Raw genomic sequence first — 144,179 nt, 5'->3', positions numbered from 1 at the left:
AGGAGATCCTGCACTTCTATGTCTCTATACACTGTACACACAGAGGTGGAGATCTTGTACTTCTATATCTCTATACACTGTACACACAGAGGTGGAGATCCTGCACTTCTATGTCTCTATACACTGTACACACAGAGGTGGAGATCCTGCACTTCTATGTCTCTATACACTGTACACACAGAGGAGGAGATCCTGCACTTCTATGTCTCTATAAAGTGTACACAGAGGAGGAGATCCTGCACTTCTATGTCTCTATACACTGTACACAGAGGAGGAGATCCTGCACTTCTATGTCTCTATACACTGTACACACAGAGGAGGAGATCCTGCACTTCTATGTCTCTATAAACTGTACACACAGAGGAGCAGATCCTGTACTTCTATGTCTATACACTGCACACACAGAGGAGGAGATTCTGTACTTCTTTTTTTTTTATATAACTGTTTTTTTATTAAAGAATTTTTCTTTAAAACAGATATTTGAGAATAAGAAAATAAAAGTACATAGAATAATAAACAGAGTCATTACATATTAAAGAGACCAGGTTACAAGATGATAACATAGATCCGGCTGTAAAGATGTTGTAAAGTCCAGGTTATTTCAGGTCGGCTCTGTGAGTATCCGGGGAAGACCCCACATCAGAGACATGAAGCTTAGATTAAAGCCGTTATCTAACAGATAATAAAGAATGAAGCGAGGATAATATGAAGTGCTATTAGAGGATACTAATAATATCTCTTGACTCCGGATCCATTACACCTCAGCTTATGGTCAATAATCCAGGCAATATGCAATGAAGAAGATGTAAAATAATGTAAAAAAAAAAGGTAAGTATGGAAGATAAAGATAAAGGGACGGATAAGTAGGGAAGATAAAGAAAATAGAGAAGTATCCGCTTGGCTCAAGCTCCTCGGGGTCCGTCCACTGCACTTCTATGTCTCTATACACTGTAACAACAAAAATGTGGTCTCAAATGGCTGGAGGTGCTCAACCCCAAATGCAGTTGTGCATTTATACTGGGGGAGCAGATCCTGCCCTTGTAGTCCATTGCTAGGGGCGATCCCCAGCATAAAAATGCATACAATGGAGGATGCCAGCAGTGGACTACAAGTACCACAATAGACTCCTACACCAGATAAACAGTGTGGATGTGTAACAATTAGAATAATACAGTACAGGAATATGGGTGCACTACTGTGGTAGATGTATACAATGACATTGGCTATCCCTCAACACTGATGTTAAAATTTAGACATTCGCCAGTGTATCCTTATATGAAGGACATACCAGAGCCCGCACACCAACGCCAAGGTTTCTCAAAATGGCGCGGGACCTAACGCTAACCTACCTGTGCGTGATAAGCAAAACAGGGGCCAGTGGGCAATTACGGCAGCATTCGGTCGACTCACAGCCTCCTTCCAGGTACCCTCCAGCGTGACTGAGCACACATACAATGGGAGGAGGGAGGCAAACTGCAAGCCCCACCTGAGTTGGCTCATATGGGTGCATAGTCTCACAGGTGCTACCTTAATGCTTCCTTGTAGATATTCAAGGCGCATTAATTTTGGAGTTTACACACCTCGAAGTATAAAATTTAAACAAACAACAAAAATCTATCACAGTAGTGCACCCATATTCCTGTATTGTATTATTCTTATTGTTACACATCCACACCGTTTATCTGGTGTAGGATTCTATTGTGGCACTTGTAGTCCGCTGCAGGCATCCTCCATTGTATGCATTTTTGTGTTTGGGATCGCCCCTAGCAACGGACTACAAGGGCAGGAACTGCTCCCCCAGTATAAATGCACAACCGCATTTGGGGTTGAGCACCTCCAGCCATTTGAGACCACGTTTTTTGTTTAAATTTTATACTTGGAGGTGTGTAAACTCCAAAATTAATGCGCCTTGAATATCTTCAAGGCAGCACTAAGGTAGCACCTGTGAGGCTATGCACCCATATTAGCCAACTCAGGTGGCACACAGAGGAGGAGATCCTGCACTTCTATTTCTCTATACACTGTACACACAGAGGAGATCCTGTACTTCTATGTCTCTATATACTGTACACACAGAGGAGATCCTGTACTTCTATGTCTCTATACACTGTACACACAGAGGAGGAGATCCTGTACTTCTATGTCTCTATACACTGTACACAGAGGAGGAGATCCTGCACTTCTATGTCTCTATACACTGTACACACAGAGGAGGAGATCCTGTACTTCTATGTCTCTATTTACTGTACACACAGAGGAGGAGATCCTGCACTTATATGTCTCTATACACTATACACACAGAGGGGGAGATCCTGTACTTCTATGTCTCTATACACTGTACACAGAGGAGGAGATCATGCACTTCTGTGTCTTGATACACTGTACACGCAGAGGAGGAGATCCTGTACTTCTATGTCTCTATACACTGTACACAGAGGAGGAGATCATGCACTTCTGTGTCTTGATACACTGTACACGCAGAGGAGGAGATCCTGCACTTCTATATCTCTATACACTGTACACACAGAGGAGGAGATCCTGCACTTCTATGTCTCTATACACTGTACATACAGAGGAGGAGATCCTGCACTTCTATATCTCTATACACTGTACACACAGAGGAGGAGATCCTGCACTTCTATGTCTCTACACACTGTACACACAGAGGAGGAGATCCAGCACTTCTATGTCTCTATACACTGTACACACAGAGGGGGAGATCCTGCACTTCTATATTTCTATACACTGTACACAGAGGAGGAGATCCTGTACTTCTATGTCTCTATACACTGTACACAGAGGAGGAGATCCTGCACTTCTATGTCTCTATACACTGTACACAGAGGAGGAGATCCTGCACTTCTATGTCTCTATACACTGTACACACAGAGGAGGAGATCCTGCACTTCTATGTCTATATACACTGTACACAAAGGAGGAGGAGATCCTGCACTTCTATGTCTCTATACACTGTATACACACAGAGGAGGAGATCCTGCACTTCTATATCTCTATACACTGTACACACAGAGGAGGGGATCCTGTACTTCTATGTCTCTATACACTGCACACACAGATGGAGGAGATCCTGCACTTCTATATCTCTATACACTGTACACACAGAGGAGGAGATCCTGCACTTCATTGTCTCTACATACTGTACACAGAGGGGGAGATCCTGTACTTCTATGTCTCTATACAATGTACACACAGAGGAGGAGATCCTGCACTTCTATATCTCTATACACTGTACACACAGAGGAGGAGATCCTGCACTCCTATGTTTCTATACACTGTACACAGGGGAGGAGATCCTGTACTTCTATGTCTATATACACTGTACACACAGAGGAGGAGATCCTGTACTTCTATGTCTCTATACACTGCACACACAGAGGAGGAGATCCTGCACTTCTATATCTCTATACACTGTACACACAGAGGAGGAGATCCTGCACTCCTATGTCTCTATACACTGTACACAGAGGAGGAGATCCTGCACTTCTATGTCTCTATACACTGTACACACAGAGGAGGAGATCCTGCACTTCTATATCTCTATACACTGTACACACAGAGGAGGAGATCCTGCACTTCTATGTCTCTATACACTATACACACAGAGGAGGAGATCCTGCACTTCTATATCTCTCTACACTGTACACACAGAGGAGGAGATCCTATACTTCTATGTCTCTATACACTGTATACACACAGAGGAGGAGATCCTGCACTTCTATATCTCTATACACTGTACAAACAGAGGGGGGGATCCTGTACTTCTATGTCTCTATACACTGTACACACAGATGGAGGAGATCCTGCACTTCTATATCTCTATACACTGTACACACAGAGGAGGAGATCCTGAACTTCTATGTCTCTATATAATGTACACACAGAGGAGGAGATCCTCCACTTCTATGTCTCTATACACTGCACACACAGAGGAGGACATCCTGCACTTCTATATCTCTATACACTGTACACACAGAGGAGGAGATCCTGCACTCCTATGTCTCTACACACTGTACACAGAGGGGGAGATCCTGTGCTTCTATGTCTCTATACAATGTACACACAGAGGAGGAGATCCTGCACTTCTATGTCTCTATACACTGCACACACAGAGGAGGAGATCCTGCACTTCTATATCTCTATACAATGTACACACAGAGAAGGAGATCCTGCACTTCTATGTCTCTATACACTGTACACAGAGGAGGAGATCCTGCACTTCTATATCTCTATACACTGTACACACAGAGGAGGAGATCCTGCACTTCTATGTCTCTATACACTTTACACACAGAGGAGGAGATCCTGCACTTCTATGTCTCTATACATTGTACACACAGATGGAGGAGATCCTGCACTTCTATGTCTCTATACACTGTACACACAGAGGAGGAGATTCTGCACTTCTATGTCTCTATACACTGTACACAGATGGAGGAGATCCTGCACTTTTATATCTCTTTACACTGTACACACAGATGGAGGAGATCCTGCACTTCTATGTCTCTATACACTGTACGCACAGAGGAGGAGATCCAGCACTTCTATGTCTCTATACACTGTACACACAGAGGGGGAGATCCTGCACTTCTATATTTCTATACACTGTACACAGAGGAAGAGATCCTGTACTTCTATGTCTCTATACACTGTACACAGAGGAGGAGATCCTGCACTTCTATGTCTCTATACACTGTACACAGAGGAGGAGATCCTGCACTTCTATGTCTCTATACACTGTACACACAGAGGAGGAGATCCTGCACTTCTATGTCTATATACACTGTACACAAAGGAGGAGGAGATCCTGCACTTCTATGTCTCTATACACTGTATACACACAGAGGAGGAGATCCTGCACTTCTATATCTCTATATAATGTACACACAGAGGAGGGGATCCTGTACTTCTATGTCTCTATACACTGTACACACAGATGGAGGAGATCCTGCACTTCTATATCTCTATACACTGTACACACAGAGGAGGAGATCCTGCACTTCTATGTCTCTACATACTGTACACAGAGGGGGAGATCCTGTACTTCTATGTCTCTATACAATGTACACACAGAGGAGGAGATCCTGCACTTCTATATCTCTATACACTGTACACACAGAGGAGGAGATCCTGCACTCCTATGTTTCTATACACTGTACACAGAGGAGGAGATCCTGTACTTCTATGTCTCTATACACTGTACACACAGAGGAGGAGATCCTGTACTTCTATGTCTCTATACACTGCACACACAGAGGAGGAGATCCTGCACTTCTATATCTCTATACACTGTACACACAGAGGAGGAGATCCTGCACTCCTATGTCTCCATACACTGTACACAGAGGAGGAGATCCTGCACTTCTATGTCTCTATACACTGTACACAGAGGAGGAGATCCTGCACTTCTATATCTCTATACACTGTACACACAGAGGAGGAGATCCTGCACTTCTATGTCTCTATACACAATACACACAGAGGAGGAGATCCTGCACTTCTATATCTTTCTACACTGTACACACAGAGGAGGAGATCCTATACTTCTATGTCTCTATACACTGTATACACACAGAGGAGGAGATCCTGCACTTCTATATCTCTATACACTGTAAACACAGAGGGGGGGATCCTGTACTTCTATGTCTCTATACACTGTACACACAGATGGAGGAGATCCTGCACTTCTATATCTCTATACACTGTACACACAGAGGAGGAGATCCTGAACTTCTATGTCTCTATATAATGTACACACAGAGGAGGAGATCCTCCACTTCTATGTCTCTATACACTGCACACACAGAGGAGGACATCCTGCACTTCTATATCTCTATACACTGTACACACAGAGGAGGAGATCCTGCACTCCTATGTCTCTATACACTGTACACGCAGAGGGGGAGATCCTGTACTTCTATGTCTCTATACAATGTACACACAGAGGAGGAGATCCTGCACTTCTATGTCTCTATATACTGCACACACAGAGGAGGAGATCCTGCACTTCTATATCTCTATACAATGTACACACAGAGGAGGAGATCCTGCACTTCTATGTCTCTATACACTGTACACAGAGGAGGAGATCCTGCACTTCTATATCTCTATACACTGTACACACAGAGGAGGAGATCCTGCACTTCTATGTCTCTATACACTTTACACACAGAGGAGGAGATCCTGCACTTCTATGTCTCTATACACTGTACACACAGATGGAGGAGATCCTGCACTTCTATGTCTCTATACACTGTACACACAGAGGAGGAGATTCTGCACTTCTATGTCTCTATACACTGTACACAGATGGAGGAGATCCTGCACTTCTATATCTCTTTACACTGTACACACAGATGGAGGAGATCCTGCACTTCTATGTCTATATACACTGTACACACAGAGGAGGAGATCCTGCACTTCTATATCTCTATACACTGTACACACAGAGAAGGAGATCCTGCACTTCTATGTCTCTATACACTGTACACAGAGGAGGAGATCCTGCACTTCTATATCTCTATACACTGTACACACAGAGGAGATCCTGCACTTCTATGTCTCTATACACTGTACACACAGATGGAGAAGATCCTGCACTTCTATGTCTCTATACACTGTACACACACATGGAGGAGATCCTGCACTTCTATATCTCTATACACTGTACACAGAGGAGGAGATCCTGCACTTATATGTCTCTATACACTATACACACAGATGGAGGAGATCCTGCACTTCTATATCTCTATACACTGTACACACAGAGGAGGAGATCCTGCACTTCTATATCTCTATACACTGTACACACAGAGGAGGGGATCCTGTACTTCTATGTCTCTATACACTGTACACACAGATGGAGGAGATCCTGCACTTCTATATCCCTATACACTGTACACACAGAGGAGGAGATCCTGAACTTATAAGTCTCTATATAATGTACACACAGAGGAGGAGATCCTCCACTTCTATGTCTCTATACACTGCACACACAGAGGAGGACATCCTGCACTTCTATATCTGTATACACTGTACACACAGAGGAAGAGATCCTGCACTCCTATGTCTCTATACACTGTACACAGAGGGGGAGATCCTGTACTTCTATGTCTCTATACAATGTACACACAGAGGAGGAGATCCTGCACTTCTATGTCTCTATACACTGCACACACATAGGAGGAGATCCTGCACTTCTATATCTCTATACAATGTACACACAGAGGAGGAGATCCTGCACTTCTATGTCTCTATACACTGTACACAGAGGAGGAGACCCTGCACTTCTATATCTCTATACACTGTACACACAGAGGAGGAGATCCTGCACTTCTATGTCTCTATACACTTTACACACAGAGGAGGAGATCCTGCACTTCTATGTCTCTATACACTGTACACACAGATGGAGGAGATCCTGCACTTCTATGTCTCTATACACTGTACACACAGAGGAGGAGATCCTGCACATCTATGTCTCTATATACTTTATACACACAGAGGAGATCCTGCACTTCTATGTCTCTATACACTGTACACACAGATGGAGGAGATCCTGCACTTCTATGTCTCTATACACTGTACACACAGAGGAGGAGATTCTGCACTTCTATGTCTCTATACACTGTACACACAGATGGAGGAGATCCTGCACTTCTATGTCTATATACACTGTACACACAGAGGAGGAGATCCTGCACTTTTATATCTCTATACACTGTACACACAGAGGAGGAGATCCTGCACTTCTATGTCTCTATACACTGTACACAGAGGAGGAGATCCTGCACTTCTATATCTCTATACACTGTACACACAGAGGAGGAGATCCTGCACTTCTATATCTCTATACACTGTACACACAGAGGAGGAGATCCTGCACTTCTATATCTCTATACACTGTACACACAGAGGAGGAGATCCTGCACGTCTATGTCTATATACACTGTACATAAAGGAGGAGGAGATCCTGCACTTCTATGTCTCTATACACTGTATACACACAGAGGAGGAGATCCTGCACTTCTATATCTCTATACACTGTACACACAGAGGAGGGGATCCTGTACTTCTATGTCTCTATACACTGTACACACAGATGGAGGAGATCCTGCACTTCTATATCTCTATACACTGTACACACAGAGGAGGAGATCCTGCACTTCTATGTCTCTACATACTGTACACAGAGGGGGAGATCCTGTACTTCTATGTCTCTATACAATGTACACACAGAGGAGGAGATCCTGCACTTCTATATCTCTATACAATGTACACACAGAGGAGGAGATCCTCCACTTCTATATCTCTATACACTGTACACACAGAGGAGGGGATCCTGTACTTCTATGTCTCTATACACTGTACACACAGATGGAGGAGATCCTGCACTTCTATATCTCTATACACTGTACACACAGAGGAGGAGATCCTGCACTTCTATGTCTCTACATACTGTACACAGAGGGGGAGATCCTGTATTTCTATGTCTCTATACAATGTACACAAAGAGGAGGAGATCCTGCACTTCTATGTCTCTATACACTGCACACACAGAGGAGGAGATCCTGCACTTCTATATCTCTATACAATGTACACACAGAGGAGGAGATCCTGCACTTCTATGTCTCTATACACTGTACACTGAGGAGAAGATCCTGCACTTCTATATCTCTATACACTGTACACACAGAGGAGGAGATCCTGCACTTCTATGTCTCTATACACTTTACACACAGAGGAGGAGATCCTGCACTTCTATGTCTCTATACACTGTACACACAGAGGAGGAGATCCTGCACTTCTATAACTCTATACACTGTACACAGAGGAGGAGATTCTGTACTTCTATATCTCTATACACTGTACACACAGAGGAGGAGATCCTGCACTTCTATGTCTCTATACACTGTACACACAGAGGAGGAGATTCTGCACTTCTATGTCTCTATACACTGTACACACAGATGGAGGAGATCCTGCACTTCTATGTCTATATACACTGTACACACAGAGGAGGAGATCCTGCACTTCTATATCTCTATACACTGTACACACAGAGGAGGAGATCCTGCACTTCTATGTCTCTATACACTGTACACAGAGGAGGAGATCCTGCACTTCTATATCTCTATACACTGTACACACAGAGGAGGAGATCCTGCACTTCTATATCTCTATACACTGTACACACAGAGGAGGAGATCCTGCACTTCTATATCTCTATACACTGTACACACAGAGGAGGAGATCCTGCACGTCTATGTCTATATACACTGTACATAAAGGAGGAGGAGATCCTGCACTTCTATGTCTCTATACACTGTATACACACAGAGGAGGAGATCCTGCACTTCTATATCTCTATACACTGTACACACAGAGGAGGGGATCCTGTACTTCTATGTCTCTATACACTGTACACACAGATGGAGGAGATCCTGCACTTCTATATCTCTATACACTGTACACACAGAGGAGGAGATCCTGCACTTCTATGTCTCTACATACTGTACACAGAGGGGGAGATCCTGTACTTCTATGTCTCTATACAATGTACACACAGAGGAGGAGATCCTGCACTTCTATATCTCTATACAATGTACACACAGAGGAGGAGATCCTCCACTTCTATATCTCTATACACTGTACACACAGAGGTGGGGATCCTGTACTTCTATGTCTCTATACACTGTACACACAGATGGAGGAGATCCTGCACTTCTATATCTCTATACACTGTACACACAGAGGAGGAGATCCTGCACTTCTATGTCTCTACATACTGTACACAGAGGGGGAGATCCTGCACTTCTATGTCTCTATACACTGTACACACAGATGGAGGAGATCCTGCACTTCTATGTCTATATACACTGTACACACAGAGGAGGAGATCCTGCACTTCTATATTTCTATACACTGTACACACAGAGGAGGAGATCCTGCACTTCTATGTCTCTATACACTGTACACAGAGGAGGAGATCCTGCACTTCTATATCTCTATACACTGTACACACAGAGGAGGAGATCCTGCACTTCTATATCTCTATACACTGTACACACAGAGGAGGAGATCCTGCACTTCTATATCTCTATACACTGTACACACAGAGGAGGAGATCCTGCACTTCTATGTCTATATACACTGTACATAAAGGAGGAGGAGATCCTGCACTTCTATGTCTCTATACACTGTATACACACAGAGGAGGAGCTCCTGCACTTCTATATCTCTATACACTGTACACACAGAGGAGGGGATCCTGTACTTCTATGTCTCTATACACTGTACACACAGATGGAGGAGATCCTGCACTTCTATATCTCTATACACTGTACACACAGAGGAGGAGATCCTGCACTTCTATGTCTCTACATACTGTACACAGAGGGGGAGATCCTGTACTTCTATGTCTCTATACAATGTACACACAGAGGAGGAGATCCTGCACTTCTATATCTCTATACAATGTACACACAGAGGATGAGATCCTCCACTTCTATATCTCTATACACTGTACACACAGAGGAGGAGATCCTGCACTTCTATGTCTATATACACTGTACATAAAGGAGGAGGAGATCCTGCACTTCTATATCTCTATACACTGTATACACACAGAGGAGGAGATCCTGCACTTCTATATCTCTATACACACTGTACACACAGAGGAGGGGATCCTGTACTTCTATGTCTCTATACACTGTACACACAGATGGAGGAGATCCTGCACTTCTATATCTCTATACACTGTACACACAGAGGAGGAGATCCTGCACTTCTGTGTCTCTACATACTGTACACAGAGGGGGAGATCCTGTACTTCTATGTCTCTATACAATGTACACACAGAGGAGGAGATCCTGCACTTCTATATCTCTATACAATGTACACACAGAGGAGGAGATCCTCCACTTCTATATCTCTATACACTGTACACACAGAGGAGGGGGATCCTGTACTTCTATGTCTCTATACACTGTACACACAGATGGAGGAGATCCTGCACTTCTATATCTCTATACACTGTACACACAGAGGAGGAGATCCTGCACTTCTATGTCTCTACATACTGTACACAGAGGGGGAGATCCTGTACTTCTATGTCTCTATACAATGTACACAAAGAGGAGGAGATCCTGCACTTCTATGTCTCTATACACTGCACACACAGAGGAGGAGATCCTGCACTTCTATATCTCTATACAATGTACACACAGAGGAGGAGATCCTGCACTTCTATGTCTCTATACACTGTACACTGAGGAGAAGATCCTGCACTTCTATATCTCTATACACTGTACACACAGAGGAGGAGATCCTGCACTTCTATGTCTCTATACACTTTACACACAGAGGAGGAGATCCTGCACTTCTATGTCTCTATACACTGTACACACAGAGGAGGAGATCCTGCACTTCTATAACTCTATACACTGTACACAGAGGAGGAGATTCTGTACTTCTATATCTCTATACACTGTACACACAGAGGAGGAGATCCTGCACTTCTATGTCTCTATACACTGTACACACAGAGGAGGAGATTCTGCACTTCTATGTCTCTATACACTGTACACACAGATGGAGGAGATCCTGCACTTCTATGTCTATAAACACTGTACACACAGAGGAGGAGATCCTGCACTTCTATATCTCTATACACTGTACACACAGAGGAGGAGATCCTGCACTTCTATGTCTCTATACACTGTACACAGAGGAGGAGATCCTGCACTTCTATATCTCTATACACTGTACACACAGAGGAGGAGATCCTGCACTTCTATATCTCTATACACTGTACACACAGAGGAGGAGATCCTGCACTTCTATATCTCTATACACTGTACACACAGAGGAGGAGATCCTGCACTTCTATGTCTATATACACTGTACATAAAGGAGGAGGAGATCCTGCACTTCTATGTCTCTATACACTGTATACACACAGAGGAGGAGATCCTGCACTTCTATATCTCTATACACTGTACACACAGAGGAGGGGATCCTGTACTTCTATGTCTCTATACACTGTACACACAGATGGAGGAGATCCTGCACTTCTATATCTCTATACACTGTACACACAGAGGAGGAGATCCTGCACTTCTATGTCTCTACATACTGTACACAGAGGGGGAGATCCTGTACTTCTATGTCTCTATACAATGTACACACAGAGGAGGAGATCCTGCACTTCTATATCTCTATACAATGTACACACAGAGGAGGAGATCCTCCACTTCTATATCTCTATACACTGTACACACAGAGGAGGGGATCCTGTACTTCTATGTCTCTATACACTGTACACACAGATGGAGGAGATCCTGCACTTCTATATCTCTATACACTGTACACACAGAGGAGGAGATCCTGCACTTCTATGTCTCTACATACTGTACACAGAGGGGGAGATCCTGCACTTCTATGTCTCTATACACTGTACACACAGATGGAGGAGATCCTGCACTTCTATGTCTATATACACTGTACACACAGAGGAGGAGATCCTGCACTTCTATATCTCTATACACTGTACACACAGAGGAGGAGATCCTGCACTTCTATGTCTCTATACACTGTACACAGAGGAGGAGATCCTGCACTTCTATATCTCTATACACTGTACACACAGAGGAGGAGATCCTGCACTTCTATATCTCTATACACTGTACACACAGAGGAGGAGATCCTGCACTTCTATATCTCTATACACTGTACACACAGAGGAGGAGATCCTGCACTTCTATGTCTATATACACTGTACATAAAGGAGGAGGAGATCCTGCACTTCTATGTCTCTATACACTGTATACACACAGAGGAGGAGATCCTGCACTTCTATATCTCTATACACTGTACACACAGAGGAGGGGATCCTGTACTTCTATGTCTCTATACACTGTACACACAGATGGAGGAGATCCTGCACTTCTATATCTCTATACACTGTACACACAGAGGAGGAGATCCTGCACTTCTATGTCTCTACATACTGTACACAGAGGGGGAGATCCTGTACTTCTATGTCTCTATACAATGTACACACAGAGGAGGAGATCCTGCACTTCTATATCTCTATACAATGTACACACAGAGGAGGAGATCCTCCACTTCTATATCTCTATACACTGTACACACAGAGGAGGAGATCCTGCACTTCTATGTCTATATACACTGTACATAAAGGAGGAGGAGATCCTGCACTTCTATATCTCTATACACTGTATACACACAGAGGAGGAGATCCTGCACTTCTATATCTCTATACACTGTACACACAGAGGAGGGGATCCTGTACTTCTATGTCTCTATACACTGTACACACAGATGGAGGAGATCCTGCACTTCTATATCTCTATACACTGTACACACAGAGGAGGAGATCCTGCACTTCTATCTCTCTACATACTGTACACAGAGGGGGAGATCCTGTACTTCTATGTCTCTATACAATGTACACACAGAGGAGGAGATCCTGCACTTCTATATCTCTATACAATGTACACACAGAGGAGGAGATCCTCCACTTCTATATCTCTATACACTGTACACACAGAGGAGGGGATCCTGTACTTCTATGTCTCTATACACTGTACACACAGATGGAGGAGATCCTGCACTTCTATATCTCTATACACTGTACACACAGAGGAGGAGATCCTGCACTTCTATGTCTCTACATACTGTACACAGAGGGGGAGATCCTGTACTTCTATGTCTCTATACAATGTACACAAAGAGGAGGAGATCCTGCACTTCTATGTCTCTATACACTGCACACACAGAGGAGGAGATCCTGCACTTCTATGTCTCTATACACTGTACACACAGAGGAGGAGATCCTGCACTTCTATGTCTCTATACACTGTACACTGAGGAGAAGATCCTGCACTTCTATATCTCTATACACTGTACACACAGAGGAGGAGATCCTGCACTTCTATGTCTCTATACACTTTACACACAGAGGAGGAGATCCTGCACTTCTATGTCTCTATACACTGTACACACAGAGGAGGAGATCCTGCACTTCTATAACTCTATACACTGTACACAGAGGAGGAGATTCTGTACTTCTATATCTCTATACACTGTACACACAGAGGAGGAGATCCTGCACTTCTATGTCTCTATACACTGTACACACAGAGGAGGAGATCCTGCACTTCTATGTCTCTATACACTATACACACAGAGGAGGAGATCCTGTACCTCTATGTCTCTATACACTGTACACACAGAGGAGGAGATCCGGCACTTCTATGTCTCTATACACTGTACACACAGAGGTGGAGATCCTGCACTTCTATGTCTCTATACACTGTACACACAGAGGAGGAGATCCTGCACTTCTATGTCTCTATAAACTGTACACACAGAGGAGCAGATCCTGTACTTCTATGTCTATACACTGCACACACAGAGGAGGAAATTCTGTACTTCTTTTTTTTTTTTTATATAACTGTTTTTTTATTAAAGAATTTTTCTTTAAAACAGATATTTGAGAATAAGAAAATAAAAGTACATAGAATAATAAACAGAGTCATTACATATTAAAGAGACCAGGTTACAAGATGATAACATAGATCCGGCTGTAAAGATGTTGTAAAGTCCAGGTTATTTCAGGTCGGCTCTGTGAGTATCCGGGGAAGACCCCACATCAGAGACATGAAGCTTAGAGAAAAGCTGATATCTAACAGATAATAAAGAATGAAGCGAGGATAATATGAAGTGCTATTAGAGGATACTAATAATATCTCTTGACTCCGGATCCATTACACCTCAGCTTATGGTCAATAATCCAGGCAATATGCAATGAAGAAGATGTAAAATAATGTTAAAAAAAAAAGGTAAGTATGGAAGATAAAGATAAAGGGACGGATAAGTAGGGAAGATAAAGAAAATAGAGAAGTATCCGCTCGGCTCCAGCTCCTCGGGGTCCGTCCACTGCACTTCTATGTCTCTATACACTGTAACAACAAAAAACGTGGTCTCAAATGGCTGGAGGTGCTCAACCCCAAATGCAGTTGTGCATTTATACTGGGGGAGCAGATCCTGCCCTTGTAGTCCGTTGCTAGGGGCGATCCCCAGCATAAAAATGCATACAATGGAGGATGCCTGCAGTGGACTACAAGTACCACAATAGACTCCTACACCAGATAAACGGTGTGGATGTGTAACAATTAGAATAATACAGTACAGGAATATGGGTGCACTACTGTGGTAGATGTATACAATGACATTGGCTATCCCTCAACACTGATGTTAAAATTTAGACATTCGCCAGTGTATCCTTATATGAAGGACATACCAGAGCCCGCACACCAACGCCAAGGTTTCTCAAAATGGCGCGGGACCTAACGCTAACCTACCTGTGCGTGATAAGCAAAACAGGGGCCAGTGGGCAATTACGGCAGCATTCGGTCGACTCACAGCCTCCTTCCAGGTACCCTCCAGCGTGACTGAGCACACATACAATGGGAGGAGGGAGGCAAACTGCAAGCCCCACCTGAGTTGGCTAATATGGGTGCATAGCCTCACAGGTGCTACCTTAATGCTTCCTTGAAGATATTCAAGGCGCATTAATTTTGGAGTTTACACACCTCCAAGTATAAAATTTAAACAAACAACAAAAATCTACCACAGTAGTGCACCCATATTCCTGTATTGTATTATTCTTATTGTTACACATCCACACCGTTTATCTGGTGTAGGATTCTATTGTGGCACTTGTAGTCCGCTGCAGGCATCCTCCATTGTATGCATTTTTATGTTGGGGATCGCCCCTAGCAACGGACTACAAGGGCAGGAACTGCTCCCCCAGTATAAATGCACAACCGCATTTGGGGTTGAGCACCTCCAGCCATTTGAGACCACGTTTTTTGTTTAAATTGTATACTTGGAGGTGTGTAAACTCCAAAATTAATGCGCCTTGAATATCTTCAAGGCAGCACTAAGGTAGCACCTGTGAGGCTATGCACCCATATTAGCCAACTCAGGTGGCACACAGAGGAGGAGATCCTGCACTTCTATTTCTCTATACACTGTACACACAGAGGAGATCCTGTACTTCTATGTCTCTATATACTGTACACACAGAGGAGATCCTGTACTTCTATGTCTCTATATACTGTACACACAGAGGAGGAGATCCTGCACTTCTATGTCTCTATACACTGTACACAGAGGAGGAGATCCTGCACTTCTATGTCTCTATACACTGTACACAGAGGAGGAGATCCTGCACTTCTATGTCTCTATACACGTACACACAGAGGAAGAGATCCTGCACTTCTATGTCTCTATACACTGTACACACATAGGAAGAGATCCTGCACTTCTATATCTCTATACACTGTACACACAGAGGAGGAGATCCTGTACTTCTGTGTCTCTATACACTGTACACAGAGGAGGAGATCCTGCACTTCTATATCTCTATTCACTGTACACACAGAGGAGGAGATCCTGTACTTCTATGTCTCTATACAATGTACACAGAGGAGGAGATCCTGCACTTCTATGTCTCTATACACTGTACACACAGAGGAGGAGATACTGCACTTCTATGTCTCTATTCACTGTACACACAGAGGCAGAGATACTGCACTTCTATGTCTCTATACACTGTACACAGAGGAGGAGATCCTGCACTTCTATGTCTCTATACACTGTACACACAGAGGAGGAGATACTGCACTTCTATGTCTCTATTCACTGTATACACAGAGAAGGAGATCCTGTACTTCTATGTCTCTATACACTGTACACACAGAGGAGGAGATACTGCACTTCTATGTCTCTATACACTGTACACACAGAGGAGGAGAGCCGGCACTTCTATATCTCTATTCACTGTACACACAGAGGAGGGGATCCTGTACTTCTATGTCTCTATACACTGTACACACAGAGGAGGAGATACTGCACTTCTATGTCTCTATTCACTGTACACACAGAGGCGGAGATACTGCACTTCTATGTCTCTATACACTGTACACAGAGGAGGAGATCCTGCACTTCTATGTCTCTATACACTGTACACACAGAGGAGGAGATACTGCACTTCTATGTCTCTATTCACTGTACACACAGAGAAGGAGATCCTGTACTTCTATGTCTCTATACACTGTACACACAGAGGAGGAGATACTGCACTTCTATGTCTCTATTCACTGTACACACAGAGGAGGAGATCCTATACTTCTATGTCTATATACACTGTGCACACACAGAGGAGGAGATCCTGCACTTCTATGTCTCTATACACTGTACACACAGAGGAAGAGATCCTGCACTTCTATATCTCTATACACTGTACACACAGAGGAGGAGAGCCGGCACTTCTATATCTCTATTCACTGTACACACAGAGGAGGAGATCCTGTACTTCTATGTCTCTATACACTGTACACACAGAGAAGGAGATACTGCACTTCTATGTCTCTATTCACTGTACACACAGAGGAGGAGATCCTGCACTTCTATGTCTCTATACACTGTACACACAGAGGAGGAGATCCTGCACTTCTATATATCTTAACACTGTGCACACAGAGGAGGAGATCCTGCTCTTCTATATATCTATACACTGCACACACCGAGGAGGAAATCCTGCACTTCTATATCTCTATACATTGTACACACAGAGGAGGAGATCCTGCACTTCTATATCTCTATATACTGTACACACAGAGGAGTAGGTCCTGCACTTTTATGTCTCTATACAATGTACACACAGAGGAGGAGATACTGTACTTCTATGTCTCTATACACTGTACACACAGAGGAGGAGATCCTATACTTCTATGACTATATACACTGTGCACACACAGAGGAGGAGATCCTGCACTTCTATGTCTCTATACACTGTACACACAGAGGAGGAGATCCTGCACTTCTATGTCTCTATACACTGTACACACAGAGGAGGAGATTCTGTACTTCTATGTCTCTATACACTGTACACAGAGGAGGAGATCCTGCACTTCTATGTCTCTATTTACTGTACACACAGAGGAGGAGATCCTGCACTTATATGTCTCTATACACTATACACAAAGAGGGGGAGATCCTGTACTTCTATGTCTCTATACACTGTACACAGAGGAGGAGATCCTGCACTTCTGTGTCTATATACACTGTGCACACACAGAGGAGGAGATCCTGCACTTCTATGTCTCTATACACTGTACACACAGAGGAAGAGATCCTGCACTTCTATATCTCTATACACTGTACACACAGAGGAGGAGAGCCGGCACTTCTATATCTCTATTCACTGTACACACAGAGGAGGAGATCCTGTACTTCTATGTCTCTATACACTGTACACACAGAGAAGGAGATACTGCACTTCTATGTCTCTATTCACTGTACACACAGAGGAGGAGATCCTGCACTTCTATATATCTAAACACTGTGCACACAGAGGAGGAGATCCTGCTCTTCTATATATCTATACACTGCACACACCGAGGAGGAGATCCTGCACTTCTATATCTCTATACATTGTACACACAGAGGAGGAGATCCTGCACTTCTATATCTCTATATACTGTACACACAGAGGAGTAGGTCCTGCACTTTTATGTCTCTATACAATGTACACACAGAGGAGGAGATACTGTACTTCTATGTCTCTATACACTGTACACACAGAGGAGGAGATCCTATACTTCTATGTCTATATACACTGTGCACACACAGAGGAGGAGATCCTGCACTTCTATGTCTCTATACACTGTACACACAGAGGAGGAGATCCTGCACTTCTATGTCTCTATACACTCTACACACAGAGGAGGAGATTCTGTACTTCTATGTCTCTATACACTGTACACAGAGGAGGAGATCCTGCACTTCTATGTCTCTATACACTGTACACACAGAGGAGGAGATCCTGTACTTCTATGTCTCTATTTACTGTACACACAGAGGAGGAGATACTGCACTTATATGTCTCTATACACTATACACACAGAGGGGGAGATACTGTACTTCTATGTCTCTATACACTGTACACAGAGGAGGAGATCCTGCACTTCTGTGTCTTGATACACTGTACACGCAGAGGAGGAGATCCTGTACTTCTATGTCTCTATACACTGTACACACAGAGGAGGAGATCCTGCACTTCTATATCTCTATACACTGTACACACAGAGGAGGAGATCCTGCACTTCTATGTCTCTATACACTGTACACACAGAGGAGGAGATCCTGCACTTCTATATCTCTATACACTGTACACACAGAGGAGGAGATCCTGCACTTCTATGTCTCTATACACTGTACATACAGAGGAGGAGATCCAGCATTTCTATGTCTCTATACACTGTACACACAGAGGGGGAGATCCTGCACTTCTATATCTCTATACACTGTACACAGAGGAGGAAATCCTTTACTTCTATGTCTCTATACACTGTACACAGAGGAGGAGATCCTGCACTTCTATGTCTCTATACACTGTACACAGAGGAGGAGATCCTGCACTTCTATGTCTCTATTTACTGTACACACAGAGGAGGAGATCCTGCACTTATATGTCTCTATACACTATACACACAGAGGGGGAGATCCTGTACTTCTATGTCTCTATACACTGGAAACAGAGGAGGAGATCCTGCACTTCTGTGTCTTGATACACTGTACACGTAGAAGAGGAGATCCTGTACTTCTATGTCTCTATACACTGTACACACAGAGGAGGAGATCCTGCACTTCTATATCTCTATACACTGTACACACAGAGGAGGAGATCCTGCACTTCTATGTCTCTATACACTGTACACACAGAGGAGGAGATCCTGCACTTCTATATCTCTATACACTGTACACACAGAGGAGGAGATCCTGCACTTCTATGTCTCTATACACTGTACACACAGAGGAGGAGATCCAGCACTTCTATGTCTCTATACACTGTACACACAGAGGGGGAGATCCTGCACTTCTATATCTCTATACACTGTACACAGAGGAGGAGATCCTACACTTCTATGTCTCTATACACTGTACACACCGAGGAGGAGATCCAGCACTTCTATATCTCTATACACTGTACACACAGAGGAGGAGATCCTGCACTTCTATGTCTCTATACACTGTACACACAGAGGAGGAGATCCTGCACTTCTATGTCTCTATACACTGTACACACAGAGGAGGAGATCCTGCACTTCTATGTCTCTATACACTGTACACACAGAGGAGGAGATCCTGTACTTCTATATCTCTATACACTGTACACAGAGGAGGAGATCCTGCACTTCTATGTCTCTATACACTGTACACACAGAGGAGAAGATCCTGCACTTCTATGTCTCTATACACTGTACACACAGAGGAGAAGATCCTGCACTTCTATGTCTCTATACACTGTACACACAGAGGAGGAGATCCTGCACTTCTATGTCTCTATACACTGTGCACACAGAGGAGGAGATCTTGCACTTCTATGTCTCTATACACTATGTCTCTATACACTGTGGTGGTTTGGCCTTGGAGACAATTAAGGGGGGGGGGAGGACATTTGATAACTGGAGAAAGAAGCATTTTGTGTAATAAAATATATTTTAATAGTTTGCTTGCTCCATTGATCTATGAAAAGTATGTTGAAACAACAGTGCCTATTTAAAGGACATCTGCAGCCATTTAACACTTATCCCCTGTCCACAGGATAAGGGATAAGTGTTTGATCGCGGGCCGTCCGACCGCTGGGACCCCCCGCAATTTCCTAAACGGGGCCCCGGCATTAGCGCTCAGCGTGAGCACTAATGCATGTAGCGTCGACCTGAGAGGTTGACAGTTACGCCCCCTCTCCATCCCCATACAGTTCTATGGGAGAGGTGGGGAGGCACGAATGCTGCCTCCCCGTCTCTCCCATAGAGTTACAGGGAGGAGGCATGTCGGCCGTAACGTCATTGAAACGCCGAGCGCTCCGGGTCCCTGCTCCTCCCCGGAGCGCTCACGGCGTCTCTCTCCCTGCAGCGCCCCGATCAGACCCGCTGACCGGGAGCGCTGCACTGACATTGCCGGCGGGGATGCGATTCGCATAGCGGGACGCGCCCGCTCGCGAATCGCATCCCAAGTCGCTTACCCGGTCCCCGGCTGTCATGTGCTGGCGCGCGCGGCTCCGCTCTCTAGGGCGCGCGCGCGCCAGCTCTCTGAGACTTAAAGGGCCAGTGCACCAATGATTGGTGCCTGGCCCAATTAGCCTAATTAGCTTCCACCTGCTCCCTGGCTATATTACCTCACTTCCCCTGCACTTCCTTGCCGGGTCTTGTTGCCTTGTGCCAGTGAAAGCGTTTAGTGTTGTCCAAAGCCTGTGTTACCAGATCTCCTGCTATCCATATTGACTACGAACCTTGCCGTCTCCCCCGACCTTCTGCTACGTCTGACCTTGCCTCTGCCTAGTCCTTCTGTCCCACGCCTTCTCAGCAGTCAGCGAGGTTGAGCCGTTGCTAGTGGATACGACCTGGTTGCTACCGCCGCAGCAAGACCATCCCGCCTTGCGGCGGGCTCTGGTGAACACCAGTAGCCTCTTAGAACCGGTCCACCGGCACGGTCCACACCAATCCCTCGCTGACACAGTGGATCCACAACCTGTAAGCCGAATCGTGACAGTCATACTGCGGCCGGCACGCCTCCTGCATGGGAGAGCCGCGGCAGAGCCGCAATCTAACACTTTTCCCCTATTCTGTGGATAGGGGATAAGTGTTAAAGGGCTGCAGATGTCCTTTAAGTTCTCCAATACCCCTTTCCTACCTTCAGATCTCTTGTATGCCCTCGCTGAACTAGATAGATATACTGAATGTAATTTTTCATCTGTAATGTATAACTATGTAGGTGTATAAATTAAGGAAGGTTTTAGCTTGGCTACTTGCCTGCAATTACGTGGGCTGTTCAAATCTGGTGCAGTAGCTAAAAGCATTTTTTATAATTATTCAAGCTTTATTCAAATTCTTGTAGCATCAAAACAGGAAAACAGCATCATCTCCATGTTAACATTTAAATATAGTGTACCAATGATATTGCATTTAAAGGGGTACTCCGGTGGAAAACTATTTTTTTTAATCAACTGGTGCGGGAAAGTTAAAACAGTTTTGCAAATTGATTCTAGATAAAAATATTTATCCTTCCAGTACTTATCAACTGCTGTATTCTCAAGAGGAAGTTGTTTAGTTCTTTTGAAGTCTGACCCCAGTGATCTCTGCTGACACCTCTGTCCATGTCGGGAACTGTCCAGAACAGGATAGGTTTGCTATGGGGTTTTGCTCCTGCTCTGGACAGTTCCTGACATGGACAGAGGTGTCAGCAGAGAGCTCCGTCGTCAGACAAAAGAACTACACAACTTCCTCTGGAGCAGAAGGCTATCCTTCATATAAGAAAGAGATAGGCATAAGACTATGCTTCATATAAGATAGGGATAGGTATAAGGCTATGCTTCATATAAGATAGGGATAGGTATAAGGCTATCCTTCATATAAGATAGAGATAGGCATAAGGCTATCCTTCATATAAGAAAGATGTAGGCCTAAGACTATCCTTCATATAAGATAGAGATAGGCATAAGACTATGCTTCATATAAGATAGGGATAGGTATAAGGCTATCCTTCATATAAGATAGGGATAGGCATAAGGCTATCCTTCATATAAGATAGAGATAGGCATAAGGCTATCCTTCATATAAGAAAGATGTAGGCCTAAGACTATCCTTCATATAAGATAGAGATAGGCATAAGGCTATCCTTCATATAAGATAGGTCCAGGGACTATTGATAGGATTCAGATTATTGGGCAGATTAGATGGGCCAAATGGTTCTTATCTGCCGACACATCCTATGTTTCTGTGTTTCACACAGCAGCTCATAAGTACTGGAAGGATTATGGTTTTTATATACAAGTAATTTACAAATCTGTTTAACTCTCTGGCATCAGTTGATTTAAAATTGTTTTCCCCCAGAGTACCCCTTTAACATATCACATATCACTGTGACCTAGCGCTGCGAGTGATGTCACTACTACAGGGAGAGCGCGAGGCCAAAAAGCAGCTAACGCGTTTCGGAAAGTGACGCTTCCCTTCATCAGAGATGGATTATCCTTCTAGGCCACAGTGATTTATAGCAGTTCCGCATTCCCCTCCCTCACTGAGACTCAATGAGAGTATTACTACCCCGATTTAACGGTTCCCTCCTGCTCATACATCCTGTATTTTAGCGATACCAAAAGTCCTTGTACAGCAAACATCCAGAAAACGCATCTAAAACGCACAATATGAACCTGGTCCAATAAATTCTTTAGGAAATATGAATATAAAGGCTGATCTGCAAATGAATTAAGGTGTAACATCCTTACATATGCGCAAATAATTCAAAATCAATATTGAGTCCATATTTAATCAAGGTATTTAATTAAAAATCCATTTTCCCTCAGCTCTTGACATAGCAGAGATATAATCGCCTCTCCTCCAGTGTTTTTTCACATGTTCCATTCCCTAAAATTTTGAATAGGCAAAGGAAGCATTATGGCAATCCAGGTAATGTTTCGATAATGGATGACCCGCAAAATCTCCTCTCTATATTACAGATATGTTCCCCTATTCGTGTGGAGAGGAGGCGTTTTGTTCTTCCAAAATAAGTTTTGCCACATGGGCATTGTATTCCATAGATCACACCCTTTGTGCGTTTTTATAGTCTTCTTATATGAACCGTCTCTAATAGACATGTGCAATTCGTTTCGGCACGAATGTCTGATTTACCGAATGTTACCGTTTTTGGGCATTCGGACCGATCCGAATGCACGAAAACATATTTTGAACATTCCCTAATAGCCACGATAATGCGAATAGCAAAATAACGAATGCATTTGTTATCCGTAAACGAAATTAAAGAATTCATTCAAATTTTTTTATTGGTCCTTGCGCTAACACTGTTGCGCTACACACTGTTTCTGTTACTGTTACCAGGGTGCCTCCAGCTGTTGCAAAACTACAACACCCACCCAGCAATGCTGGGTGGGTGTTGTAGTTTTGCAACAGCTGGAGGCACCCTGGTAACAGTAACAGTGTTAGCGCAAGGGACATGATGTGTTATACATAAATCACCCGACAATCAAACACATCAATCATTCATACAGCATTCATTCATTCATTTATTCATTCATTCATTCAACATTACATTATGTATTAATAATAAATCATATAAAATTATATTATCTTACCTGTCTTCCAATGTTCCGATCTCTGCGGCTGCCCTCTTTTCCTGCACACGCACGCTCCCGATAATGGTCCCCTGCTTAAAAAAGATTTACCCGAATGTAACCGAATACCAAATGTATCTCGAAGAAAATAAAAACCTGAATACAGAATGTATCCGAAAAATCTAACCGGACACCCGAATACCGAATGTATCCGAAAAATCTAAACCGCAAATATTACCGAACCGAAAATTTTATCCAAAACGAAAAAACAAAACGAAATGAAAAATTTTCTTGTGCACCTGTCTAGTCTCGAATTTCAACATCCAATATTGCTTTTTTCTCCTTAGTAATTTTACATCCCTTACAGGAACGGCATGGATGAAAGCCCGGTTTCTGGAAGAATATAGATTGATTCAAACTATTAAAGGGGTACTCCGCCCCTGGCATCTTATCCCCTATACAAAGGATAGGGGATAAGATTCTAGATCGCCGTGGTCCCGCTGCTGGGGACCCCGGGGATCGCCGCTGCGGCACCGCGCTATCATTACTGCACAGAGTGAGTTCGCTCTGTGCGGAATGACGGGCGATACAGGGGCCGGAGCAGCGTGACGTCATGACTCCGCCCCTCATGACATCACGGCCCGTCCCATTAATGCAAGTCTATGGCAGGGGGCGTGACGACCGCCACGCCCCCTCCCATAGACTTGTATTGACGGGGGCGGGCCGTGACATCACGAGGGGCGGAGCCATGATGTAACGATGCTCCGGCCCCTGTATTGCCCGTCATTACGTGCAGAGCGATCTCGCTCTGCGTAGTAATGATAGCGGGGTGCTGCAGCAGCGGGACCCCGGCGATCTGACATCTTATCCCCTATCCTTTGGATAGGGGATAAGATGTCTAGGGGCGGAGTACCCCTTTAAGATCTTTGAGATTTTTCTGTAGTGGGTGCTATTCTGCTGCCAATATTAGATGTTTTCCGAAAAATGAAGATGGGTGCCTTTGGTAATGTCTCGCCCACTACCCTATCTCCTCGCAAAATCTCCCAGTATATATGCACAATTTTACAAAAAGCAGAGCTTTGACTGTTGTACGCTGTAATTATACAGTAGGAACCATACTTTGATCTTGTTTATTTGTATCCTCTGTTTTGTCCTTGTCAGCCAGTAGTAAATCCCTATCAATTTTCTGGACCTGTTTGATTGTGTCCTCTAGAGCGTCCCTTTTATATCCTTTCTCAAGGAATTTTTCTTGTAGTTCCATGGCTTCCTTTTTGTACTCCTCAATTTGTGTACAATTTCTACGGAGACGGATAAACTGGCTTCTGGGGATATTATTAAGCCAGGCAGGCAAGTGACAGCTATTAAGATCAATATAGCCATTGCTATCTGTTACTTTGGTGTAGGTTTTGGTGTGGATTCCATTATCCTTAATAAAAATGGTAAGTTCTAAAAAATTAATCTCTGTTTGAATAATGTTAGGCGTAAAAGAGAGATAACAATTTTTTTTATTTAAATTATTTAAAAACAACTGCAACCTATGTTCAGACCCCTTCCAGATAAAAATTATGTCATCAATGAAGCGACACCAGAGGACAAGGTCTGACACCGGGCCCATGGTAGGGAGGATGGACTCCTCCCAATGACCCATGTAAAGGTTCTTTTGTATGAATTTATAGCCAATTCACTTTAATGAAATTCCTGTGTGAATGGGACAGCGAAATCCCTTTGACGTATATTGGCTATAAATTCATGCAGAATTCCATTCAGAAATTCTGGCACGGGAACATAGCCTAACTTTATAACCCTGTGCCAAGGTCATCCACATTCTGGATTCTGCACAGTGATTTTAAGTAAAGCTCATTTCTATTTGTGAGTTACCGAAGTGTCTGGAGCTTCAGTATTGCATGTAACATCGCTGGTACATCCCTAGACATCACACTGGTTTACATAGGGTGCATTCATGACACATCTTTGCAATATGGCAGGCAGATCCGACCTCTACTGTGTCCTCGTGGGACCCGTGCCACACCCCCACCACATTAATTTGAATGAGCTGGACAGAGTCAGATAGTGACTCCAGTCAGCTCATTTTTGAATGGTATCAGTTTTATTGCTGGACTAAAAACCATGGCAGACCACGATTTTTAGTCTGGCAACAATATAAGGTACGGTACAAAAATGAGCTGATGAGAGTCACTATCTGACTCCGTCCGGCTGGTTAAAGTTCTCCCGCCGGATCCGGCTGCCATATTTAAAAAACGTGGTGAAAATATACCCGTAATCAGGCTCACATGGGGAACCCATCTGGTTACCAAGACTAAACTGCAACATTAGTTACATTGGTTCTGGTCACATGATGGTCCAATTAAAGGGGTACTCTGACCCTAGGCATCTTATTCCCTATCCAAAGGACAGTGGTGGGGCCACAGGGATCTCCCTGCTGCACTCTGTGTTAATTTAGAGTGTCGGGTGCAGCACCGGAGGCTTGTGACCTCACGGCCATGCCCCCTCAATGCAAGTGTATGGGGGGGCGTCACGGACGTCACGCCCCCTCCAATAGACTTGCATTAAGGGTGTGTGGCCATGATGTCTCGAACAGGGCGTGCCCATGATGTCACGAGCCTCTGCCCGCATCGCCAGTCATCCGGCACGGAGCGAAGTTCGCTCTGTGCACTGGATATCTGGGGTGTCGCAGCCGAGATCACGGGTGGGATCACACAGCTTATCCCCTTTCCTTTGGGTAGGCGATAAGATGTCTAGGGGCTGTGTATCCCTTTAAATGACAGCAATCAGAGACATCAGAGAGCGTCGGGTGCAATGCTGGAGCGCTGGAGGCTCGTGATGTCACGGCCACGCCCCCTCAATGCACTAAAAAAACAATGCTGATTGTGAATGTTGAATTCTGTCCCCTGATATTTCCCATCAGACTCAGTCATGAGCCGTTATGCAGATTGGATGGTTGACTCCTTCTGCCAAAACAGGTTCAGACAAATTTAAAAGGGTACTCCAGTACTTCAAAACATATTCCCTATCCACAGCATAGAGGATAAACATCGGATCCCCTCGAGTTCCACCAATGGACCTCTCGCGATTTCCAGAACGGGGTCCTGTCTCTCCCTGTACATGGAGCAGCTCAGCGCCATGTGCCCCATGCGCTGTCTATGGGAGCACCGGAGATACACAAGCACTGTACTCATGTATCTCCAGCACTCTCATAAAGAATGCATGGAGCATGTGCTGACACAGGGCTCCATGCACAGGGAGAGACGGGACCCCGTTCTAGAGATACTGGGAGTATGGCCAATGGAATCCTTATCCCTGTGGATAGGGAATACGTTTTGAAGTCCTGGAGTACCCCTTTAATTAATCTAATCCAATATTTTTGGACTACTTTAGATGAAGAGATTGGGGTCTCTTTGTTCTTTTGCTCAGCAGGGGTCCCAGATGAAGGACCCCCCCCCCCCCACTCATGGTATATTCTACCAATATGATATAATATTTTAAGATTCGTATATGTCCATAATATCTAAATGCTTAGCTATTTATACTGGATGTTAGAGAAACTGGGATTTAATTATACAAATTTGAAAAATCTTAGAATTCGAAAAGCCAAAGAAAGTCATTATTATTATCTCTGTTTACTCCGAAATGATAAAACAGGAAGAGAAGCAGATTTCCTGCATTTAAAAATGTAATTCATGTTCAATTTCATCAAGACATTTTCAATTATAATTACAGAGCACATATAATAATAGTGTAATAAAATATAACTAACAGTTATAGTCAGCTTAGATGTCATTTCTTGGCAGAGCTGAATTAAAATAAACCAAATGGTATTTTGTGACTTTTTATATTAAAAGGGGTACTCTGGATAAGATAGGGGATAAGATGTCTGACCATTGGGGACCCCTGTGATTTTGGCTGGGGCACCCCAGACAACCGGTGCATGGAGCGAACTTCGCTCCGTGCCGGATGACTGGCGCTGCGGTGCAGAGGCTTGTGACGTCACGGCCATGCCCCCCCAATGCAAGCTTATGGGAAGGGGAGGGGGTCACGCCCCCTCCCATAGACTTGCATTGAGGGGGCGTGGTCATGACATCACGAACGGGGCGTAGTGGTGATATCACGAGCCTCTGGTGCTGCCCCCGACGCTCTAAACGAACGCTGGGTGCAGCAGTCAAGATCCTGGGGGTCCCCAGCGGCGGGACCCCCACGATCAAACATCTTATCCCCTTTCCTTTGGATAGGGGATAAGATGTCTAGGGGCAGAGTACCCCTTTAAGACATTATCTAAAACACAACGGCCTCACTGAAGGTATTTATTCTCCTTATGGAGCTCCAGCTATACACACATATCAAAGAGCATTGTTCTCCAACATGTGGTTTTCCAGCTGTAACCTTTGGCTATTGGATTATGATGGGAGTTGTAGTCTTTTAACAGTCAACAGTTTTGGGAACACTGTTTAAGAGGTTCTCCACTTTGACAGGCACCTTGCTGGGCCCCTAAGTCTATGTTCACACTGCAATGTCGACAACGTAAAATCTCTGTGTGTACATTGTCCGTGAATTCGGAGGGCCAACATAACGGCGCTAGGACCGCTCAGGAATGCACGTCTTATACACGGCAATGCATTCTGTGACATGACATTCTATAGACATGTCTATTCTTTCTGCGGACACAGGAATTAGAATTTCCTCGCCAGATGTGCCCGGCGAGGAAATTCTGCTATGTGGCCAGCACAGCAGAATCCCATTGAAATCAATGGAACTCTGCTGCTGCGGAATCTCTGTGCGGAATTCCATGAGGAAATGTTTCCACGTGAACATGGCCTAAGTGATCGGCTCCATTCTGTAGGGGAACCATTCAGTAAGTGTTCAATTTCCCTATAGCTCCACCACGGGACAAAGGAAGCATTATACATAAATCTTAAACCTACCAGTACTTATCAGCTGCTGAAGTTGAGTTGTTCTTTTCTGTCTGACAACAGTGCTCTCTGCTGAAACCTCTGTCTGTCTCAGGAACTGTCGAGAGGAGGAGAGGTTTGCTATGGGGATTTGCTGCTAATCTGGACAGTTCCTGACACAGACAGAGGTCAGCAGAGAGCACTGTGGTCAGACAGAAAAGAACAACTAAACTTCAGCAGCTGCTAAGTACTGGTAGGATTAAGCTTTTTTAATAGAAGTAATTTACAAATCTGTTTAACTTTCTGGAGCCAGTTGATATGAAAAATTTGTTTTACACTGGAGTACCCCTTTAAGGTATCACTGCTCAGTGATGGCAGCTATGACACCTGGAGTACGGCCTGTAACCACTGAAGCCAATGGAGCCTGAATGGAGGACCAGCACGGGATCACATAGGTAATTACCGGTTAGTTTGTTATTTTACTGCATTTGGGACCCCCCAAAAAATGAATAAAACCTGTATAACACCTTTAACCTAGCGTTGCCATTTATCATAATGGACAGATGACAGAAGCAAGCAGAGAGAGATGGAGCACTTTATAAATAAAAGCGACTTGACATGAAAAATGGCGTTCACATTCTCTTGGAAAACAAACCATTATTTCTAACAAAATCCAATATCACATTTGAGCTGTGATGGCTGGTGTGACTTAAGGCTTTTAGCAAAATGACAATACATTAGGATTTAGGACCCTGCGATATATCACATTGACTATAAAATCATTGAAGGTAAGGCAGTGAAATGAATGCTCCTCTGGGGTCACCATGAATATGTAGAGATGTATATGTCTGCTACACATCTACATAGACTGACATCTACATAGGGTCGGGAAAAAATTGTAAAGTCCAACATTTTGTGCAGATAAGCCCTATTCTTGACCCCTTGCCTAAGGGTACGTTCACACGGGTGGATTACCTGCGGATTTTGCTACTATTGACTTCAATGGGCCAGCAAAAAATCTGCAATAGAGGCAGATTTGCAGATTTTCCTTCGGACCTATTGAAGTCAATGGTAGCAAAATCCGGTGCGGATTTTCCGCGGTAAATACGCTGTGGAAATTCTGCAGGTAATCCGCCCGTGTGAACACACCCTTAGGGTACGTTCACACGAGTGGACCCACAGTGTATTTTACGCTGCAGATTCGCCGCTGAAGGACCCCTGCATGGTGGCTTTACATGTGCCATGCCGCTACATGCAGACACACTGCAATGTGCGAGTCACAGCGCGCATGCGTAGCACATTCACACATCGCGGCAGCTCTCGGCCTAGCTCATGGAGCAGGGGAATCGGCTGTGATCTATGCGAGTACACCACGCATGCGCGGCAACTCACACATCGCAGTGTGATTGCTCGTAGCGGGGTATTGCCGCTCCGAGCAGGCACATGTACACCCACCATGCAGGGGTCCTTCAGCGGCAGATCTGCAGCGTAAAATACGCTGTGGGTCCTCTCGTGTGAACGTGCCTTTATAGTGTGTACTCCACAAATTTAGAGCAATAGCAGACCAGCACTGCTTAGGATCACTTCTGTAAAATGATATGATATAGGTGGCAGACCACATTGTGGAAACAATAGAATAACCTATTCTGCTACTGCTCTAAAGTTGTATATTTTTATATAATGACTTTTACTATATGGACTTGTTGATAAAACAATGCTGCTGGGTGGTAGCAATATCAATGCCGGGGAAGCAGGTCGGGAAGATGTTAACAAAAACTGTTTATATAATAAAGATAATACCATTATATGTATATTTGTAATATACGTTGGTAAAAAAAAAGTGTATATTTGAGGTCTTTGAGGCGTGGTTAATATCTTGTAATAATTTCTATTCTAATTAGCCGATGGGGATCAGTATTTTAACCACTTAAACCTCGGACCTTACAGCTGTGAGCTGCACACATCTGTTCTTTCCTTGATAGATGGGCTGTCACCTGTGAGGACACTGTGCTGGATCATTGAAGTCTGCCTGAAGTCTGTGGGGTGCTTGCTGAAAGCCTCATGGTACCTCTTGGCAATGTTGATGTAAAGATGGTGGATGTGGATCCAGTCTGACCTGTGTGGCAGATGACTTGACTATTGGGGAGCGGAGTCTAAGGTGCCACTGGTCTTCACCAGAGCCCGCCACAAGGCAGGATGGGTTTGCTGCGACAGGCGGCATCCAGGCCGCTATCCCCGACCGGCGAACAGTGAGGAATGACCCCACTTCAAGACTTGGAGTCTTGGACGAGGAGATAAGCAAGTCTTTCCAGGAGGCAGGTGCTGGAGTCTTGCTGGCGCTACAGAGATAAGACACTAAAGAGGAATAATATGCTGAGGAAGAGATTCCCGGTCATGAACGACAGAAGACCTGGACAGAGCGTCTGATCATAGATTCTTTGTTTCTCGGCACAAGTGAATGTAGAAGTCAAATCTGAAGAAGAACAGAGACAATCGGACCTGCCATGGGTTGAGTCGATGGGCTGTCTGAAGATAGAGCTGATTCTTATGATCAGAATATATAGTGATTTGGATGTACAGAACCCTCCAAGAGATGATGCCATTCTTCCAGAGCCAGCTTTTTTGCCAAGAGTTCCCGATCTCCAATAGTATAGTTTTTCTCTGCAGGAGAAAAGGTTTTAGAAAAAAAAATGCAGGTTACAATTTTTCCCTTAGAAGGCTTTTGGGTTAACACAGCACCAGCACCATGATGAAAAGCATCCACCTCCAAAACAAATGGTTTGCCTGGATCGGGTCTAGACAGAACCGGAGCTGTAGTGAAGGCGGACTTTAAATGTTTGAAGGCCTCTTCAGCCTCTGGAGTCCAGACCTTGGGATTAGTAGTCTTCTTTTTAAGAGAAACAATGGTGGAGTAATGAGGAATAAATTGCCAATAGTAGTTGGCAAAACCAAGGAAGTGTTGAATTGCTCTTAAGCCGGAAGGTCAAGGCCAGTCCAATACAGCGGACAACTTGTTAGGGTCCATTTGAAGACCTTGACTGGTAATAATATATCCCAAAAATGGAAGACTGTTTTTTTCGAAAATACACTTCTAAAGTTTGGCATAGAGATGGTTGTCACGGAGGCGTTGTAAGACCTGGCGGATGTGTGAATGATGAGTCTGAACATTGGGCGAGTAGATGAGAATATCGTCCAAATAGACCACGACACAGGAGTATAAGAGGTCATGAAAGATATCATTAATGAACTCTTGGAAGACTGCTGGAGCATTACAGAGTCAAAACGGCATCAAAAGATACTCAAAATGTCCAAAATGCAGTCTTCCAGTCGTCACCCTCCCGTATGCGAATCAAGTTATCTGCTCCACGAAGGTCAAGCTTGTAGAAAATTCTCACTCCACGCAGACGATCAAATAATTCCGAGATTAATGGGAGAGGGTAGCAGTTCTTGACAGTAATTTTATTCAAGTCGTGATAGTCAATGCAGGGTCGCAGAGAACCGTATTTATTATTTTTCACAAAGAAAAATCAGGCTCCGGCAGGGGAGGAAGACTACCTGATAAAGCCTTCTAATAGATTTTCTTGAATATATTCTGACATTGCCTAAGTTTCGGGAATAGAGAAAGGGTAAATTCTGCCCCGAGGAGGTGTGGTCCCAGGCAACAAGTCTATAGGGCAATCGTAGGGACGATGAAGTGGTAAATCTTCAGCTTTTTTTTAGAAGATGTCCGCAAAGTCCAGAAGAAACGATGGCAAACCGGGAAGAGGAGTAGAAGGAGGCACCAATTTAGACGGAAGTGTTTGAATACAGTTGTTATTGCAGTAAGGTCTCCAACTGAGTACTTCTTTAGTTTTCCAATCAAGTTGCGGGGCATGGAGTTGCAGCCAAGGAAGGCCAAGCAGAAGAGCGGAGGTACAAGGAAGAAGTACATAGAAGGACAAGTTTTCCTTATGCAAGACTCCGACCTTCATAGACAAGGTTCAGCGCTAAATTGCACAGTACAGTCCAGATTTTTTCTGTTGAAGGTAGAGATGTACAAAGGCTTCAGAAGGCGAGACACCAAAAGACGATACCTTTGTTCCAAGGAAGCATTAAAAAATTCCTGCGGAACCTGAGTCCAGGAAGCCAAGAACGGAAATACTTTCTTTAGAGGGTAGAGAAAGCTGGACTGTCAAATTCAAGCATGGAGAGGAGGTATTCACGTCTAGGGAAGCCTCTCCCTCAAAGCCTAGGTGCGAGCGTTTCCCTGTGACTGAGGACGCACAGGACAGTCTCTGAGAAAATGATCTGCACTGGCGCAGTAGAGGCAAAGATTCTCAGCTCGTCGGTGAGTTCTTTCCTGCAGAGTCAGGCGGGATCGATTTACCTGCATAGTCTCCACTGTGGGAGGCAACGTAGAAGGTTGCGGTGGTTGCTGAAAGACTGGTGCCAGATGGGGAAAGCGCAGAGGTCTGGCAGACTCCCTTTCCTGACATTGTTCCTCATGACGTTCAGAGAAACGAATATCAATCCGAGAGGCCAGCTGTATGAGATCACTCAGAGTGGACGGCAATTCCCAGGCAGGAAGGACATCCTTAATATGGCTAGAAAGTCCTCTTTTGAAAGTGGCACAAAGAGCTTCATTAATCCAAGATAGCTCTGATGCCAGGGTACGAAAACAAATGGAATACTTGCCCACAGAGGAGTTGCCCTGAGAAAGACTCAGCAAGGCTGTCTCAGCGGAAGAAGCCTGTGCAGGTTCTTCAAAAACACCTCGGAATTCTGTCAAGAATGCCTGAAGACTAGCTGTGAGTGGATCACTGCGATCCCATAATGGGGTTGCCCAGGCCAGAGCCCTTCCAGTTAACAGATTGATGACAACGGCCACCTTTGCTCGTTCCGTAGGGAACTGTTCTGCCATTAGTTCAATGCACATGGAGCACTGTGTCACTAAACCACGACGAGACTTGGAATCCCCCTCATACTTCTCAGGTAGGGACAGATGGAGTTTAGATCTCGTGGCGACTGCGGGAGCAGGAGGCTTCACCGGAGCAGAAGAAGACTTGTTGCTGGACAGAAAGCAACTGCTGCATCATGGCGGACAATTGGTTTAACTGTTGCGCCAACTGCTGTGACTGAAGAGCCATAATAGAAACAAGATCCGGATTCTTGGGAAGAGGAACCATGGCCGGATCTGTTGTAAAGATGGTGGATGTGGATCCACTGACCTGTGCGGCAGATGACTTGGGCCGTATCGGGGAGCAGAGTCTAAGGTGCCGCTGGTCTTCACCAGAGCCCGGTGGGATGGGTTTGCTGCAGCAGGCGGCACCCAGGTCGCTACCCTCGACATGACTCGACCACACAGGTAGCTGGGCGAGGCAAGGTACAGAAGGATGAGGCAGAGGCGTAGTCGGAATTAGCAGGTCAAGGCAGGCAGCAAGGTGGCGTAGTCAGATAACGTAGCGGAAGGGTCAATACATGGGCAAACAACAGACAAAGGGAATGCTTAATCTCAGGCTATGGGGCACTAAATAACTAGCAGAAGGACCAGGCACCAATCAGCGGTGCACTAGCCCTTTAAATCTCAGGCAGCCGGCGCGCGCGTGCCCTAGGAGGCGGGGGCACTCACTCCGGGAACCAGAGACCGGAGCAGGAGCAGGTAAGGAACAGGTCATGATTCACATGCAGGCGCGTCCCACGGTGCGAATCACGGCCCGGGCAGGAGAGCGGGGCGGTGAGCGCTCACGATCAGAGCGCCGGACCGGAGCGCTCACCATGACAATTGATGATTCCATGACTTGGTCCCTTGGGGTAGTGTCATCTCCAACCTAGAGTTGCACCCGCCAGGGCTCTGGAGGCTCACACTGAATCCTTCGGCCACTTAAGCTGCACGCTGTCGGGCCACCAGACATTCTGTCACAATGGGGGAGATTTATCAAACAATTTAGACTGGTTTTTCCTGTCTAAATTTGTCACACAGAAAGTCGCAGTCTAAATATGTGCGACTTTTCTGCGCCTTTTGCTGTAGAGGATTTTTAGAACATGATGGATGCAAGTTTTCCAATGCATTTTCCAATGCATTGGTGCTGAATTTATCAAGTGCGACTTTTGTGCGACAAGTCGCATCTGCCCAAAATACTCTGAAATGTCAGACCATGTTGGAGCAGGTCTAAATACAGTTTAAGCTGTAGACCCTGGAGTCTGAGCACAGAATTTATCAAGGGCTGTGAGACCTTTGATAAATTAGGAGCACAATAGACAGGAGACTACCACATACGCTGGTCTATAAGCATACCCAGAATAGACTAGATTAGTAAATGTCCCCCAATGTCTTTTGACTCTAGGAGGTACAGCTGGGCTACAGGAGTGAATTTGGGCAAGACAGTAGCAGAATCAGACAGGTTTACTAAACACATCGGGACTCTCCCGTTGGTGACAGTGACAAGGCTTCTCGCAGCTCAAACAAGAGGATAATCTTCCAATTGCATAGGTTCCAGCAGGGCTTGATGGGTTGCAAAGTCACCAACCTGATGTCTTGAACTCGTACTGCAGATTTCACCTTGCTTGTTGGCAAACCTCTGCTCCACCTGTAGAACTTTCAAGTGGTGCTGCACAGCCCGCTGGCCTGAAGGGGACATATGGGGAAGAGAAGCATCTAACACTTAAAGCACAACTGTCATGAGATTTTAGCCCTTCACACTAATACAATGTTGTTACAGATGTCCATAACATGAGTGTAATCATACCTTTATGGGTTTTCCTCCTTTTATAACTTATAAAATACATTCATCCAGCAGTCTGGCACAGTCGATTAGGCGTGGCTTGGGGTTCGTCTATCCTCTCCTTTCAGTGATGGGATCGCTGTGTAGTAAGACACAGCACATCCACCGCGCATGCGCCCCTGCCCTGCATTGACAGAGCGAGCGCTCGCTCCTGCTGCCCATGCGCTCACTGCGCTGGTGCAGTACTAGAGGAAGGGAGGGGTGCATGCGCTGCATCTTACTACACAGAGATCCCAGCACTGAAAGGAGAGGATAGGCGTGGTGGCGGGGCTTTGAGAACCCCAAGCCACGCCCATCCAACTGTGCCAGACCGCTGGATAAATTAATTTTATAAGTTATAAAAGGAGGAAAACCCATAAAGGTATGATTACACTCATGTTATGGACATCTTTAACAACATAGTAGTCTGGTGGGCTAAAATCTCATGACAGTTGCGCTTTAAGTGATACAATTCTTCATAATGTTCATCCCCAATATAAACTCAGCAGACTCCTTATCTGTCACATTAGTTACAATCACTCCCTGCCCGCTAAGTACATGCTCTTCCAACTGAATAGTTGGCTCCGCTCCAAGTATCCATGTCTTGGGAATGGTTGCCCATAACCCGCAACTACTCGGAAGTTAACATCATCAGGCTCAAACAATAAACTAGCATCCCAATGCTGATAGAAAATACTTTTAGGTATAGTAGACACTATCAATGCCTCCAATGGTACACCTTCTACATGAACATTTACATAGGGGCAGGAGGCGACATAAAGTGAGAGTCCTGACTGAGGTCGTTCTGGGATTGGACCTGATGACTGTTTTCCTGATGGCTGGTCCGCGACCTCAGGGGAACTCCGTTTAAGTCCTGACTTACCGTATATACTCGAGTGTAAGCCGAGTTTTGTGCTGAAAACGCCCCCCCTCGGCTTAGTGAACAATTTTGGCTTAGCTGTGAGGGAATGGGCCAGGCCGTCCATCTTCGGGCATCTATGCTGCAGGGACCGCCCGGTGGGGAGGGTTAGTTGTTCCGGGCTGTCCATCTTCACCGGGAGGCCCTCTTCTCCTCTCCGGGCCGGCCCCGAACTAGTGACGCTGCATTGACGCCACTGCGCAGGGGCGTTCATGCGCAGGGACGTCACGGACGTCTGCTGCACACGGATGTCCCTGCGTGTCGTCGTCAACGCAACGTCACTAGTGTAAGGCCAGCCCGGAGCAGAGAAGAGGGCTTCCTGGTGAAGATGGACAGCCCGGAAAGACTAACACTCCACACCGGACGGTCCCTGTAGCATAGATGGCCGAAGATGGACGGCCCGGACCAGCTCACCCTGGGGAGGTGAGTAGAAAACAAAAGGGGGGTCTGGATGATGATGAAAGGATTGACAGGCGGTGATGATGAAGGGGGGGATGATGACGAGGGGGATGATGACGAGGGGGATCATCACTCTGTCATTATCACCCCGTCATCATCACTCTGTCATTATGACGGGGTGATAATGACAAGGTGATAATGACAGGGTGATGATGATGAGGGTAATAATGATGGGAGTGATGATGATGGGGGTGTTAATGATGGGGGTTTGGATAATGACAGGGGGGGATGATGACATGGGGGGGGATGATGTATTTCCCACCCTAGGCTTATAGTCGAGTCAATAACTTTTCCTAGGTTTTTGGGGTGAAATTAGGGGCCTCAGCTTATATTCAGAACGGCTAATACTAGAGTATATACGGTATTACAGTAAGTGCAAAAGGGCCTTTGAGTCCCGGAGGGTCTATCGGGCGGAGGATTGCGGTAATTGAAATTGCGGGGAGCAAGTGCAGGTTTCCTAGGCAGGGGTGGTTCACGGTCAGGTGGAGCGGCCCGGGTGGCAAGCTCCTTCACAGCCTTAGTCAGTTGTTCAATGTCCTGCCTCCATTGTGCACAGAGGAAGATTTGCACATTAGCAATATTGATTATAGCTCAGCAACAAAAGCACAGATCAGAGTAAGTGATACACCATCTTGCTCAAGTTCACCCACACTATAACCCTGTCTATTGGGTTTGGTGCAGGTGAAGAATACTGTCAGAATACCTTTGACCTTTCCTGATAAATTTTATGCTACAATCCATGTACTAGTTTAGTAGCTCTTTATATGTAATTTTATGATGCTTTTAATCTGTATGTCCAGATTTATGAAGATTTTTCCTTGTGTACAATTGGCTGCTGCAACTTTAGTTCTTTGTAGGTTTGTGTAGAACTAAATGAAATCTGAAAAAACATCCTCCATTCAATTGTATGACGGAGGCGCATTAAGAAGATAATAAAGAGCGATGGTGGATACCGATCAATTACACTGGAAAGATGGCTGCACAGATAAGGGATTCATCTCCATCCCTCGCATACAGATGACTGCGGCTGTGTTTAACGTGAAATGCCTTTGATTGTATTCAGTCTGTGAATAGTCTCTGATTACAGATATATGGGAGGAATCTCCAGGAGATGCCTTTTTCAATTGAAGATCTCTGTTTCATTTTTGAATATCCAGTGAGCATATAATATCCTTGCACAAATATCCAGACAACACACAAAAGAAGGAGAAACCAAGGGAATTCGGATGCATCATTTTATTTCTATCACAGTTTGAACAATACACTAGTGCTGCCGCTGCTCTTCAATATCAGATGCTCCGCTTTCCTCTCTACTTTTTCACACTTATTGACCTACTTTCTGCTCAACAACTATTCTACAACTGCCCATGTTTTTTGTTAACTTTAAAGTGGCACCCTATAATTCTAAATCCAGGTTAAAGCCTTTGGTCAATGAAAAGTATAGACAATTACTTTAAGATGAGAGCTGCCTATTTTTCCTAGAGCGGCCACTACAGGTGGAATGCAGGGTTACATCTAACTGATACATCCACTACCTAAGTCAGTATTTCCCAACCAGTGTGCCTTCTTCTTCTTCCCTTGCCAGGGAAGTCCCATCTTCCTGTTCCTCCGGCCCAGTCCGAAAGGGCCAAGAGAGACACTGAGGTGGCTGCAATTGTGGAGGAACTGAGGGCCCAGAGGATGGAGAGATATGGGCCGAGGCAGCTGCTGTACGAGGTGCAACAGGAGCAGCAGCTAGATACCAAGAAGTTGGAGGCCCTGTATATATGAAAGTTAGAGCACCCCCGAGAGGGTGAGCCACCCCTGGAGCGCCCTTGCGCAACTGTAATCAAGTTTGACAAGGTGAGGGGGTTTGGCACCCTTATTGACTGCCGACACAGGGGCGCCATTCTAGTGAACAGGAGGGCAGTACAAAGAGACTATCTCCCCCCAGCTATGCATTCTCTGGAGAGCGGGGAGACTGTAGAGTACATACCTGTGCAGAGCATGAGAGGAGAGTGGGCGGCAGCGGTGACTCACCCGAAGATTCCTACCCAAATCCCATTTGCATACTTCCCATCGGACGACTGGGATGCAGATCCCTTTGGGTTGCTGTCAACAAAAGCTAAAGACACCGTACGATAGGAGGAAGTCTAACTGCCCGAGATGCCTGCCATGGCTCCAAAATACCTGCCCAAGTCATCTGAAGGTGTGCCCAGGCCTACTCCTAGGGGCGAGGAGGTTTGGCCTAGTCAGCGGGCACCAACGAAAGTGCCACGGCCTACTCCAACTGTTGCGGAGGTTTGGCTGGCCCAACAGGCACCGATCGCCCATCCCCCAGTGGCGCAAGCTGCTGTGGTACAAGTAGTTGTAACAGTGAGCCAAACCATCACCGAATCCCGGTTTTCCCAAGTCTCTTGGAACACACATGGGAACCACATGGAGGGGGTCCAGTCTCGCGGTCCTAGGTTTATGTCACAACCTAGGAAGCAAACCGACCGGCGAGGCTGGAATGGAAAGATGCCAAATTAAGAGGAGAATCTTGTTAACTAACTTTAGCATTGTGATCGACAAGACTAACTAATGTTTATGTGCGAGAACACTCTTATTGTTACAGGTTACAAGCAGCGTTTAAGTACAGAGCCTGACAAATTTGTCAAGACAGTTAAAGTTGTTACCAATCTTGTAAGTGTTGTGCCCGGCTCCTAGCCGAGATTCTCTAAAAATAACTCTATAATGTATCTGGACTGTTGAGGGGTACATGGACACCTGTGTATATATTGCTATAGTAATATATTGTTGCTCACTATTCTGTACAAGTGAAGATTTGTTTTCCTGTACTATAATGGTTAGAGTATAATGTCATAAAATGTATATAATCTGTTGTACATGAAATTCATGGTATATAGTGCTTTCTTGGTGTTTGGCAGCTCTTTATGGGAGAGGAGAAACGACATTTCCACCTAACCGCCAGCACCATGTACAGTGAAGCAAGATACAAAGATTAAGTGTGAAGTTACCGGTAGTATCACACATAGAGTCACTGAGTACAAATATATATATGTACACATATCTGTCATTTCACTAGGGCTGTAGTACTAGCCATAAAACAGGGCACACTAATGTCTCTATAAATTGTCATATGTCTAATGTTTTTTCTCTTGTGTCCTCGTGCTCAGGATACTTTCCTGGTCAGAAGGTATACCTGTAACCTGCTATGCATGTATCAAACAGCCAAAGGTAACAAATGTCTAGAAATGTCTAGTCTAAATTATATATTTAGTGTTCTGGGGAGAAGTGTGTTATGCAAGGGACCCTAGTAGCCAAGGCATTGGGTAAAAAGCCTCCGGCAGCCCAATCAGTCTTATAGTGTGTCAACAGTTACATAAAGTGTGTTATAGTCAAGTACAGTGGTCCCTCAAATTACAATGTTAATCAGTTCCAGGACGACCATTGTATGTTGAAACCATTGTATGTTGAGACCATAACTTTATGGAAACCTGTTAATTGGTTCTGAAGCCACCAAAATGTAATCCAAAAATAGAAAAAAGTGAGGATATAAGAAAAATAAGTAGATAACTCCTTTTATATTAAAGAAAGAATGAGCTGCTGGAAGATGTAAATCATTGTCTATGTAGAGGACAGGAGCTTCTTTAGGGTCCTGTACAGTACACGCAATGTCCTAAAAAGTAACATGGAGGCGCCCTTACTTGGTGTCCAAAGGGAGCAGCTAACCCTGTCACACGTAAAGAGTAGTACAGAACATGTAGTACCAACCTGTACTGTAGAAGGCGCTGCCAGACAGCCAGTCAGTGCATGCACTTCAGTAATACAGGGGTTTTACCAGTGAATGCCCATTCTAATTGGTCAGATTTCCCAGCCATTGACATGGACTGATCTGGACTGTCTGTAGCATTGTATATTGAGTCTGGTTACAATGGTCCAGAAAAGACCATTGTATGTTGAAAATATTGTATGTTGAGGCCATTGTAAGTTGAGGCCATTGTAACTGTATAATGTTATCAAGTCATGTTCCAAAAATAGTCATAAAAGTTTATAAGTCTTCAGAGCGTGTATGGACATTATACAAGAACTCTTTATTTTCATTGGTCATACTAAGGTTCAGCCTGGTAATGGATGTTAAGTGTATTGCTCCAGGACTGCACGCAGCTCTTCCGCCCTCCCAGACTGGGGGTCGAGGATGACTTTATTCAAGTGGGGGAGTTTGTGATGTCCCAGTATGGGATGATGTGGCCCTGTATTGCCCTCCTGCCCTGTCAGGCAGAGTCCCTGCATGTCCCCAGGGAGCCCCTGCAGAATACCCCCTTATGTATATAGCTTTGCCTCATTTAATGTACTGTTGCTTTAATGTTTGTACCACATGATTGTTACCTAGAGGGCTCCAATGACCAGGTGACCCCCCAAGTGACCTATGGGCTCCTTGCACAGCCCCCCCTATATAACCAGAGGAGAGGCTGCAATCTCTCTCTTAGCACATTGCTACTTCTGCTGAGGTCAAGTCCAGTCAAGTTGTTCCAGTGTCTTTGTCCAGAGCATTGGAGGCCTCAAGCCTAAAGTCCTGTAGCCACAAGTCGGTCATCAGTAAGTCAAGTCATCTTATTGTCAGTCACCATCTCTGTCAAGTCCATCTGTAGTCACCGTGGCCTGCACTAAAGTCAGTCTAACTACTGCAAGTCCCAGCAAGCCTGCGAGGTCCAGCTAGGTCCCCCTGTGTCACTGGTCACCTCCCGGGGAGATTTGGCTGTACTGCAAAGAATATATCACCTGTCTTGCCTCAGTAAAACTGCCGTTATCCTTAATCTGGTGTTGGTGTCTTCATTGCCCCTGCCTAACCCAGGATAAGCGGTATTACCTTCGGGTGGTTAAGGCTAAACTATGCCCTGGCGTCACGACAAGGAGGGGTTAATACCATCTGCCCATTGGGCCATAACATCTGCCCTGCATCCACCCTGCATTGCACCCTGACTCCACAATTGCAACCTCCGTAGGCAGCGAGTTGATGGTAACAAACAGATTTTCCTGTGCTTGGTTAGCACGTCCTCGTGGATTCTCCGCACGTTGTGATGATGCTAGTCCCGCTTCCTAATAGTGCTAATGGAGCTGGTGGAGCAGTGTGATGGTGTCAGATATTGCAGTCTGTATCCGTATGAAGACTATGTCTGCTGACTAGACACGTTTCGAACTTCTCAGTTCTCCTCAGTAGTCTTAATGGTTAGGTCTGCAATTTACTTTGATTTTATACTAGTTGTGTAATAACTAAATCCCGTAAGGGAATCAACGGATTGAGCACTCTCAGAGGAATATATGGAAAACCAAGATTGGACTCAATTTGAGTACCAAAGAGGGAAAAAGAAAAGAGAAAGAAAAAGAGGGAAAAAGCATAAAGATAGAATAGTATAGAGCTGTTGAGGGGTAAATTTTCGTATAATTTGTATATAAATGTTGTGATTGTAGACACTATTTATGCCGAAAGACTATGGTATCTTAATAACTGTTGGTGGCTGAAAATAAAAATAGATATAAAAATGAAAAAACAATATTAAAATACAAATAAAAATATATAAATAAATGTCAATTAAATAAAAATATAGATGTGAAAATAAAAATAAATATATAAAAATAAATAAAAAAAAGTGTTACATAGAATCTGTGATACAGGTATAGAGAAAGACACATATGCGAAAATAGCATATACAAAAACTTAGCATAAGCGAAAATTCGTACACCAGTCTCACACAGTAGTATTAGAGCCTTCTTTACACCACACAAGCTGGAAGCAGAGAGGGATGATCACTGTGATGTGTACTGTGAAAAAAAAAAATACGAATCTTCGTAATTACGAATATATATATAGTGCTATATTCTCGAATATTCACGAATTCACGAATATGCGAAATTCGCGAATAAAATTCGCATTGCGAATATTCTCGAGCAACACTACTGACAAACCGCCTTAAACAAAGACAATGAAAATCACGCATTCCATACTTGATTCCCTCGATGACATGACTGACAGAAACTATATACCCCCATAGACATAGCTATTGGCTTCTGCACGTTTTATTCCCAACTATATAACCTCAAAGACTCTGTTACCTCCCCCCCCCAAACCTTCAAGACATCACCCAAACATACCTAAACCAGCTTCATTTTCCCTCTTTATCCCCCTCCCAAGTCTCAACGCCGACATATCAGTAGAGGAAACCTGCCAGGCAAAATAATCACTACCATCTGATAAAGCACCAGGGCAGGATGGCTTTGTAAATTCCTATTATAAAGAATTCAAAAAGCTACTGTCCCCCCACCTCTGAAATTTCTGCCAAGCGGCAGTTCATACAGGAATTCTACCGACAGAAAACTTACAGGCGATAATAGTCACCCTCCCCAAACCCAGAAAATCCCATGAATTACCCCAAAATTTCCATCAAGATCTAAAAATGTTTGCGAAATTGCTTGTGGTCCACCTCTCTGCCATCCTACCATCTTTGATGAATGTTGATCAATCTGGCTTTGTAGCGGGACGCCAGACCTCGAATAACACTAGACGCCTTCTAAACATTCTCTCCCATCTTGAAAACACTAACTCACCAGCAATAATTCTGGCTTTGGATGGCAAGAAGGTGTTTAATCGCCTTCGGTGGTCGTATACCTTTTCGGTCCTGCGCAGGATGGTATTCTCCGGCAATATACTATCAGCCATATAAGCTCTAAACTCCCAGCCTACAGCCAGGGTACTCGCCAATGGCTTTTTCGGATATTTTTCCTCTTACTAATGGGTCCAGACATGGATGCCCCCTATCCCCACTTCTGTATATTCTGTTTATGGAGCCACTTGCACAAACAATCAGTTCATACGCACAGATATCTGGCGTCATGATCGGGAACACCAAACACATCATCTCACTATACGTAGATGATGTAATTCTGATGCTTGCAAACCCTCTCATTTCCCTGCAAGTGGTCATGGACAGAATATCATATTTCGGCCTTCTCTCATCTGAATGAATCCAAAACTCAAGCCCTTCCGGTCAATCTTACAGTGCCTGTCACTTCCTTATTAAAAACATCCTGTCCATTTGACTGGAAAACACATCCTATTCATTATTTTGGGATCTCTCTTTCCTATCCACACAAGACACTATGGGGGGAGATTTATCAAAACCTGTCAGATCGCTTCTTTCATTTTTGAAAAGGCCTCTACAAAATGAAAGAAGCAATCGGATTGGTTGCTATGGGCAACTGGACAACATTTCCTCTGCATATGTTTTGATAAATCTCCCCCTATATCATTTAAACTATGAACCACTCCTAGTCAACAGAACAGAAGATAGAGACAGGCTTAAAAAATCTTAAACACTACTACACAGCTACGTTAGTGGCGAAGCTGAGGCGTTGGTGGAGCAACTCTGTAGACATACCCTGGGTAGCCATAGAAAACTTATCTAGCACTCTCTATGCGACCAAAGACCTATTTTTTCTCCAATTTTGGAATATCAACCACCCAAACATACATAACGCATTGCTTAAAGCCTCATATGAGGCTTGGACAGTATTCGCTGCCCATTCGCCTTTACCACGTGTGGCCAGCATAGGAGACCTAAGATCTCGTTCACACAGATTCCTAATCTTAAAAATTGGACCAGTCATGGCATTACACACTCTCATATGTTGTATGAGGACACAACCTCAAGACTTTTCAAGATTTGAGATATAGTTACTCCTTTTCATCTTCTGATTTTTATAAATATTTACAAATCCGCCACTTCTTACACGATCTATCCCCTATATCAAACAAAACGGACTACAATGTACTCCGTCTCCTATCCTCCCCTCTCAAGGGTTTGAAGCTTCTATATCATAACCTAGCACAAGACAACACATTTTCTAAAGCACATCCATTGCGATACTGGGAAAGGGACCTAACTTGTGCTTTTTCAGATGCTGAATGGCAATATGCCTTCAAAACAATACACACTGCTTTCCGATGCTCATCCGACCTGGAATCAGCTTTCAAAACAATCCTACGGTGATATTATACACCTGATAAGCTATCCCGCATATATAAAGATAATTCTAGCGTGTGTTGGCATGGTTGTGGTGCCCGTGGCACCATATTTCATATCTTATGGGAATGCCCAATGGTTGGCCCCTTCAGGACTTCCTGCAAACAATTATTAAAGGATACCATAGGAGTTGATGCTCCCCTGACTCCCCAACCTGTACTGCTCTTCTTAAACCATCAGAACCTACCAAAAAAAAACAAGAGATTTATACTGTATAATTTGTATCCTAGCCAAAACAGCCATAACAAGCTACTGGAAAACCCAGACGATCCCCAACCGAGTCGCTGCTGCATAAAAAGAGAAAATTTTGGCCCTTGGATCGGGTAGATGGCATGCATTCGCATTTAGATGGGAATGCTGGAAACACTCTCCCTACTGTGTGGATATTTAACTACCATGTCCCTCCCCTCTCACTACTTTCACTACTTCTCTTAACTCCCTCCTACCCCCCCCCCTCCCCTCAAGGCTCAAGCCTTAATTTTTTCCACTTACTACCCATTCATCTATTGCCTTTACTGATTTTATTTTTATATCGTAAATTAGCACCAAGTCCTGAACATCCACTGAATCTGGCGTTCATTACGGTATTTAGACTACTACGAAAAATGTGGTTTCTTTAAAGACATACGGGGACATTTATCTTCGTAGCTTTGGTAAGCAAGTTCTGTAGTCATTTTTTTCTTGCAATTTTTTTGCTTATGTATGACATAATTATCATACTATCACAGGGGGTTGATAAGTTTGGCTTACATGAGCAAAAACCAAGAAATCACTTTTAAATACCATTTTTTAGCACACATAAACCAAATACAGAACACCACTTTGCAGCTTTGAAAAAAAATGTGCATATATATATATATATATATATATATATATATAATATGTGTGTGTTTATGAAATTTTTTCAACGCAGTTTTTTCTCCCTAAATGTACTTACTCATTTTTGTATTTTTTTTTTGTTACTTCTTCTACAGATTTGTGTATCCTGTGGACTCCTTCGGATTAGGTGGACTACTTCGAAGACCAGTGTTTTTCTTTGCTTGATGTTAATAAAATGGTTAGTGAGGGCTTGTTGGGGAGTGTTTTTTTTGTAATAATTTTTTTTTTTTTTTAAACCTGTTGTGTTTTTTTGTTTTTTACTAACTGGACAGGCTTAGTAGTGGAAGCTGTCTTACAGACCGAGTCCATTACTAAGACAGGCTTAGCGTTAGCCTCAAAAACAGCTAGGCATAGGCAGTAACAGGCTGGCATTATTTAGGCTGGGGAGGGCCAGTAACAATGGTTCTCGCCCATCCTGGTAACGTCAGGCTGTTACTGTTTGGTTGGTATTTGGCTGAGGGTCCCCGCTATTTTTATTGTATGTGTTTTTTTTTAAATATTTAATAAATAAAAAAAACGCATCGGGTCCCCCCTATTTTTATTCTCAGCCAAATACCAAGCAAACAGTAACAGCCTGACATTACCAGGGTGGGCGAGGACCATTGTTACTGGCCCTCCCCAGCCTAAATAACGGGGTGCTGATGGACCTCCCCCTGACAGACTCCTATATCCCCTAATGTTATGTCACTGTTCCGGTCGGGTCCTGTGATTGGCTGCTGATCCTGGCCAATCACAGGACCCAGCGGAAAATGTGAAATGACAGCTGGGGATTTTGGAGTCTGCGGCATCGGTATATGTTATAAGGAGCCCTGGCTGACATTACAGTGCAGCCGCCCGTGCTCCTCATACTGCCTCCCCGCTACCCTCGCTTAATAATGATGGGGACACTGATATCCCCCCCCCCCCTTGTCTCCTGCCCGTGCCGCTCAGCTCACGCTGCTACAAGACTACAACTCCCAGCGTGTCCTCACTGTAAGGGCATGCTGGGACTTGTAGTCTTGCAACAGTTAGCAGACAGATGGGAGTTGTGTGGCGCTGGCAGGTGAGAGGGGGGGGATGTAAATCACTGCAGTGTCCCTGTAGCGAAGTGAGGGTAGCGGGGAGAAAGTATGTCGGAGCCCGGGCGGCAGTAGCTTTTCCTGCTCCATGTTGGAGTTGGAGTAAATTTAGTCAATTTTTACGGCCGTTGCGACATTTTATTGCGCAGCTGCGACTGTCGCAGTTAATAAATACCTGACTAAACCAAGTAAAGTTTTCAAACCCGCGAACTATAGTAAAAAAAAACAAAACTTGCTCTTCTTGCTCGCATAGATGATTGTCGCACGAAGAGTCACGGTGTCGCAGTAGGGACTTTTTTGCGACAAATTTACACAGAAAAACTCGGGTAAAAGGGTTGATAAATGCCCCTCATAATGGCTCACCACCTGTTAGTTTATTTTTTGTTATGTTCTAAAAGGATATGCATGTCACAAATTGCTGTTTCTATACTTGATGCACCCCTGTGGCAATTACATAAATATGTATGTACCTATATGTTTAAAACTTTAATAAAAAACTATTTTGGGGGAAAAAAAATTATCTTGCTTTCTATCCGGGAAATCTTATTAATATGGTTCCCCTCCCCCTCCTCTCCAGTCTTTCTCATCGTGTTTAATCGCTGTGAATGTTAAGTGCTGTGAGTGTGTTTCATTTTAAAATGCATAGATAATGAGTGGTTTTCAAATCCTGTTTTAACGTTGTGTATATGTTCACTTATTCTTTTCTTTAGGCTCCTCTTTGTTCGTCCCACATACTGTTTGTTACAAGGACATGTTATCAGATAAATATCTGAAGTGCTGTGGTAGGAAAGGAATCCTTTTATTTTATGTGTGTGAGAGTTGGATGTGGATTTGACTTGTTCGGTTTTCCTCGGAAAGGTGGTAATTTTGCAATCTTGGCATTTTCCGCATAGCCCTTCAGTGACAGCCATGTTTCTTGGTTGGTGGTCGGTTGTTTCGTTGTAGGAGCTATTTGAATCCCTAGATTGGGAGCTTTGGTATAGATTAGTTTTGGTTTGTCTGGTAAAATGGCGGCTAGGGTTTTATCTTGTTTCAAAAGGGGCCAATGGTGATTAATCATTTTTTTCGATTTGTTTGTGCTGGTTATTATATGGAATTACTGTATAATCTTTAGGTTATGTTCTTCAGAGGTTTCCTTCTTCCTTTACACAAAGCTACAATAATAAAAAAGACAAACCAATAAAAGGATAAAGCAATGCATGACGCTAAACTTATGGATGAGGAAAACCAAATGCATGAGGCTAAACTAATGTATGATGATAAACAAATGTATAAGGCTAAACCAAAGCATGAGGATAAACCAACACATGGTGGCAAACCAACACCTAAGGATAAACAAATGTATAAAGCTAAACCAAAGCATGAGGATAAACCAACACATGGTGGCAAACCAACACCTAAGGATAAACAAATGTATAAGGCTAAACCAAAGCATGAGGATAAACCAACACATGGTGGCAAACCAACACCTAAGGATAAACAAATGTATAAAGCTAAACCAAAGCATGAGGATAAACCAACACATGGTGGCAAACCAACACCTAAGGATAAACAAATGTATAAAGCTAAACCAAAGCATGAGGATAAACCAACACATGGTGGCAAACCAACACCTAAGGATAAACAAATGTATAAGGCTAAACCAATGCATAAGGCTAAACCAATACATGGTGGCAAACCAACACCTAAGGATAAACAAATGTATAAGGCTAAACCAATACATGGTGGCAAACCAACACCTAAGGATAAACAAATGTATAAGGCTAAACCAATACACGAGGCTAAAGAAGTGCAAGAAGTTAAACCAATGCATAAGGCTAAACTAAGGCATGAAGGCTAAACCAACACATGATGCTAAACTACTGCAAGGGGTTAAACAAAGGCATGATGGTAAACTAAGGTATAAGACTAAATCAATGCAAGAGGCTACACCAACACATGAGGCCAAAACCAACACATGGTGTCAAACCAGCACATCTGGCCAAACCATTGCAAGAGTCTGAACTATGCTGTAATGCTACACTAGTTGAATAGCACTTAAAGGGGTTATTCACCATAAGGTGACTCTAGAACTTACCTGCCAGACAGTTAGAAAGGATCTGTGCTTGTCTTGGGGCTAAATGTTGTGAGTCCACCATAACGCTGCTGCTTTTTTTTGTGCAAAATGGCTATTTCCTGTTAGAGCTCCCTCCAACTGCAAGTCCCAGGATCCCTTGTTTTAAGTGTGAGGTCACTTTTTTTCCCTCCCACACATCAGCATCCCTACCCATTTAAGCAAACTTGAGCTCCCTCCCATGCGGTGCTGTGCTGTAAACTACGATGCAGAATGTACCAGGAATCTCCCTCCCACTTAGCGGTCGCCCACCCATTGAAGCAGACAGGGTCTTTTGAACACCTAACTAGTGATGTAATGTCTTGGGCTGGGAAAAGCTGAGACGACAATCCTTTTGTGTGCTGCTAAAAATCAACATCGGGGTAAAGATCACATAAGAATTGCAAGACCATCCATCAAAGACAGGTACAGACACTATATTATAGACTACACTAACTTTAGAGCCCCTGTAGCATAGTCAAATAGAGAAAAAATCATGGAATACCCCTTTAATGCTTAGTCTTATTTCTGTCCCTTTAATGCATTTTCACAAAACCCATGACAAAATCTCTTTTGATAATAATAATAATGACCTGATGAATCCAGCAAAGCCAATAGTAGGATATGTCATTATTACATGTGTGGCAGCTCAGGATTATGGAGGCATTATGATAAAATGGCTGCATTGTTATAATTGATGCCTGATCTTTGCTGATACAGTATACCGTATTTATCTTGTTCATATGATCTATTGTTGTCACCACTGAACGTTTGTCTTTGACCTTTCTAAATATCATGCTAATGGATGGAGCCATTAAAATGCTCCCTCCAGGAAAGACAGGAAGAACTTTGTTTGTCCCTTTAGATTTCTCATGGTGCGGTGCCCTTCTAGGTGGTTTGTGTAAATGGGCAAATGACCAAGCACAGACAGGTTCTCCCTAACTTTTTCCTGACCTTTGTCAGGACTCTCTGACTCTTGCTCAGAGGGTTGGGGTATAAGTTTGAGCCCCTTTATCTTTTGCATCCAGAGATTCCCAAATGGAGTTCTAAATTAGTAGATATTGTCACAGTCGATAAGTCAATGCAGGGCAGGCTAAGTTGTTGACTTGTACAGGACTAAAAAACAACAGCAGGGACTTAAAGGGGTACTCCGCCCCTAGACATAAGATGTTTGGTCGCGGAGGTCCCGCCACTGGGGACCCCCGCGATCTCGGCTGCGGCACCCCAGACATCCGGTGCACAGAGCGAATTTCGCTCCATGACGGATGACTGGCGATGCGGGGCGGAGGCTTGTGATGTCACGGTCACACCCCCTCAATGCAAGTCTATGAGAGGGGGCGTGATGGCCCCCTCCCATAGACTTGCATTGAGGGGGCGTAGCCGTGACATCACGAGCGGGGCATGGCCGTGACATCACGAGCCTCCAGCGCTGCACCTGATGCTCTAAATGAATGTCGGGTGCAGCAGAGAGATCGTGGGGGTCCCCAGCAGCGGGACTCCCGCGTTCAGACAACTTATCCCCTATCCTTTGGATAGGGGATAAGATGTCTAGGGGCGGAATAGCCCTTTACCTACGATCCCAAAAGCCCCAGGGCAAATTTTGGCAGTGGACTCCCCCACCTCTGATTCTCTCTGATACTCACGGATAACTCACAGGTTATGTCTTCTTGGAGTCGTTCTCTTTCCTTTTTGTTCTCCAATCCACCATGGTAACTTTTGTAACCCATGACATTTTTCTGTAGTATGTGCCAGAAAAACATCTAAGGCTGGGTTCACACCTCGTTTTGTACTTACGGCTCCCATATACGGCTGGGAGGAGGGGGCGGAGCTTAATCGCGGCGCCCGCACTCAGCCGTATCGGGGAACTGTATTTAATGCATGTCTATGAGCCGACCGGAGTGAACCCCAGCCTCCGGTCGGCTGTGTTTTCGGCCGTATGCGGTTTCCCGACCGCAGGCAAAAACGTGGTTGACCGCGTTTTTTGCCTACGGTCGGGAAACCGCATACGGCCGAAAACAGCTCATAGACATGCATTAAATACAATTCCCCTATTCTACCTAAGGTACATAAAGACCGGAAAAAAAATAATCACCTTGTTGTCCGATAGTTGCCTGATGTTTATCTGAATATATAGACCATCAGTTACAGAAATGTGTGGTCTCTTTACCAGCATACCTCAGAGATAAAGGGCATTTATTAACCCTATTGAGAGATATCATACGGGAAGAGGACTATATGTGGGCAACACTAGATGTTGCTTCATTATATAGCAATATACCACATGACAGAGGAGTGGAAGCTGTGTCATCTTTTTTAGTGGAAGATCCCTTGATGCCCATACATCAGAGGAACTTCATTTTGGAGGCCATTAAAGGAGTAGTCCAGTGCTGAAAAGCATCCCCTATCCCAAGGATAGGGGATAAGTTTCAGATTGCAGGGGGTCCGACCGCTGGTGGGCCCCCGCGATCTCCTGTATGGGGCCATGGCTCGCTGGCCAGATAGCGCGTGTTGACCACAAGACGAAGCAGCAGCCGACATGCCCCTTCAAAAAAAGCGCCATGGCAGAGCCAGAGATCAGCTGCATCAGTCCCCCCAAAAATTTGAGTTCCTGGATTTAAATATCTATATTCCGGATGGCTGTTTGCATACTGCCACTTATTTTGAGAAGGTGGATGCAAACAGCTACCTCGACTTTAACAGTTGCCATCGGAAACAATGGAAGAAGAACATTCCATTCGGTCAAATGAAAAGAATCTGATGAATTTGATTCTGGTTTTCTAACTACCGTATATACTCGAGTATAAGCCGACCCGAATATAAGCCGAGGCCCCTAATTTCACCCCAAAAACCCAGGAAAAGTTATTGACTCGACTGTAAGCCTAGGGTGGGAAATACATCAACCCCCCATGTAATCATCCAGACCCCCGTCATCATCCCACCCCCTGCATCATCACCGCCTGTCAATCCCTTCATTAGTGGTCTTCAACCTGCGGACCTCCAGATGTTGCAAAACTACAACTCCCAGCATGCCCGGACAGCCATCGGCTGTCTGGGTATGCTGGGAGTTGTAGTTTTGAAACCTCTGGAGGTCCGCAGGTTGAAGACCACTGCGGCCTTCTTCATCATCCCCCTCCCCTTCATCATCATCCCCCCCCTTCATCATCACCGCCTGTCAATCACTTCATCAGTGGTCTTCAACCGGCGGGCCTCCCGATGTTGCAAAACTACAACTCCCAGCATGCCCAGACAGCCATCGGCTGTCTGGGTATGCTGGGAGTTGTAGTTTTGAAACCTCTGGAGGTCCGCAGGTTGAAGACCACTGCGGCCTTCTTCATCATCCCCCTCCCCTTCATCATCATCCCCCCCTTCATCATCACCGCCTGTCAATCCCTTCATCAGTGGTCTTCAACCGGCGGGCCTCCAGATGTTGCAAAACTACAACTCCCAGCATGCCCAGACAGCCATCGGCTGTCCGGGCATGCTGGGATTTGTAGTTTTGAAACCTCTGGAGGTCCGCAGGTAGAAGACCACTGCGGCCTTCGTCATCATTCAGCCCCCCCCCCCACCTTTTTGTTTTGTACTCGCCTCCCCTCGGCAGGAAGTTAGGGTGAGCTGGTCCTAGTGACGTTGCCCTGACGACGATGCACAGGGACATTGTGCATGAACGTCCCTGTGCGTCGTCATCAAGGCAATGTCACTAGTCCGGGACCGGACCCGAAGCGTGGAAAAGAGGGCCCCCTGGTGAAAATGGACAGCCCGCAACGACTAACCCTCCCCACCGGATGGTCCCTGCACCATAGAGGGCCCGAACCAGCTAACCCTTCCTTCCCACCGAGGGGAGGTGAGTACAAAACAAAAGGAGGGGGCTGGGGCCGGGCATGCTGGGAGTTGTAGTTTTGCATCATCTGGAGGTCCACAGGTTGAAGACCACTGAGAAGGGATTGACAGGCGGAGAGATCACTCGAGTATAAGCCGAGGGGGGCATTTTCAGCACGAAAAATGGTGCTGAAAAACTCGGCCTATACTCGAGTATATACGGTAGGTATTACACGTCACACACCAATATTTTTCTTTTATGTTTTTATTTTTTTTGTATAGGTAATATTACCAGCTCATATTATTTTTTTTATGGTTTTTCCGTGTCCTGTGCAGTATCTCTCCCAGAAGTCCACTTGATGGCCCACGTGGTGGTCTACACCCCGAAGTCATCAATTCTTACTCTAAGAGAGAGTTTGCAGCTGTTCCTGGAGACGGTTAACATTAATCTCTGCATGGTGGAATAATAGGTCACGGTGTTTATCAGGATCAGTAGAAGCATCACCCACTCGATGATTATGGTGGTGATTTCACGGATCTCGTCCCAGTCTTCATCATCATAGAATAATTCCTGTAATGTTTTATATCCAAAGTAGAAAATTGCGCAGGTAAAAGCCAGGCCACAGCAGGTGCATCTACTATGGTGGATGACTTTTTTTGCTCCTGGTAATTTATACATCTGGATGGACTGGCCAAGGTAGTATAAGGCTTCACATGTAATGGAAATTACCATGCTGACAAAGTGTATCCTGGGATATTCTTCGGGGGACAATACATGCATGACAGCTGTACCAAAACAGGAGGCCCACACAATGGCGAGCAGGATCCTCTGGATCAGGACCTGATGACCCCTGAACTCTTCAGTATGCATAACCATATACTTATAAATAAGAAAGGTTAGTACCAAAGTGCCAATGGATGTCCCTATGAAACCAATTCTCAATAATATGTTTTCGGGAAATAAATTTCCCACGTCACTGTGAAGGAAAAGAAACCAATGTTATTATGGATATTTCCTCACTCCCAACCCATGAAATAAGAATCTTGTGCTTGTTTATCTTACCTGATGTGCATCAGTGGCGAGGCGGCATGGCCGAGGACGACCGTCACGATGTAGCTGGTGGCAAGCCAGGCCGCACACCAAAACGCCAACAGAAGGGGGACGAACCCCAAACCTTTTAGCTCCATCTCAGTCAAGAAGAAGAAATAGAAGTTGCTAATCGCACTGTAACAATCTACAGAATGAAGGCCCGGGCGGCTGTCAGTGGAATGTCAGGACTTCAGCTGTCTATGACATCACATGTCTGATGTCACGATGACTGCTTGTTTCTTAGAGCTGCGATGATTTAGTATCTGCTATGGACAGAACCTGATGTTTCTACTATGGACCTTACAGACCCCAGAACCCAAGTAATTAGTGCAGGGGCTCCATTTTGATCATCTCATATTTCACATTATTTGAGTTCCAGGGCTCGGATACATTTGCACCCTCTATAGCAGTGGTCTCTAAGCTGTGAACCCCCAACCGCTGCAAAACCACAACTCCCAGCATGCCCAGACAGCAACTTTGCATAAGGAAATAGTCTAATTAAACTTTTCTTATATATAGACTCCCCGACATCTCCAAGGATAAGCATCTAAGGGTCTCGTTCCATCTTAATGTTATACCTTTTTTCAATAAGATCGATGATTCCAAAATGTATGAATATAGGAATAATTCCATATAAGATACAAAAAGTTAGCATCCACCATTTCTGGAAAAGTTTCTGAGTTGCCCAAAGCAACCAATCAGATTGCTTCCTTCATTTTTCAGAGGTCTTTTCAAAAATGAAAGAAGCAATCTGATTTGTTGCTATGGGCAACTGCATAACTCTTCCTCTACACTGGTTTTGATGAATCTCCCCCATAGAGAGAGATTTATCAAAACCTGACCAGTGGAAAAGCTGCTGAGATGCCCATAGCAACCAATCAGATTGCTTCTTTTATTCTTGAAAAAGCCTATGAAAAATTAAAGAAGCGATCTGATTGGTTGCTATGGGCAACTCAGAAACTTTTCCTCTGGACAGGTTTTGGGTTTTGATAAATCTTCCTCTATGGGGGAGATTCAGCAAAACCAGTGCAGAGGAAGAGTTGTGCTGTTGCCCATAGCAACCAATCAAATAGCTTCTTTCATTTTTGAAAAGGCCTCTGAAAAATGAAGGAAGCAATCTGATTGGTTGCTATGGGCAACTCAAACTTTTCCAGAAAAGTAAAGTTTAACCACAACCAGGGGCGGATCCAGAGTTTAGTCTCGGGAGGGGCACTATTAGAGAATTTTGCATTGGCGGACAGAAAATAAGGTGTTTCTTAACCCCTTAAGGACGCAGTCCTTTTTCACCTTAAGGACTGGGCCCTTTTTCGCAATTCTGACCACCGTCACTTTACGAATTAATAACGCGAAAACACTTTTACCGAATATTCTGATTCTGAGATTGTTTTTTCGTGACATATTCTATTTTATTTTGGTGGTAAATTTTAGGCGTTACTTGCATCCTTTTTTGGTGAAAAATCCCCAAATTTAATGAAAATTTTGAAAATTTAGCATTTTTCTAACTTTGAAGCTCTCTACTTGTAAGGAAAATTGATATTCACAAATTTTTTTTTTCACAAGTACAATATGTTCACTTTATGTTGGCATCATAAAATGGACATATTTTTGCTTTTTTTAAAAAATTAGAGGGCTTCAAAGTAGAGAAGCAATTTTCAAAAATTTCATGAAAATTGCTAAATCTGAAGGGACAGATGTTACAGAACTACAACTATTTAAAAATAAAATAAAAAAACGTATAGGGTTCCCCGTATTTTCATTCTCAGCACAATACCAACCAAACAGCAACAGCCTGACGTTACTAGGGTGGGCGGGGACCATTGTTACTGGCCCTCCCCAGCCTAAATAACGCCAGCCTGTTACCGCGTAGGCCCAGGAGCACAATTTTTGATGCTCCGGGCCTGTTGGTACCGGCTCTTCCCGGCACCCCTGTGGTGGTGGGTACCGGGGTAATAATTGGGGGTTAGCGCTAGCTGTTTTTGCGGCTAGCGCTAAGCCCTGGCTTAGTAATGGATTCAGTCAATAAGACCAGCTTCCACTACTAACCCTGAAAATTCATTAAAAAAAACACAACACATTGGAAAAATTATTTTATTTGAAAAAACACTCCCCCACAGCCCTTGTTAACCATTTTATTAAAAGAAAAAAAAAATCCACCGTAATCCATCAAATCCGCAGTAATCCTCTGCATACACGGATCTGAAACGAGAAGAAAAAAAACACAAAAAAATGGTTATGACATTTTTGCCGCTGTCCGCTGGGGAGAGCACCCATGATGCAATGTCTACCCAAACAGGGAGCCACCAATTGGTGCAAAACTACAACTCCTAGCATGCCCAGACAGCCTTTGGCTGTCTGGGCATGCTGGGAGTTGTAGTTCAGCAAAAGCTGGAGTCTCCCTGTCTGGGTAGACACTGCCAGAAGGGTCTGTTCACATTATACAAAACGGACAATGTGAACAGAGCTTCAGATTAACTAGCCTTGTTCCCTTCTGTAGCCCCGCCCCCTAATGACATCATCACTAGGGGCGGAGCTACACGGACCTGCCCGGTACTCGAGAGAAGTAAGCGGACTTCGTCTTCTGTATACACTATAAACAGCTATCTATAGAAAGCTGTATATAGTGTATACCGCCCAAAGGGTTAACCTACACTGTCCAGCAGTGTAAGTTCACTCTTCCCTTGCTGGGCTTGCGCATAGCGCACAGCTCAGCAAGGGGTTAAGTGAGCCAGCAATGTGTATACTGTATACACATTGCAGGCTCACTGTAAGTTCTTGCTGGACTGTGTTCAATAACCAACTTCCTCTACCTCTTAAAACTCCCCCCCCCCCCCCTGCCATGTAACCTTATAAATATAAAAAACACTCCGACAACTTATAACTTTGGTGGACGTGGGGGTCGGCCACAGCTTTTATTTAGTCATAACACTGTTAACATGGTAACCAAACCATCCAACCTCCGTGAGGTCGCCAAACCAGGGGGAGCCCCACAGCCAGCCACCGGCCTCAGCCGCCGGGCCTAAGAGCCTTCCCCCTCCGCTTCTCCATGTATTTCTCTCCTTTACCGCCAGCTGTGACTTAACTAAGTCAAAAGACAAACATTCCATCCAGATGAAACCAACATAAGGTAAGAATTTTACACCAAAGTAATTATATACTGACATCCGTTTTTTTTTTTTTTTTATAACAATTATATATATATACACACACACACTATATATATATATATATATATATATATATATATATATATATATATATATACATACATATACATACATATATATAATTTTTATTTTTATTTTTTTTATTTTTTTTTTATATCAAAAGGGGAAATACAAAATCAAAAGGGGAAAAAACCCCGTACAACAATAAAATAGGGAGGGAGGGTGGGAACCTTTCTCTGCTGGACTCAGGTACCAAAAGTGGGCCTGAGGGGAGGAAGGACGTTCCTTATGCCTTGCTGATAATGCCCAGCCCCAGGGCAGGCTAAGTTGTTGACTTGTACAGGACTAAAAAACAACAGCAGGGACTTAAAGGGGTACTCCGCCCCTAGACATAAGATGTTTGGTCGCGGAGGTCCCGCCGCTGGGGACCCCCGCGATCTCGGCTGCAGCACCCCAGACATCCGGTGCACAGAGCGGATTTCGCTCCATGACGGATGACTGGCGATGCGGGGCGGAGGCTTGTGATTTCACGGTCACACCCCCTCAATGCAAGTCTATGAGAGGGGGCGTGATGGCCCCCTCCCATAGACTTGCATTGAGGGGGCGTAGCCGTGACATCACGAGCGGGGCATGGCCGTGACATCACGAGCCTCCAGCGCTGCACCTGATGCTCTAAATGAATGTCGGGTGCAGCAGAGAGATCGTGGGGGTCCCGAGCAACGGGACTCCCGCGTTCAGACAACTTATCCCCTATCCTTTGGATAGGGGATAAGATGTCTAGGGGCGGAATAGCCCTTTACCTACGATCCCAAAAGCCCCAGGGCAAATTTTGGCAGTGGACTCCCCCACCTCTGATTCTCTCTGATACTCACGGATAACTCACAGGTTATGTCTTCTTGGAGTCGTTCTCTTTCCTTTTTGTTCTCCAATCCACCATGGTAACTTTTGTAACCCATGACATTTTTCTGTAGTATGTGCCAGAAAAACATCTAATGCTGGGTTCACACCTCGTTTTGTACTTACGGTTCCTATATACAGCTGGGAGGAGGGGGGGGTGGCGCTTAATCGCGGCGCCCGCACTCAGCCGTATCGGGGAACTGTATTTAATGCATGTCTATGAGCCGACCAGAGTGAACCGCAGCCTCCGGTCGGCTGCGTTTTCGGCCGTATGCGGTTTCCCGACCGCAGGCAAAAACGTGGTTGACCGAGTTTTTTTGCCTGCGGTCGGGAAACCGCATACGGCCGAAAACAGCTCATAGACATGCATTAAATACAATTTCCCTATACGGCTGAGTGCGGGCGCCGCGATTAAGCCCCGCCCACCCCTCCTCCCAGCCGTGTACGGGAACCGTAAGTACAAAACGTGGTGTGAACCCAGCCTAAGGCTCCTTCCTAAGACTCCTAGATTCCTCACAAAGTAAAGTGTCTCCTGTACGGGGCCCCGGCTCGCCGGCCAGATTGCAGGTGTCGACCACCGCATGAAGTGGTGGCTGACACGCCCCCTCAATACATCGCTATGGCAGAGCCGGAGATTGGCGAAGGCAGCGCTCCAGCTCTGCCATAGAGTTGTATTGAGGGGGCGTGTCAGCCGCCACTTCGTGCGGTGGTCAACATGCCTCCCTTCCCACGGGCTGCCAGGGCCCCGTACAGGAGATCGTGGGGGGGGGGGCCCCAGCGGTCGGACCCCCCCCCCCCCCCCCCCCGCGATCTAAAACTTATACCCTATCCTTAGGATAGGGGAGGAATTGTTCAACACTGGATATCTCCTTTAAAACATGGAGGGGGAAACAAACACGTAGCCCTTGCACTATGAACCAACTACCCTAATGAGGGGCCCATTTTGATTTTTTGCTATGTTCATAGGGGCCCACACACATGTGTTAAATACAGACACATACAGCGGTTGGATACAGACACATAAAATCCTAATGTCCCTGTAGTCATTAAATAGATTTTGTCAAGAATTATGCACATTTCCTAGGGGAGAGAACAGACACATTTCAGTAATAACTCATATCATTTTATATCAGTACATTGCTTTCCTGCTCAGAGAAGTCACCATAGGGACAACTGAACAAAAAAATATTTGTGAGCCTGAAATGCGTGAGTGGCATGTTTTGTGTCTGTGTATTCATACAAATGAAGGAACCTTATTATCATTCTTTACGTGGTCCCAAGCGACTTGGATGGATCTGTCATTCTGTGCTTAAAAAATGCTGCTTCATTTTGGAAAGGCATCAGTTCTCCTGACAAGTCTGTAAATACGAAATAATTCTAAAAAATTCACAGAAACAATTTCAAGGAAGAAACAATGTACCGTATTTGAAAATGAAATCACAGGGGGTACACAAATTAAAATATAACTTTTAATAAAGACACTTGACCACTGTGGTGCGCAGCAGGTGATGCCGCCACTGCGGCTGTAAGGGTACAGTAAGTATTTCCATGTCAGCGGGGCTCCGCTGTACATGATGATCACACATATGCATCTGAGTGTTTTAGCACCTGCAATTCGTTCAAGCAGTATCAGCATGTGGTAACCTCACTGTACAATTGCACAGGATGCTATTTACCTGACTGGGGATTTAATTTCAGCCTTTTGTGACTTAACATAGAGCTGGTGTTTTTTGTATCCTGTTTCGTTGTGGTTGACTCATACCTCAGTTCTTTTTGTGATTGTACATAGAGCTGGTTTTTGGTTCACTTTGTGAATTTTTGTGCCACCCATTTTCCCATGCTAATTCTCTGTTTATTTGAATGACCCCTGAGGAACCAACCCACGTGGTGGAAACACGTTGGGTGCACCAATATACGGGTGTGTTTTGTTATTTAGGGATTCAACAGGGAGAGTCAAAGGGATAGTTCAGGGCAGGGGGTCGCCCTTTTTAGGGCAAGTGCTCTGATGGTCCCTGTGGGAGTAGGGGTAGTTTACACTACATCTCCCTGATGGGATGTTCCAGGGCTTCAATCACACCCTAGGGATTCCTACCCTGCTCCCCTATATATGGTACTTTCCAGGCCTATGTGGATATGCAATAGTTAAAGGGGTACTCCACTGGAAAACATTTTTATTTTCATTAACTGGTGCCAGAAAGTTAAACAGATTTGAAAATTACTTCTATTGAAAATCTTTATACATTTCAGCTGCTGAATGTTTCAGATGAAGTTATTTTCTTTTTGAATTTCCTTTCTATCTGACCACAGTGCTCTCTGCTGACACCTCTGTTTAACTTTCTGGCACCAGTTTAAAAAAAAAATGTTTTTCAGGGGAGTACCCCTTTAAATTATTTTGTTGGCTTATTGCAATATACCTATAGTCCAGGGTCTTATCTATCATAATGCTTCTGGTTGTCTTGCTGACAATTGTTTTGAACATCTTTTCAGTGGGGTTATGTTTACTTTTTAAAGTGTCTTTATTAAAAGCTATATTTTAATTTGTATGAGCCAGAGGATGCGCTAGACAAGCGCGAAACATATGTTGCTCTCTCCGTACACACTCGCTGTATGTACCACATGATTCTTCTGAAATAAAGCACAGAATAAGCAACGTGGTGAGTGCAGCCTATTCTTCTCTTCAATACATATTTTAATTTGTGTACCCCCCTCTGATTTCATGGCAGAGCCTGGCGAACCTGGATTCAACCCAAACATTGGGGTTTACTGGGCTTGCCGAATTTTAGAACTTTTCCTGCTTAATTTGTGCGAATCGGTAAGCAGGAGGAGCAGGGGGCAGTAGCATGATGTCAGGGTGACCAGCATATCCCAGGTTATCACATGATTTGCTGGTATAACTGTCAATCAGCTCAAATGCCAATAGGAGACAGCAAGGAGGGAGGGCAGTTTTTTTTTACCCAAGCCTTAAAGGGGTACCCCGCCCCTAGACATCTTATCCTCTGCTGCTGGGTGCAGCAGGGAAATCTTTTAGAGCGTCGGATGCAGCACAGGAGGCTTGTGATGTCACGTATACGCCCCCTCAATGCAAGTCTATGGGATGGGGCGTGACGGACTATTTTATACATCTCTTGCATTGGAATTGCGGTGGCCCAGTACAGATGTGGCCCTTCTGTACACTGTTTGGTCCTTTCAGGTGGACTCAGTCCCAGTCCCCTGGCCCCCACACTCCTCAGGACTTTTGTCACACTATGGTTCATATAAAGGGTTAATGTGTTGTATTTAAGTGAATATGTCTTTAAGTCCTTTCCTGAATTCATGTAACCAAGGAAGGGGTCAGTGACTTGGGGATGACCTATCAGAGTCCTCCAAATTGCTCCCTCAAATAATAGGGAGGAGCTAGCTAGTTCAGTCTAGAGTTCTATGCATGCTGAGGAGCAGTACAGTCCAGACCTGAGAGTGTCTGGTTTCCTAAGGGAGACCAAGGCCTAACCACACAGCCACCCTTCCATGAACCATGTACCCCTTCAGGTGAAAGTCAAAACCTGGTAAGCTGTAACACTCACGTTTCTGAAGACAGGAACTCCGGTGGATGTTGATCCACTGGACCTGTGTGGCAGATGACCATACCAGGGAGCGGAGTCTAAGGTGCCGCTGGTTTTCACCAGAGCCCGCTGCAAAGTGGGATGGACTTGCTGCAGCAGGCGGCATCCAGGTCGCTACCCCTGGCACGGATCGACCACACAGGAGGTTGAGGAGATGAGAGGCACAGGAGGGATAAGGCAGCTTGTAGTAAGGATAGCAGAAGGTCAAGGCAGGCGGCAAAGTAGCGTAGACAGGACGTAGCAGGAGGTCAGTAGGCAGGCAGCAGAGGAGCAAGGTCAAGTCACAGAGCAAAGGATCGGATACATGGTAAGGCAACTCTCAGGAATGCTTTCTCTCAGGCACAAGGCAACAAAGATCCTGCAGATGTGAGGAGGGTGGAGGAATTTGAGGAGGGTGGAGGAATTTATCAATGAGCCACAGGTGAATTACACTAATGAGCGCACTGGCCCTTTAAATCTTAAAGCTCCGGCGCACGTGCGCCCTAGGGGACGGGGACACTTGCGCCGGAGCAGAAGAGAGGGAGAGGCAGGGGAAGGAGAAGCACCAGGTGAGTGACGGCTTGGGGCTCGCATGCGGGCGCGTCCCGCGATGCAAGTCCCAGCCCCGCCGGCAGCAGCAGGTAACGGGACCATGCGCTCACGGCCAGAGTGTGCGGCCAGAGCGCATAACGTAACATAAGCAACCACAGGGGAGAAGTCTAGTCAGTCATAGTCAAGCCTATTAAGCCTTGCGAAGAGAAACTATTCTATTGGTGACCGGGAACTCCTTGCCATTAAACTGGCCTTAGAAGAATGGCGTGATCAGCATTTTTACCAATCACAAAAACCTTTTATATCTAAAATCTGCAAAGCGCCTGAATCCCCGTCAAGCAAAATGGTCGCTCTTCTTCTCCAAAGTCAACTTCCTCATTCATTTTCATCCTGCAGAGAGAAATGTTCGAGACGATGCTCTTTCTCAATCCTCTGATGTTGTTGGTCAGGATATCACTCCTTGTCATGTCATTTCTCCTGAGTGCCTTATTAGGCTGGGTTCACACTGTGGAATTTCTGGGCTGAATTTCTGCTGGACATCAAGCCGGTGGCACTAGGACCATGGCATTGCCATCCCCATAGAGGTCACTGCATTTCTGAGCAGATGTCCCAAAAGATCCACCCAGCATTGCATTGTCGTCTATGGGGACGGCAATGTAGTCCGTGTGGTCTTAGTGTCGCCGGCTAAATCTCGGTAGAAATTCTGCCAAGAGATTCCATAGTGTGAACCTAGCCTTACTGCGGCTCCAGCTACTCTGCTGCTTCAAGTGCCACCTAGGAAGATGTTCGAATTTCCTCGTCTCCGAAGTTGGGTCCTCAGTTGGGGTCACTCCTCGTTGTTGGCTGGTAACTCTGGGATCAAGAAATCTTTTCAGTTAATCTCTCAACACTATTGGTGGCTGCATCTCAAACAAGATGTCACAGATTTTGTCAGTTCTTGTACCACCTGTGCTCGTGACAAGACTCCCCGGTCGAGACCTGCTGGACTCTTACAGCCCTTGCCTATTCCGGATGCTCCTTGGATTCATATAGCAATGGATTTCATCACCGATCTTCCTCCTTACGGTAACAATAACCTTCATCTGGGTGGACGTTGATCGGTTTTCCCAGATGGCACATTTTATTCCTTTGGCCAACTGGGGAGCTGAAGGAAGTCCGGGCAAACATTTTCTCCAACAAATTTTTCATCTACATGGCCTTCCTTCCGTGGGGTGCAATTTGTCTCAAAATTCTGGCATGCAATTTGTTCTCGTTTAAAAATGGAACTGGAATTTTCTTCCGCCTACCACACTTAATCCAATGGGCAAGTGGAGAGAGTTACCCAGGTCCTAGAAGGCTACCTGTGACATTTTGTTTCTGCCCAACAGGACAATAGGGTTGATCTTCTGCCTTGGGCAGAGTTTTCTTATAATCATAGAAACTTTGAGTCCACGAAGACTTCTCCCTTATTTGTCATCTACAGTCTTCATCCTCGTCCACCTCTTCCCCTACCAGATTCCTCTGGAGTGCCGGCCGTAGATGCTCTAATCAGAGATTTTGTATCCATCTGGCAGGAGACTAGGTGCTCGTTGCTATCAGCTTCCTCCCAAATGAAGTTTCAAGCAGGCAAGAGGAGAAGAGCTCCTCCACGCTATTCTCCTGGTGACAGAGTCTGGCTCTCCTCCATATATACCATATATTCTCGAGTATAAGCAGAATTTTTCAGCACAATTTTTTGTGCTGAAAATGCCCCCCTCGGCTCATACTTGAGTGAAAAAAAAAAATTAAAAATACCATGGGGGGGGGGGGGGGGGGTGGGGTGGGGGTTGTTGGCCGGACCATCCATCTTTTCTGCAGGGACCATCCGACTAGTGACGATGCATTGACGCCGCCGCACTGGGACGTCCATGCGCAGGGACGTGAGGTCTGCTGCGCACGGACGTCCCTGGACACAGACACCCGGAGCGGAGAAGAGGGCCTCCCAGTGAAGATGGACGGCTCAGACCGGCTCACCCACCCCGCCAGAATGTGGGTGGTCCCTGCAGCTACTAAGCAACAGGACCGAGAGAACTGGGGAGGTGAGTAGACAACGAGGGGGGCCTATGTGATGACAGAGGGGGCGGTCTGGATGATGACAGGGGGGATATAGACTGGGGTTGATGATGACGGGGGGGGGATGTTGACAGGGTTCTGGATGATGAGAGGGGGGGGTCTGTATGATGACAGAGGGGGATGATGTATTTTCCCCCCTAGGCTTATACTCAAGTCAATAAGTTTTCCCAGGTTTTGGGGGTGAAAGTAGGGGCCTCGGCTTATATTCGGGTTGGCTAATACTCGAGTATATACGGTACCCTTTAAAATTCTCAGTTACAAGTTGGAAAGATCAATCCTGTCTCATACAAATTAAGTGACATTCCAAATTCTTTCCATGTTTCTCTGCTCAAGCCTCTGGTCAATCGGTTTTCTCAAAAAGTCGTTGCTCCCACTTCTGTCTCTGGTTCTTCAGACATTTTCGAGGTAGAGGTGATCCTTGCTATGAAGACTGTGAGAGGAAAACGTTTTTTTCTGGTTGACTGGAATATTTATGATGGTGGCCTGGTTCGAGACTTTCTAAGACCCAAAAAGAGGGGGAGACCCAAGTGGGGGGTGTGCTGTTACAGGCAGCGCTCCGGCTATTCATTCTGGCGGTGAGCGTCCCCCTCTCCCCTGTCATGCTTGGTCCTGGGACTCGCGGTGTGGGACGTTCCTGCACGCATGTCCCAGGCATTTCTTGGTGCAACGTCCGGCCGTTCTGTCCAACCGTGAGCTCCCCCCGTCGAGTGCTTGCGGTGGCTCCAGGACTCCTAATGCGGGACGTGCCCTCATGCGAGTCCCGGGTGTCTCCGGGTGTACCCGGTCCTTCTGCTTCTCTGCTTCGCTGGCGCGCACATCCCCTTCCCATAGGGCGCACGCGACGGCGTTGCTAGATTTAAAGGGCCAGTACCCCCTGCTAGGCAGACTCTATATTAGTCTGGCACCTCCCCAATAATGGTGCCGGATCTTTGTGCTTAGTGCCCTAGAGAAAACGTTACTGTGAGTGTGCTATATTAGTGTTTCCGACCTCCAGCTTGTGACCCGACTTTGCTCCTTTGCCACCTGCCTCCTGACCTTGTGCCTGTGACCCGACTACACTTCTTTGCTGCCTGCCGTCTGACCCGTGCTTCGTCTGACTACACTTCATTCTCTGTGCCAAGTACATCTGGGCAACCTGTGTGGACGGATCGTGCCAGGAGTAACGATCTGGGTGCTGCCTGCCACAGCAAGACCATCCGACTTTGCGGCGGGCTCTGGTGAAAACCAATGGCACCTTAGACTCTGCTCCCTCGTGCAGTTCAGCCATTGTCCACACAGGACAGCGGATCCATTTCTCAGCCGTTTACGGTAAGGCAGTTACACTCAGAGCTACATAAATATATCAGGAATCGCACAGCTCTGCTCTTGCTATTAGCCATTGTATCATATGATTTTTCTTCCAAATGATCAGATTAACCAATACCCTGCTCTGCACTGATGAGCACAGCAACCACCAGACCCCCTAAACAAACAGAGACCATACACTAGACACCCTAAAGATATGAAACTCACACCAGATTACCCCTTTATACAAACCCCAGATCAGACCACTTAAACAAATTCTCCAAGACCCCCTAGACCAGGGTTTCCCACCCAGGTTGCCGCAGCATTACATGGTCAAAATGGATAACAGGACACACTAGAATGCCTGTGGCTTAGCACCACTATGGCATTACAGGTGATCTAGGCACTGACCCCTTCTATCATGTTTGTGGCCACAAGAGGCGTGTGAATGCATCATTGTTCATGTCTCAAAGGTAGAGATGCTCCCAGCCTCTAGTTGGTGCCAAAAGAAAAGAGGAAGCAGAAGGAGGTGGTGAATGTGGGGGAGCCAAGAAAGGGTGTGCACGTTTTTTGTATCATCTTGGCAATGGACAAACTACTTTGGCAGGGGTCCTACCTAAACGGGGTAAACTACCTCCAGTGGTTCTATCTATGGCAGAAAACTACTTTAAGGGGGTACTACCTATAGTGGGCAATATACCTTTGAAGGGTTTCTACCTAAAGGATGCAAACTACCTACAGGAGGTCCAATCTACAGCGAGAAAACTATCTTCAGGGGGTTATACCTACAAGCAGAAAACCTTCAGTGGGATCATACCTACAGCAAGCAAACTAAATTCAAGGGGTCCTACTTACTGGAAGAAAACTACTTTTAGGGGGTTTTCCTTACAGGGGGCAAACTACCTCCAGTGTGCCCTGCCTAAAGGGGGAAAACCACCTACAGGTGTAAACCTACCTACAGGGGGTCCTACTTTATCTACACCGGGTTCCATCAATTGAGAGCAAACTACTTACAGTGGGAAAACTACCTACTGGAGGAAACTACAAAATGGGAAACTACCTGTAATGGCCCAATTGGTGTAAACCTGCAGTGTTACTTACTGGTTTGACTTTGAGCCAAACTTTGGAGCAAAGTATTAGAATTCCCCTTGTTTTTACCCTGTATCCTGCTCGATGCAAAAGTTGAACTTCGGCTGAAGGGGAGATACAGTTTGCTACTGCATGAGTGATCCTAGGTAAGTGGCAGCTAGCCTGACCAATCACCAGGAAGGCAAGGGGGCAAGCTGATGATGCGGATGGTACAGCACGGCAAACAGAGTCCAATATAGTAGAGGTGACTGTGTTAGTAACAGAGCTGAGGAGCTCAGAAGCAGCGAGGTGGTGTTTAGCTAGCTCAGTATGCAGAGGCATGGTCGACAGTCTGCACTGAAGAATCAGCAAGCTACAAGCAGGATCAGACAAAGTCAGGTAACAATAAATGAAAAGGCAGAATAGGCGAGCAGTCATAAATTAATGCACACAACCCAAATGTATAGAAACATATAAACAGTTTTGTTTTAGACACAACAAGGCATAATACATTTAAAAACATTTAAAAGGGTGCTCCAGGAAAGTTAAGAAAAATAAAAATGCCTCAAAACCTCCACAATACCTGTTCTGTGTCCCCTGTAGTTATCCTTGTTATATTGCCAGCTCCTGTGGCCCCTGTTGTCTCCTGAATATTATTTTTCCTTGCTTGGAGCCCAGACTACAACTCCCACTACTCTTACTATCTTTGGGCATGCTGTGTTGTTGTAAACACAGTCAGCAGCACACACACTGTACTTTTATTTCAAACTATGCTTCCCACCAGCAATAAATCATGCTATACTCTGAATGGCAGCCGTCAGTGATTAGATCTACAGCAGGTATAGAGCAGCGTTGTGCTCAGTTGTGACTAATAATCTTCACAGGGGACGCTGGCAAGATCCTCACACAGGGAGAGGAGGGGGCGTGGAGGTGTGACTGTGAAGCCAGACAGAAATCATGTGCTGTTCGTCTTCCAGGAGGGTGGGGCTAGTCTCACTGAGGGTTTTACACAAAGACAAGCAGGATCTGAATATGACGTCTTTCTCTCACTCCCTGTAAGTGACCGTTGAAAGAGGAAAACTGCTCTATGTAGCTAATGAATGATAGTTAGACAAATACATAGGTTGGTGAGAAGGAAAGAATGGGCTATGGGTTTAGTTCACCAGAGACCCCCTCCACAGGAAAAAAATTTTTTTTCTATTATAAGCTTCTGTATGCTCCACAGGAAGTTCTTTTATTTTTGAATTTCCTTTCTGTCTGACCACAGTGCTCTCTCCTGACACCTCTGTCCATGTCAGGAACTGTCCAGAGCAGGATAGGTTTGCTATGGGGATTTGCTCCTACTCTGGACAGTTCCTAAATTGGACAGAGGTGTCAGCAGAGAGCACTGTGGTCAGGCAGAAATTAAATTAAAAAAGAAAAGAACTTCATGTGGAGCATACAGAAGCTTATAAGTACTAGAAGGATTAAGATTTTTTAATAGAAGTAACTTACAAATCTTTAACTTTCTAGCACCAGTTGATTCTGTGTCGGGCGCTGCCTCCGAGATCGAGACGTGATGTCAAGGGGCATGGCTGTGGCATCACGTCTCAGACGCAGCACCCGGGACAGAATGTCGGGGGCTGCACCGAGGTCGAGTGGGTCCCTGTGGCGGGACCCCTGCGATCATACATCTTATCCTCTATCCTTTGGATGGGGATAAGATGTATAAAGTCGCAATACCCCTATAAATAAGTGGGGGAGAAATACAAAGTGTGTATGCTGGCCCTTTAAATAGCAGGGAGAGTACCCTACAGGCCAGATCAGGAGAAAAAGCAACATGGTGGTGGCTGTTAGGGAATATCCCTTTAATGTGTATGGCCAGCATTAGTTATTAATGGCAGATCTATGTTTTTCCAGTCTTAGTCTGACCTGTCTTGAAGTTCTTCCCTACTTAAGAGAGGTCAGTATGTGAATTACTGTAATTTATAGAGGAGCTTAATCAGGCAGATGAAACAATTAACTTCTCATTAGGAGACAAATTATCAATGTCCTTGATGTCTCAAGACAGAGACAGGAATAGAAGGAATTTTTTTCCCAAACCATCTGATTATAAACAACATGCTTCATTATGTGGCAAAAATTGTAGTGGAAATCTATACTGGGGAACAGACAAATGTATTATATTTATTGGATCTTACTCAGTGGATTTAGGGGTAGCCTGGCATATGATAACCACTTAATGGAGAGTAACTTCTCACACAGCTTGTGCTCAAGGAAGGACTCACAAGCAAATCTTTATTTTTATCATTCTAATTTTGTTTTTTTAAACCCTTTAAAAATGTGCATTAAGTTTCAGCCACTAGAGGTCTTCCTTCCACTGAATTTTTAGGCTTGGTCCACCTCTAGTTACAGATGACAGAACCCAGGAAGTGGGGACAGGGCAATGATTATCCCAGCCTGCCCCGGTCTGCTCATACAGCCAGAGCCTCAGCTGCAAAGAACTCTGCAGCTGCACGTAAATCAGCTTTTACTTTACTGTGTTCAAATAGCTTCTAGTATAGTGAGTTACATTCATCTACACTCATGTATGTGCTGTTATGTTTCAGGATATGTGTGAGGGTACTTTCACATGTGTGTATTTTGCTCCAAATTTTCCTACTCATTTACAGCAACTGATAGATGAATCAGAAACAGAGAATCTGCAATAAAATAAACAGCAAAATACACTTTACAGGTTTTTCACTTTCTAAAATGACTTTTTATGCTATGGATCGAATGCAGTTCATCAACCCCCCCCCCCCCCCCCCACATTGACTTCTATAGGGAGGAGGGGGGGGGGGCGGCAGGAGAAAGCAATGTGGATTCCCCCCAATTCTTAGGCTGGGTTCACATATTAGGTGTCTGGCATAGTTTCCCTATGGCAGTTTTCGAGGAAAACTGATGTTAGAACTAATCCCATTTATTTGACTGGGACAGATCAATTTTGATGCCGGATGCCTGAACTCTCTGGAAGGCACTGGACAGGGGAACGCAGCTTGCTGAAACAATGGACGCCAGATGCCATACAACTGATAGTAGAGCAATGGTCGGCACTATCTGAGAAGTGGTGGTGCACAAGGAAAAAGAGTATTGTAATATAATAATGAAGGTCCCAGCACTCACCGATGCAAGCAAATGGTATTTATTGTATATCCTAATCACAGGACGCGTTTCGGCACTTAGCCTTCCTCTGCTGAGGAAGGCTAAGTGCTGAAACGCGTCCTGTGATTAGGATATACAATAAATACCATTTGCTTGCATCGGTGAGTGCTGGGACCTTCGTTATTATATTGCCATACAACTGATGACTGCACATTGTCATCAGTTATAGCATCAGTTGCGTCGAGATCTAAGCTAAGTTCACATATGCTGGACATATGCGAGCCCAGCCTTACATAGAAAACGCATAGACTTGTAATGAGAAAAACAATACACCAAAGAAAAGAACACTAAGATTAAAACCCGTTACACATTGCATAATTCTTCAATTCTGTTTAAATTCACTTCGGAAAAGCTTGCAGCAGAATTATTGCGGAAATGCTACATTTTGGTAGAATTTCTATGTGCTAAAAACACAGAATTCTGCCGAAATTCCCCACCCCAGTGTGTCCAATTGGATTCTGCCCGCAATTCTGCGAAATTTAAAGACAGGTCTTTTTTTGCGGAGTAGGGAATTTCTGCCACGGAAATTCATCTGTGTGAATGGGACAGCGGAATCTCATTGAACAAATTTGGGGGATAATTTTCAAAACCTGTGTAGAGGAAAAGTTGACTAGTTGCCCATAGCAACCAAACAGATCACTTCTTTCATTTTTCAGAGGCCTTTTTTTTTTTTTGGTTGCTGTGGTCAACTTTTCTTTGGCAAGAATTAGATACATCTCCCCCTTTGTCCTTTAACCCCTTAACGATGCCGGACGTAAATGTACGTCCTGGTGAGCTGGTACTTAACGCACCAGGACGTACATTTACGTCCTATGCATAACCGCAATCATCGAAACGATGCTCGGGTCATGCTGCCATGAGCAGCCGGGGACCCGCCGGTAATGGCGGACATCCGCGATCAATAAAGATCAATACAGATCATGGCATCTGCAGCATCGCGGTCACTAAAATGGATGATCGGATTGCCCGCAGCGCTGCCGTGGTGATCCGATCATCCAGAACGGCAGACGGAGCTCCCCTCACCTGCCTCTGCTGCCTTCCACGGGTCTTCTGCTCTGGTCTGTGATCGAGCAGACCAGAGCAGAAGATGACCGATAATACTGATTAGTGCTATGTCCTATACATAGCACTGAACAGTATTAGCAATCGAACGATTGCTATAAATTGTCCCCTATGGGGACTATTAAAGTGCAAAAAAAAAAAAAAGTGAAAAACCCCCTTCCCCTAATAAAAACATAAATTGTCCCATTTTCCCTATTTCACCCCCAAAAAGTGTCTATAAATATTATATACATATTTGGTATCGACGTGTGCGTAAATATCCGAACTATTAAAATAAAATGTTAAAGATACCGTAAGGTGAGTGGCGTGAACGTAACAAAAAAAAAAAAAACAAAAAAAAAAAGTCCAAAATAGCTGCTTTTTTTTTATAACATTTTATTCCAAAAATGAAAAAATTAATAAAAAATGTATTGAAAGTTTTATATGAGCAAATATGGTATCAATAAAAGTACAGATCCCGGCACAAAAAATGAGCCCTCATACTGTCACTAATACGGAAAAATGAAAAAGTTATAGGTCTTCAAAATAGCGGGATTTTAAACGTACTAATTTAGTTAAAGGAGTTCTCCAACTGAAATCTTTTATCCCCCACTGTGCCCGGGCTGTAAAACTATACATAATAAACTTTCACTTACCTGCCTACGATCCCCCGTTGTTCCGATATCGCCGCCCGTGCTCCGGTCCCTGTCAAGCTTCCTCTTCCTGCGGGTCGATGACTTCACTCTGCACTCTGCCTATCAGCGGCCGCGACGGGACATTGCTGCGGCCGCTGATTGGCTGAGCGCAGAGTGAAGTCACCGACCCGCAGGAAGTGGAAGAGACCGGGACCGGAGCACGGGCGGCGATATCGGAACAACGGGGGATCGTAGGCAGGTAAGTGAAAGTTTATTATGTATAGTCCTACACCAGATAGACAGTGTGGATGTGTAACAATTAGAATAATACAGGAATATGGGTGCACTACTGTGGTAGATGTATACAATGACATTGGCTAACCCTCCACACTGATATTAAAATTTAGACATTAGCCAGTATATCCTTATATGAAGGATATACCAGAGCCCGCACACCAACGCCAAGGTTTCTCAAGTGGCACGGGACTTGCCCTTAGCAACGGACCACAAGTGCAGTGTGGTGAACAATTGCTGTGAATGGCGGGACCACGGGTGTTGCGGGATCTGATGTTATTAACCCTGGGGGTCGGATGGTATTAACCAAGAGAGTTGTCATAAGAGAGGGTCATAGGTTAAGCTGATGCTCTCTGGGAGAACATGTGACAACAAATCATGTAACTGCATAACATAACATGTGACATGCTTACTCACAGGTCCTTTATACTATCTAGACATAGGAATCCTGTCTATGCATTAAAGGAACATACACACATTTATTAACCCAACAGGAGAACAAGGGGAGACCCTGCCGGGGAGCCCCCCAGGTCACTGAGGGACTCAACCTGACAGGGCCTAAGTGTACTACAGGACCATGTACCTGTACTGGGACATCGCAGCAGGATCTGCTCCCCCAGCATAAATGCACAACTGCATTGGGGGATGAGCACCTCCAGCCATTTGAGACCAAGTCTTTGTTGTTGTTTAAATCTTATATTGGAGGTGTATAAACTCCACATTTAATGTGCCTTAATCACTTTCTAGGCAGCATTAAGGTTCATCTGTGAGGCCGGCAACACATTAGCCAACTTGGGTGGGGCTCATAGCCTGTCTCCCTCCTCCCAGTGTATGTGTCCTCAGCCACACTGGAGTGAACTGGGAGCAGGCTGTGAGTTGGACCCAATGCCGCTGTAATTGCCCACTGGCCCCTGGTATTGCCCATACGGCACAGGTAGGTTTAGTGTTAGGTCCCGTGCCACTTGAGAAACCTTGGCGTTGGTATGTGGGCTCAGGTATGTCCTTTATATAAGGATATAATGGCTAATGTTTAAATTTTAACATCATTTTGAGGGTTAGTTATATATCGCTGTCTACATCTACTACAGTAGTGCACCTAAATGTATGTATTATTCTATATGTAACACATCCACACTTTTGATCTGGTGTAGGATGCCATTGGGTCTTCTGCAGGCATCCCCCATTGTATGCACTTTATGCTGGGGATCGCCCTTAGCAACTGACCACAAGGGCGGGATCTGCTCCCCCAGTATAAATGCACAACTGCATTTGGGGTTGAGCATCTCCTGCTCTTTAAGACCACGTTTTTTCTTGTTGTTTAGTGGGGCTGGACAGCTGTCAGATTCTCTTTAACCTATTAAGGACCCAGGGCGTACCTGTACGTCCTGAGTCTGCTCCCGATCTATAATGCGGGGCCACGGCGTGGTCGTGCCCGGCCTCTAACAACGGCCGGGACCCGTGGCTATTAGCGCGCGGCATTGATCAATGTTAACCCTTTAGACGAGGCGTTCAAAGTTGAACGCCCCATCTAAAATCAAAGTGAAACCATGCCGGTTAGCTCAGGGAGCTGTTCGGGATAGCCGCGGCATCCCGAACAGCTTACAGGAGAGCAGGAGGCTCCCTACCTGCCTCCTCGCTGTCCGATCGCCGAATGCGGCAGAATCATCGATCACTGGTTTCCTATGAGAAACCAGTGATCAATGTAATAGATCAGTGTGTGCAGTGTTATAGGTCCCTATGGGAGCTATAACACTGCAAAAAAAAAAAAAAAAAAAAAGTGAATAAAGATCATTTAAACCCTCCCCTAATAAAAGTTTGAATCACCCCCCTTTTCCCATAAAAAAAAAAAAAAAAACGTGTAAATAAAAATATACATATGTGGTATTGCCGCGTGTGGAAATGTCCGAATTATAAAAATATATTGTTAATTAAACTGCACGGTCAATGGTGTACGCGCCAAAAAATTCCAAAGTCCAAAATAGTGCATTTTTTTGGTCACGTTTTATATCACGAAAAAAATAAAAAGCGATCAATAAGTCAAATCAATGCAAAAATTTTACCGCTAAAAACTTCAGATCACGGCGCAAAAAATTAGTCCTCATACGTGGAATAATAAAAAAGTTATAGGGGTCAGAAGATGACAATTTTAAACGTATAAATTTTCCTGCATGTAGTTATGATTTTTTCCAGTAGTGCGACAAAATCAAACCTATATAAGTAGGGTATCATTTTAACCGTATGGACCTACAGAATAAATATCAGGTGTCATTTTTACCAAAAAATGTACTGTGTAGAAACGGAAGCCCACAAAAGTTACAAAATGGCGTTTTTTTTTTCAATTTTGTCGCACAATTATTTTTTTTTCCGTTTCGCCGTAGATTTTTGGGTAAAATGACTGATGTCATTACAAAGTAGAATTAGTGGCGCAAAAAATAAGCCCTCATATGGATTTTTAGGTGAAAAATTGAAAGAGTTATGATTTTTTTTAAAAGGTAAGGAGGAAAAACCCCGGGTCCTTAAGGGGTTAAATAAAAAGTCAATTTAATGCAACATAAATAAGATTTTTTTGGTGCGTCGTATTTTGTATGAATGGCCTTTTCAAATCGATCGATTCTTAGAGCTGGTTTATTTTTATGAAACAGCACCACTCTTGTCCATAGACTGTGCCTGGTATTGTAGCTTGTACATATTCCCCTGGTTCAAGCTTTAATACCAGATCCAGCTTTAAAGGAGTACTCCGGTGGAAATTTTTTTATTTATTTTTTTCAAATCAACTGGTGGCAGAAAGTTAAAAAGATTTTTAAATTACTTCGATTAAAAATCTTAATCGTTCCAGTACTTATCAGCTGCTGTATGCTCCAGAGAAAGTTGTGTAGTTCCTTCCTGTCTGACCACAGTGCTCTCTGCTGTCAGCTCTACCCATGTCAGGAACTGTCCGGAGCAGGAGAGGTTTGCTATGGAGATTTGTTCCTACTCTGGACAGTTGCTAAAATGGACAGAGGTGTCAGCAGAGAGCACTGTGGTCAGACAGGAAAAAACTACACAACTTTCTCTGGAGCATACACCAGCTGATAAGTTTTTGAAGGATTAGGATTTTTTAAACTACTTGATTTAAAAGAGTGTTCCAGCGGAGAATCCCTTTAATACCAGATCCAGCCTTATAGGGGTATTCCAGTGGATTTTTTTTTTCTTCAAATCAACTGGTGCTAGGAAGTTATACAGATTTGTAAAATACTTCTATATAAAAACAAAATCCTTCCAGTACTTATCAGCTGCTGAATACTACAGAGGAAGTTGTCTAGTTATTTTCTGTCTGACCAAAGTGCTCTCTGCTGCCACCTCTGTCCATGTCAGGAACTGTCCAGAGAAGGAGAGGTTTGCTATGGATATTTGTTCCTACTCTAAACAGTTCCTGACACGAACAGAGGTGTTAGCAGAGAGCACTGTGGTCAGACTGAAAAGAACTACACTACTTCCTGTGGAGCATATAGCAGCTGATAAGTACTGCAAGGATTAAGATTTTTAAATAGAAGTAATTTACATAGCTGTATAGCTTTCTAGCAGCAGTTGATTTAAAAAAATTAAAAAATAATTGTTTTCCACCGGAGTACCCCTTTAATACCAGAAAAGATAAAAAATTTTAATCTCGATACGATTCAGATCCAAAAAGTTTCTGACAAAAGTTTAGCTCCACATTGACAGACGGATCCCGCCGGGGCACTTCCCTGAATATTATATCTTTGAAAGGTGGCAGCGGTTCTCCTAAATTACAGACATTAGATGTGTTTTGTCACTAGATTTCGTCTCATTGCTCTTCTTCCTTTCGGATTTTGGACAGCTCAGACATATGATGTGATTTCCCTGCTGGCTCCAACACAAAGCTTTGAAGTGCCAGGCTATCCTCTCTCTCTGCAGAAAACGCTCGCTGTTCTCGCCAGGAGGTACGGAATTGTGAAAAACTAAATCTAATAGTAGAATTTGGGAGAAAATAAACATTGGGTTATGTGGAATTGGCTTAGGATATAGCACTTACTGCAGTGTTTCCCATGCAGGGCACCTCCAGCTGCCCAGACAGTTATGCTTGGAGTTGTTTTGCAACAGCTGGAGGGCCACAGTTTTGAGACCACTTGTCTAGATTCGTGGTGCTGATGCAATCAACCATCTAAGCCATATAATGGATGGTGTCATGTGCTTTACTATGTATATCCACCCCCTTCCCTTGTTATGTACTGTGCCACCATACAGTATAGAAGTATTCATGCCATACACTTCCTGATTCTAAGACCCATATAGAAAAATCATATGCTGGTAAAATATATTATTCCATCATACAGAGCACAGATGATCACGCCGCACAGTGTACACATAATACCACTATACAAAGCATAAATAATACCATCACACAGTGTACAACTAATACCAGTATACAGAGCTTAAATAATACCATCACACAGTGTACAAATAATACCACTATACAGAGCTTAAATAATACATCTCACAGTGTACACATAATACCACTATACAGAGCTCAGATAATCGCGCTACACAGTGCTGAAATATCACCATCACACAGTGTACAACTAATACCACTATACAGAGCTGAAATATCACCATCACGTAGTGTACACACAAGTAATACCACCATAGAATGCTCCGATATAACCATCACAAAATCTCCTCAGCCTCTATACAGTGTACTCTGATACCCTCTGCCCCCTCTATACAGTGTACTCTGATCCCCTCTATACAGTGTACTCTGATCCCCTCTGCCCCCTCTATACAGTGTACTCTGATCCCCTCTGCCCCCTCTATACAGTGTACTCTGATCCCCTCTATACAGTGTACTCTGATCCCCTCTGCCCCCTCTATACAGTGTACTCTGATCCCCTCTATACAGTGTACTCTGATCCCCTCTGCCCCCTCTATACAGTGTACTCTGATCCCCTCTGCCCCCTCTATACAGTGTACTCTGATCCCCTCTGCCCCCTCTATACAGTGTACTCTGATCCCCTCTGCCCCCTCTATACAGTGTACTCTGATCTCCTCAACCTCTATCTCCTATATACAGTGTACTCTGATCCCCTCTGCCCTCTCTATACAGTGTACTCTGATCCCCTCTGTCCTCTCTATACAGTGTACTCTGATCCCCTCTGCCCCCTCTATACAGTGTACTCTGATCCCCTCTGCCCCCTCTATACAGTGTACTCTGATCCCCTCTGCCCCCTCTATACAGTGTACTCTGATCTCCTCAACCTCTATCTCCTATATACAGTGTACATAGTTACATAGTTACATAGTTAGTACGGTCGAAAAAAGACATATGTCCATCAAGTTCAACCAGGGAATTAAGGGGTAGGGGTGTGGCGCGATATTGGGGAAGGGATGGGATTTTATATTTCTTCATAAGCATTAATGTTATTTTGTTCCAGGAATGTATCTAATCCTGTTTTAAAGCTGTTAATTGTTCCTGCTGTGACCAGTTCCTGAGGTAGACCGTTCCATAAATTCACAGTCCTCACGGTAAAGAAGGCGTGTCGCCCCTTGAGACTAAACTTTTTCTTCTCTAGACAGAGGGAGTGCCCCCTCGTCCTTTGGGGGGGGTTTAACCTGGAACAGTTTTTCTCCATATTTTTTGTATGGGCCATTAATATACTTATATACGTTTATTATATCCCCCCTTAAACGTCTCTTCTCAAGACTAAACAATTGTAACTCCTTTAATCGCTCCTCATAGCTAAGATGTTCCATGCCCCATATTAGTTTAGTCGCGCGTCTCTGCACCCTTTCCAGCTCCACAGTGTCCCTTTTATGGACAGGTGACCAAAACTGAACAGCATATTCCAGGTGAGGCCGTACCAATGCTTTATAAAGGGGGAGTATTATGTCCCTGTCCCTTGAGTACATGCCTCTTTTGATACATGACAATATCCTGCCGGCTTTGGAAGCAGCAGCCTGACATTGCTTGCTATTTTGTAGTCTGTGATCTACAAGTACACCCAGATCCTTCTCTACCAGTGACTCTGCCAGTTTAATCCCCCCTAAGACATACGATGCATGCATGTTATTAGTACCCAGATGCAGAACTTTACATTTATCCACATTGAACCTCATTTGCCAAGTGGATGCCCAGACACTTAGTCTATCCAAGTCATCTTGTAACTTATGCACATCCTCTATAGACTGTACCGTGCTACAAAGCTTGGTGTCATCTGCAAAGATAGAAACAGAGCTGTTAATACCATCCTCTATATCATTGATAAATAAATTAAACAACAGCGGTCCCAGTACAGAACCTTGGGGTACACCACTAATAACCGGGGACCAATCAGAGTAGGAATCATTGACCACCACTCTCTGGGTACGATCCATGAGCCAGTGTTCAATCCAGTTACAAACTAAAATTTCCAAACCCAAAGACCTTAACTTACCTGTCAGACGTCTATGAGGGACAGTATCAAATGCTTTAGCCAAATCCAGAAACACTATATCCACAGCCATTCCTCTGTCAAGGCTTCTACTCACCTCTTCATAAAAGCAAATTAGATTGGTTTGACAACTTCTATCCTTAGTAAACCCATGCTGGCTATCACTTATAATACAATTATCCCCTATGTATTCCTGTATGTAATCCCTTATAAGTCCTTCAAACAATTTACCCACAATGCACGTTAGACTTACCGGTCTATAGTTTCCTGGGGAAGACCTAGAGCCCTTTTTGAAGATTGGCACCACATTCGCCTTGCGCCAGTCCCTTGGCACAATACCAGACACCAGAGAATCTCTAAATATCATGAACAGGGGTACAGATATTACTGAACTTACCTCTCTAAGAACTCTTGGGTGCAATCCATCTGGCCCTGGAGATTTGCTTACATTTACTTTACTTAACTTACCTTGTACCATCTCTACATTAAGCCAGTTCAGTACATTACATGATGTGTTACCAGCACTGACCTGGCCAATGTCAGCTCCTTCTTCCATAGTATATACAGAACTAAAGAACCCATTCAGTAGCTCCGCCTTCTCTTGATCGCCCGTGACAACCTCCCCATTATCATTATTAAGGGGTCCTACATGCTCTGTCCTTGGTTTTTTTGCATTTATATATCTAAAAAAATATTTAGGATTAGTTTTGCTTTCTTTGGCCACCTGTCTCTCATTTTGAATTTTTGCTGTTTTTATTACATTTTTACAGATTTTATTAAGCTCTTTGTACTGTTTAAATGTTATAGCTGACCCATCAGATTTGTATTTTTTGAAGGCTATTTTTTTGTTGTTTATTGCTCTTTTAACATCATTTGTCAGCCATGTAGGATTTAGTTTTAATCGTTTATATTTGTTCCCCTTTGGTATATATTTAGCTGTATAGTTATTTAGAGTTGATTTAGAGATGTCCCATTTACCTTCTGTATCAGTATTTGACAACACCTCCCCCCCAGTCTATGTCCTGTAGTGCAGCTCTCAGCCCAGGGAAGTTTGCCTTTTTAAAGTTATATGTTTTTGCCTTCCCCGCCTGTCTTTGTTTTCTACATTTTAAGTCAAAAGTAACTATATTGTGGTCGCTATTACCAAGGTTTTCCCGCACAGTTACATTACCAACCAGCTCTGCGTTGTTGGAAATGATCAGATCCAACAAGGCATCACTTCTTGTTGGGTCCTCCACAAACTGGCCCATAAAATTATCCTGCAATAAATTTAGGAATTGACGCCCCTTTGTAGTTTTAGCCAACCCCCGACCCCAATCTATATCTGGATAGTTAAAATCTCCCATTATTACCACTGTACCTGCCCGGGCGGCCCTCTCTATTTGTTTATGAAGCCGAACATCTATCTCTTCAGTGATATTAGGGGGTCTGTAGATTACCCCAAATATTATTTTTTCAGTATTTCCCTCCTTTTGTAATTCTACCCACAGTGATTCCACCTCCTCAGAATCATCACACACTATGGCATCGTTCACACTGACTTTCATACCACTTCTTACATACAGACAGACTCCACCACCTTTTCTGTTCATTCTATCCTTGCGAAACAATGTAAACCCCTGCAGATTGACAGCCCAGTCATGCGAGGAGTCCAGCCATGTCTCAGTGACCCCAACTATATCAATATGTTCCTCCAGTATCAAGGCCTCAAGCTCCCCCATTTTATTTGCTAGGCTTCTGGCATTTGTGAACATACACTTTACATTTCCATCCTTTATGTTATTGGGGTTAATGGGATTCAAGGGTGTAAGTTTTATTTTCCTATGAAGCCTATTCCTATTAACTATTCTAACCCCTCCCTCCGCTCCACCCCCAGGTACATTTATAATTCCCACCTCTCTATCTACACTATCTTCCCCCTCTTTGCTGTAGGTTCCCTCCCCCCAAGTCCCTAGTTTAAACACTCCTCCACCCTTCTAGCCATCTTCTCCCCAAGCAAAGCTGCACCCTCCCCATTGAGGTGCAGCCCGTCCCTACGGTAGAGCCGGTAACCGACAGCGAAGTCAGCCCAGTTCTCCATGAACCCAAACCCTTCCTTCCTACACCAGCTTCTGAGCCACTTGTTTACCTCCCTGATCTCCCGCTGCCTCTCTGGTGCGGCTCGTGGTACTGGTAGTATTTCAGAAAAGACTACCTTGGAGGTCCTTGCCTTAAGCTTGCGGCCCAAGTCCCTGAAATCATTTTTAAGGACACTCCACCTACCTCTTTGTCATTGGTGCCAATATGTACCATGACTGCTGGGTCCTCTCCAGCTCCGCCCAGCAACCTGTCAACCCGATCCGCGATGTGCCGAACTTGTGCGCCAGGCAGACAACACACTGTTCGGCGATCCCGGTCTTTGTGACAGATTGCCCTGTCTGTCCCCCTAATAATTGAGTCCCCCACCACTAGTACCTGTCTGGCCTGCCCTGTACTCCTCCCTCCCTCCTTACTGGAGCAGACACCCCCCTGGCGGTCAGAGGCGGTATCCTGCTGCAGTTCTGCTAGCTCTGTAATGGCATCCCCCTCATCTGCCAAGCGGGCAAACTTGTTGGGGTGTGCCAGTTCTGGACTAGCCTCCCTGACACTTTTTCCCCTACCCCTCTTTCTAACTGTAACCCAGCTAACTGCCTGACTGTCCTGCAACTCCGTCCCACTGTCCTCCCCCACCTCTATTCCCGAGAGTGCCTGCTCAGTGAGCACGAGACTCCTCTCCATGTTGTTAATGCTTCTCATTGTTGCCAGTCGCCCCTCTAGATGCAGGATCTGGGCTTCCAAACGGACAACTAGCACACATCTCGCACAACAATATGCACCCTCAAACTGTTGTTCAAGGATTGCATACATTGAACAGGATGTACATTGGACTGCATTTTCCAACATGGAGGCCATCTAGTTATGGGGATTTCACAAATGTATAGGAAAAAACAGACAGTCAAAATGACACTTAAAATTTTTTGAAGACCTTGTGGGTTCAGAAATTAACACTCACAGCGATCTCAACCTCCTGCTTTCAAACTCCTGTTTTTGTAACTCCTCTTTCACGCCCCCTCTTACACAGCAACACTCAGAAGAGCAAGCTCCCCTCTATCTCCTATATACAGCACTGTGCACTCTGCTCCCCTCTATCTCCTATATACAGCACTGTGCACTCTGCTCCCCTCTATCTCCTATATACAGCACTGTGCACTCTGCTCCCCTCTATCTCCTATATACAGTGCACTCTGCTCCCCTCTATCTCCTATATACAGTGCACTCTGCTCCCCTCTATCTCCTATATACAGTGCACTCCGCTCCCCTCTATCTCCTATATACAGTGCACTCCGCTCCCCTCTATCTCCTATATACAGTGCACTCCGCTCCCCTCTATCTCCTATATACAGTGCACTCCGATCCCCTCTATCTCCTATATACAGTGCACTCCGATCCCCTCTATCTCCTCTATACAGCACTGTGCACTCCGATCTCCTCTATACAGCACCGTGTACTCCGATCCCCTCTATCTCCTATATACAGCACCGTGCACTCCGATCTCCTCTATCTCCTATATACAGCACCGTGCACTCCGATCTCCTCTATCTCCTATATACAGCACTGTGCACTCCGATCTCCTCTATCTCCTATATACAGCACCGTGCACTCCGATCTCCTCTATCTCCTATATACAGCACCGTGCACTCCGATCTCCTCTATCTCCTATATACAGCACCGTGCACTCCGATCTCCTCTATCTCCTATATACAGCACCGTGCACTCCGATCTCCTCTATCTCCTATATACAGCACCGTGCACTCCGATCTCCTCTATCTCCTATATACAGCACCGTGCACTCCGATCTCCTCTATCTCCTATATACAGCACCGTGCACTCCGATCTCCTCTATCTCCTATATACAGCACCGTGCACTCCGATCTCCTCTATCTCCTATATACAGCACCGTGCACTCCGATCTCCTCTATCTCCTATATACAGCACCGTGCACTCCGATCTCCTCTATCTCCTATATACAGCACCGTGTACTCCGATCTCCTCTATCTCCTATATACAGCACTGTGCACTCCGATCTCCTCTATCTCCTATATACAGCACTGTGCACTCCGATCTCCTCTATCTCCTATATACAGCACTGTGCACTCCGATCTCCTCTATCTCCTATATACAGCACTGTGCACTCCGATCTCCTCTATCTCCTATATACAGCACTGTGCACTCCGATCTCCTCTATCTCCTATATACAGCACTGTGCACTCCGATCTCCTCTATCTCCTATATACAGCACTGTGTACTCTGATCCCCTCTATCTCCTATATACAGCACTGTGTACTCTGATCCCCTCTATCTCCTATATACAGCACTGTGTACTCTGATCCCCTCTATCTCCTATATACAGCACTGTGTACTCTGATCCCCTCTATCTCCTATATACAGCACTGTGCACTCCGATCTCCTCTATCTCCTATATACAGCACTGTGTACTCCGATCTCTCTGTAGACTCTGAGCTCAGTGACTGCTTCCAGGGGGAGGGGAACAAGCAGGAAGTGTCCGGAGGAGAAGGAAGGAGAGCAGTGTATACAGAGACGGTACAGTACAGTGTATACAGAGCAGGTACAGTACAGTGTATACAGAGCAGGTACAGTACAGTGTATACAGAGCAGGTACAGTACAGTGTATACAGAGCAGGTACAGTGCTGTGTACAGTATATATAGTGCAGGTACAGTGCTGTGTACAGTATATATAGAGCAGGTACAGTGCTGTGTACAGTGTATATAGAGCAGGTACAGGGCTGTGTACAGTATATATAGAGCAGGTACAGGGCTGTGTGCAGTATATATAGAGCAGGTACAGTGCTGTGTACAGTGTATATAGAGCAGGTACAGTGCTGTGTACAGTGTATATAGAGCAGGTACAGTATATAGAGCAGGTACAGTGCTGTGTACAGTATATATATATAGAGCAGGTACAGGGCTGTGTGCAGTATATATAGAGCAGGTACAGTGCTGTGTACAGTGTATATAGAGCAGGTACAGTGCTGTGTGCAGTATATATAGAGCAGGTACAGTGCTGTGTACAGTGTATATAGAGCAGGTACAGTGCTGTGTGCAGTATATATAGAGCAGGTACAGTGCTGTGTACAGTGTATATAGAGCAGGTACAGTGCTGTGTACAGTATATATAGAGCAGGTACAGTGCTGTGTGCAGTATATATAGAGCAGGTACAGTGCTGTGTACAGTGTATATAGAGCAGGTACAGTGCTGTGTACAGTATATATAGAGCAGGTACAGTGCTGTGTGCAGTATATATAGAGCAGGTACAGTGCTGTGTACAGTGTATATAGAGCAGGTACAGTGCTGTGTACAGTATATATAGAGCAGGTACAGGGCTGTGTGCAGTATATATAGAGCAGGTACAGTGCTGTGTACAGTGTATATAGAGCAGGTACAGTGCTGTGTACAGTATATAATGAGCAGGTACAGGGCTGTGTGCAGTATATATAGAGCAGGTACAGTGCTGTGTACAGTGTATATAGTGCAGGTACAGTGCTGTGTACAGTATATAGAGCAGGTACAGTGCTGTGTACAGTGTATATAGAGCAGGTACAGTGCTGTGTACAGTGTATATAGAGCAGGTACAGGGCTGTGTGCAGTATATATAGAGCAGGTACAGTGCTGTGTACAGTGTATATAGAGCAGGTACAGTGCTGTGTACAGTATATAATGAGCAGGTACAGTGCTGTGTACAGTGTATATAGAGCAGGTACAGTGCTGTGTACAGTGTATATAGAGCAGGTACAGTGCTGTGTGCAGTATATATAGAGCAGGTACAGTGCTGTGTACAGTATATATAGAGCAGGTACAGTGCTGTGTACAGTGTATATAGAGCAGGTACAGTGCTGTGTGCAGTATATATATAGAGCAGGTACAGTGCTGTGTGCAGTATATATATATATAGAGCAGGTACAGTGCTGTGTACAGTGTATATAGAGCAGGTACAGTGCTGTGTGCAGTATATATAGAGCAGGTACAGTGCTGTGTACAGTTTATATAGTGCAGGTACAGTGCTGTGTACAGTATATATAGAGCAGGTACAGTGCTGTGTGCAGTATATATATATAGAGCAGGTACAGTGCTGTGTGCAGTATATATATAGAGCAGGTACAGTATATATATAGAGCAGGTACAGTGCTGTGTACAGTATATATAGAGCAGGTACAGTGCTGTGTACAGTATATATAGTGCAGGTACAGTGCATATAGTGCAGGTACAGTGCTGTGTACAGTATATATAGTGCAGGTACAGTGCTGTGTACAGTATATATAGTGCAGGTACAGTGCTGTGTACAGTATATATAGTGCAGGTACAGTGCTGTGTACAGTTTATATAGTGCTGTGTACAGTGTATATAGAGCAGGTACAGTGCTGTGTACAGTGTATATAGAGCAGGTACAGTGCTGTGTACAGTATATATAGAGCAGGTACAGGGCTGTGTACAGTATATATAGTGCAGGTACAGGGCTGTGTACAGTATATATAGTGCAGGTACAGGGCTGTGTACAGTATATATAGTGCAGATACAGGGCTGTGTACAGTATATAATGAGCAGGTACAGTGCTGTGTACAGTATATAATGAGCAGGTACAGTGCTGTGTACAGTATATAATGAGCAGGTACAGTGCTGTGTACAGTATATAATGAGCAGGTACAGTGCTGTGTACAGTGTATATAGTGCAGGTACAGTATATATAGAGCAGGTACAGTGCTGTGTGCAGTATATAAAGCGGGTACAGTATATAGATCAGGCACAGTGCTGTGTACAGTGTATATAGAGCAGGTACAGTGCTGTGTACAGTATATATAGAGCAGGTACAGTGCTGTGTACAGTATATAATGAGCAGGTACAGTGCTGTGTACAGTATATAATGAGCAGGTACAGTGCTGTGTACAGTGTATATAGTGCAGGTACAGTGCTGTGTACAGTATATATAGAGTAGGTACAGTGCTGTGTACAGTATATAATGAGCAGGTACAGTGCTGTGTACAGTGTATATAGAGCAGGTACAGTGCTGTGTACAGTATATATAGAGCAGGTACAGTGCTGTGTACAGTATATAATGAGCAGGTACAGTGCTGTGTACAGTATATAATGAGCAGGTACAGTGCTGTGTACAGTATATAATGAGCAGGTACAGTGCTGTGTACAGTATATAATGAGCAGGTACAGTGCATATAGTGCAGGTACAGTGCTGTGTACAGTATATATAGAGCAGGTACAGTGCTGTGTACAGTATATAATGAGCAGGTACAGTGCTGTGTACAGTATATATAGAGCAGGTACAGTGCTGTGTACAGTATATAATGAGCAGGTACAGTGCTGTGTACAGTATATAATGAGCAGGTACAGTGCTGTGTACAGTATATATAGTGCAGGTACAGGACTGTGTACAGTATATATAGTGCAGATACAGGGCTGTGTACAGTATATAATGAGCAGGTACAGTGCTGTGTACAGTATATATAGTGCAGGTACAGTACTGTGTACAGTGTATATAGTGCAGGTACAGTGCATATAGAGCAGGTACAGTGCTGTGTACAGTGTATATAGTGCAGGTACAGTGCTGTGTACAGTATATATAGAGCAGGTACAGGGCTGTGTACAGTATATATAGAGCAGGTACAGGGCTGTGTACAGTATATATAGAGCAGGTACAGTGCTGTGTACAGTATATAATGAGCAGGTACAGGGCTGTGTGCAGTATATATAGAGCAGGTACAGGGCTGTGTACAGTATATATAGAGCAGGTACAGTGCTGTGTACAGTATATATAGAGCAGGTACAGTGCTGTGTACAGTATATAATGAGCAGGTACAGTGCTGTGTACAGTATATAATGAGCAGGTACAGTGCTGTGTACAGTATATAATGAGCAGGTACAGTGCTGTGTACAGTATATATAGAGCAGGTACAGTGCTGTGTGCAGTATATAAAGCGGGTACAGTATATAGATCAGGCACAGTGCTGTGTACAGTGTATATAGATCAGGTACAGTGCTGTGTACAGTATATATAGAGCAGGTACAGTGCTGTGTACAGTATATAATGAGCAGGTACAGTGCTGTGTACAGTGTATATAGTGCAGGTACAGTGCTGTGTACAGTATATATAGAGCAGGTACAGTGCTGTGTGCAGTATATAAAGCGGGTACAGTATATAGAGCAGGTACAGTGTATATAGAGCAGGTACAGTGCATATAGTGCAGGTACAGTGCTGTGTACAGTATATATAAAGCAGGTACAGTGCTGTGTACAGTATATATAGAGCAGGTATAGTGCTGTGTGCAGTATATAAAGCGGATACAGTATATAGAGCAGGTACAGTGTATATAGAGCAGATACAGTGCTGTGTACAGTGTATATAGTGCAGGTACAGTGCTGTGTACAGTATATAATGAGCAGGTACAGTGCTGTGTACAGTGTATATAGTGCAGGTACAGTGCTGTGTACAGTGTATATAGTGCAGGTACAGTGCTGTGTACAGTATATAATGAGCAGGTACAGTGCTGTGTACAGTGTATATAGTGCAGGTACAGTGCTGTGTACAGTATATATAGAGCAGGTACAGTGCTGTGTACAGTATATATAGAGCAGGTACAGTGCTGTGTACAGTATATATAGAGCAGGTACAGTATATAGAGCAGGTACAGTGTATATAGAGCAGGTACAGTGCTGTGTACAGTATATAATGAGCAGGTACAGTGCTGTGTGCAGTATATATAGAGCAGGTACAGTATATAGAGCAGGTACAGTGTATATAGAGCAGGTACAGTGCTGTGTACAGTATATAATGAGCAGGTACAGTGCTGTGTGCAGTATATATAGAGCAGGTACAGTATATAGAGCAGGTACAGTGTATATAGAGCAGGTACAGTGCTGTGTACAGTATATAATGAGCAGGTACAGTGCTGTGTGCAGTATATATAGTGCAGGTACAGTGCTGTGTACAGTATATAATGAGCAGGTACAGTATATAGAGCAGGTACAGTGTATATAGAGCAGGTACAGTGCTGTGTACAGTATATATAGAGCAGGTACAGTGCTGTGTACAGTATATATAGAGCAGGTACAGTATATAGAGCAGGTACAGTGTATATAGAGCAGGTACAGTGCTGTGTACAGTATATAATGAGCAGGTACAGTGCTGTGTGCAGTATATATAGTGCAGGTACAGTGCTGTGTGCAGTATATAATGAGCAGGTACAGTGCTGTGTACAGTATATATAGAGCAGGTACAGTATATAGAGCAGGTACAGTGCTGTGTGCAGTATAATGCATGTATATAGAAGAGCTCTGTAGTGTATATAGAGCAGATACCATATCAGTCTACAGTGATATAGAATACACATGTATTAAGAGTAGCTGTACAATGTAAGGGCTCATTCACACCACACTATCCCCACCGGTCCTGCGCTCATTTTTGGACCGTATCCGCTTTTTTTTGTTGTTCTGAAAATCGTGGTTTTCTACGTTTTTTTTTGTCCGGCAATAAATCTGTAATCTGACTACAGGGGGACGCTGCTTTCTGACAATATATGACAATATAAAGGGGCGCCCTGCTGATTTGGGGGGGATGAAGCATGATATATGGCAGTTTTTCCAAACCAGGATGCCTCCAGCTGTTGCAAAACTACAACTCCAAGCATGCCCGGACAGCCAAAGGCTGTCCGGGCATGCTTGGAGTTGTAGTTTTGCAACAGCTGGAGGCACCCAGGTTGGGAAATACTGATATATTGATTGTAACCTATAGATGTGGGTCCACTGACACAGAGGTACAGACCGGATGCTCCATGAAATAGTTCTACTCGATTAATAAACTATTCATTTCCTATGATAGACTCGCGTAGAGCCAGCCAACAAGGAAAGGCTGATCGCATCTTTTGCGCGGCCATTTATATCATCGGCCACACGTATGGAGAGATTTATCACAACCTGTGAAGAGGGAAAAAAAACTGGTTGCCCATAGCAACCAATCAGATCGCTTCTTTCATTTTTTCAGAGGCCTTTTTAAAAATGAAAGTAAACATCCGATTGGTTGCTATGGGAAACGGCTCAGCTCATCCCCTGCACAGGTTTGTTGATAACTACCCCCCAGTAGTCTTGTATAAATGGGGGATGTGCGGCCGACAGTGATGAAATTAATGGGCTGCACAAACGACCCCCGCATCAGAGTGTGCGGCTCGGCCTGCGATTAATGGAGTCATGGGGTCACTTAAAGGGGGTACTCCGATGCTGCAGCGTTTTGAACATTTTGTTCATAATGCTCGGAGCCGGAAGCCGTGATTGTGACGTCAAGCCACGCCCCCTTCATTCATGTCTATGCGAGGGGATGTGTCGGCTGAAACGCCCCCTCCCTTAGACATGAATGGAGGGGGCGTGGCATGACGTCACAAGGGGCCCTATAGTTTTGTATCTATTTTTCCACAATTACGGGTATATTTTAATTTTTCTTTTAAATACAAGTATTCAGAGGCCTCATGCCTGCTGTTTGCTACATTAAAGGGGTACTCCGGTGGAAATCTTTTTTTATTTTTATTTTTTTATTTTTTTTAATCAACTGATGCCAGAAAGTTAAACAGTTTTGTATATTACTTCTATAAAAAAAAATCCTTATCCTTCCAGTACTTATTAGCTGCTGAATACTACATGGGAAATTATTTTCTTTTTGGAACACAGAGCTCTCTGCTGACATCTCTTTCCACTTTAGGAACTGTCCAGAGCAGCATATGTTTGCTATGGGGATTTTCTCCTACTCACAACAGTTCTTAAAATGAACAGAGATGTCAGCAGAGAGCACTGGGGTCATGATGTCAGCAGAGAGCACCGTGTTCCAAAAAGAAAAGGATTTCCTCTGTTGTATTCAGCAGCTAATAAGTACTGGAAGGATTAAGATTTTTTAACAGAAGTAATTTACAAATCTGTTTAACTTTCTGGCACCAGTTGATAAAAATAAAAATAAAAGTTTTCCTCCGGAGTACCCCTTTAAGGGCTTGTTCACACTACAGAATTGCAAGGTGGAATTCGCGAAGAAGGTCCGCAAGGAATTTCTTCAGGGATCACAGTCCCATTGACCTTAAAGGGCTTATCCAGGAAAAAAACTTATATCTCAACTTGCTCCAGAACATCAAACAGATTTGTAAATTACTTCTATTAAAAAATATTAATCCTTTCAGTTCTAATGAGCTTCTGAAGTTGAGTTGTTCTTTTCTGTCTAAGTGCTCTCTGATGACACCTGTCTCGGGAACTGTCAAGAGTAGAAGCAAATTCCCATAGCAACCCTCTTCTACTCTGTGCAGTTCCTGAGGCAGACAGAGGTGTCAGCAGAGAGCACTGTTGCCAGACAGAAAAGTACAACTCAACTTCAGCAGCTGATAATTATTGGAAGGAGTAAGATTTTTTAATAGTAGTAATTTACAAATCTGTTTAACTTTCTGGAGCCAGTTTATATAAAAAACATTTTTTTTCCTGGAATACCCCTTTAATGGCTATGCCTCTGCTGTGTTCATACAGTGGACGGTCTGTGATGGAACTTTTGAGGATTTTTGTTATCTGAATCTGCCCCAGAAGTCCTGTTAGTCAGTGGTGACAGCGCGTGTCCGTGTGGTCCTAGCGCCAAAGGATTTTGGCAGCAGCCGGAGCAGATGGGATCTCTGCCCAGAATATTTTGGGAAGGACATTCCATAGTGTAAATGTAGCCTGATAGCAGAGTCATGTGCCTCATCATTATCGCTGTGTGTGAATATACCGTCGCTAATACGTTTTGGATTTTTTTGCGCCTTTTTTTCAGATTTTTTGCATTGATGGCTTTACCATGGGACATATGTCAGTGTTATTAATTGGGTTAAAGGGGTACTCCGCTGCTAGACATCTTATCCCCTATCCAGAGGATAGGGGTTAAAGAAGTACCGTACTCTGGTGTTTTTTTATTTTTTTTTATTTTATTAATCCTATGTACCTGGGCTGCCAAACGAAACAAAACAAACTTTAACTCACTATAGTAACAAGGAGGTGCAGAAAAAACGGAGCACTCACATGGTCTTCAAGCTGTATTCACGGGGGGCTCGGCATGAGGAGCCTCTGCAGGAAGGCTAGACGGAATAGGGGGGAAGCTCAGACGGCGGCCACGGTCCTGTATCGCGCCAAAGGGCGCTTCGTCAGGCCGGATAATCGTCATAGCGTTCCTCCTTGCTTTTTAGCCAATGCTGTGAATGAACAAAGAAGGTGAAACAGGTGAAAGAATCCCATCCTAAACAGGTGAGGGTTAACTCATAAAGTGCCAAACAAAAATTCATTACATAGGTGCAGTGTTAGTAAAATAACGGGTAGAAGGAGAAAACGTTCATGTGAATAGGGGCGTAGAAGGAAAAAACTTTAATTTTCATAATAGTGCTGCATATTCATTTTTATCATTAAAATCCACCTTGATTCCTTTAGTAACAGGGTTTCCTGTAGGTTTTTTCCTTTGACTGAGGCATCCACTTTTTCCAATGCTGCGAATTTTGTGACAATTTTGCATATGTTGTATTAATTTTGTGGCATTTTTTCCGGTTCTAAAGGATCTTAGATGTTCACGTATGAAAAAGTGGTCTGATGGTTTTACCAATATAATATTTTCCACAAGGGCAAATAATGCAGGACACTACCATTTTTGATTTACATGTAATTAGATGCTTAAGGGTGCGTTCCCACAGGGCGTATACGCAGCGTATTTGACGCTGCGCAAAATGTATGGCAGCAGCGGGACAGACACAGACACGCCGGCATATGACTCCGCCTCCAAAACTCACTACACACATAGGGCTGCCGCCGGAAAGCCCTGTGTGTATAGTGAGCAAGGAATACGCAGCGTATTTCCCGCTGCTGCCATACATTTTGCGCAGCTTCAAATACGCTGCATATACGCCCTGTGGGAACGCACCCTAAAGGAGTATTCCGCCCCTAGACATCTTATCCCCTATCCAAAGGATAGGGGATAAGATGTCAGATCGCCGGGGTCCCGCTGCTGGGGACCCCGGGGATCGTTGCTGCAGCACCCCGCTATCATTACTGCGCAGAGCGAGTTCGCTCTGCACGTAATGACGGGAAATACAGGGGCCGGAGCATTGTTACGTCATGGCTCCGCCCCTCGTGACATCACGGCCCGCCCCCGTCAATACAAGTCTATGGGAGGGGGTGTGGCGGTCGTCACCCCCCCTGCCATAGACTTGCATTAAGGGGACGGGTCATGATGTCATGAGGGGCGGAGCCATGACGTCACGCTGCTCCGGCCCCTGTATCGCCCGTCATTACGCACAGAGCGAACTCACTCTGTGCAGTAATGATGGCGCGGTGCCGCAGCGGCGATCCCGGGGGTCCCCAGCAGCGGGACCCCGGCGATCTGACATCTTATCCCCTATCCTTTGGATAGGGGATAAGATGCCAGGGGCGGAGTACCCCTTTAACTTGTATTACGTGTCAACCTAAATTAAATGTTTTCTTCTTCAGATTATATATGCAAAACGAACACGATCCACAGGCATAGTTGCCCTTTAAATTTTCTTTTTCTAACCACGTAGTTTCTCTATGTTTGTTAGCTTTACTTTTCCTTTTTAGATAGTCCAGAATAGTTTTGTTTCTTTTGTAAGTTATACTTGGTTTGTTTTTAGTCAAGTCCGTGATGTCGGGGTCACTTTGTAAAATATACCAATTTGAATGAATCGATTTCCGTATCTTATCATTCATCGGTCCATTTTTTAACGAAAAAACACATCTCTGCAACTCCATTTTTATTTTACTTTTTTTCTTCTTCAGTAATTCTTTTCTTGGAATTTTATCAATTCTTTTTCTTGCCTGGGGGAGAACTGTTGTGGGGTAACCCCATAGCAACTAGACGATTCTCCAATTCATTTGCTTGTTTATCAAAGATCAGGGGGTCCGAATTAATCTTCTTCAAATGGACCAGCTGGCTGAGCGGAATACTGGATTTTACCCTTTTCGGGTGGGATGATTTATTATGAAGCATATCATTTCTTGACGTATTTTTTTTGGAAACCTGAAGTAGTAATTTTACCATTCTTCACCTCAATCTTTACATCTAAAAATTCCAATTGATTGCCACCAAAAACCGAGGGGAACAGCATGTTCATGTCATTTACGTCGTTCAGGTATGAGACGAATTCAGTGAACTGAGCAGGAGTACCTGATAGAGATGAGCGAACTTACAGTAAATTCGATTCATCACGAACTTCTCGGCTCGGCAGTTGATGACTTTTCCTGCATAAATTAGTTCAGCCTTCAGGTGCTCCGGTGGGCTGGAAAAGGTGGATACAGTCCTAGGAAAGAGTCTCTTAGGACTGTATCCACCTTTTCCAGCCCATGGGAGCACCTGAAAGCTGAACTCATTTATGCAGGAAAAGTCATCAACTGCCGAGCCGAGAAGTTCGTGACGAATCAAATTTACTGTAAATTCGCTCATCTCTCCTTCCAATAGTTATTAGCTTCTGAAGTTTTCTGTCTAACTGCTCAATGATGATGTCACGTCCCGGGAGCTGTGCATGATGAGAAAATATCCCCATAGGAGCTGCACAGCTCCCGGGACGTGAGTCATCAGAAAGCAGTTAGATAGAAAACAGCAACTCAACTTCAGAAGCTAATAACTATTGGAAGGATTAAGATTTTTTAATACGTCATGATCATGGCCTCATGTTCAGAACGCTGGAGTTCCCCTTTAAACCACCTACAACTCCCGGTCACCACTCATCCGTGCATGTTGCTGAATCAGATACTGCAGCGATGGCGCCCTCTTCGTGTTGCGGATTGACAGGGGTCCCCTACTGATCTCAAATCCTTGTTATGTACCATCCTTCAGTACTGTAACATTTTTAAAGGGGTTATCCTGAACTAGAAAAACAGCATCACATGTTGTAAAGAACAGCACCACATCCATCTGCAGGTTGTGTGTGGTATTGCAGCTCACTTCCATTGAAGGGAATATAGCCAAGTTGTAATACCACACACAACCTGTGGGCAGGTGTGGTGCTGTTTTTGGAAGAAATGACCTCTTGTTTTTGTATTCCTGGGTGATGGTGTTAATCATTGATGATGTGTCCCTGACTATCCTGAAATTATGTGCAAAGTTCTTTATTTATTGCTCTAGTCTGACAGATACTTGGAGAGGAAAGGTAACTGCAGGTAGGTGTGAATACAGGGCAGTGATGAAAAACTCACATGGGGAAGTCTCCTGTACAGCCCCTTTCCATATGGCTGGTTAGGATGTATGGACTTCATTGGAAAGGGGGCACTCTGCTGCTATTAGGCTAGGTTTCCACTTGGCAGTTTTTGGATATCTGCCACTGCAGTTTTTGAGCCAAAGCCAGAAATGTATTCAAAAGGAATAGGACATATAAAGGAAGGACTTACACTTCTCCTCCCTTATGGATCCACTTCTGACTTTGGCTCAAAAACTGCAGTGGCAGATATCCAAAAACTGACAAATAAAAAAAAAGTGGAAACCTAGCCTTACTCTGGCAGACCCAGGCCACCTATCTATTTCATGCCATTGCTTTGAATAGATAGGATGCAATACTACATTGAGGGATGGCATACTGTGAAAAGGTGTTTAAAGGGGTACTCCGGAGGAAAAATATATATATATTTTTTTTTAAATCTTCTGGTGCCAGAAAGTTAAACAGATTTGTAAATGACTTCTATTAAAGGGTACCTTTCATCAAAAAAACTTTTGATATATTATAGATTAATGTATGCAGAATAACATTCCAATAGCATGTTATTAAAAAATATGCTTCTTTCTATTTAATTTTCCACTTTGAAAAAATGACCACTAGGGGTCTCCCTACCAGTCCTTTTTTATAGATTTCAGACTCATGCTGGAGTCCTAAATCTCAGACTGCAGCCGGGGACACAGACAAACTCCTGGCAGGGAGCAGTGCTGAGTTTGTCTGTGTCCCTGGCTGCAGTCTGAGATTTAGGACTCCAGCATGAGTCTGAAATCTATAAAAAAGGACTGGTAGGGAGACCCCTAGTGGTCATTTTTTCAAAGTGGAAAATTAAATAGAAAGAAGCATATTTTTTAATAACATGCTATTGGAAAGTTATTATGCATACATTAATCTATAATATATCAAAAGTTTTTTTGATGAAAGTTACCCTTTAAAGGACATCTGCAGCAGTACAAACACTTATCCCCTATCCTCAAGATAGGGGATAAGTGTTTGATCGCGGGGGGTCCGAAGACTGGGGCCCCCAGCGATCTCCTGTACGGGGCCGCAGCTCTCCCGTGCAGGGGGCGTGCCAGCCGCAGCATGATGTTGCGGCCGGCACGCCTCCTCCATGCATCTCTATGGGAGAGGCGGGGAGGCAGCATTCATGCCTCCCCGCATCCCCAATAGAACTGTATGGGGACGGGGAGGAGACGGGGCGTCACCGTCGACCTCTAGGTCGACACTACGTCACCATGGGCGCTAATGCCGGCGCCCCGTTAGGAAGATCGAGGGGGGTCCCTGCGGTCGGACCCCCCGCAATCAAACACTTATCCCCTATCCTGTGGATAGGGGATAAGTGTAATTCCGCTGCAGTTGTCCTTTAAAAAATCTTTACCCTTCCAGTACTTTTTAGCAGCTGTATGCTACAGAGGAAATGCTTTTCTTTTTGAATTTCTTTTCTGTCTGACCACAGTGCTCTCTGCTGACACCTCTGTCCGTGTCAGGAACTGTCCAGAGTAGCATAGGTTTGCTATGGGGATTTTTTCCTGCTCTGGACAGTTCCTGATACAGGCATCAGGTGTCAGCAGAGAGCACTGTGGACAAGATAAAAAAGAAATTCAAAAAGAAAAAAATTTCCTCTGCAGCATACAGCAGCTAAAAAGTACTGGAAGGATTAAGATTTTTAATAGAAGTAATTTACAAATCTGTTTAACTTTCTGGCACCAGTTGATTTAAAAAAAATATATATGTTTTCCACTGGAGACTGGAGTACCCCTTTAACCCCTTAAGGACGCAGCCCTTTTTCACCTTAAGGACTGGGCCTTTTTTTGCAATTCTGACCACCGTCACTTTACGCATTAATAACTCAAACGCTTTTACCGAATATTCTGATTCTGAGATTGTTTTTTCGTGACATATTCTACTTTATTTTGGTGGTAAATTTTCGGCGTTACTTGCATCCTTTTTTGGTGAAAAATCCCCAAATTTCATGAAAATTTTGCATTTTTCTAACTTTGAAGCTCTCTACTTGTAAGGAAAATGGATATTCCAAATAAACTAAATTTTTCTTCACAAATACAATATGTCCACTTTATGTTGGCACAACAAAGGAGGAAGGGCTCAACCAATGGATTACAACAATAAAGTTGGGGTGCTACTTACAGCAAAAAAACACATTATCTATTCCAAGAAAAGCAAGCTGCAGACAGTGCACACCCAAAATGAGTATAAATACAAAGGGGCTTTGCTCTCCCTGCCCTTTTGGTATTGTAATATTGCTCCTCCGTCTGTGGTTTGCTTATTTCTGCACTTATACTATATTATTGCCTGATTTATATTATATACTTATTTGATTTAATTAATATGACCTTCTGCTATTTTGCACATACCACTTTGGAACACTAGCTATATATCTGTATACTATACTATATTATACTATCTGTATATTGATATCAGGGCAGGGTTGGGGTTGGGGGGTCATGTCCCCTTCCCCAGTGATGTTTTTAGGCTCACTTGGGAGCCTTTCTAAATGTTTTTTAGATGTATGTGTCTCCTCTTATGGTTTCTACTAATAAAGTTTTTTGTATTTATACTCATTTTGGGTGTGCACTGTCTGCAGCTTGCTTTTCTTGGAATAGATAACACTTTATGTTGGCATCATAAAATGGACATATTTTTACTTTTTGAAAAAATTAGAGGGCTTCAAAGTAGAGCAGCAATTTTCAAAAATGTCATGAAAATTTTAAAATCTGAAGGGACAGATGTTACAGAACTACAACTCCCAGCATGCCTGGGCAGTCTAGGCATGCTGAGAGTTGTAGTTTAGCAACATCTGAAGGGCTACCGTTTGGGCAACTCTGTAACAGTGGTCTCAAAACTGTGACCTTCCAGATGTTGCAAAACTACAACTCCCAGCATGCCCAGACAGCCTTTGGCTGTCTGGGCATGCTGGGAGTTGCAGTTTGGCCTTCCTAGGGGTTACCACGTTTCCTTACCTGAGCCAGGATCTCTGCAGTATCCATGATGATCTTCGGTCCCCACGCCATCTTCAGGTAAGTTACCGGTCTCCATCTTCTCCCCCCTGTTCTGCCCGACATCCAGGGGTGGGCAGAACGGGGGGTTTCCATGGCAACCCCCTGTCCTGCGCTGCCATTGGTCAGAATCTGTTCTGACTAATGGCAGGGGATAGGAGGAGATTGCAGCACTGCGACCTTGCTCCTATCCCTCAGGATGATCGGGGCTGTCACTGACAACTCCGATCATCCCTATTTTCCGGGGGATCGGGTCACCAGAGACCCGATCAGCCCGGAATAGCAGAAAATCGCATGTGTGAATTGACATGCGATTTTCTGCGATCACCGACATGGGGGGGGGGGGGGGCATCCCGTTCCGGGCCCCAACCGGCTAGCGGCGGACTCGGGATGCAGGGCGTTTGCATATGCCCTACGTCCTGAACAGGTTAAGCTACCACATGCCATCTGGCAAGAAGCAGAAGATAGATTGGAGAGAGTGTTATAGAATGATTTGACTATACAGGGTTAGTAGCCTGTTATCATGGAGACTCATAGGTCTGCATAGGAGTTTTATACACAAAATAGTAGAAACTTTTTGGCACTGCCTTTAAATGGGCACTGTCGGATATAAAACTTCATCTTGTCAAAACAATAGTTTTTCTAATATACTTCATAAAAAAAAAAAAAATCACATTTTATTAAAGAAAAGTGCCCTTAAAAATCCCACCACTAGGGGTCCCCATACCTCCTGAGACACTGATGAGTCCCACAGCAGCATGAGGTGTCCAAGGGTCACAGAGTTTTACCAAACATGTGCCTCCAGCTGTTGCAAAACTACAACTCCAAGCATGCCTGGACAGTCAAAGGATGTCTGGGTATGCTGGGAGTTGTAGTTTTGCAAAAGCTGTAGGCACACACCTGAAGGCAACACTACTGCAAAAAAAGTTATCAAAACATTGTACCTCCAACTATTCCAAAACTACAAGTCCCAGCATTACAGGACTGGCAAAGGATGATACACATGAATGACATAGGAACTGATAGAAAATGTATGCTTAAAAAAACACTGTACTTTTAGCACTATGTCTAACACCGTGCACCGGATGTCTGGGGTGCCGCAGCCGAGATCGCGGGGGTCCCTCCGTGTCCGATGACTGGCGATGTGGAGGCTCGTGACGTCCCGGTCATGCCCCCTCAATGCCAGTCTATGGGAGGGGCGTGACGTAAACAAACATCGAGTGCAGCAGGGAGATCGGGAGGGTCCCCAGCGGTTGGACTCCCGTGATCAGACATCTTATCCCCGATCCTTTGGATAGGGGATAAGATGTCTAGGGGCGGAGTAACCCTTTTAAGATTGTTAAATAGAAGTAATTTACAAATCTGTATAACTTCCTGGCACCAGTTGATTTGAATTTTTTTTAGAGTACCCCTTTAACTCATACGGCAGATAAGGCACCAGCAGTGGAACCCCCATAGATCAGCTGGGAATAGAGGATAACTTAAAATTTTAGGAGGATCCCTTTAAATTGTGAGAATCCCGGTAATGAGTGATTATTATTATACCGTGGGTTCTATGTGAAATAATCGCTCCAGGAATTAATTGCGCCAGATAAGGAATCCAATGTTTCATTCATTTGCCTTTCTCTAATAATGTGGCTGTAAATTGATCATGTCCGGGATCGGCTTCTCGAGGTAATTTCATAGCGATGAATTACAATCTGTCCTCTGGTAATTGCAAGCCCTGTCTTGTGGGATTGCATTTGATACAGCCGGGGAGACATTTATTGCTTCATTTATTTCTATCCGTATATCCAGGGACAGAAAAACACAACAAATGTAAGGCTGCATTCACACGGCCGTCTAGACCCGTCTGTTCTTCTCCCGTCAAAAAAAAAAAAAAAAACAGACAATAAGGGATGCAAACGGATGTTATCCATTTGTATCCGTTATTGTTCAGTTAATAAACCCCCCCCAAAAAATAATGTTTTTGTTCTGAGCATGCTCAGAAGTAAAAACGGATTGAAAAAACGGATGCAAACACATGACATTAAAGGCTCAACCGTTTTCCATAGACTTCAATGACGGAAGTTCTGCCGTAAAAAAACCCAGAAATGAGTGCAGATGGGTACAAGCGGATGTAAACTGATTGTAAAAAAAAAATCCCATTGACATGAATGGAATTCTTTTAAAACCGTTTTTAATCTGTTTACAGCCTGAAAGAATGGAACTGGAACGGGGAATAAAAAAAAAAAAACGGGGACAGACGGCTGTAAGAAAAAAAAATTATAATAAATAAATAAAATAAACAAAAAACAGCACCACCCCTGTCCTCAGGCTGTGTGTGGTATTACAATTTATGCCCCATTTACTTAAAGTGTACCTGTCATCAACAAAAACTTTTTATATAATGTAGATAATACCATTATATGTAGATTTCTAATATACATTGGTTAAAAAATGTGTATATTTTTGTTCCTGCAGCTATTGCCTGTGTGTCTCTATGAGGAGTCCAAATACAGGAAGTGTGGGAGGACAAGCAGGGCTCTGTACACTGAGGACAAGCAGGGCTCTGTACACTGAGGACAAGCAGGGCTCTGTACACTGAGGACAAGCAGGGCTCTGTACACTGAGGACAAGCGGGGCTCTGTACACTGACGACAAGCGGGGCTCTGTACACTGACGACAAGCGGGGCTCTGTACACTGAGGACAAGCGGGGCTCTGTACACTGAGGACAAGCGGGGCTCTGTACACTGAGGACAAGCGGGGCTCTGTACAATGAGGACAAGCGGGGCTCTGTACACTGAGGACAAGCGGGGCTCTGTACACTGAGGACAAGCGGGGCTCTGTACACTGAGGACAAGCGGGGCTCTGTACACTGAGGACAAGCGGGGCTCTGTACACTGAGGACAAGCGGGGCTCTGTACACTGTGGACAAGCGGGGCTCTGTACACTGAGGACAAGCGGGGCTCTGTACTCTGAGGACAAGCGGGGCTCTGTACACTGAGGACAAGCGGGGCTCTGTACACTGAGGACAAGCGGGGCTCTGTACACTGAGGACAAGCGGGGCTCTGTACACTGAGGACAAGCGGGGCTCTGTACACTGAGGACAAGCGGGGCTCTGTACACTGAGGACAAGCGGGGCTCTGTACACTGAGGACAAGCGGGGCTCTGTACACTGAGAACAAGGGGGGCTCTGTCTTGAGAGTTTCCCAACCAGGGTGCCTCCAGCTGTTGCAAAACTACAACTCCTAGCATGCCCGGACAGCCTTTTGCTGTCCAGGTATGCTGGGAGATGTAGTTTTGCAACAGCTGGAGTCACTCTGGTTGAGAAACACTGATCTGTCTAATGCTTTATAAAATGCCCGGCACTTATTTTTGTATGATTTCTTTTGGCAGTCATGGCCTTGGCTGGAGTCCGAGTGCTGGAACTGGCTGGACTGGCCCCGGCCCCCTTCTGTGGAATGATACTTGCAGACTTCGGGGCCAAAGTCATCCGGGTGGATAGATCCAATACAACGTATTCAAGCGACTCTATGGCACGGGGTAAAAGATCTATAGCCTTAAATCTGAAGAGTGTGGAAGGGATTGGTGTCCTGAAGAAGTTATGTCAGCAATCAGATGTCCTGATCGAGCCTTTCAGACATGGTAAGATTCTTATTACGTCTTATATAATAGTGCACCCTATTAGGGGATTCTCAGCCTCTACAGGGGTCCCTCAGGTTACAATATTAATTGGTTCCAGGACGACCATTGTATGTTGAGACCATTGTATGTTGAGACCATAACTCTATGGAAACCTGGTAATTGGTTCTGAAGCCACCAAAATGTCATCCCCAAAATAGGAAAAAGGGAGGAATAAAGAAAAATCCTTACATATAAAAGTAATAAAGATCTGCCGGGAGCTGTAATCACTGTCTATGTAGAGGACAGGAGCTTCTTCAGGGTCCTGTACAGTACACGCAATGTCCTAAAAAAGTAATGGAGCCGCCCTCACCTGGTGTCCAAAGGAGCAGGTAACCCTGGTACAGGTAAAGGGTAGTAAAGAACATGTAATACCTCCCTGTACTGTAGGGGGCGCTACCAGATACCAGTCAGTGCATACACTTCAGTAATACAAGGGTTTTACCAGTGAATGTCCATTCTGATTGGTTGGTTCTTCCAGCCATTGACACGTTTCACAGATCTGGACTGTCTGTAGTATTGTATGTTGAGTCTGGTTTCAAGTTACAATGACCCAGAAAAGACCATTGTTTGATGAAACTATTGTATGTTGAGGCCATTGTAAGTTGAGGGATCACTGTACAAGGAGTTCAGGATCCACTAGCTCGATGATGGCTACAAAGAGAGTTCATCACTCAGGAGGAATCAGCATGTCCAATCATTACATGGACAGCCTTTGGATGTCAGTAGTTATAGAAATGTTATTTAAAGGGGTAGTCCAGTGGTGAAAAACTTATCCCCTATCCTAAGGATAGGGGATAAGTTTGAGATCGGGGGGGGGGGGGTCCGGCCGCTGGGGCCCCCTGCCATCTCTCTGTACGGGGGCCAGGCTCTCCGGCCAGATAGCGGGTGTCGACCACCGCACGAAGCGGCGGCTGACACGCCCCCTCAATACATCTCTATGGCAGAGCCGGAGATTGCCGAAGGCAGCGCTTCGACTCTGCCATAGTTTTATTAAGGGGGCGTGTCGGCCGCTGCTTCGTGCGGAGGTCGACACACCCCCTTCCTGCGGGCTCTCGGGGCTCCGTTCAGGAGATTGCAGGGGGCCCCAGCGGTCGGACCCCCCGCGATCTCAAACTTATCCCCTATCCTTAAGATAGGGGGGATAAGTTGTTCACCACTGAGTCACCACTGGACTACTCCTTTAAAGGGGTACTCTAGTGGGAAAAAAATAATATTTTCAAATCAACTGGTGCCAGAAAGTTAAACAGATTTTTAAATTACTTCTATATAAAAATCTTAATCCTTTCAGTATTTAATCAGCTGTTGTATGCTCCAGAGGAAGTTGTGTAGTTCTTTCCAGTCTGACCACAGTGCTCTCTGCTGCCACCTCTGTCCGTGTCAGGAACTGTCTGGAGCACGACAGCTTTTCTATGGGGATTTGCTTCTGGTCTGGACAGTTCCTGACATAGACAGAAGTGTCAGAAGAGAGCACTGTGGTCAGACTGAAAAAGAACTACACAGTTTCCTGTGGAGCATACAGCAGCTGATAAGTACTGGAAGGATGAAGATTTTTACATAGAAGTAAATTACAAATCTGTTTAACTTTCTGGCACCAGTTGATTTGAAAACATTTGTTTTCCACCAAAGTACCCCTTTAATGTCTCCTGTGGTGATACTGTAGAGGAAGCAAACTCTACCCCATATATTAGATCTGGTCCTTTCAGCAGAACAAATGGAGAGTCCCCTAACTTTCAGTTTTATAGAAATAATACCCAATTTATAAATCAAAAGTTCCAGATTTCCTAATAGGTTGTGCATTTCATATTCTCATCATTTTCCAGATATGTTAGCTGCCTGTGAATGGGAACTCTTAACAGAACCTGTACACAGTCTAGACAATGCTCTGTGAGCTAAACATCCTGAACTCCAGACTGATACATTGTACATAGCTAGTCCTGCTCTCAGCTGAGAAGTGGAGACAATTGTATCCAGTCTAGACAATGCTCTGTGAGCTAAACATCCTGGACTCCAGACTGATACATTGTACATAGCTAGTCCTGCTCTCAGCTGAGAAGTGGAGACAATTGTATCCAGTCTAGACAATGCTCTGTGAGCTAAACAGCCTGGACCCCAGACTGATACATTGTACATAGCTAGTTCTGCTCTCAGCTGAGAAGTGGAGACAATTGTATCCAGTCTAGACAATGCTCTGTGAGCTAAACATCCTGGACTCCAGACTGATACATTGTACATAGCTAGTCCTGCTCTCAGCTGAGAAGTCGAGACAATTGTATCCAGTCTAGACAATGCTCTGTGAGCTAAACATCCTGGACTCCAGACTGATACATTGTACATAGCTAGTCCTGCTCTCAGCTGAGAAGTGGAGACAATTGTATCCAGTCTAGACAATGCTCTGTGAGCTAAACATCCTGGACTCCAGACTGATACATTGTACATGGCTAGTCCTGCTCTCAGCTGAGAAGTGGAGACAATTGTATCCAGTCTAGACAGTGCTCTGTGAGCTAAACAGCCTTGATTCCAGACTGATACATGGTTCATAGCTAGTCCTGCTCTCAGCTGAGAAGTGGAGACAATTGTATCCAGTCTACACAATGCTCTGTGAGCTAAACAGCCTGGACTCCAGACTGATACACTGTACATAGCTAGTCCGGCTCTCAGCTGAGAAGTGGAGACAATTGTATCCAGTCTAGACAATGCTCTGTGAGCTAAACATCCTGGACTCCAGACTGATACATTGTACATAGCTAGTCCTGCTCTCAGCTGAGAAATGGAGACAATTGTATCCAGTCTAGACAATGCTCTGTGAGCTAAACATCCTGGACTCCAGACTGATACATTGTACATAGCTAGTCCTGCTCTCAGCTGAGAAGTGGAGACAATTGTATCCAGTCTAGACAATGCTCTGTGAGCTAAACATCCTGGACCCCAGACTGATACATTGTACATAGCTAGTCCTGCTCTCAGCTGAGAAGTGGAGACAATTGTATCCAGTCTAGACAATGCTCTGTGAGCTAAACAGCCTGGACTCCAGACTGATACATTGTACATAGCTAGTCCTGCTCTCAGCTGAGAAGTGGAGACAATTGTATCCAGTCTAGACAATGCTCTGTGAGCTAAACAGCCTGGACCCCAGACTGATACATTGTACATAGCTAGTTCTGCTCTCAGCTGAGAAGTGGAGACAATTGTATCCAGTCTAGACAATGCTCTGTGAGCTAAACATCCTGGACTCCAGACTGATACATTGTACATAGCTAGTCCTGCTCTCAGCTGAGAAGTGGAGACAATTGTATCCAGTCTAGACAATGCTCTGTGAGCTAAACATCCTGGACTCCAGACTGATACATTGTACATAGCTAGTCCTGCTCTCAGCTGAGAAGTGGAGACAATTGTATCCAGTCTAGACAATGCTCTGTGAGCTAAACATCCTGGACTCCAGACTGATACATTGTACATGGCTAGTCCTGCTCTCAGCTGAGAAGTGGAGACAATTGTATCCAGTCTAGACAGTGCTCTGTGAGCTAAACAGCCTTGATTCCAGACTGATACATGGTTCATAGCTAGTCCTGCTCTCAGCTGAGAAGTGGAGACAATTGTATCCAGTCTAGACAATGCTCTGTGAGCTAAACAGCCTGGACTCCAGACTGATACATTGTACATAGCTAGTCCTGCTCTCAGCTGAGAAGTGGAGACAATTGTATCCAGTCTAGACAATGCTCTGTGAGCTAAACATCCTGGACTCTAGACTGATACATTGTACATAGCTAGTCCTGCTCTCAGCTGAGAAGTGGAGACAATTGTATCCAGTCTAGACAATGCTCTGTGAGCTAAACAGCCTGGACTCCAGACTGATACATTGTACATAGCTAGTCCTGCTCTCAGCTGAGAAATGGAGACAATTGTATCCAGTCTAGACAATGCTCTGTGAGCTAAACATCCTGGACTCCAGACTGATACATTGTACATAGCTAGTCCTGCTCTCAGCTGAGAAGTGGAGACACTTGTATCCAGTCTAGACAATGCTCTGTGAGCTAAACATCCTGGACCCCAGACTGATACATTGTACATAGCTAGTCCTGCTCTCAGCTGAGAAGTGGAGACAATATCCAGTCTAGACAATGCTCTGTGAGCTAAACATCCTGGACTCCAGACTGATACATTGTACATAGCTAGTCCTGCTCTCAGCTGAGAAATGGAGACAATTGTATCCAGTCTAGACAATGCTCTGTGAGCTAAACATCCTGGACTCCAGACTGATACATTGTACATAGCTAGTCCTGCTCTCAGCTGAGAAGTGGAGACACTTGTATCCAGTCTAGACAATGCTCTGTGAGCTAAACATCCTGGACCCCAGACTGATACATTGTACATAGCTAGTCCTGCTCTCAGCTGAGAAGTGGAGACAATATCCAGTCTAGACAATGCTCTGTGAGCTAAACATCCTGGACTCCAGACTGATACATTGTACATAGCTAGTCCTGCTCTCAGCTGAGAAGTGGAGACAATTGTATCCTGTCTAGACAATGCTCTGTGAGCTAAAGAGAAGGAAAAAGACTGCAGGATCTGACTACACAGGGTTGGTTTGTAGTCTGTTACCATGTGAGGCATAGATTTTCATAGTAGGGTCTACATACCCTTTAAAAATATATATACTGTACTGTTCTTGTATATTGCATTTTACACTAATGAGGTCCCTGTCAGCTAGAACAGTGTTTCCCAACAAGGGTGCCTCCAGCTGTTGCAAAACTACAACTCTCAGCATGCCCGGACAGCCGTTGGCTGTCCGGGCCTGCTGGGAGTTGTAGTTTTGCAACAGCTGGAGGCATACTGGTTAGGAAACACTGAGCTAGAGGATTGACATCATATGTATGTATATATAATGTATATATGGTCTGATCTGCAGGTGTGATGGAGGGTCTGGGCCTGGGTCCTGATGTTATCCTAAAAGAAAACCCCCGACTCATATACGCACGGCTGACTGGATTCGGGCAGTCTGGGAAATATGCAAAGTCAGCAGGTCATGATATTAACTATGTCTCCATGTCAGGTAAGAATAAAACATACTCATACACATAGGTCCTAGGGACTATTAAAGGGACCTTGGGTAGTCATAGACTGCTACAATGTAGAAACCATACTGTAACAGTGAGTTCAGAGCATTGTCTAGTCTGGATACAATTATATATACTCTTCTCAGCTGAGAGCAGGACTAGCTATGTACAATGTATCAGTCTGGAGTCCAGGCTGTTTAGCTCACAGAGCATTGTCTAGACTGGATACAATTGTCTCCACTTCTCAGCTGAGAGCAGGACTAGCTATGTACAATGTATCAGTCTGGAGTCCAGGCTGTTTAGCTCACAGAGCATTGTCTAGACTGGATACAATTGTCTCCACTTCTCAGCTGAGAGCAGGACTAGCTATATACAATGTATCAGTCTGGAGTCCAGGATGTTTAGCTCACAGAGCATTGTCTAGACTGGATACAATGGTCTCCACTTCTCAGCTGAGAGTAGGACTAGCTATGTACAATGTATCAGTCTGGAGTCCAGGATGTTTAGCTCACAGAGCATTGTCTAGACTGGATATTGTCTCCACTTCTCAGCTGAGAGCAGGACTAGCTATGTACAATGTATCAGTCTGGAGTCCAGGATGTTTAGCTCACAGAGCATTGTCTAGACTGGATACAATGGTCTCCACTTCTCAGCTGAGAGCAGGACTAGCTATGTACAATGTATCAGTCTGGAGTCCAGGCTGTTTAGCTCACAGAGCATTGTCTAGACTGGATACAATTGTCTCCACTTCTCAGCTGAGAGCAGGACTAGCTATGTACAATGTATCAGTCTGGAGTCCAGGCTGTTTAGCTCACAGAGCATTGTCTAGACTGGATACAATTGTCTTCACTTCTCAGCTGAGAGCAGGACTAGCTATGTACAATGTATCAGTCTGGAGTCCAGGATGTTTAGCTCACAGAGCATTGTCTAGACTGGATACAATGATATATACTCTTCTCAGCTGAGAGCAGGACTAGCTATGTACAATGTATCAGTCTGGTGTCCAGGCTGTTTAGCTCACAGAGCATTGTCTAGACTGGATATAATTGTCTCCACTTCTCAGCTGAGAGCAGGACTAGCTATGTACAATGTATCAATCTGGAGTCCAGGATTTTTAGCTCACAGAGCATTGTCTAGACTGGATACAATTGTCTCCACTTCTCAGCTGAGAGCAGGACTAGCTATGTACAATGTATCAGTCTGGGGTCCAGGCTGTTTAGCTCACAGAGCATTGTCTAGACTGGATACAATTGTCTTCACTTCTCAGCTGAGAGCAGGACTAGCTATGTACAATGTATCAGTCTGGAGTCCAGGCTGTTTAGCTCACAGAGCATTGTCTAGACTGGATACAATTGTCTCCACTTCTCAGCTGAGAGCAGGACTAGCTATGTACAATGTATCAGTCTGGAGTCCAGGATGTTTAGCTCACAGAGCATTGTCTAGACTGGATACAATTGTCTCCACTTCTCAGCTGAGAGCAGGACTAGCTATGTACAATGTATCAGTCTGGAGTCCAGGATGTTTAGCTCACAGAGCATTGTCTAGACTGGATATTGTCTCCACTTCTCAGCTGACTGCTAGAAATCATTAACCCTTTCTGGGCTTCCATTTACTATTGAACATACAATATGCATTTTGATGAAAATTAGATGAAGGTCATGTGAAGGACACAATGTTTCTGAATATACAATATGACATTAATGGAGAGGATTGTTACGGTTGCATATATTATACATACTAATGGAGTACATAATAAATTAATGCTTATCACTCTGGAACGCTGTATTTCATGCTCAGCCGGGAAAAAGAAATAAAATAAGATTAAAGGACTCACCCAGCTTTCTAAGACCCCTGCAGAGAGATCGTCTTGTTTTGCAGGGAAGCTGTGGGGAGTGGGGGGCGTATTGTACCTTTCGTGAATAAGCTATTTCGGAGTCTGGAAAAGCTGTGTGCCAGAGTAATAGCTGACATTTTGGTTATCTCCCTGCTTACCCAGAATCAACCGTTTTAGTACAGAGAAACTACAATTCCCAGCATGCCCGGACCCAGTCCTAGATTTTCCATCACACCTGCAGATCAGACCATATATACAATATGCAAACATACATATGAAGACTATCCTCTAGCTCAGTGTTTCCTAACCAGTAGGTCTCCAGCTGTTGCAAAACTACAACTCCCAGCATGCCCGGACAGCCTTTGGCTGTCCGGGCATGCTGAGAGTTTTAGTTTTGCAACAGCTGGAGGCACTCCGGTTGGGAAACACTGTTTTAGTTAAAGAATAGGGAAATGGAGAAGATGCTGTAAATGGACGTTCTTGCTCATTTCTAGGTTTGCTTTCAAGACTTGGAAGAAAGCATGAGAACCCAACTTTCCCGCTGAACCTCCTTGCGGACTTTGCCGGCGGAAGCTACATCTGTGCCTTGGGGATTGCCATGTCTCTTTTTGAGCGTACAAGATCGGGGAAAGGGCAGGTCATCGATTCAAGTATGGTAGGTATACCTCACCCCTGGGGGTAAAAGTAAAAATTATGGGGAGCCACAGCAAAGCCACCAACACCCCTACTACCCCCCCCCCCCCCAACATCCCAAAGCATTCTAAGGCAATATCCCATAGAGTATTTTTTCCCTGCATTTTTTGGTAAATATTATGTGCCAACCAATGTGCGCAATGCATGTCCATTGTTTTCAATAGAAAAACATGCTGCAGTTCACACTGAATTGCGGTACCTATATTTTTTTATTTTTTTATTTTTTTAAGTTTTCATTTTGAAAAAGTGACATATCCCTTAGGCTAGGTTCACACTGAGGATATTTCCACTGCAGCAGTGTCCCATTACTTTCCATGGCATTCTGCTGCACAGTGAACACTAAGAAAATTCAGCGGCGTAGCTTTCACTTCTGTGGGGACGCCAATGTCCGCAGGGTCCTAGCGCCGACTGATTCAGTCAATGACGTCTGTTCTCGGAATCTCCAGCTGTAGAGTCATCAGTCTGAACATAGCCTTATTCTGAGAGAATCACTTAGAAGTGTAGGATGCAGATTAACTTTCATCCAAAAATGCATTCCAGAGTGTCCAAAATACCCTACAGAAATACCTTTAAAGTACGTTCACACGGGCGGATTACCTGCGGAATTTCCGCACCGTATCTGCTGCGGAAAATCCGCTGCGGGTTTTGCTACCTTTGGGTACGTTCACACGAGCGGATCCTTAGCGTATTTTACGCTGCGGATCCACAGCTGAAGGACTGCTGTATGCTGCCTTTACTTGTGCCTGCTCAGAGTGGCAATCTGCCGCAACGAGCAGACACACTACGATGTGCGAGTTCCCGAGCGCATGCGCAGCATACTAGCGTATCGCGGCAGCTCTTGGCCTAGCTCATAGAGCAGGGGGAGCGGCCGCAATATGTGCAAATATACCGCGCATGCACGGCGACTTGCACATCGCTTCAGTGTGTCTGCTCGTAGCGGCGTATTGCAGTTCCGAGCAGGCACATGTAAAGGCACCATACAGCGTTACTTCAGTGGTGGATCTGCAGCAGAAAATCCGCAATAGAAACCGATTTGCAGATTTTACATCACTCATTGAAGTCAATGGTAGAAAAATCCGCTGCCGATTTTCTGCTGCAGATACGCTGCCGAAATTTCACAGGTAATCCGCCCATGTGAATGAGCCCTTGAACGGGTACTTCCCTGGACATCTTATTCCCTATCCAAAGTATAGGGAATAAATAGCTGATCTCAAGAGTCCGGCCACTGGGACCCCCTGCGATCTCCGGGCTGGCACCCAGGCGTTCTGAACATTCATGCTCAGAACGCTGGGTTCGGGCGGCCGTTGTCATGATGTCACACCACACCCATACATTCATGTCTATGGGAAGGGGGCGTGATGAACAACCACAGAACGCCGGGGTGCCTGCCCAGAGATCTCAGGGGTCTCAACGGCCAGAACCCCCCCCCACAATCAGAAATCTTATCCACTATCTTTTGGATTGGAGTACCCCTTTAAGTGCTCCAGAACATGGCAAAGGTGATTTTGTCATTTTGCTACCATAGTCATCAGTTGTTCTAAATAAAACTGCACATCCTGCATTATCTTTAGGGTACGTTCACACTACAGAATCTCCGCCTGGACATATTCCGGGTGGAGATTCAGTCTTCAGCGGGTGCCACCACTAGGACGGCACGGCAGCACTAGGATGGCACGGCATCGGCGGTGATGCTGTCTGCACAGAATCCCAATGAAAACAATGTAGTGTGAATGCAGCCTAACTGGAATCTTTCTTAAAGTATATAAATCAAGAAACCTCACTGAAGTACCGCAATGCACACATTCAGCTCTACTACATCTGTAGTCACTATGAAATACAACCCGCCATTGTGCAGCATCATTTCCTAAGAGAGGACCCAAAATCTAGCCAGTGGAATATAAAACACATACAGTATCTTGATGTACAGTAGCAGATGTAGTGTTGGGATGGAAAATGACACATTCAGCTCTGCTACAAACTTAAATAAACAGAACATCGCATATACAGCTGCATTTTTTGCATCCTGATTTGCCAACTATATTGCAGTACAGATTTATTATTATTATTATTTTAGTCCTTGTATAACCAGACAGCAATGATCCCAGACAGGACTGAGAGAATGACTTAAAATCAATACCAGCAGCCGATCCCAGCATAAGCGGCGTCTCCGAGGACTACGATCCCTATCATAGTCAGTAGCATATTTAATGGTGTTTGTCATGCTTGCTGTCAGGACACATTAAACAGTTAATACATTAGATCCCCATGTTTTTTCCTCTGGATTCCCCCAACAGACCACGCTCGCTTTTATCCTCTGAGACGTCCCCCGTTATTGTAGAGGATTAAGGTAAAGTTCAGATCCTGGGGAGGGGGGGGGGGGGTATGTTTGCATAAAGCAGAGCCAGTGCTTTGTTATGCAGTTACAGAATTGATTATTAATTACAGAATCTCCAGGCTAAATAAATCAGGCGTAGCAGAGCTGTGTTTGTCCGGAGGTCCCTTTGGTACACGTTTCTTGTTAATAATGTATTTTGCGTTTGGTTTTTACATGGGACTGTAGGTAAAACTACATATAGTGTTCATCTCTGCTACATATGTACAATAATATCCAGTCATATCAGTGCAAACATCATCTAGTACTATTTGCTATATATCTGGACAGACAGCACTGGAGTCTGTCCACCATTCAAGTGACCATCCGGATTGCCAGTCCAGAACCAAACGCAAAAGTGTAGATGGAGGCCCGAAGTAGTGTTTCAGCTGTGTTTTTTATTGCATTCCCCATAAGGTGCAACGTTGCACCTTATGGGGAATGCAATAAAAAACACAGCTTTCATGGGTACTCCGCCCCTGGACATCTTATCTCCTAAAATGACCTCACACTTACAAACAAGGAATCATGGGACTTGTAGTTGGAGAGAGGAAACTCCAACAGGAAATAGCCAGTTCACAAAAAGATAGCCACAGCATTATGGTGGACTTAGAACATAGCTGTTTAGCTCCAATACAAGCGCAGATCCTTCCTAAGCATGTCCATTACTGGCTGGCAGGTAAGTACTAAAATCACCTTATGGTGGAGAACCCCTTTAAGTTGCTAAAAATAACAAACCATACTGCCCTGCACCTGTTTGAGTAGGGCTAAGTTAGAGGGGCACACCAGAGATTTTTATTTTTTTAAATCAGTTGGCGTCAAAAAGTTAAACCGATTTGTAAATTACTTCTATATAAAAATCTTAATCCTTCCAGTACTTTTCAGCTGCTGTATGCTCCAAGGGAAGTTGTGTAGTTCTTTCCAGACTGACCACAGTGCTCTCTGCTGCCACCTCTGTCCGTGTCAGGAACTGTCCAGAGTAGGAGCAAACCCCTTCTGCCTTGTAAGGAAATAATGGGGTGTTTTACAGAGCCTTTTTGTTTGCTAATTCCGAGCCACATCTCATCAGATACATTCTGTATAAGCTGTGTATATTGTTATCATTAAAGGGGTACTCTGGTGAAAACCTTTTTTTTTTTTTTTTAAATCAACTGGTGCCAGAAAGTTAAACATATTTGTAAATTACGTCTATTAAAAAAATCTTAATCCTTCCTGTACTTATTAGCTGCTGAATACTACAGTGGAAATTATTTTCCGTTTGAAACACAGAGCTGTCTGCTGACATCATGAGCACAGTGCTCTCTGCTGACATCTCTGTCCATTTTAGTAACTGTCCAGAGTAGGAAAAAATCCCCATTGCAAACATATGCTGCTCTGGACAGTTCCTAAAATGATCAGAGATGTCAGCAGACAGCTCTATGTTTCAAAAAGAAAAGAATTTCCGCTGTAGTATTCAGCAGCAAATAAGTACAGGAAGGATTAAGATTATTTTTTTTTTTATAGAAGTAATTTACAAATCTGTATAACTTTCTGGCAACAGTTGATTAAAAAAAATAAAAAAATAAAAAGTTTTTCATCGGAGTACCCCTTTAAAGGGGATGTCCAGTGAATCCACAGGTAAGGGGATAAGTAGCTGATCTCTGTATCTCCAGCGCTCCCATACAAATGAATGGAGCGCATGCCATCTACATCACGCACTTAAGAGCTCAGTCCTTTTCAGGAGATTGCGTGGGGTCCCAGCGGTCGTACCCCACGTGATCAGCTACTTATCCCCAAAGGGATAACATATTTTACACAGGATAACCCCTTTAACCTATTATAATGCAAAAAGGGTATGTTGTCTGACATCAGATAAGCGGCTACCAGACTGACTTGTTGACGCTTATCATTGAATCAGCACATGATCAGATAGGTAAAAATCCAAACCTGTTCATCTCTTGCTTCAGAAGTGAATCTGATGGGGCAATACAAGTATAATGCTATAAAGTGTACCAGATCCCACAAAAAAATACCTGTTCTATGTTACTCAGTACCTAATCCTGGTCATGGACATGTTTATGTCTCTATCACCCATATTTCACAAAAAAAATTGTATATTACAACTGCTCAGTATCCATTTTCACAAAGGGAGGGGGCGTGTCCTTCTCTTGCCTGCCCTGTGATGACTCCTCCCCCTCTCTCACTCTGCTGACTCTCTGCTCTTGGAGGAGCCTGGCAGCCCTGCTCTGTAACCTTTTCCTCTCTGGTTTTATGCTGTGCACACACAGACAGACACACACAATGATTATTGGAGATTGCCTGTACTCTACCACCAAAGACAATATGGTGAGTGTATAACTTACATCTTCCTATGTCATTCATGTGTGTCATCCTTAGGCAGTCCTGTAATGCTGGGACTTGTAGTTTTGGAATAGTACGAGGTACACTGTTGGGATAACACTTTTTTTGCAGCAGCAGCAGCAGTGTTGCCTTCAGCTATGTGCCTACAGCTTTTGCAAAACTACAACTCTCAGCATGCCCAGACATCCTTTGACTGGCAAGGCATGCTTGGAGTTATAGTTTTGCAACAGCTGGAGGCACAGGATTGGTAAAACTCTGTGTTACAGCAGTGTTGCTGCAGGCTTTGCTCCTCCTGCAGCCGTGTCAATCAGCCATCTCATGTCCATGACCCTTGGACACGCTCATGCTGCTGTGGATCAGTGTCCCAGAAGGTATAGGGACCCCTAGTGGTGGGATTTTTTAAAAGGCAGTTTTCTTTAATAAAATGTGAGTTTTTTTTTTTTTAAAGAAGTATATTTAAAAAAAACCTATATTGTTTTGCCAAGATGTACAATATCTAAAAAGTTTTTATATCTGATAGTGCCAATTTAAATAAAATAAAATGGTTAAGTATGTTCGGACTTGCCATTATACACAGTATATCACTTATTGTTCAGGTGGAAGGTGCTGCGTACCTTGGGTCCTTTGTATGGAAGTCGCAGAGCTTAGGATTGTGGAGCAGACCTCGAGGGGAGAACCTGCTGGATGGTGGAGCGCCGTTCTATAGCACATACATGACTGCAGATGGAAAATACATGGCTGTGGGGGCTATCGAGCCTCAGTTCTATAAAGAACTCTTGAAGGGTAAGTTATTACAACCCGTGAGTCTGATATTCAGTATGTAACTTTTATGTAACATAATCCATCATTCATCTTCTACATTGACATTTTTCAGAATACGCTGGGAGCATTATATTTTTGATAATATACATGATTGAAAAGGTTGTATGCTAATCCCTAGTGGTGTAGCATGGTATAGCACTTAAAGATTATCAGTGTAGCTTTAAAGGGGTATTCCAGGAAAAAAACTTTTTCATATATATCAACTGGCTCCAGAAAGTTAAACAGATTTGTAAATGACTTCTATTAAAAAATCTTAATCGTACTTAATAGTACTTATGAGCTGCTAAAGTTGAGTTCTTTTCTGTCTAAGTGCTCTCTGATGACACCTGTCTCGGGAACTGTCCAGAGTAGAACCAAATCCCCATAGCAAACCTCTTCTACTCTGTGCAGTTCCCGAGGCAAGCAGAGGTGTCAGCAGAGAGCACTGTTGCCAGACAGAAAAGAATAACTCAACTTCAGCAGCTGATAATTATTGGAAGGATTAAGATTTTTTAATAAAAGTAATTTACAGATCTGTTTAACTTTCTGGAGCCAGTTGAAATATAAAAAAAAAATGTTTCCTGGAATACCTCTTTAAAGATTATGTGCAAAAAAGTTTCTTTCCTTTGCTTCACTGCATCTAGAATAAAACAACTTAGCAAATAGCCTTGAGTAAGAATATCTTAGGCCAGGTTCAGAATTGGGCTCCGTTCAGGAGTCACTTAAAGGGGTACTCCGCCCCTAGACATCATATCCCCTATCCAAAGGGAACCCCCGCGATCTTCCTGCTGCACTCTGTGTTTGTTTAGAGCGTCAGGTGCAGCGCCGGAAGCTTGTGATGTCACGGCTGTGCCCGCTTTTGACGTCACGGCTACGCCCCCTCAATGCAAGTCTATGGGAGGGGAGCCGTATACGGTTCAAAACGTAGGGAAACGTGGTGTGCATGTAGCCTTACCCTGTGTGTAATAGGATCCTCATCATTATTGATGATGCAATCTTAAACTAGACAGTTTAACCTCCTAGGGACATGCGCTGTAAATGTACGGCGCTGCATAGCGTCATTTTGCGCACAGTGCCGTACATTTCCGGCGTGGCTGTGACGCGAGCGTAAGAGCTGCGCTCGCATTATTCCCGGCGTGTCCCAGTGGCTGTCAGCAACCGCTGACCCTCTGGTAATGGCAGACATCAATGATCGCGCTGATGTCTGCCATTAACCCCTCAGATGCTGTGATCAATACAAATCACGGCATCTGTGGCAGTTCGGCACTTAAAATGGCTGATCTAATTGCCCGCAGCACTGCCGCAAGGATCAGATCAGCCAAGATGCTGGACGGAGGTCCCCTCACCTGCCTCCATCCGTCTCCCGGGGACTTCTGCACTGATCTGCCTTCCAGCAGACCAGAGCAGAAGATGACCGATAATACTGATCAGTGCTATGCCCTATGCATAGCCCTGACTAGTATTAGCAATCTAATGATTGCTATAAATAGTCCCCAATGGCGACATAAAAAGTGTAAAGTAAATGAAAAAAAAAAGGTGAAAAATCCCCTCCCCCAATAAAGTTTAAAATTACAACTTTTTCCTCATATTAATACACAAAAGCGTAAAAAAAAACGATAAATAATAAACATATTTGGTATTGTTGCGTGTGTAACTGTCCAAACTATTAAAATATAATGTTAATGATCCCCTACCGTGAACGGGGTAAACATTAAAAAAAAAAAGCGCCAGGAGCTTGTTACGTTATAGCCCCGCCCCCTCATGATGAAAAATTCCAACCGGAAATGATCCTGCCACAGGGCCCTTGCTGCAGCTCACGTGAAGATGAGATCGTGTCTGAAGTGGTTACTTTAAAGGGCTATTCCGGCTTTAGACATCTTATCCCCTATCCTTTGGATAGGGTATAAGAGGTCTGATCACGGGGTCCCGCCGCTGGGACCCCCGCGATCTTGGTGCAGCCCCCAGCATTCTGTGCCGGGCGCTGTCCCCGAGACGTCATGGCCATGCCCGCTCGTGACGTCACGCCATGCCCCCTCCATTCATGTCAATTGGAGGGGGCATGCCCCAAATGATACCCTCTTGGTGTCCTCCATAATATGAGTGAGTAGGTAAGTTTGTTGGCGGAAGGGTAAGGGGATCGGGTCACCAGTAAATAGGTAATCCTAGATGTTACCAGGGGTATGCTATCCCCCCTATTAGGTAGAAGCCCCCAGTAGGTAATTATGTATATGAGGAATCCTCATTATTAGGTTAAAGCCCCCAATAGGTAGGGAATCCCCCCTACCCTATTAGTAGCCCCCCCCCCCCCCAGATGCCACATAGTTAGGTCGTATAGGTACCCTTATTGTCCCCACACTTAGTAATAGTGCCCTCTTCCCCCCCCCCCCCACTTAGTAACAATGCCCCCTCTTTTCCTACAATGCTCCATGTAGTCCATGTGTTGTAGTCACATTTACAAAAAAAAAAAACTAATACCTAGCTTGCTTGCTTTCACGATGCTGCTTTTTCCCCATTTTAGGCTTGCAGTCTATGAGACTCTCCAGTTGGTCCCATGGGCAGGCACAACGAGGTCATATCATTGTGCCGACCACAACGGGGAGCCTATCGGATGCTCTCAGAATGCATGCCTTTCTGAGGTGTTTGCACTGAAAACTTGAGATCAGCTCCAGTATCCCCCCCCCCTTAATGACGGCACTGGCGACTGGCGTTGCGTGCAATGTACACATCACCACTCACTTTAGATTGTTAGGCTGGCTTCACCCACCAAAAAAAAAAAATGAACATGTCTATTCTTTCAGAGGAATATTGAGCAGAATGCATTGCCGGCTGTGGGGAACAGGAATGCCGTGCTGTCCTACAGCTTGGACTCTTGCTCTCCTAATGGTAGAGCTGCCTCTGGCCACCAGGGCTGATGTTTCATCATTTATTGTCCTGAAGTGACCCGCCATGAGAATGTGTTCAGTCCCTGGGTAGAGAAGTTTATTCTCTCTTAACTTCAATGTATTAATATTCATCCGTAGCTTTCCTGCCTTTGATGTCAGCGCGGTGACCGCTGGGCATCACTAATTTTTTCAGGTTTAATCTCCTTTTAGCATTTATAGTCTCAATCATTTTCCTGCCCGGTATCCAATTGTGTTTGAACACGAGCAACAAAATGATTTCCCTGTTTTGCAGCAATAAATCCACTTTATGTGTCAATGGAATAACTTGAAGTCAGAGTAAAGTTAATACATCTGATTCATCGCTATCTTCACCCAACACTACATACGAGATAGCTTTGTCGCGGCGTTCCCGCCGAGAGGGCAGAATTATTATGTAGCCTCTTGTTGTTCTACTTAACCATTGCATTAAGAAGCCTTTAAACTTCTTTCGGATCTGAACGCTGAGCGCTCGCCTTCTGAACTGCATGAGACGTAAATTGTGTCGGACAGAATGTTCTTGAAATAAAAGGATAGAGTGTGTAGTGGGGGGATGGGGGAGGGGGGGGGGGTCGACTCATAGGCATTTTACTGTCTGCCAGCAGTCACATGGAGCAGTGGTACTATCCTGACAAGGTCACGTCTGATATTTCTTATATCATAGGATGCATTCAACTGATGACTTGCAAAGTTTGTGTTGTACAGTAGTAAGTCGTTAAAAATACTTTGGATCCGATGGCACCAGATGAGCGGGGGGACCCATAACAGTACATGCCCACCAAAGACTACAGAACTAGAATCTAAAAGGAGATGTCGGAAGATGTGAATGAGCGCAAAATCATCCCCGCACCATCAGTTCACGAGAGCACATAGGACATGGAGATTGGACGGCCAAGGCACCAATGGCAAATGTTGGAGCGTCTTAGAGTCTGGACCATTCGGTAGTGGACGGAATGAGAAAAAATCGGGCATCCTTATTGGGGGGAGGGCAGAACAATGCTCAGTAGGATAGTGGGAAGCATTGTAGTTTACTGTGGGGATAGTGGGGAGATGAAGCTGAAGAATGCAAGTGTAAGGAAAGTAAGAAACACCATTGCTATCCACATCTGGTGTATATATGCTTGTAGTCACTTAAAGCTATATGCAACGGTGATATATTGGTACTCCACTGCCACCGCTCACTGCACATAAAATATATTATTATAGGTAATATCATATACAGTGATCCCTCAACATGCAATAGTTTCAACATACAATGGTCTTTTCTGGACCATTGTAACTTGAAACCAGACACAACATACAATGCTATGGAATCTGCGAAACGTGTCAATGACTGGAAGAACCGACCAATCAGAATGGATATTTCACTGGTAAAACCGGTGTAATCCTAAAGTGCATGCACTGACTGGTGTCTGGTAGCGCCCCCTACAGTACAGGGAGGTATTACGTGTTCTGTACTCTTTACCTCTGCCAGGGTTAGCTGCTCCTTTGGACACCAGGTGGGGGCGGCTCCATTTTCCTTTTTTTAGGACACTGAGTGTTCTGTACGGGACCCTAAAGAAGCTTCTGTCCTCTACATAGACCAGTGTTTCCCAAAGAGGGTGCCTCCAGCTGTTGCAAAACTACAACTCCCAGCATGCCCGGACAGCCGAAGGCTGTCCGGGCATGCTGGGAGTTGTAGTTTTGCAACAGCTGGAGGCACTCTGGTTGGGAAACAATGACATAGACAGTGATTTACAGCTCCCAGCAGATCGTTATTACTTTTATGTGTAAGGATTTGCTTTATCTGTATTAGTTATCTACTTAGTTATCTTTAATCCTCACTTTTTCCTATTTTTGGATGACATTTTGTGGCTTCAGAACCAATTACCAGGTTTCCATAGAGTTCTGGTCTCAACATACGATGGTTTCAACATACAATGGTCGTCCTGGAACCGATTAATATTGTAACTTGAGGGACCACTGTACTGTAAGCTTTAGAGGCTAGGGCTTTGGTAATGGGCTTTGGAGGTTGAGTAAAATGGAGAGTAGGTCCTTTGAATTAATCTCTGAACTGGTGCCCATGCAAAGGGTTAACAGACTGCATCAGCTTATGGGCAGAATCAAGTTACACGGGTTCTTTATAATATCCCTAACCAAGCAGGTGTCATGGATTATGGTAAAGGACATGGCATTTTGCTTTTATTGCTATGTGCATGACAGATAGACCTTGTCATCCATCTTAGTATCTTATACAATAGATGATCATTAATATGATACATTAGTATTACAGTGTACTATACAATCAATTAAAGTGTACCGTTCATATCCCACACAAAAATATTTTATATGTTACTCAGTACCGAATCCTTACTCAGTACTGAATTTTTATGTGTCTAGCACCTTTATTTCTCTCACAAATACCTTCTGTCTGTTGCTCATTTCCTTTGTCATTCTGTGCTCTGGAGGGGGTGTCTTCTGGCTTTGCATGACTTCTCCTCCTCCCTAAGTGCTGAGTCTCTTCATCCAATCACTGCAGGCTGCTCTGTAACCCCCTCCTCTCTGCTGCAGCCTGACAGGATGGGAGAGAGCACAATGGAGCACTAGTCCCGCCCTCACTTCCTGGACTTTGTCCCTGCCTGAGCTTCAGCTGGGTCAAAGATGATGCTGCAGACAGACAGGATTATGTTCTGGGTGGTATGGGGTGTTTTCCTATAAAATGGGAAAAACAAATCTTATGAAGTCTATTAGAAAGGTTAATGTTTTGCCAAGATGTACAACATATAAAAAGTTTTTGCATTTGACAGTGCCCATTTAAGTTATCGCAAGTTCCCTAGCAATTAAAAACTATAAAAATACGAAATGCCAGAGTTGCTCTTTTTGGTCCCATCCCTCCTCAAAAAAATGCATAAAAAAAAAATCTAAATTCTTCCTTAGGCTGCAATACCAGGCACAGCCTATAGACAGAAGGAGCGCTGTTTAGGGGAAAAGGCAGCCATGGTTTTCTTAATACTGGACAAACTCTTTAGGCTACAAACAGAGACAACCTAAAAAAAACTGCCTCTTAATTTTCTCCTCTCTGATGCAGTTTTTCTAGTGTTTTTTTTTTTTTTTTTTTTTTTAATTTAAATAGAGTCCAGTAATTTTTTTACTTGTTCCCTGCATTTACCTCATTAGGAGTCATGTGATTTAAAGGGGTACTCAGCCCCTAGACATCTTATCCACTATGCAAAGGATAGGGGACAAGATGTCTGATCGCGGGGATCCTGCCGTTGGGGACCCCCACGATCTCTGCTGGGGCACCCTAGAGGCTCCGTGCCGTATGACTGGCGATGCGGGGCATTGGGGTGTTGAGCCTAACTTGTCGCTGTAATCCGATTGACCATGATAGGGTCATGCTTCACCTTCTTATTTGGTAGTGATACAGGGAGTCTCAGGCCTTATTTTTTAGGATGTTTTCCTTGGCCCTCTTCTATAGAAGTAAATATAATACCCATAACTGATATGACTATATCCACATCTTCTACCCCCCAGGACTTGATCTCGATTCCTCTGACCTTCCTAATCAGATGAGCTTCTCCGACTGGCCTGAAATGAAAAAGCAATTTACCGAAAAGTTTTTAGAGAAATCTCAGGAGCAGTGGTGTGAGGTTTTCGATGGCATGGATGCCTGCGTGACGCCCGTCTTATCCTTTGACGATGTCGCAGCGCATGAACACAATAAAGAGCGAGGATCTTTCTTCTGTAATGATGAAGGCGAAGTGAGTCCTCGGCCCGCCCCGCTTCTCTCCAGGACACCCGCAGCGCCTTGCCCTAGCAGGGATCCTTTGATCGGTGAACATACCCTTGAAGTGCTGGCAGAATACGGCTTCAGCGCTAAAGAGATTTCTGCTCTTCAGACTTCTGGAGTGATCGCATGCAGTAACCCGAAATCCCAACTATAGTCTCCTGTCCTGGGAAAGACATGTAATTTAAATTTAACATTTTGCACAATACTGTTAATTTTTGCAAAAATAATTTTCAAAGATATATATTGTTGTCTTTCAAAAATAAGAAATGAGATTGAAATAAAATCTGTATATATTTTTTTAATTGTATGGTTTTCTATGAATTGGGGCTGTTTCAAGTTATTGTGTTGAAATGTATTACAGTGCTTAGTGAAAGAACTTTTCGACTTTTTGCCACATTTCAGGCTTCAAACATAAAGATAAAAAACTGTAATTTTTTGTGAAGAATCAACAACAAGTGAGACACAATCATGAAGTGGAACGAAATTTATTGGATATTTCAAATTTTGTTAACAAATAAAAAACTGAAAAATTGGGCGTGCAAAATTATTCAGCCCCTTTACTTTCAGTGCAGCAAACTCTCTCCAGAAGTTCAGTGAAGATCTCTGACTGATCCAATGTTGACCTAAATGACTAATGATGATAAATAGAATCCACCTGTGTGTAGTCAAGTCTCCATATACATGCACCTGCACTGTGATAGTCTCAGAGGTCCGTTTAAAGCGCAGAGAGCATCATGAAGAACAAGAAACACACAAGGCAGGTCCGAGATACTGTTGTGGAGAAGTTTAAAGCCGGATTTGGATACAAAAAGATTTCCCAAGCTTTAAACAACCCAAGGAGCACTGTGCAAGCGATAATATTGAAATGGAAGGAGTATCAAACCACTGCAAATCTACGAAGACATTGCCGTCCCTCCTAAACTTTCAGCTCATACAAGGAGAAGACTGATCAGAGATGCAGCCAAGAGGCCCATGATCACTCTGGATGAACTGCAGAGATCTACAGCTGAGGTGGGAGACTCTGTCCATAGGACAACAATCAGTTGTATACTGCACAAATCTGGCCTTTATGGAAGAGTGGCAAGAAGAAAGCCATTTCTTAAAGATCCATAAAAAGTGTTGTTTAAAGTTTGCCACAAGCCACCTGGGAGACACCAAACATGTGGAAGAAGGTGCTCTGGTCAGATGAAACCAAAATCCAACTTTTTGGTAACAATGCAAAACGTTATGTATGGCGTAAAAGCAACACAGCTCATCACCCTGAACACACCATCCCCACTGTCAAACATGGTGGTGGCAGCATCATGGTTTGGGCTTTTCTTCAGCAGGGACAGGGAAGATGGTTAAAATTGATGGGAAGATGGATGGAGCCAAATACAGGACCATTCTGGAAGAAAACCTGATGGAGTCTGCAAAAGAGACCGGGACTGGGATGGAGATTTGTCTTCCAACAAGACAATGATCCAAAACATAAAGCAAAATCTACAATGGAATGGTTCACAAATAAACATCCAGGTGTTAGAATGACCAAGTCAAAGTCCAGACCTAAATCCAATCGAGAATCTGTGGAAAGAACTGAAAACTGCTGTTCACAAACGCTCTCCATCCAACCTCACTGAGCTCCAGCTGTTCACAAACGCTCTCCATCCAACCTCACTGAGCTCCAGCTGTTCACAAACGCTCTCATCCAACCTCACTGAGCTCCAGCTGTTCACAAACGGTCTCCACCCAACCTCACTGAGCTCCAGCTGTTTTGCATGGAGGAATGGGCAAAAATTTCAGTCTCTCGATGTGCAAAACTGATAGAGACATACCCCAAGCGACTTACAGCTGTAATCACAGCAAAAGGTGGTGCTGCAAAGTATTAACTTAAGGGGGCTGAATAATTTTGCACGCCCAATTTTTCAGTTATTATTTGTTAAAAAAGTTTGAAATATCCAATAAATTTCGTTCCACTTCATGATTGTGTCCCACTTGTTGTTGATTCTTCATAAAAAATTACAGTTTTATATCTTTATGTTTGAAGCCTGAAATGTGGCAAAAGGTTGAAAAGTTCAAGGGGGCCGAATACTTTCACCATGCACTGTATGTATCCATTTAGGGCAGGCTTACTTTCAAAAAGCCCCTTTAGATTTCAATGAGTAACTGAGCTACATCAGTTGGCACTAGAGTTTTCTTAGGGTAGTCATCAGGGGGATTATGAGCGATATGTTGCTGGCTAGCTGGGAGTAGTAGTCTTTTAACTGTTATGTCCTGTGGCAGGGTGGTGTAGCTAACCCAGTGTTCCCACTCATTGATTTTGACTGAAGGCCACTGAAGAAATTATTGTGTTCCAGAGAGACCCTTGTTCAGCCTTATTCTCTCTGACAAAGACAAAAAGCACCTTCTTGGATATGAAGAACCTGAGCACTTTATCCTCACAGCGCAAACAGGAACAGTGACTTGGTTGTAGACAGATTTCACCTAGAGAATACACATAAGCGTATGTATGCCTAACAGTAGCAGGGGTAGGGGATATTGCTCTGGCCAAAGTTAGGCATCAACACTACTTTTACTGTTCTTCCTCAAGGGAAGTAAGTTGGACTAGGGACTTCTCTCGCAACCAGTGTATGTTATTAATGCAGTGTGATGCAGGGAAACATATTTGCAAACAGACTTCCAGCACCCTTTACACATTTTGGGTAGGGTCACGGGTATTTCACGCTGTGGTCGGGTAGCTCTGTGACTGCCGATGGAAAGTCCGCTGCTACAAGTGGACACACAGAGCTACAGGAAGCAGAAAACTCACTCTGCCATCACTCTGTGACTGCCGGCAGCTCATCCGCAGCATTGAATAAGCTGTAAATGCGCTGTGTGTGACCCTACCCTTATGCAGTTTGGAAAAACCTTTTCTCTTAGCCACACATCATCAGACTGCAGCTGGAACAGTTGTACTTGGAAACTAACAGAGTAAGAGTTTTTTTTATTGTAAATCCATTAAGGGGGTACTCCACTCCTAGACTTCTTACCCCTTATGCATAGGATTGCATATGCATACTCCTGGCTGGGACCACCACAGCTTTCTAAACACAGAAGTTTGGATCACGCTACACTCCTCCATTCATGTCTATGGGAGGGGGCGCTACGGCTAGTACATGGCCATCAACCCTCCTCCAATAGACAAGAATGGAGGGGGCATGACGGCTGTGATCGCCTGTCATCCAGCATGGAGCGGAGTTCGATCCGTGCACCAGATGACTGGGGTGCCGTGCCGGAGATTGCGGGGGGTCCCAGCGGCCGGATGCCTTCCTATCCTTTGGATAGGGGATAAGATGTCTAGGGGCGGAGTACCCCTTTAAAAGCAATACATCTCACAGTGCTGTGAAACAGACATTTGGACATGTTTTGGGCAGAAAAGCCCTTTAACACAGGGTGGGTGCAGAATTTTTCTAAATTTGGCACACTTTAAAGGGGTACTCCAGTGGAAAACTTTTTTTTTTTTTTAATCAACTGGTGCCAGAAAGTTAAACAGATTTGTAAATTAATTATATTCAAAAATCTTAATCCTTTCAGTACTTATTAGCTGCTGAATACTACAGACGAAATTCTTTTCTTTTTGGAACACAGTGCTCTCTGCTGACATCACAAGCACAGTGCTCTCTGCTGACATCTCTGTCCATTTTAACCCCTTAAGGACCTAGGGTTTTTCCGTTTTTGCATTTTCGTTTTTTTCTCCTTGCCTTTAAAAAACCATAACTCTTTCAATTTTGCACCTATCAATCCATATGATGGCTTATTTTTTGCACCACCAATTCTACTTTGTAATGACATCAGTCTTTTTGCCCAAAAATCTACAGTGAAACTGAAAAATAAATCATTGTGAGACAAAATTGATAAAAAAAAAACGCTGTTTTGTAACTTTTGGGGGCTTCCGTTTCTACGTAGTACATTTTTCGGTAAAAATGACACCTTATTTTTATTCTGTAGGTCCATAAGATTAAATACTTATATAGGTTTGATTTTGTCGGAATTCTGGAAAAAAATCATAACTACATGCAGGAAAATTAATACGTTTAAAATTGTCATCTTCTGACCCCTATAACTTTTTTATTTTTGCGCATATGGGGCGGTATGAGGGCTCATTTTTTGCGCCATAATCTGAAGTTTTTAGCGGTATCATTTTTGCATTGATAGGACTTATTGATCATTTTTATTCATTTTTTAATGATATAAAAAGTGACCAAAAATGCACTATTTTGGACTTTGGAATTTATTTGCGCGTACACCATTTAATGCGGTTTAATTAATGATATATTTTTATAATTTGGACATTTCCACATGCGGTGATACCATATATTTTTATTTTTATTTGCACTGTGTTTTTATTTTATTTTTTTATGGGAAAAGGGGGGTGATTCAAACTTTTAATAGGGAAGGGGTTAAATGATCTTTATTCACTTTTTTCCCCCCACTTTTGTTTTGCAGTGTTATAGCTCCCATAGGGACCTATAACACTGCACACACTGATCTATTACATTGATCACTGGTTTCTCATAGGAAACCAGTGATCGATGATTCTGCCGCTTGACTGCTCATGCCTGGATCTCGGGCACTGAGCAGTCATTCGGCGATAGGACAGCGAGGAGGCAGGTAGGGAGCCTCCTGCTGTCCTGTAAGCTGTTCCGGATGCCGCGATTTCGCCGCGGCTATCCTGAACAGCCCACTGAGCTAACTGGCATACTTTCACTTTCGACGCAGCGTTCAACTTTGAACGCCGTGTCTAAAGGGTTAATAGCGCACGGCACCGCGATAAATGCCATGCGCCGTGGCCCCGCATTATAGATCGGGAGCGGACACATGACGTTCCAGTACTTCATGTGTCCTTAAGGAGTTAAGAACTGTCCAGAGTAGGAGAAAATAACCATAGCAAACATATGCTGCTCTGGACAGTTCCTAAAATGGACAGAGATTTGAGCAGAGAGCACTGTGCTCGTGATGTCAGCAGAGAGCACTGTGTTCCAAAAAGAAAAGAATTTCCTCTGTAGTATTCAGCAGCTAATATGTACTGGAAGGATTAAGATGTTTTTAATAGCAGTCATTTACAAATCTGTTTAACTTTCTGGCACCAGTTGATTTAAAAAAAAAAAAGTTTTCCACCGGAGTACCCCTTTAAGCCATGCCCTTTCACAAGGCTACAGCACATTGTACATGGTGCAACCAAGGCAAAATTCTTTTGTAAATGTGTTCTGCGCCACTTTTTCAACAAAGACTCAGTCAGTTTTAAATATTCGTCCCATTGCATTTTATTTGTGGTACTGCTGTGTTTTTACCACAATATTCCGAAATCACAGTAAAAGTTGTGCCAATCCCCAGCGATTATCCAAATATCTGTATAATGTGCCATGGATGCTGCGATTTTAGTCATTCGCCATAAAAAATGCACGTGGTACCGCGACAGTACCGCAAAGCCATACATGCCTCCAGTTTAAAGAAAGCCAAACCAGAGGGCATGTTCGTACCCCATTTAAATAATGAATAAACATAGGGGGAGATTTATCAAAACCTGTCCAGAGGAAAAGTTGCTGAGTTGCCCATAGCAACCAATCAGATCGCTTCTTTCATTTTGCAGAGGCCTTGTTAAAAATGAAAGAAGCGAGCTGATTGGTTGCTATGGGCAACTCAGAAGCTTTTCCTATGGACAGGTTTTGATAAATCTCCCCCTTAGGCTGCATTCACACCACGTTTTTGCAATACAGTTCCCGTATACGTTTTCAATGTGAAAACCGTATGCCAAAAGATGCATCCGGTTGTGTCCGTTTTGCATCCTGTAAAGTTTTGTCAGTTTTTTTCCCGTACCCAAAACCGTAGTCTACCACGCTTTTTTGGTCCGGGTGAAAAACTGTATTAAACCGTATAAGTTTTTTAAAAACATGGTCAATGGGAACCGTACAGAACAGTATGTGCGTACGGTTCCATCAGGTTTTCACCATACGGTTTTTGACTTTGCACACTTTTTTTCTTCTTGGAATTTCAATCAAACAAGTGAAACTTTATTTATAATGTAGTTAGAAACTTATACGTTTTTCATAAAAAACCTGACATTATTTTTAAAACCGTATACAGGTTAAAATTTGTACACATGTTTTGATAACAGTTTAGTCAGGTTTTGAGGAATCAGTTTTTCATCAAAAACCTGATACGGGAACTGTATTGCAAAAACGTGGCGTGAATGCACCCTTAAAAAAAATATAGTTGTATTTTTGCACTGTAAAAAATGCCATGGGAGATTTATTAAAACCTGTATATAGGAAAAAGTGGTACAGTTGCCCATAGCAACCAATCTGTTCGCTACTTTCATTTTCAAAGAGGCCTGTGAAAAATGAAAGAAGCCATCTGATTGGTTGCTATGGGCAACTAGTTAACTTCCTCTACACAGGGTTTGAGAAATCTCTTCCGGTGACCATGTTTTACTATTATTGTAGAAGTCCAACAAAAGTCTATAGCCCACTAGATCATTATCATGCAAGTCCAGTGTTTCCCTACCAGTGTGCCTCCAGCTGTTGCAAAACTAAAACTCCCAGCATGCCCGGACAGCCTTCGGCTGTCCGGGCATGCTGGGAGTTGTAGTTTTGCAACAGCTGGAGGCATACTGGTTTGGAAACACTGCGCCAGTATAAATAAGTCCTGGAATAAGATAAAAACAATGCACCAATGGAACAGAGCGGAGTTTGTCATGTGGTGCTCATCGTAATTTCACTTATACAATACCTTAGGCCATGTTCACACCTCAGAATTTCCGGATTCTGCATTGGAATTTGGCACGGAGATTCCGCAGCATTGTATTCTACGGGACACTGCTGCGCTGTGCACACGGCGGAATTTCTGTGCCAGATGTTTTCGGCACGGAAATTCCGTGTCCGCAGAAAGAATGAACGTGAATGAATGAACTCCGCACAGAACGCATGGCCGTCTATCAGACGGCGCGTTCCCATGCGGTCTTAGCAGTTTGCGGAATGTTCGCATATTTTCTACACGGACATTCCGTAGTGTGAACATAGCCTTAGGCTAAAGCATCGTCTTGACTGATCACAATGCAGCCCTGAAGTGGTTAAAGGAAAAGTCGGCTCTGCTACATGTATACATCTGCATTAGAGATGAGCGAACTTACAGCAAATTCGATTCGTCACGGAGTTCTCGGCTCGGCAGTTGATGACTTTTCCTGCATTAATTAGTTCAGCTTTCCGGTGCTCCCGTGGGCTGGAAAAGGTGGATACAGTCCTAGGAGACTCTTTCCTAGGACTGCATCCACCTTTTCTAGCCCACCGGAGCACCGGAAAGCTGAACTAATTTATGCAGGAAAAGTCAGCAACCGCCGAGCCGAGAAGTTCGTGACGAATCGAATTTACTGTAAATTCGCTCATCTCTAATCTGCATGATTAACTCTGCCAAGCGTTGTCTTGGATATAGACACGAGATTATTCAGAAGTCGGAATATCTTCGCTGGAGCAGGACTTTTTTTTCCTCCCGATATTGTGGGGGCAGATCTAGTCCTCATGCAATCTTGACAGATTTTTCCAAGACTATATATATATAGAGTCGTCTAATGGTGCCATTTTTAATGTTCGCTCCCCATACAGCCTTATTTCTTATTATCGTGTGACCATATCCACCATGAGTTAAAGGGGAACTCCGGAGGAAAAAAATGTTTTCAAATCAACTAGTGCCAGAAAGTTATACAATAATACAGATTTCTAAATTACTTCTGTTTAAAGGAGTATTCCGGGCAAAAACATCTTATCCCCTATCGAAAGGATAGGGGATAAGATGTCTGATCGCGGGGGGGGCGCCGCTGGGACCCCCCGCGATCTCCTTGCAGCAGCCCCCATTCTATTCGTAGCTGCGTCTGCAGTTTCGGAAACCGCCGGGCTTCCGAGATGGGGATGTGACGTCACGCCACGCCCCCTCCATTAATTTCTATGGGAGGGGGCGTAACGGCCGCAACATGAATGGAGGGGGGCGTGGCATGACGTCATGTCCCCGTCTCGGAAGCCCAGCGGTTTCCGAAACTGCAGACGCAGCTATGCATAGAATCCAGTCTGTTTCAAGGAGATCGCGGGGGGTCCCAGCGGCGGGCATAAGATGTTTTTGCCCGGAATACACCTTTAATAACCTTTAGCCTTCCCATACTGATCAGCTGCTGTATGCTCGAGAGGAAGTTGTGCAGTTCTTTCCAGTCTGATTACAGTGCTCTTGGCTGACACCTCTGTCCATGTTAGGAACTGTCCAGAACAGGAGAGGCTTGCAGTGGGGATTTGCTCCTGCTCTGGGCAGTTCCTGACATGGACAGAGGTGACAGCAGAGAGCACTGTGGTCAGACTGGAAAGAACTACACAACTTCCTCTGGAGCAAACAGCAGCTGATAAGTACTGAAGGATTAAGATTATAGAAGTAATTTACAAATCTGTATACTTTTCTGGCACTTGTTGATTTGAAAAAGAAAAGGCTTCTTCTTTGGATAGGCCATCAATGATTGGTTACTAAGGGGGGGAGGGGCCACAGGACACCCACAACTCAGCACAATGGGGGAGCTTCAACTATTATGTTAGTTCTGCTTTCCTTAGTTTACACAGATTCAGCAGCACGGTAGTATGGGTTGCTGTATCCAATAAGGTCAGAGATAGATGGAGGGGACAGGTGCAGAGGTGCCCGAAGGGAGCGAGGTTAAGGTAACAGAGCCTGTGGACTGCCTAGGCCTTGTGGTCTACAGCCAACCACGGTTAATTTCATGCCATGTGGACAGGTCCAGATATTTGGGAGCCTCACAGAGTGGAGTAGGTAGTTGTTCTCATGGGGCACATGACGTAGTGTGCCATGAGGTCCTATTATGTGGGGTTCCCTAATGGTAAGATGCAGTAAACATACCGAGAGGTAGAGTGCAAAGTGAGTCTTTTTACTGAAGGTTAATCTTAGCAACAGCAAAGCACAGTCTTAGTAGTGCAATGTTTCAACAATTTGTTGTAAATGGTTGAAGCATAGGGGCACCCATGGATTATGCAGGACTGAGGAATGGGGGTCCCAGATATAACTGTGAGGGTGTGTTCACACTGAGTAATTCAAGAGGAATTTACTCGAGTAATTCCTCTTGAATTTTCCGCTCCAAATTAATGCACATCTCCTCTGCCCATTGACTTTAACCTCTTCAGGACACAGGGTGTATGGATACGCCCTGCATTCGAGTCCTTAAGGACCGAGGGCGTATCCATACGCCCGTGGGAAATCCAGTCCCCACCGCTAACCGGTTGGGGACCGGAGCCGGATGCCTGCTGAAATCATTCAGCAGGCACCCTGGCACATCGCCCAGGGGGTCCTGAGACCACCCCATGTCGGCGATCGGAGAAAATCGCATGTCAATTCAGACATGCGATTTTCTCCAATTCCGGGCTGATCGGGTCTCTGGTGACCCGATCACCCGGAAAATAGGGCTGATCGGAGCTGTCAGCAACAGCCCCGATCAGCCTAAGGGAAAGGAGTGAGGTCGCAAAGCTGCGATCTCCTCCTATCCCCTGCCATTAGTCAGAACGGAGTTCTGACCAATGGCAGCGCAGGACAGGGGGTTGCCATGGCAACCCCCCGTTCTGCCCGCCCCTGGATGTCAAGGGGCTCTGGAAAGAAGATGGAGGCCGTACCTGCAGGTGAAGATGCCTGGGGACCTGGGATCTTCGCTGGAGCCTGCTGGATCAGGTAGGGAATCCACAGTGGGGGGGGAATTGAAAGTGAAAGTAAAACGATTTTTACTGTGGCAACCACTAGGAAGGCCAAACTGCAACTCCCAGCATGCCCAGACAGCTAAAGGCTGTCTGGGCATGCTGGGAGTTGTAGTTTTGCAACATCTGGAGGGTCACAGTTTGGAGACCACTGTTACAGTGGTGCCCAAATAGTAGCCCTCCAGATGTTGCCAAACTACAACTCTCAGCATGCCTAGACTGCCCAGGCATGCTGGTAGTTGTAGTTCTGTAACATCTGTCCCTTCAGATTTAGCAATTTTCATGACATTTTTGAAAATTGCTTCTCTACTTTGAAGCCCTCTAATTTTTTCAAAAAGCAAAAATATGTCCATTTTATGATGCCAACATAAAGTGGACATATTGTGTTTGTGAAGAAAAATTAAATTTATTTGGAATATCCATTTTCCTTACAAGTAGAGAGCTTCAAAGTTAGAAAAATGCAAAATTTTCAAAATTTTCATAAAATTTGGGGATTTTTCACCAAAAAAGGATGCAATTAACGCTGAAAATTTACCACCAAAATAAAGTAGAATATGTCATGAAAAAACAATCTCAGAATCAGAATATTCGCTAAAAGCATTTTTGCGTTATTAATTCGTAAAGTGGCGGTGGTTAGAATTGCGAAAAAGGGCTCAGTCCTTAAGGTGAAAAAGGGCTGCGTCCTTAAGGGGTTAATGTTATTTCTGTTGTCCTGTTCACACTGTGGAAATTCTGCTAGCAGAATTCCGACGCTGAATTCCTTTCTGCTTGAAGAAATAAGGCTAGGTTCAGACTACGGAATCTCCAGGCAGAAAATTTCCGCCCGAAGATTCTGAGTGCGGCCAGCGTCGGCTGAATCAGTCGGCGCTAGGACCGCGCGGACACTGCAGTCTCCAATAGGCTTCAGGCGGAAATTTCTAAGCTCATTTTCAAAGCGGATTTTCCGCTTCACAAATTCCGAAGTGTAAATTTGTGAACGGAAAATCATTCACTTCACTATACATTTTAGAAAGCGAAATTTCCGCCTGCAATTTCAAAGCAAAATTGCAGGCGGAAATTCCGTAGTCTGAACCTAGCCTAACATTCATTCTGCCTGTTCATTCTTCAAGCGGAATCCGCGAGCAGAATCCAATAGAAGTCAATGGTAAAAAAAAATTCTGCCCGACATCGTTTTCAAGCGGAATTCGAGCGGAATTCAGAAAAGTACATTAAATAGCCTCCTCCTTCATTTCTCTTCATTTCCGCATGGAAATTTTGCTTGAATTCCGCTTGATGGAGAAGGCAACAATTTCCTGACCTAAATTATTCCTCTTGAATTCCTCTTGAATTACTCAGTGTGAACGCACCCTAACAGTGATGAGCCGCAGTGGTGTCTTGGCAGCCTCAACGATACAAGGTCTGGTCTGATGCCCTTTAGTATTTAGCTTAACCCCTTAAGGACGCAGGACGTAAATGTACGTCCTGATTAGGTGGTACTTAACGCACCAGGACGTACATTTACGTCCTAAGCATAACCGCGGGAATCGGAGCGATGCCCGTGTCATGCGCGGCTGATCCCGGCTGCTGATCGCAGCCAGGGACCCGCCGGCAATGGCCGACGCCCGCGATCTCGCGGGCGTCCGCCATTAACCCCTCAGGTGCCGGGATCAATACAGATCCCGGCATCTGCGGCAGTTCGCGATTTAAATGAACGATCGGATCACCCGCAGCGCTGCTGCGGGGATCCGATCATTCAGAACGCCGGACGGAGGTCCCCTCTCCTTCCTCCGTCCGGCTCCCGGCGTCTCCTGCTCTGGTCTGTGATCGAGCAGACCAGAGCAGAAGATCACCGAAAACACTGATCTGTTCTATGTCCTATACATAGAACAGATCAGTATTAGCAATCATGGTATTGCTATGAATAGTTCCCTATGGGGACTATTCAAGTGTAAAAAAAAATGTCAAAAAATGTAAAAGTAAAAGTAAAAAAAAAGTGAAAAATCCCCTCCCCCAATAAAAAAGTAAAACGTCCTTTTTTTCCTATTTTACCCCCAAAAAGCGTAAAAAATTTTTTTATAGACATATTTGGTATCGCCGCGTGCGTAAATGTCCGAACTATTAAAATAAAATGTTAATGATCCCGTACGGTGAACGGCGTGAACGGAAAAAAAAAAATAAAGTCCAAAATTCCTTCTTTTTTAATACATTTTATAAAAAAAAAATGATAAAAAATGTATTAAAAGTTTTTTATATGCAAATGTGGTATCAAAAAAAAGTACAGATCATGGCGCAAAAAATGAGCCCCAATACCGCCACTTATACGGAAAAATAAAAAAGTTAGAGGTCATCAAAATAAAGGGATTATAAACGTACTAATTTGGTTAAAAAATTTGTGATTTTTTTTAAGCGCAACAATAATATAAAAGTATATAATAATGGGTATCATTTTCATCGTATTGACCCTCAGAATAAAGAACACACGTCATTTTTACCATAAATTGTACGGCGTGAAAACAAAACCTTCCAAAATTAGCAAAATTGCGTTTTTCGTTTAAATTTCCTCACAAAAATAGTGTTTTTTGGTTGCGCCATACATTTTATGATATAATGAGTGATGTCATTACAAAGGACAACTGGTCGCGCAAAAAACAAGCCCTCATACTAGTCTGTGGATGAAAATATAAAAGAGTTATGATTTTTAGAAGGCGAGGAGGAAAAAATGAAAACGTAAAAATTAAATTGTCTGAGTCCTTAAGGCCAAAATGGTCTGAGTCCTTAAGGGGTTAAAGGGGTACTCCACTGGCCAGCATTTGGAATTAATTGTTCTGTACGCTGTTTTTGCACTGTGGGCGGGGTCGGTCATGCCCCTCGTGATGTCACTGCCACGCCCCCTCAGTGCAAGTCTATGGAAGGGGGCGTGATGGCCGCCACGCCCCCTGCCATATGCTTGCATTTAGGGGGCGTGGCATCATAAGGGGTGTGGCCAACCCCTGCAGCACGAAAACAGTGGAGTACTCCTTTAAGGAAACAGTGGAACAGTTGCTGATAGAAGCCAGTTAGATGCCATAAAATGTAAAAAAATGTCTTACGCTCATAATGGAACCCTTACGGCTATTGTAAGATCCATTGTCACACTGAATCCAAAGATGCCGGCAATTACCAACTAACCTTTTGTGCTCTGGACAGGCTGCCCTATTCTTGCTATGCTAACCCATGATGGAATGGCAAAAATGGTAGTGTGACCAGAATCCTATTCTTATATACAGTATCTCACATAAGTGAGTACACCGCTCAGATTTTTGTAGAAATTACACTCTTTTACAATATAAAGTTTTGTGTGCTTGGCCTGTATAACAGTGTTTAATGTTGCGTCCCCTCAAAATAACTAAATAACACACAGCCATTAATGTCTAAAGTTTGGCAAGAAAAGTGAGTACTGTCACGATCCCGGCTGGTAGGAGGACTGTCACGATCCCGGCTGGTAGGAGGTGGATCCTCTGTGCCAGAGAGGGATTGGCGAGGACCGTGCTAGTGGACCGGTTCTAAGTCACTACAGGTTTTCACCAGAGCCCGCCGCAAAGCGGGATGGTCTTGCTGCGGCGGTAGTGACCAGGTCGTATCCACTAGCAACGGCTCAACCTCTCTGACTGCTGAAGATAGGCGCGGTACAAGGGAGTAGACAAAGGCAAGGTCGGACGTAGCAGAAGGTCGGGGCAGGCAGCAAGGATCGTAGTCAGGGGCAACGGCAGGAGGTCTGGAACACGGGCTAGGAACAAACAAGGGAACGCTTTCACTAGGCACAAGGGCAACAAGATCCGGCGAGGGAGTGCAGGGGAAGTGAGGTATAAGTAGGGAGTGCACAGGTGGAAACTAATCAAGGTAATTGGAAGATTGGACCAGGCACCATCATTGGTGCACTGGCCCTTTAAATCGCAGAGACCCGGCGCACGCGCGCCCTAGGGAGCGGGGCCGCGCACGCCAGGACAGGACCGACGGAGCGCGAGTCAGGTACGGGAGCCGGGGTGCGCATCGCGAGCGGGCGCCACCCGCATCGCGAATCGCATCCCGGCTGGAGGCGGTACCGCAGCGCACCCGGTCAGGAGATCTGACCGGGGCGCTGCAGCAACGAGGATGAGGCGAGCGCTCCGGGGAGGAACGGGGACCCGGAGCGCTCGGCGTAACAGTACCCCCCCCTTGGGTCTCCCCCTCTTCTTGGGTCCAAAGAACCTGAGGAACAAAAACTCAATTCTTTCGTGATGAGGTCCGATGCACATTAGGAGGGGTTCCGTGCGGTAACGCACGGCACAGTCCAAACTTTCATTGTTAACACAATTGATGTAGAGGGGTCTGGCGAGACTGGTCACAGGGACGTTGAACCTGTTGATAAGAGAGGCCAAAAAAAAATTTCCTGCAGATCCGGAATCCAAGAAGGCCATAGTAGAGAAGGAGAAGGTAGAGGCAGATACCCGCACAGGCACAGTAAGGCGTGGAGAAGCAGAGTTGACATCAAGAAATGTGTCACCTTTATGCGGAGTCAACGTACGTCTTTCCAGGCGGGGAGGACGGATAGGACAATCCTTCAGGAAGTGTTCGGTACCGGCATAGTACAGGCAAAGATTCTCCATGCGGCGTCGTGACCTCTCTTGAGGTGTCAAGCGAGACCGGTCAACTTGCATAGCCTCCACGGCGGGAGGCACAGGAACGGTTTGCAGAGGACCAGAGGAGAGAGGAGCCGGGGAGAAAAAACGCCTCGTGCGAACAAAGTCCATATCCAGGCGGAGCTCCAGACGCCATCCGGAAAAACGCATGTCAATGCGAGTGGCAAGATGAATGAGTTCATGTAGGTTAGCAGGAGTTTCTCGTGCGGCCAGAACATCTTTAATGTTGCTGGATAGGCCTTTTTTAAAGGTCGCGCAGAGAGCCTCACTATTCCAGGACAACTCGGAAGCAAGAGCACGGAACTGAATGGCGTATTCGCCAACGGAAGAAACACCCTGGGCCAGGTTCAGCAGGGCAGTCTCGGCAGAAGAAGCTCGGGCAGGCTCCTCGAAGACACCACGGACCTCAGCGAAGAAGGACTGGACTGTGGCTGTGGCAGGATCATTGCGGTCCCAGAGTGGTGTGGCCCCAGACAAGGCCTTTCCAGAAAGGAGACCACGGCAGAGTCTAGAGTCCTCATCAAATTTGTCTGGCAGGGACAAGCAGGGGTTAGGAGCGGCCGGTTGCTGCGGAGGAGTTGCAGGAGCCGGCGGAGGAGATGGTTGTTGCAGCTGCTGTGTCTGTGGCAGCAGCTGCTGTATCTGTGACTGAAGTTGCAGTGTCACGGTGGTCAAGTATGCCAGCTGGTGATTTCGTTGGGCAATCTGTTGGGCTTGCTGGGCAATCTGTTGGGCTTGCTGGGCAGTCTGTTGGGCTTGCTGGGTGATCTGTCGGGCTTGCTGGGCGACCACCGTGGTGAGGTCGGCGACAACTGGCAGAGGAACTTCAGCGGGATCCATGGCCGGATCTACTGTCACGATCCCGGCTGGTAGGAGGACTGTCACGATCCCGGCTGGTAGGAGGTGGATCCTCTGTGCCAGAGAGGGATTGGCGAGGACCGTGCTAGTGGACCGGTTCTAAGTCACTACAGGTTTTCACCAGAGCCCGCCGCAAAGCGGGATGGTCTTGCTGCGGCGGTAGTGACCAGGTCGTATCCACTAGCAACGGCTCAACCTCTCTGACTGCTGAAGATAGGCGCGGTACAAGGGAGTAGACAAAGGCAAGGTCGGACGTAGCAGAAGGTCGGGGCAGGCAGCAAGGATCGTAGTCAGGGGCAACGGCAGGAGGTCTGGAACACGGGCTAGGAACAAACAAGGGAACGCTTTCACTAGGCACAAGGGCAACAAGATCCGGCGAGGGAGTGCAGGGGAAGTGAGGTATAAGTAGGGAGTGCACAGGTGGAAACTAATCAAGGTAATTGGAAGATTGGACCAGGCACCATCATTGGTGCACTGGCCCTTTAAATCGCAGAGACCCGGCGCGCGCGCGCCCTAGGGAGCGGGGCCGCGCATGCCAGGACAGGACCGACGGAGCGCGAGTCAGGTACGGGAGCCGGGGTGCGCATCGCGAGCGGGCGCCACCCGCATCGCGAATCGCATCCCGGCTGGAGGCGGTACCGCAGCGCACCCGGTCAGGAGATCTGACCGGGGCGCTGCAGCAACGAGGATGAGGCGAGCGCTCCGGGGAGGAACGGGGACCCGGAGCGCTCGGCGTAACAAGTACACCCCTAGGTGGAAATGTCCAAATTGGGCCCAATTAGCCATTTTCCCTCCCTAGTGTCATGTGACTTGTTAGTGTTACAAGGTCTCAGGTGTGAATGGGGAGCAGGTGTCTTACATTTGGTGTTATCGCCCTCTCACTCTCTAATACTGGTCACTGGAAGTTTAACATGAAACATAGAAATATAGAATGTGTCGGCAGATAAGAACCTTTTGACCCATCTAGTCTGCCCAATAATCTGAATCCTATCAATAGTCCCTGGCCCTATCTTTTATTTTTTTGTTTTATTTTTTTTTTATATTGAATATTTTTATAGAATTTTAAGACAAAAGCATAACAAACAAACAGTGTGCCACAGGTATAACAAGACGGCACGAGCGTCATGCGCTCCCACATTGGTACAGCAATAACTAATGACATATCACTAAGAGGTATCAGTATTTATTAGGGGACCATTCGGGATTAGAAGGGCCAGACGGGACATGTATCGCCGCATGGTTAGGCGAATGGAGGTGAGAACCGGTGGTTGCGGTGTGGTATATGGGAGACGTGTAGCCTTATGTGGTCTCCACAGTCTGGTAGTGCCAGACCTCCCTCACGTTTACGCCGGAATAAAATGTGTCTAGCTAGTCTGGGGTGCTTATTGGCCCACACAAAATTAGTTAGTGTAGATGAGAGATCATTGAAGAACTGCTGGGCAGGGACTACAGGCAAACAGGAGAATAGGTAAAGCAAGCGCTGTAAAATATTCATTTTCAGTATGTTTATCCTGCCTATCCAGGAAAAATCTTTCTTTTCCCATCTGTCAAGGTCAACTCGTATCATACTCAAGATCGGAGGATAGTTAACTCGATAGGCGTCTTCTAAGTGCGAAGGAATTTGGATCCCTAGGTATTTTATGGAGGAGTTCTGCTGCTTAAACAGGTAGGTGATTTTAAGAAGGCTTTCCAGGTGGGATGGGAGGGTAACATTGAGCGCTTCGCATTTGGACATGTTTAGTTTGTAATTACTGAGGGAGGAGAATCTTTTAATTGTGGATAGTAGAGTGGGGAGAGAGGTGAGGGGAGAGGAAAGATATAAAAGAAGATCATCCGCGAATGCTGCACATTTGCTGTGGCCTTGGGGCAGGGGAAGTCCCCGTATATCTGAATTGTCCCGAATGGCAACCAGGAGGTGTTCCAAGCAGAGTACATACAGTAAAGGTGAAAGGGGGCACCCCTGCCTCGTGCCATTACAAATAGCGATCGGGGACGATAATTGGCCATTGATTCGAACCTGGGCTTGGGGGTTAGTGTAAAGGGCTCCTGTGCGGGACAGCATAGAAGGGCCTAGGCCTATTTGAGCCAGAGTAGCTATCATGAATCCCCAGTCCATCCGGTCGAAAGCTTTTTCCTCACCAAGGGATAGAAGGAGCAGTGGGCGCCATCTTGGAGTCTGGGGGCAGCGGCACAGACTGAGACAGCATGAGGGTATGCGGTTGTTGTGCAGCACGCTGGAGGTATCGATCCATCCACCGCAGCTCGGGTGGGCGAAGCGGGCGCCGTGAATCGTCTCCCGGCATGGAAAATAGCAGAGAAGCGCCGGCGGCAGGGAGGAGATCCGCCTCAGTCCTGCTCACATGCCTGCGCCGGAACCGGAAGCTGTCCACTTATCTCTTTAATAATTTTGGGTATTTACCCATCAGGCCCCTTTGACTTATTTGTCTTCACTTTAGATAGCAAAGGTGGAACCTCTTCCTCTGTAAAGACACATGCATCATAGTTACATAGTTACATAGTTACATAGTTAGTACGGTCGAAAAAAGACATATGTCCATCAAGTTCAACCAGGGAATTAAGGGGTAGGGGTGTGGCGCGATATTGGGGAAGGGATGGGATTTTATATTTCTTCATAAGCATTAATGTTATTTTGTTCCATAAATGTATCTAATCCTGTTTTAAAGCTGTTAATTGTTCCTACTGTGACCAGTTCCTGAGGTAGACCGTTCCATAAATTCACAGTCCTCACGGTAAAGAAGGCGTGTCGCCCCTTGAGACTAAACTTTTTCTTCTCCAGACGGAGGGAGTGTCCCCTCGTCCTTTGGGGGGGTTTAACCTGGAACAGTTTTTCTCCATATTTTTTGTATGGGCCATTAATATACTTATATACGTTTATCATATCCCCCCTTAAACGTCTCTTCTCAAGACTAAACAATTGTAACTCCTTTAATCGCTCCTCATAGCTAAGATGTTCCATGCCCCATATTAGTTTAGTCGCGCGTCTCTGCACCCTTTCCAACTCCGCAGTGTCCCTTTTATGGACAGGTGCCCAAAACTGAACAGCATATTCCAGGTGAGGCCGTACCAATGCTTTATAAAGGGGGAGTATTATGTCCCTGTCCCTTGAGTCCATGCCTCTTTTTATACATGACAATATCCTGCCGGCTTTGGAAGCAGCAGCCTGACATTGCATGCTATTCTGTAGTCTGTGATCTACAAGTACACCCAGATCCTTCTCTACCAGTGACTCTGCCAGTTTAATCCCCCCTAAGACATACGACGCATGCGGGTTATTAGTACCCAGATGCATAACTTTACATTTATCCACATTGAACCTCATTTGCCAAGTGGAGGCCCAGACACTTAGTCTATCCAAGTCATCCTGTAACTTATGCACATCCTCTATAGACTGTACCGTGCTACAAAGCTTGGTGTCATCTGCAAAGATAGAAACAGAGCTGTTAATACCATCCTCTATATCATTGATAAATAAATTAAACAACAGCGGGCCCAGTACTGAACCTTGGGGTACACCACTAATTACCGGGGACCAATCAGAGTACGAATCATTGACCACCACTCTCTGGGTACGATCCATGAGCCAGTGTTCAATCCAGTTACAAACTAAAGTTTCCAAGCCCAAGGACCTTAACTTACCTGTCAAACGTCTGTGAGGGACAGTATCAAATGCTTTGGCAAAATCCAGAAACACTATATCCACAGCCATTCCTCTGTCAAGGCTTCTACTCACCTCTTCATAAAAGCAAATTAGATTGGTTTGACAACTTCTATCCTTAGTAAACCCATGCTGGCTATCACTTATAATACATGATTCATTAGTCTTCCTCCCTAATTGAGGTCCTTTTCCTTCTTTTTCTTCTGTAAAAACTGAACAGAAGTATTCATTAAAGGGGTAGTCCAGTGGTGAAAAACGTATCCCCTATCCTAAGGATAGGGGATAAGTTTGAGATCGTGGGGGGTCCGACCGCTGGGGCCCCCTGCGATCTCTCTGTACGGGGCCCCGGCTCTCGGCCCAGATAGCGGGTGTCGACCCCCGCACGAAGCGGCGGCCGACACGCCCCCTCAATACATCTCAATGGCAGAGCCGGAGATTGCCGAAGGCAGCGCTTCATAGAGTTGTATTGAGGGGGCGTGTCGGCCACCGCTTCGTGCGGAGGTCGACACGCCCCCTTCCCGCGGGCTGTCGGGGCTCCGTACAGGAGATCGCGGGGGGCCCTAGCGGTGGGACCCCCCGCGATCTGCAACTTATCCCCTATCCTTAGGATAGGGGATAAGTTGCTCACCACTGAGTCACCACTGGACTACTCCTTTAAGGCAGTCGGCTAGCCCTTTATTCTCTTCTACATACCTTCCTTCCTTTGTTTTTAATTTAGTTATTCCTTGTTTTAATTTCCTTTTTTTCATTTATATATCTGAAGAATGTCTTATCCCCTTTTTTCACAGACTGAGCTAGTTTTTCTTCTGCCTGCACTTTAGAAGTTCCTATAACTTGCTTGGCCTCTTTCTGCCTAATCTTGTAGATTTCTCTATCTTCATTGCTCTGGGTTGTTTTATAATTACTAAATGCTAGCTTTTAGTTTTTTATGATTTTTGGACTGCTGAGTACCACAGTGGTCTCTTTCTTTTTCTGCTTTTACTGACAAGTCTAATGCAATTTTCTGTTGCCTTCAATAATGCGTCTTTTAAGTAGTCCCATTTCGCCTGGACTCCATGTAATCTGTTCCAGTCTGATAGGGACTCATTTATGATTAATCTCATTTTTGAAAAGTCTGTTTTTCTAAAATCTAAAACTTTTGTTTTTGTGTGGTGTGACTCCTTCACTGTTCTTATATTAAACCACACTGACTGGTGATCACTAAATCCCAAGCTTTCGCCTACAATAACATCATATACCAAATCCCCATTTGTGAATACCAAATCCAAAATGGCCTAACTCCGGGTTGGCTCCTCAACCACTTGTTGTAGAGATAATCCCAGTAGGGAATTTAGAATATCTGTACTCCTGGCAGAACTAGCTATTTTGGTTTTTCCAGTTTATATCCAGAAGATTGAAGTCTCCCATAATGATAACTTCTCCTTTCATTGTCATTTTAGATATTTCTTCAACTAGCAGAACATCTAATTTATTAACTTGGCCAGGTGGTCTTTATATCACACCTACACGAGTTACTGTCTGATTACCAAACTGCAACGTAACCCAAACTGACTTGGTACCTCATGGCAAAGAATTCCCTGAGGATCTAAAAAAAACAATTATTGCTCTACATAATGATGACTATAAGAAGATTGCCAAGACCCTGAAACTCTATTTGGTACAGATGATGTCAAGTGTGTGTGGCGGCAACCAGGTGAGGAGTACAAAACAAGTGTGTCTTGTCTACAGTCAAGAATGGTGGTGGGAGACATGGTCTGGGCCTGCATGAGTGCTGCTGGCACTGGGGAGCTGCAGTTCATTGAGGGAACCATAAATGCCAACATGTACTGTGACATACATACTGTATCTTCAGAGACTGGGCTGCAGGACAGTATTCACACATGATAACAACCCCAAACAACCCCAAACAAATAACCACTGCCTTGCTAAAGAAGCTGAAGGTAAAGGTGATGGATTGGTCAAGAATGTCTTCAGACCTAAACCATATTGAGCATCTGTCGGAAATCCTCAAAGAGAAGGTGGGGGTGCACAATTTTTCTAACATCCACCAGCTCCGTGATGTCATCATGAAGGAGTGAAAGAGGACTGCTGTGGCCTCCTGAAGCTCTGGTGAACTCCATGCCCAAGAGGCTTAAAGGGGTACTCCGGTGCTTAGACATCTTATCCCCTTAGGACTGATTACCGGCGACTACAGGGCGGGCGGCGTATGATGTCACGCCCCCGCCCCCGTGTGATGTCACGCTCCTCCCCTCAATGCAAGCCTACGGGAGGGGGCGTGATAGCTGTCATGCCCCCTCCCGTAGGCTTGCATTGATGGGCGGAGCGTGACAGTCAAGACCTGAGAGTGTCTGGTGTCCTAAGGGAGACCTATGCCTAAACACGCAGCCACGCTTCAATCACCCAATGCCCCTTCAGGTGAACATGAAAGCCTGGTAAGCAACCACAGGGGGTCAGTCATAGTCAATTCAGTCAAGTCTGCTAATGTCAGCATGGGTCTGCATAATTCAGTCCAAGTCCACTACAAGTCCCAGCGACCCGCAAGTCTCCTAAGTCACTGGTCAGCTCCTTAACTTTGGTCAGCTCCGTAACTTATATCGGAGTGATCATTTGCCCTGCGCCTAGCTCAGGAACCAGCGGCCAGCGGTGGTGTAGTGGATAACCATGCCCTGGCGTCACAAACAACATTGGGTTAGTGCCATCTGCTCCTAGGGCAATAACATCTGCCCTCACATCAACATCTGCCCTTAGCTGATATAGCAGGTATGGGTTTTAAGTCATACTTATTCCAATTCCACCATTGAAATTACAGCAAACAAATTACAGAAAAAAATACAGTAGAGGTGTATATCTATTATATATCCTGATTCCCATAGTGTTAGCAGCAGCAACAGTTTACAGATACATAGAAACATAGAATGTGTCAACAGATAAGAACCATTTGGCCCATCTATTCTGCCCAATAATCTGAATCCTATCAATAGTCCCTGGCCCTATCGTATATGGAGGATAGCCTTATGCTTATCCCATGCATGTTTAAACTCCTTTACTGCATTTGCAGTGACCATCTCTGCAGGAAGGCTATTCCATGCACCCACTACTCTACATCTGGATGAGCAACCAGAAAGGATCTGATAGGTGATGATGTCATCATATGGTTCACAGGAAGTCAGCTGACCAAGAACTGACCACTTCCTCTGACATGTTAAACACTGTGATTTTCTGTGTTTCAGGCTGATGATCATGTGACCGAGTTACAGTAACCACATGGATGCAGCTGAGCTGGAATAAATAGATGGCACTGTAGGATTAGTGGTGGTGACTGTGCATGATATGGACATAAAAAAAAAACCCTAGAGTGTGACTTGAAAGGAAAGGTCATGTGACCCCTGAGTGATGGCAGGAATTCTCCATCAGAGTTTGTGAGGAGTTTGCTCTTTCAAGTTTTCTTACCCTTTAGCAATAATGGACAGCAAAATTATAAAAAAAAAAAAAAAAAAAGGTCTTCTATGTTTTTTGCTCAAGGCAAAACTCAACAGAGCACAGCATGTATGTGTCACAGTACTCAAAATGTGTATCCGGTAAAGTTACTATAACCTCTATCTCATTGTCCTTGTATATTGTGCGATAGATAGATAGAATAGATAGGATAGATAGATAGAATAGATAGGATAGATAGATAGATAGAATAGATAGATAGATAGATAGAATAGATAGATAGATAGGATAGATAGATTGATTGATTTGTAGTGTCCCAGCACCAAAGCTGTCCTGTGGCTTTGGACTGTCTCGGGCAGTTTGGCAGCATACGGTGTTGGGCCCACCAAAGGACTTACTGTTGAATTAATTGTGTTCATACTGTATTGCACCAATAATATATTTTTCTAAATTGATTATAGTATTGTTATGTGTATGTATGTTTTATATGTTACTGTACCGTAAATGAGAGCAGTGAACCCCATGTGACTCTGCCTGCCAATGGGAACTCCCAATGTCTCCCCTGTATAGTGTAGGGGGGGGGGGGGGGAGATGGACGGAGGCAGATGATCACCATTACAGATGATCGGATCGCCACGGCAGCGCTGTGGGCGGCGATCCGATCATCTATTTTATCATGCACATTGCCACAGATGCCATGATCTGTACAGATCACGGCATCTGAGGGGTTAATGGCGGCCATTACCGGCGTGTCCCCAGCTGCTGATAGCAGCCGGAACCTGACGTTTATGACGCGAGCACCGCTCCAATGCTCGCGGTCATACACAGGACGTAAATGTACGTCCTGGTGTGGGAAGTACCGCCAAACCAGGACGTACATTTATGTCCGTGGTCGTTAAGGGATTAATGGCTATTAAAAGGTGTGGAGACATTTTTTTTTCACTGTGTCCTTAAGGGTAAATATTTAGGAATCCTAATTATAAATATTTTGGGGGAGATTTATCAAAACCTGTGTAGAGGAAGAGGAGTGCAGTTTCCCATAGCAACCAATAGGATCGCTTCTTTCATTTTAAACAAGGCTTTTGACATATATGTGGTGGCCCAGTACGGGAGTTGTTATCCGTACCCTTGCTGCCCTGTCAGGCAGCCTCCCTGCAGTGTCCCCCGCACCCCTCCCCCCCTGCATCTGTTCTACTGTAATTGTATATTATCCCCTATGTTACGTATATAAGAATGTTGTATCTTTAAGAAAGGTTAACATGTGATCATCAGTTGTCATGTGAGTTGTCATGTGATTGTTACCCAGGAGGTATCAGTGACCAGGTGACTTAAAGGGGTACTCCGCCCCTAGACATCTTATCCCCTATCCAAAGGATAGGGGATAAGATGTCAGATCGCCGCGGTCCCGCTGCTGGGGACCCCCGGGATCCCCGCTGCGGCACCGTGCTATCATTACAGCACAGAGCGAGTTCGCTCTGTGCGTAATGACGGGCAATACTGGGGACGGAGCAGCGTGACGTCATGGCGCCGCCCCTCGTGACATCACGGCCCGTCCCGTTAAGGGGCGGGTCGTGACGTCACGAGGGGCGGAGCCG

At 44.7% G+C, this 144,179-nt stretch overlaps 2 protein-coding genes across 14 annotated transcripts in view; both read left to right on the top strand.

Annotated features, from left to right (window-relative positions):
- The first annotated feature begins 53,027 nt into the window (after positions 1 to 53,027).
- AMACR (alpha-methylacyl-CoA racemase) lies at positions 53,028 to 120,536 on the top strand. Of its 9 annotated transcripts, none has more exons than XM_056545548.1 (6): positions 53,028 to 53,196; positions 100,171 to 100,419; positions 105,362 to 105,505; positions 107,838 to 107,998; positions 113,344 to 113,530; positions 119,980 to 120,533. In XM_056545548.1, exons 1-6 carry the CDS (start codon positions 53,103 to 53,105, stop codon positions 120,387 to 120,389), a joined length of 1,245 nt encoding a protein of 414 aa, XP_056401523.1. In that variant the 5' UTR covers positions 53,028 to 53,102; the 3' UTR covers positions 120,390 to 120,533. The 9 variants fall into 9 exon arrangements, with proteins under 9 accessions (XP_056401523.1, XP_056401590.1, XP_056401562.1 ...); XM_056545587.1 differs by lacking the exon at positions 53,028 to 53,196 and adding an exon at positions 69,370 to 69,392; XM_056545578.1 differs by lacking the exon at positions 53,028 to 53,196 and adding an exon at positions 83,096 to 83,118.
- A 9,340-nt stretch (positions 120,537 to 129,876) lies between these two features.
- SLC45A2 (solute carrier family 45 member 2) overlaps positions 129,877 to 144,179 on the top strand; it is a 178,537-nt gene continuing 164,234 nt past the window's right edge. For 2 of the 5 annotated variants that reach the window (XM_056545534.1, XM_056545408.1), the window contains exons 1-3: positions 129,877 to 129,955; positions 137,026 to 137,139; positions 140,589 to 140,842. The gene's annotated coding sequence lies outside the window, so the exon portion shown is untranslated. Of the gene's footprint in view, positions 129,956 to 137,014; positions 137,140 to 140,588; positions 140,843 to 144,179 lie in introns of those variants that run through there. The other 3 variants (XM_056545440.1, XM_056545432.1, XM_056545500.1) reach the window with 3 other exon arrangements.

Source organism: Hyla sarda, chromosome 1 (assembly GCF_029499605.1).
Source record: "Hyla sarda isolate aHylSar1 chromosome 1, aHylSar1.hap1, whole genome shotgun sequence".
Lineage (NCBI taxonomy): Eukaryota > Metazoa > Chordata > Amphibia > Anura > Hylidae > Hyla > Hyla sarda.
The sequence above is the reverse complement of the archived record's forward strand: the minus strand, read 5'-3'. Positions and strand labels throughout refer to the sequence as shown.

What these genes read in the sequence shown, in the direction of transcription:
- AMACR (XM_056545548.1), top strand. Translation starts at nt 53,103, where the DNA reads ATGGACAGCCCGCAACGACTAACCCTCCCCACCGGATGGTCCCTGCAC. An exon ending in TAACTATGTCTCCATGTCAG is followed by an intron (nt 105,506 to 107,837) that starts GTAAGAATAAAA and finishes GCTCATTTCTAG; the next exon opens with GTTTGCTTTCAAGACTTGGA. An exon ending in AGGTCATCGATTCAAGTATG is followed by an intron (nt 107,999 to 113,343) that starts GTAGGTATACCT and finishes CTTATTGTTCAG; the next exon opens with GTGGAAGGTGCTGCGTACCT.